The 144,179-nt window shown below is 45.6% G+C and overlaps 5 protein-coding genes and 1 pseudogene across 10 annotated transcripts; 3 read left to right on the forward strand and 3 right to left on the reverse strand.

The window, feature by feature from the left end:
* The first annotated feature begins 49,082 nt into the window (after window positions 1–49,082).
* On the forward strand, window positions 49,083–52,098 carry LOC147983782 (uncharacterized; annotated as a pseudogene).
* Window positions 52,099–61,600: 9,502 nt separating this feature from the next.
* LOC125535617 (FAD/NAD(P)-binding oxidoreductase) lies at window positions 61,601–62,704 on the reverse strand. The gene has a single exon (XM_048698678.2). It carries the CDS (start codon window positions 62,621–62,623, stop codon window positions 61,751–61,753), a length of 873 nt encoding a protein of 290 aa, XP_048554635.2. The 5' UTR covers window positions 62,624–62,704; the 3' UTR covers window positions 61,601–61,750.
* A 4,003-nt stretch (window positions 62,705–66,707) lies between these two features.
* On the reverse strand, window positions 66,708–72,464 carry LOC125535616 (putative cellulose synthase A catalytic subunit 8 [UDP-forming]). The gene is made up of 14 exons (XM_048698677.2): window positions 72,212–72,464; window positions 71,928–72,120; window positions 71,289–71,539; window positions 71,092–71,191; window positions 70,807–70,996; window positions 70,320–70,586; window positions 69,879–70,224; window positions 69,658–69,795; window positions 69,398–69,523; window positions 69,100–69,312; window positions 68,679–68,934; window positions 68,344–68,546; window positions 67,709–68,059; window positions 66,708–67,620 (listed from the first exon to the last, which is right to left on the reverse strand). Exons 1-14 carry the CDS (start codon window positions 72,233–72,235, stop codon window positions 67,036–67,038), a joined length of 3,243 nt encoding a protein of 1,080 aa, XP_048554634.1. The 5' UTR covers window positions 72,236–72,464; the 3' UTR covers window positions 66,708–67,035.
* A 2,225-nt stretch (window positions 72,465–74,689) lies between these two features.
* Window positions 74,690–77,041, forward strand: LOC147983783 (uncharacterized). Its single transcript, XM_087540864.1, has 2 exons — window positions 74,690–74,873; window positions 76,375–77,041. Exons 1-2 carry the CDS (start codon window positions 74,690–74,692, stop codon window positions 77,034–77,036), a joined length of 846 nt encoding a protein of 281 aa, XP_087396990.1. The 3' UTR covers window positions 77,037–77,041.
* Window positions 77,042–77,399: 358 nt separating this feature from the next.
* On the forward strand, window positions 77,400–81,267 carry LOC125535619 (uncharacterized). 6 transcript variants are annotated; one of them, XR_015615750.1, is made up of 7 exons: window positions 77,401–77,837; window positions 77,937–78,125; window positions 78,552–78,677; window positions 79,084–79,174; window positions 79,498–79,897; window positions 80,374–80,510; window positions 81,125–81,267. XR_015615750.1 is itself a non-coding variant. In XM_048698679.2 (4 exons), the coding sequence occupies exons 1-4, from the start codon at window positions 77,834–77,836 to the stop codon at window positions 79,167–79,169; spliced, it is 405 nt and encodes a 134-aa protein (XP_048554636.1). In that variant the 5' UTR covers window positions 77,400–77,833; the 3' UTR covers window positions 79,170–79,175. The 6 variants fall into 6 exon arrangements, 1 of the variants encoding a protein (XP_048554636.1); XR_015615749.1 differs by having other exon boundaries at window positions 79,524–79,897; XR_015615751.1 differs by lacking the exons at window positions 80,374–80,510; window positions 81,125–81,267 and adding an exon at window positions 80,006–80,367 and having other exon boundaries at window positions 79,524–79,897.
* A 9,210-nt stretch (window positions 81,268–90,477) lies between these two features.
* LOC125540971 (uncharacterized) lies at window positions 90,478–92,120 on the reverse strand. The gene is made up of 3 exons (XM_048704482.2): window positions 91,916–92,120; window positions 91,693–91,774; window positions 90,478–91,573 (listed from the first exon to the last, which is right to left on the reverse strand). Exons 1-3 carry the CDS (start codon window positions 91,925–91,927, stop codon window positions 90,735–90,737), a joined length of 933 nt encoding a protein of 310 aa, XP_048560439.2. The 5' UTR covers window positions 91,928–92,120; the 3' UTR covers window positions 90,478–90,734.
* Window positions 92,121–144,179: the final 52,059 nt, after the last annotated feature.

Genomic DNA, 144,179 nt, shown 5'->3' on the forward strand with positions numbered 1-144,179 from the left:
CTTACCGAGTGGGCCCAGAGATACCTCTCTGTCACACGGAGTGACAAATCCCAGTCTTGATTCGTGCCAACTCAACAGACACTTTCGAAGATACCTGCAGTGTGCCTTTATAGCCACCCAGTTACGTTGTGACGTTTGGCACACCCAAAGCATTCCTACGGTATCCGGGAGTTGCACAATCTCATGGTCTAAGGAAATGATACTTGACATTAGAAAAGCTTTAGCAGACGAACTATACGATCTTGTGCTATGCTTAGGATTGGGTCTTGTCCATCACATCATTCTCCTAATGATGTGATCACGTTATCAACTACATCTAATGTCCATGGTCAGGAAACCATAACCATCTATTGATCAACGAGCTAGTCAACTAGAGGCTCACTAGGGACATGTTGTGGTATATGTATTCGATTTCCGGATAACACAATTATAACATGAACAATAGACAATTATCATGAACAAGGAAATATAGTAATAACCATTTTATTATTGCCTCTAGTGCATATTTCCAACATTTTCATGGACATTGTTGATCTCATTTTGCATGACCCTCTCAAGTATTTCGTGCTGCTACATAGATGACTCCTCTTCAAGTTGATTCTCAAAGGAGGACAACAAAGTCCAACGAAAATACTGGTCATAGGTTCAAGCAATCACATTGTGTTTTACTTTCTCTGTTTTAAAATAAGTGTCTTAAGCTTGGTACAATTTTGTACTATAGTTAGTACAAACTTGAGACACTTATTTTTGAACGAAGAAAATAGAAAAATGTGACGACATCAAGATTATATATATATATATATATATATATATATATATATATATATATATAGCACGGCTTTCCTACCATCACTAGCAGCAGAGGGTGCTATCGGAACCCTCCATTTGCATCAAGATCCGAACTTTTAGTTGGATAAGGTTCTGAATTATTGCATTATTGGAGTTCGCATTTACAGAAGAAGAAAGCATGTGGAGAAGCTTTACTGGGCTATGGACGAAAATGGCAAGCTATAATCTGAAATGACAGATTTATAAGTGGAATGGGGGCAGTTGCTTTCCAGCATTGTTCAACTAGCATGCCCTATTTAGAGAAGGCCTATGCTGTAGGTTTTGTTGCTTAGCTAGCAGCGAAAGGTTCCATACATCTCGGTCTATTTTTAGTAAGTTTTACTCCCAAATGGTTCGGCACCTTTTGCATTACATTAATGCATCAGCCGTCGGATGTTTGCAAACGTTCCTTCTATTACGGGCAGTAAACTCTGCCATAATCTAGGTGCATTACATTACGTGAACACTAGGAGTTTGAGCCTGAAAGCAATCATCTAATGCAACCAACAATGATATCTCTAATAAATCTGGTGCATTTTGGACAAGCAAACCAGCCAACACACCATGGTTTCGACTAGTTTCTTTGTTCATTTAGTATGAAAAGTTCAAGCAGTACAACCACATGTAATGGAACCCAACGTGTTGGTAGTTAACATGCATTGATTCAATCCGTTTGTTGTACGCATCGCCATGTAATAAATTTGACCGGTGGGAGGTTATTGTGCTACGTAACGCGTTATAAAACTTCCTCTCTGTGCATCTAGCTTACATGTTTCACGCAAAATTTCAGTACCTTCAGTGGAAGTGTTTGGCGCTGGCTGTAGCTGCCTCGTGATGCACCAAGCCAAGTAAATATTCTATTTACTGTGATCCATGATCGCTTACTCTCTTTCTACACGTCTGGATGTAAGCTTCCCTTTAAACACATGCAGGAATGGTGACGGTAGCCAACGGTGGCATATGGACCCTAACTGCATGTACACCTGTTTCCATTTCGTTGTTAGCAATAGAGAAATGTGGAGATAATGTGTGCTTAGCTATAGACAAACGTGTCAAGGAGCGCTGACAAAATACCCAGACAACCTACAATCCCAGGATTCCAGGAAGTAGGTCACATGCCATTTAGTTTGACATTCGGTACACATGTGTAGTCACAAGTCTCTACCATTTCGCAATGGTAGGCCACACTTGACACATGCGTCAAGATTTTTTTTACCAAACACATTATATTAAAGAGAAAAAATTACATTTCAACAGTACACCTTAACTCTTTATACCTTGTTTTTTAACAAGTATTTTACATAATGATACAAGAAAATAATCATTTTTCCCAGCTTGCTTGCAATCATTTGGAAAATCCATTGGGGTTTCAGCAAAGTATATGAGCTGATGCCTGCACGCTTATGGGGGTGCTTCACAATGAGCAAGTCAAGATATGTGCAAATGATTCCGCAAAATAAAAAGATACATGCAAATGAGTGTGTCGCCGCAGGTGGTCTGGGATGGAACTCTAACTGCCCACTCGGGTCTGGGCGGTGCAGGTCGGTCGATTCTGCAGGGGGCTTGCGCTCAAGCAGACGTGCAAGGAGTCGTGGTGGTTCGGCAAGCGCAGTGGTCTGGCATGTGGAGGTCCAAGGCGATGTGTGTGCAATGATTTTGGCAGTTTCGACAATGGCTTCATGGGTCAGAGCAGAGAGGTGCTGAGTGTGGTGGATCTGGTGTCTTCAGTCTTCAGCATCCATATACTTGCCTGCGTCGACGCGTCTCATGCAAGACTGAGGCCAGGAACCGCGGCAATCTTGGAGCAACTTCAACACGCCGACGTAAACTGTCTGCGAGTGTCCGTTTGGGTAGAACAGATGAAAACACCGGCCGAGCGCACCGACGCAAACGGATGAGTTCCTGCTTTTTGTCCACGAACAACCCATTTCAAGCGCAAACTTGGACCGGGTTTGCGTTGGAGCAGATGCGCGCGATGTCCACCCTTGTCCTCCCATGGCCCACCAGTCGGTGGCACATCCACCCCCACTTCCCTCCCATTCCCAAAACCTCCCCGCCCACTGGCTCGCCATGGACGACGCGCCAAATCCCGCCGCCGCCGCTGGCCTCGCCTCTACCGTCGACAAGCCCCGCTTCGTCCGCTATATATAGTTGCCGCTCTTTATCAGTACTATTCACACTCACTTAGTAGCTTCAGTGGGAGTTATGGGAGATGGCCGTGGAATTAATTCAAGGGGAAGTGTTTTCATGAGTATTGTTAAGGTTGAAGATGGTCTTTTAGGCATTCGCATCGTCATTAAGAAATCAGATGGTCTTTCCAAACGACCAGTGCTCAGAACATACTCTCTTTGGAGCAAACTGGAGGCCTTTGGATGCGATGATTGACTAGCAGACCAAACATACATATGCACAACACATATGATCAATGCACTGGCCCATGATTGGCCCGTTTAAAGATTGATCCATCCATGCATGTTCAAGTACGTATCCATCACCCGACACTAGACCGATTAGAGGAAAAGCATAGACGACAAGAGACTATATTTTTTATTCCTAGTAACAAATATTATCACACCTCACTGAGTATTACTCGGGTTATAAACATACTAACAATCAATGGATTTATGATTCATTTTGGAAGATAATACGCAGGAAACGTACTAAACAGGAGAGGGGCTACATGAAACCTGTAGGCTTTGAGCTTGTGCGTGAAATGGAAAGACGAGCAGCGCCAGAGCTGGTCTGTGACGTGTAGCAGCCTTTGACTTGTGCGTATGCAACAAGGGATATGCTGCAAGATCCTTTGTGCCACATCTCCCCAAAAATACACATGAAAGGATGACATGGATAACTTCTTGGGTTTGGAGAACAAGACAGATAGCACAGTGGATTAATTACAGGGCATGCGGTGTAAAAGATACTAGTGATAATTACCTTGATAAAATGACTTCCATGGTATTCTGGGTGGAAAAAAACAAAATCGATACTATATAAATGTTACTATTCACACTTTTTGTACTAGTTATTTTGTGTTTTTGGCCCTAAAGTCGATGAAAGTTATTCCTTCCGTGAAACTTTTTATACGAGTATAACATTAGATTAAGTTTATTTTCAAAATGTTTCTAGAATTTTTGACTTTTTTAGAATTTGTATTTTTCCAAACCAGGTACATTGGGGGAAGACTTGTATAGAATCTGCCCTTAAGTGAGATCAATGAGATCAATCTTTTTGAAGATACAAAACATGTTCAAAAATTATGAAAACAATTGGAGACACTCATCCATCTTTGGTGGACAAGCTCAAAAAGTTTGAGCTCCTAATTCGAACTGCACTTAGACGACCAAAAAGAGAAAATCAGATCTGAATAGTGTCAAAAACTGTTCACCGAGGGTTGACGCTATTCATAGTCTAATTTGTCTTTTTCAAATCTCTAACCGTAGTTCGAGTTTTGAGCTGATTTTTTTGGAGTTGTAGACATAACCCGCAGGTATGTTGTAAATTATTTTCAGAAATTTTGGGATTGTCTAAATATGAAATTTTTAGGTTGATCCTACGATCTCACCTAAAGTGCCGATCCTATACTAGTCTCAGACCTATCATCAAATAGTCATGCTCATCTAAGGAACCGGGCTGCATGGAGAAAAGGGTTGGCTCAGATGTCTGCCGCCCCGAGCCAATGCTGGAGGGGAGATCTAATCTCCCCTACGTCCGATCTGTGCCACAACACGCGGACGTCGTCCCCTGCCGGCTGCCTAGAGCCAAACAAGACACGAGATGCTGACGGATTGCAGGGGAACCGCCTCGGCATCAACATAGTTGTCATCCCGGAGAGCAGAGGAACGTCGCCGCCACCAAACACCTTGCCACAAGACCAAAACCCCACCCTTCCCTTGAACGATGCCTCCAAAGAGGACCGAGACACCATGGTGCCACCGTCATTCGCCCAACAAGGCCAAGGCTTTCATGTAGGGTCATGAGAGAGGAGGAGGGGTGGACGAGGAAGCCCAACAGGCGCTCGGGAGGGAGATCGGCACCGGAGTGCCGCCATCGTCGGGGTTGATGCGAGGTCGATTAGGGGTTTCCCCTATTCTAGGGCGCCCACCACCCCACCCTCATGTCCTAGATCTGGCGGCTCAGAAGAGTAGTGAATAGATCAGCGAGGGAAGACCATGGCGATGGAGAGGACACTGGGAAGCAGAGCAACCGAGGCCGACGAAGCATCCTGCAGTGGCGACAAGCCTCCGCCGCCCCACCACCACCCACACGGCTAGTAGGGACGGCCAACACCCGCAGCTCCATCTGCCAGACAAGATCGATGTCGTCCTCCCCAATTAGGGCCGACGCCCTGGCATCTGAAGCCTCCTGCGACGTAGAGCAGCGGAGCCTCGCCGCCAGCTTCACCAGCAGACATGCAGCAGTGCCAGTGGGCGCCTCGGGTGGCGGTTGGGAAGGGGAGGGGGTGCCCGCAGGGCTAGGATCCAGTCGCTCTCGTGTCGCCCGTGAGGGGTGACACGAGAGCCAGTCCCCCCTAACTTGCTCTCTAGAATATTGAAGGTGCCCAGTCCAATAAAAAGAGTGCACACATCCAATTCTGAAAGCTTTGCACAACGAAAAAAGGTTCTCGTGTCATTGTAACCATACGAGGATACTAGACCATTGTGAGAGGTATAATTTGCATGCTTCACTTACAATTGTGTGTTAAAAATTGTTTTATTCTTCTTATGCCAACTCTCTAAATATATGTTTTGTGCGAGCTTAACCACGACAAGTGTTAGCACCAATATTAAATCCTAATATGTCTCTCTAGACACACACGCGCGCGCGCACACACACACACAGAGAGAGGGAGAGTTGGGAGTTCAAGGTATAAAAGGTTCCTACCCCAATAAAAATAGTGCACACATATGGTAGTGGAAGGTTTAGACAATGAAAAATCAAGCTTCTCGTGTCAATATATAACTTTCATGTTTACTTACACTTGTTAGTTCATAATTGTTGTTTCCTCTTATACCAACTCTATCAACTTATATTTTAAGTGGCCTTAACCACATCAAATGTCGGTGCCTAGATTAAATCCTAGTCCGTCTATCTCCACACACACACACACATACACGAACACACACACACACACACACACACACAGAGAGATAGTAAAGTGGAAAGAGAGAAAGGTCAGGAGTTCATGGTATAAAAGGTACCCACTACACTAAAAAGAGTTCACATACATGTTGTGCAAGGTTTGGGCAATGTCAAATAAAGGTTCTCGTGTCATTAAAAGATACGAGAATATTAGATAATTGTGACGGGTATAACTTGCATGTTTCACTTACACTCATAATTGTTGTTTCCTCTTATGACAACTCAATCAACTTATATTTTGAGAGGCCTTAAGCACATCGAGCGTTGGCGCCTAAATTAACTCCTAATCAGTCAAGTGACCAACACACACACACACACAGCACGCACCCACCACACAAAGGGATGAGAGAAAGACAGATGGGAGTTCAAGGTATAAAAGGTGCCCGCTCCAATAAAAAGTGTGCACACATAGGGTTCCGAAAGGTTTAGGTAATGGAAAATTAAGGTTCTCGTGTCATTGTATATCTTTCATGTTACTTACACTAATTAGTTCATAATTGTTGTTTTCTCTTATACCAACCCTATCAACTTATATTTCAAGTGGCCTTAACCACATCAAGTGTCGGCGCCTAGATTAAATCCTAGTCCGTCTATCTATAGACACACACACACACACAGAGAGAGAGGTCAGGAGTTCATGGTATAAAAGGTACCCACTCCAATAAAAAGAATGCACATACATGTTGTGCAAGGTTTGGGCAATGTCAAATAAAGGTTCTCATGTCATTAAAAGATACGAGAATATTAGATCATTGTGAGGGGGATAACTTGCATGTTTCACTTACACTCATAATTGTTCCTTTTATGTCAACTCTATCAACTTATATTTTGAGTAGCCTTAACCACATCGAGTGTTGGCGCATAAAATTCCTAATCAGTCAAGAGACCAACACACACACACACACATACACATACACATACACATACACACACACACAGAGAGAGAGAGAGAGACGCACAACACAAAGGGATGAGAGAAAGAGATATGGGAGTTCAAGGTATAAAAGGTGCCCGCTCCAATAAAAAAGTGTGCACACATAGGGTTGCGCAAGGTTTGGACAATGGAAAATCAAGGTTCTCGTATCATTATATAAATTTTATGTTTCACTTAGACTTGTCAGTTCATATTGTTGTTTCCTCTTATGCCAACTCTATCATCTTATATTTCAAGTGTCCTTAACCACGTCAAGTCTTGGCGCCTATATTAAATATCTAGACCGTCAAGCACACACACTGGTGGAGAGAGAGAGAGAGAGATGGGATACTGACCATGGAGATAGACAGAGAGAGCGAGCGAGCGAGAGAGAGAGAGAGAGAGATGTGATACTGACCGTGGAGATAGACGGAGAGAGAGAGAGAGAGAGAGAGAGAGAGAGAGAGAGAGAAAGGGAGGGAGAGAGAGAGGGAGGAGAGAGAGAGACGGGATACTGGCCTTGGAAACAGAGAAAGGTCGGGAGTTCATGGACAAAAGGTGCCCACATCAATAAAAAAAGTGCTCATACATGTGCACGGTTTAGGCAATGGCAATTCATATCAGTTAAGAGACCAACACAGAAGCACGTACACGCGCGCACGCATGCACGCACAACACAAAGGGATGAGAGAAAGAAAGATGGGAGTTCAAGATATAATAGGTGCCCGCTCCAATAAAAAGTGTGCACACATAGGGTTGCGCAATGGAAAATCAAGGTTCTTGTGTCATTATATAACTTTAATGTTTCACTTACACTTGTTAGTTCATATTATTGTTCCTCTTATGCCAACTCTATCATCTTATATTTCAAGTGTCCTTAACTACATCAAGTCTTGGTGTCGATATTAAATCTCTAGACTGTCAAGCACAGACACAGGGAGAGAGAGAGAGGGAGAGAGAGGGAGGGGAGGGAGGAGGGAGAGAGATGGGATACTGACCGTGGAAACAGAGAAAGGTCGGGAGTTCATGGACAAAAGGTGTCCACTTCAATAAAAAAGAGTGCACATACATGTTGTGCGCACGCGCACACACCACACAAAGGGATGTGAGGAAGAGAGATGGGAGTTCAAGATATAATAGGATCCCGCTCCAATAAAAGCGTGCACATAGGGTTGCGTAAGGTTTGGGCAATGGAAAATCAAGGTTCTCGCGTCATTATATAATTTTCATGTTTCACTTACACTTGTTAGTTCATATTATTGTTTCCTCTTATGCCAACTCTACCATCTTATATTTCAAGTGTTCTTAACCACATCAAGTCTTGGCGCCTATATTAAATCTCTAGACCGTCAAGCACACACACAGGTGGAGAGAGGGAGGGGGGAAGAGAGAGAGAGAGAGAGGGAGAGAGATGGGGGAGGAAGAGAGAAAGATGGGATACTGGCCGTGGAAAGAGAGAAAGGTCGAGAGATCATGGATGAAAGGTGCCCACTTTACTAAAAAGAGTGCACATACACGTTGTGTAAAGTTTAGGCAATGGCAAAAAAAGGTTCTCATGTCATTATAAAGATATGAGAATACTATCACTGTGAGGGGTATAACTTGCATGTTTCACTTACACTCATAATTGTTATTTCCTCTTATGCCAACTCTATCAACTTATATTTCAAGCGACGTTAACCACATAAAGTGTTGGTGCCTATATTAAATCCTAATCAGTCTAGAGACCACACACAAACAGCTGAGAAAAGGAGTGGTGGGAGTTCAAGGTATAAAAGATGTCCGCTACAATAAAAAGTGCAGGTAGACGGTTCGACTCGGTGAACAATTGCTACTACCCTCGGTCCCAGGACACTAAGGCCAACTCCAGCGCGCGACCCCATCCTGTCCGGGTGCGTCCGTTTGGGGTAAAACGAACGAACCAGACGGCCCAGCGCGCGGGCTCAAACACACTTTTGTCCATTTTCTGTCCACTTTTGACCCATCCCCGGCCCAAGTTTGCGCCGCATTTGGGGTGAAACGGACAACATGCGGACAGGCGGGCCGTGTGCGCGTGTCCTCCCCTGGTCCGCCCATCGGTGGCACATGGACGCCTTTTTCTATCCGCCCCCTCCCTCCCTCCGACCGCACCCCCTCCACTCTTCTCTACTCTTCTCCACTCTTCCCCTCGCCGCCGCCGCCACCGCCGCTGCTCGGCGGCCGGATTTGGGGCTGATCCGATCGGTCTTGAGCTCGCCCAGCTGTGGGAGGCCGCGCCGCGCCATGGACTGGCCGGGCACCAGGCCAGAAGGCCCTGGCAAGGCCGCAAGACCGCATGCTGGTAGTGGCTCCTCCTCTAGCCGCTCGTATCTACTCCGTCGGTGGTCTGCCGCCAGATACACGAAGGGCGGTCGGCCGGGTTCGGTGCTAGCCCAAAAGCTCGTCGGCACACCGTTGCCACTCATTAAGTGCGACCCCTGCCCAAAGAAGGTCGTGTGCCACGTGTCTACAACGTCAGAACATCCCGGATGGGTGTTTATCAAGTGCTTAAACGATGGGTATGTGTTCTTTTTAGCTTCGGTTGTGCTCTTGGATTTGACTAGTTGTGCTAACTTAAAATTTTATTGTGTAGCATTGATGCAAGTTTTGGTATTGGGAAGAAAAGTACGTCGATATATTGATAGAGCGCAATTTAGTAGATGTTCGTGCATTTTTAGCTAGTATAGAGGCTAGAGATGAGACTAGTGCACTTGTTGCTAGAATAGAGGCTAGACATGATACTAGATGCGAGGAAGCAACCTTTATTTTTTTAGACTCGAAGAAGAAAGAAGCACGCAAGATCGAGCCTCCTCCGTAGATCAACAATAAATGCAACGAGAAGGCACTAATCCAACTTACAGGAGCAGTTATGGAAGTTGGATATCTTCTTAAATGTATTCTTGTGGTTCTTGTTTTCTTTGGTCTTACTTTTCTAATCAAAATTTGATGATGTATTCACATGTACCAAAAATGAATGATGAAAAAAGTTAAAGGCTTGCAAAGAAAAATGTACGCGGACAGAATGTGGCCGGGATGCGTCCGCGCGTTGAGCGCACGGAAACCGCATCCCAGAAACTGACTGAACACGACCTTATTATCCTATCTAAACGGACAAAATCCGGACAAAACGGACGTCCGTTTGGGTTGTGCGATGGAGTTGGCCTAAGGTCGGTGTAGTTGGACGTGTAGCGGCCATGGATGTGCATCCCCAAGACTTGTGCATGCAAACGTACTACTCTACTTGTGCATGCACGTACCAGAGTTGCTGCAAATTTAGCACGCCGCACATGGCTGAGACTTCGCGTCCGTGCGTGGGTTTCCGCGATGTATCCATCGCGCGGCCGCAAGTGTAGGCTAGTGCGTGGTGAACTCAGCTCCATGCAGCTGGACGGATCGAATTGCCGCCGCTGTAGCCGGTCCCTTCGTGATCCTCCGGGATCGCTGAGTAGACCACGATTTGGTCACGCGCTATCGCTTCGGGGCCGCGCCAGCTGGGCGCTAGAGAGGGAGGGGTGCCGCGCTGTTTTCTTCACCACGCTGGTGGCCACACCATGCATTCATCCCCTGCAATAGACCCTGCATTCATCGTGTTAGAGTTAATTTACAGTCATTTAGTAACTGGTCAAGCAGCTTGTGATCGATCCATGAGAACATCATGGAAGCCAAGAAAAGCGAAGGCACGCCAAGACAAGCAGTCTGAACAACGTCCGGGTTTTGATGGAATGCAGGGCGTCTACCAAGGGCCACGCGCTATCTGCTCGAGTCAATGGCCCTTCTCGTGACAGGACGATGCACCAGTTAGAATGCATGTTTCCTTATTCAGCTAACTTGCTTGCCTGGCTTCGGAGAGGATGATACAGAATTGACTATCAGCTCTCCCTAGTCAAAGACTCACATGTAAATGCATGCACTGGTGGTTCTGATGCTGCCCTGGCTCACCTCACCAATTTGACGCACACTTGCGCATGCTATAGGGTTCACGTGTCCACCTAGACTACAATACACGCCATTCCCGCTTTTGCATGTCACGTGCCAAGTAAGAGTGGTTAGACTTGGCAAATCCAGCCCTGTAAATGCCCGCGGGCGCGTCCGTGGACAGCGCCTGCCGGGCCCCTTATATGTTGCGCCGCACATTCATCGAATTCAACAGTTTGAAACAAACTCTATCCCTGCTCCCATGCGGCACCTCTACGCCGCACCGGAGTACCCCCGCCGGCCGTCTCCCGTTCACTCCAGCGCATCCCCTCTCCCCGTCGCCGCCGCCGGAGGCGTCATAGGCAAAGCATGTGTGCCGCAGCGACGGCATTTCTCCTCGGCTAACGATTCGGTCAGGACGACGGCGGTCCCGATGGCCGAATCTACGGCAGTGGTGCGGGGCGGCGGCGTTCGGCGACGGGTCCAGCAGCGGCGGCATGGACACCCGATCTGGGTCCAGATGGGCTTCGGGCGGGCCGCACTTGCTGATGTTGTGTACCGTCCCGTCAACGGCATGCTGCTCCTGGGATCGACCCGCATCACGAGGACGTCGGGTGCTCCGGCCCTGGACGTGGCGGTGGTGGCCGCCTCCTTCGCTGGAGATGGTCAACCTGAGGCTAGGTGGTCGGATCTCCAGATCCATCATCTAGTCCGGCTGCGAGTTGGGGAGACAGAGTTGCCGGTGAAAATCGAGCTGATGGCGGGCGATGATGGCATTTTGCATCGTTACCTTGATGAAGGCATCGTCGTGTAACTTCTGTCGACCCACTCGTGTTGCTTCGGGGGAAACCCTCAGATCTGGTCATCCAGATCGGATGATGGTGGTACTGCGGTGTCGTTACTCTCTTGGGAGCATCATTTGTGGAGCAGCGCTAAAAGACAGAGGCATGAGATGGAGCGGCTAAGTCTTGCACGGAGTTTAGGTGGAGATATCAAGTCATGCCTGACCGACAGGTGCTACGCTGTGTCATGCCTGGTCGGCAGGTGCTACGCACGACATATCTTCCAGAGTCTTCGCATCTGGATGAATGTGTGCAGGGCGGTGGCCCCGTTGGGCGCCGTGGTGGCGTCGACGGGTGTCTGGAATGGCAAGGATGATGCGAATCTCTATTCTGAAGATGGGTCAGCGGTCCGAGGATGATGGCGGCTTCTGGCTTCTATAACGTGTGCATGTGGTGCGCGCTTTAGGTCTGATGCACCGGCTGTTGGCCCTGATATGTTATGTGGATGGATCGGTGACGACGCCGGGTTTTTAGGTGTGAGTGGTGGCTTCGCGTGGTTTAATGTATTTTCTTGTCAGACCTTTGTGAAATAAGTAATAGAGATGGTTGTATGCATCGATTGATGCAGAGGCCGGGGGTTTAACCTCCTTTTCAAAAAAAAAACAGTTCAAAACAAAGCAAAGCAAACCAGAGTTCAACAAAACAAACATGTCAAAATGAAATCAATATCCGAGCGTGACGGATGGCTCGCTTATCGGATCACTGGTCGGATGCCATCTATGCCGCCTGCTCCGAGCCCATGCTTGCGTCCTGCTCCACCTGCATTCTGGCCGCATGATCCGCTACCGTTGCCGCCTTTGCCACCTCGTACTCCCTACAGTCATTGATCTCCTTCTTCTTATTCTCAAGCCACTTCTTTGCATGCTCATCCAAGAGAGTTTCGTCTGCCAACATGATCTTCGCATCCTCCGCGTCCCGTGTGAGTTGCAACCTCTCCTTCTCAAGCTCAATCTCTCCAAATGTCTTGGCCTTCTTGAGTTCCCATTTGATCGCCGCCTCTTGCTTCTTCAACTCGATCTTCTCCCTCTTAATTTCCAGCTTCTTCTCCCCCTTGCGAACTCTTTCCTACTATGATTGACACCTCCGTGGTGGTCGTCACGCGGCGCCTTTCTGATAATCGGCATGACTACAACGACCACGTCCACCCCTCCACCGTACAATTTGCCCCCAACTGTCGCCGAGTCGTACCTCGCCGCGCCCTTGCTGTCCGAGGGTGCCCACCGCCTTCCTTCAGCTCTAACACCTCCACCTCGCTCTCTTTCCTAGCGACCACCACCCGCCCGCTCACTTCCCTGGTCGCCATGTACCTATCTCCATCCTCATGCTCCCCGCTTGAGCCAACCCATTGGTCGCCGCATTGTACACGACCCATGCTGTTCACCGCCTTGTCGCCGCCATCCTCCACGCCCCCAATGATGTAGATCTTGCTGCGGGCCAGGAGATCCACCATCACGAATGAGTCGGCCACTGGAGCCGGCAGAAGACGGGATCGAAGGTGAAGGCGAACAAAAACGACAATGAGAACAACACCGTCGCTGGCACCGGCAGAGTTGATCTCTTGACACGAGTTGCTCGATCAGGGTAATGCCTCGAGGGGCATAACATCCATGGAATAAAAGGTATCTGGTCCAATAAAAAAATGCACGCATGCGGTTGTGCAAGATTTGGTCAATGAAAAATGAAGGTTATATGTCATTATAATCATACGAAGATACTGGACCACGGAAAGGGGTATAAGTTTCATGTTCAACTCACATCTGTTCGTTGATAGTTGTTGGTTTTGGTGCTTAGATTAAATAATAATACGCTCTATCCCTGTACCAACACACGCAGACTGACACGCAGTGTAGGTGCTGTCCTTATGGCCACCGTGAGCGCAACTGATACGCAGCATGAGCGCAAGTAAAAGTCTTATTTCTCGGTGCGAGCAGTGGCCGCACATGCTCCAACTTTCCAGTTTGCAGAAACCAGGCAGCCTCTGTCTAGTAGCAACGACAGCACAGCGTATGGGCTGCAAACCAAGCTCAGCCTTAAGAATGCTGGGCATGAGCATGCCATAGTGCATGTGAGTAGAGAGAAGAACAGAGTAGGCCATGTTTTCACAGGTCAACGCGGAAAAGCTAGAAAGTGTGGAGACTTGCATACCGCACGCAAAAGACGCAGGACCAGGCTCGAAAATTCAAATCGGTGCCCAGGCTCCACTTCGTACAGCACATGTGCTACTGGGCACTTAGTTTCCTACTATTCAACATCCAACAGGGAGAATGTGTGATAGTCAAATAGTTTTTTTTATAGGTTTATAATCAAATAGTTGCATTTATATATTCAGCTGTGATTTCGATAGCACAAAATCAAGGGGTGTTCTGTTTTGCTCAAAATGTTAAGTTAGTTTTGGTTTTTATCAGAACTGCAAGAAATCCCTTGCATATTTAGCTAGATTTCTAAACAAACCATTAGTAAAGAAAATAATAAAATATTAAAAGACCTTAAAGAGAGCCAGCGTGTAAGAACAAACGGTGCGCATGTGTTATAACCTAAATCAATTTTCGCAGCCACAAACACACACGGGTATCAAGTTACTTTAGTACCAGCAGCCAAGAGGCGCGCGCGCACACACACTGACACACATCATGCATTTCTTCAGTATACTAGTACTAATACGCGCGTGTATAACCTCATACAGAAATTCTTGTCCATTGTACTTCACAGCAGTCAAAATAACCAAGGATAGAACTGATAAAGCTTCCGTCAATTAAAAATGGTAGATCACACTTTCTCCCATTCTCGAATCATCGATCTCTCTGCGAAATTCTACGTAGCACCACGGTTCTTTTCATCTTATTCATTGGTATTGAGAAGAGTATCACTGACGAAGATCATAAAGTGAATCATAAGAAATGAAACAACACTCCCTGGTCCCATTGTAGTATTCGCTATTGGCAGCTACAAATGAAGAAACAATTGGTAGAACGGCTAACACCACGAAGAAAGACAATGCACAGATACAACATCGAGCATGTTTATCTTGTCCTTCAAATAACTGATAGGTAACAATCTCAATTCCATATATGAAATCTCTCTTTCAAACAGTAGACATTTCAACCATTTTTGCTTGTGCTACTGCTCTTTTTCAGGGTAAAGAGGAACTTGTAACAAAGCACCCGGTGTTACCTGCATGAATACAACACCAAAGCATTGCCCATTAGGCTCAGCAGTACACTTCATTTATTCCTATTCTAAAGTTATTTTTATTGTGAAGAATCGGCTCATGCAAGTAGTTTGGTCATTCATAAACAGAGAAGCATGTTGTTGGATCAACAATCCAACTACCTATATGCGTGTGGACATATAGTTAAGCCAGAGCCAAAGCAAGCTATAAATTTATTCATGTGAGCATCCATCAAATCATCACACTAGATATGTTCAGAATTCTGAAATTCATGCACTCCACATGGTAATCCATGAGTAGATTGGATCGTGCCAAACCACTCCTACCAACTGAAGCATCATGTTCACCGATTTTTTTTGCAAGAATGGATTGGTTTTGGATTCTAAAAATAAAACAAACAATGCAATCTAGTTGTTCCTGAAAAAATCAAACACCCCAATCAAGTTGCTCGGACGCATACAGAAGATGTGCTCACAGGGTCGGATGGTGCTGGACTCGGGGCCATCCAGGAGGAAGAGGCTCCCCACACCTTGCTTCTTCATCCGTCGTTGTCGAGGACGGGGATGAGGCATCAGCAGGAGCGAACCCACTGCCGAGTCCAACAGAGGCATGTGGAAGCGACCACCCCCGCGCTAGACCACGGGGAAGCAAGGCGCAGCTCGGCATAGCGTGTAGGTGCTGCATGTCCGACTTGAATCCTGATCTTCCCGGCTGCCACCTCACAGCTCTCGATGGAGTTGGCAGGCGAGGACCACGTTGGCAAGGCGTGGAGACCACGACCGGGGGAAGATTCAGAGGCCTACACGCTACCCCGCGGATCTATCCCCGGCGTGCCACCTCTGTGATCCGCGGCCAACACCACCACTCGTCCACACCAGACCCTCGCAACCCCTCGCCACCACCACGGACCAGCGATCCAAGCCCGCACCATGGACGCCGGTGAGCCATTCTCCTCGGACCTGGCTCAGCGGCCAGGGCTGCCACCGGGAGCTCGCCTTACGGCCTTAGTGCTCCACCAGCGGGAACTTGCCGCACCCCGCACGAGGCACGAGGGACTGGAGGTTGATGACGATATCGACCGTGCCCCGTCGACCCGGATCTCGCTGGTATTTGTGCAGCAGATGGAGTCATGAGGGAGCCCTTTGGGGAGCACGGCGACGCGGGTGGGAGAGGATTGGAGTGGGCTGCTCGCCGGGGAAGGGAAGGGAAGGGCAGAAGGCTGGGGCGGTGGGATCTGGATCGGAATGGAGAGCGACTAGTGATGGAAAACGACTAGCCAGGGGGGAGAGACGGGGCGGAAATAACCAAAGCCCACAACCTGAGCATAGCACAAAGCCGGAGAAAAAAAAATAGAAACTACAAAAAAGAAAGCACGAACCGTTCCTGGGGTAGGTACTTCATCAGTAGCTCGGAACCGTTCATGGGCCAAGAACCTTAGTCACGTGGGCCGAGGTCTGCGCCGCGCCAGAAATACCAGCCTACCACTGAGCCTACTAGCCTAACAGGGGGGACTGTGGCCCACTTTGCTCTATACGAGGAAATAAAAGTGAAGCACCTAAAATGCAAGAAATATAAAGAGGGAAAGAAGGTGGACCATATCCCAATGCAAACATGTGGTATATATATAGTGCACAGATAAGCTACCTTCAAATGGTACAAGCGCTTGGCCAAACACCAGACTAACAATCTGATCTTCAGTTATCTGAAGCCACTAAACAAGGTTTTATTTATTGTCAAACACTGAACTAAACCATTCTCTACACTACACTGCCTTCTTAGTCGACGGGCCATCTTCTCTCATTAGACACACATCACCGTAAGATCTAAAATGAAACAAGGGAAATACACCAACTAAATCCAACAGAGTTAACAAAAGATATGAGACGTAGAGGCCCAAGCCCATAGACTTCCAATTCAACGCATGAACCCAAAGACTACTGCCTCCATCCGTGCTCAATTAGTCTCACATCGCTAATCTCCAAGCGTAGACACCATCTCAAATAAGGCCCTGTTTGGTTTATAAATCCTAGGACTTTTTCTAGTCCCAACTAAAAAGTTTCTTCCTGTTTGTTTTCAGAGACTAAAAAGTCCCTAGTCCCTTCATAGAGGTTATTAAATGACATGTAAAAGACCATGTTACCTCTAGTATACAGAAAAATAACAACCAAACAACACCATGGAGCGGCGGGGCAATCGGTGCAGGGAGGGGCATTGTTGAAAAAGTTCCAAAAAAGACCCTCCTTGAGAGTCTTCTTCATTTAATCACAAAAAGCAACTTTTAGTCCCTAGTAGTCCCTCATGTTTGGTTAAAAAGTCTCTAAGAGAGACTTTTTCTAGTCCCTACATCAAAAAGTCCCTGGAAACAAACACCCCTTAACTATCCCTCCCATTCCCTAACAGCCGGCCTGGTCGTGCGCGCCTTTCACTCCTACTACGGAGAGAACGTATCATGTGCTACGACTTAACTCGTGCAACCGCTGCTCTGGTGGAATCTGCGCCACTGGATGGAAAACGGATGGACGGGATGTTATCATCAGGTGGCCGCTGGTACAATTTACATAAGGGACCTTGTAAAACCAGCGTCTCCTTCCTCTGTTCTGTTAAGTTTATGTACCTGCTCGAGGTCCAGCTAGGTTTAATTTAAAAAATCAGGCGAATCTCTCTCTCTCTCCCTCTCCCTGTACCTCTTGCTCCTAACCATGTAGTGCATCCTGTGTTGAAGCATCAGCGCCGAAGAACAAAATCATAATGTCTCTCCCCGAATACGTTTGAAAGGTGGGGGGCTTTGGCCCTCGCTTGTACCATCTCCTGATCTTTGTTACTTCTCTGATCATCAATAAAAAGAAAAATGATTCAGGTGGGGGCCTTTGCCCCCCCCCCCGGTTTACAGTTTATGTGCGAGATTCAGCCATAATGGTAAAGTTTAACCACTAATTACTAATGTTATAGTGGAAAATAGGTTAGGGGATGTGCACCAGCTTTATATAGGGGGTTCAAACTGTGGACTGATTGACTCATTTTCTAGATGACTAGAAAGAGTGGACAGGAGTTATGTAAATCTGTAGTTGCTTCTTTTTCTTTCTTTTGCAAGGGATGCTTTAGATTATTGAGAATCAACGGGTCTGCGGCTATTCTGTGGAAAAGAATGATACTTCCATGGTCTGATTATTTCTATGGCAGAATTAAGAGATGCTCTTGTATGGCAGGGTTAATAATTACATATCAAGTGCCATATTGTCTGGAGAAGTTGCAGTAAGGCTTCAAGATGTACTTAAGTAGTTTCATCCAGGCTACAATTGTCTCGGGGAAGCTGTACTAATGTAGTGAGGCTAATTATCAAAGCAGGATATGTACTGTAAAAACTTCAGAAAATTTGATAGGATCATATATAAATTTCTGTTCACCACTGTCATAAACCCAGTCTGACTCAAACATTGTGCACATACATATGATGTAATATACTTATTTCATAAGGATGGCTTTGTCCTACACAACTATCTTCAATAGAAGGGCCACTGTGCTCTGTTTTGACGTTTTCCAACTCTTGTATCTGCCTTTTGTCTGTCCAAACATACATCGACCGCTTACTACAAGAGATGCTTTACACACTGAAACTTCGAAATTTCAATATATATTGGCGTACGAAATAGCTTAAGGCTTAATCACCATCCAGCTCCAAGCTTGCTGAAAGAGACAAGTGGATGCAACTACAACAGTAGCTTGTACAACAATTTATTTTCTCTAGAGATGAGCTTGCAGCTGAACATGCAGACAATACCTAAAAAAAAGGAACATCAACTATTTTCAGATGCATATCCAAGACGAAAGGTCAAAAAAATTAGGACATCTAGTTGGCTAAAGACCATTTGAACCATACTGCTTAAGATTTGCATGCCAGATCAGTATTGTTGATTTTAAAGTATTGTTAGAATGTAGATTGCAACAAGAACAAAAATTCGGGAATAAAATGGACATGCTTTCAGAAATTTCAGTTGGACATCAAAACTGCAGTTTCATTTTGAGACGAACAAAGTGAACCAGAAGAGAGACATGACAAATCTTACTTTACATACATATTCCCAAGACATCTCTTACATAATAGTACGAATAGGAGATCATACACATGATTCTTTAAGCTGCAGAGGATGTGCGGCTCCTTGGCGATGGCTGCGCCTACGTTGACTGGACCTAAAGCACGGCGGCTCTACATAACATGCTCCCCGACGGCGCTGACGGTGGCTGCTTGGTGAGGCGTTTCAGAGGATAGGAGGGCCACTGGTGCTAGAACTAGGTAGGGTGGACTGGCGGATGGCGAGAGAGTGGCCGATGGAGCAAATTGCTAACCCTAGCTCACAGATCGCCTAGTACAGGTACATGAAGGAAACAGAGCAGAGGAAGGAGACGTTGGATTTCTGAGGGACTATTTGCGTAGTTAAATGGTTTTACAAGGTCCCTTATGTAAATTGTACCAGCGGCCACCTGATGATAACATCCCGTCCATCAGTTTTCCATGCAGTGGCGCAGATTCCACCGGAGCAGCCGTAGCACGAGTTGAGCGGTAGCACAGGATACGGAGGGCGAAAGAGTTGGTACTTGAAGCCCATGTCAAAGCTTCCCGCCGTTTGGTGGATTATGCGGCGAGTGAGCCGGGCTTTGGCCTTTCAGGTCCAGCCTTGAAAAAGGCTGGCGGGTGTGGTGGTATGGGGTATTATCTCCTGCCCAAACCCACGCTTATGTGGTCCGTGTCATTCCTCGGCCCAGAGCATTAGGGGATTTTCTTGGAAACTCGTGATGTTGCTCTCACCATCTCCATAGTGTGAGGCTAATGTATGCATTTCAATTAGGGTTGTATGATATGGTTAGGATTCTGACATATATGTCTTCATACCGTCGAAAATTTACGGTATATGCACTTAATTATGACCTCCCCTGCAGGGTCATCATGTGATCCGCTTAAAAAAAATTCCCATATGAATAAATCTAAAAAATATCTTATATGCAAATGACTATATTTTTCAGATTTCAAGTTTCGATAAAATCACAACTGGTCTTTGATATGTGCAAAATAAAAACATTGTCTTCAAACCTGGAATGCTATTCTAATTCCCTAGTTTTGTATATAAAAAACAGCTAACAACGAATCAACAATCTTTTCCAGCAAAATTTGTTGTTAAATTACTTACTCAAATATGTACATGTCAGATCTTTTTTTGGATATTAAAAAAAATTCTCGAATACGCACGAGTGTGTGTATCTTATATTAAGAGAAGGAAAAGGGGAAGACACCCCAGCCACAATTATTTACAAAACGTTTTACAACACCGTCCACCCCATCTCATCCTAGCGGATTACCCCCCCTCACTCCGCCCGTCTACTCCTATGAAGTTGAGTCAAATGTCTTTGTGTAGAATGAAGAAAATATGCCCTAGAGGCAATAATAAAATTATTATTTATTTTCTTATATCATGATAAATGTTTATTATTCATGCTAGAATTGTATTAACCGGAAACTTGATACATGTGTGGATACATAGACAAAACATTGTGTCCCTAGTATGCCTCTACTTGACTAGCTCGTTTATTGAACATGGTTATGTTTTCTAGCCATAGACATGTGTTGTCATTTGATGAACGAGATCACATCATTAGGAGAATGATGTGATGGACAAGACCCATTTGTTAGCTTAGCATTGTGATCGTTACAGTTTTATTGCTATTGCTTTCTTCATGACTTATACATGTTCCTCAGACTACGAGATTGTGCAACTCCCGAATATCCGGAGGAACACTTTGTGTGCTACCAAACGTCACAACGTAACTGGGAGATTATAAAGGTGCTCTACAGGTGTCCCCGATGGTACTTATTGAGTTGGCATAGATCGATACTAGGATTTGTCACTCCGATTGTCGAAGAGGTATCTCTGGGCCGTCTCGGTAATGCACATCACTATAAGCCTTGCAAGCAATGTGACTAATGAGTTAGTTGCAGGATGATGCATTACGGAGCGAGTAAAGAGACTTGTCGGTAACGAGATTGAGCTAGGTATTGAGATACCGACGATCGAATCTCGGGTAAGTAACATACCGATGACAAAGGAAACAACGTATGTAGTTATGCGGTTTGACTGATAAAGATCTTCGTAGAATATGTAGGGACCAATATGAGCATCCAGGTTCCGCTATTGGTTATTGACCGGAGACGTGTCTCGGTCATGTCTACATAGTTCTCGAACCCGTAGGGTCCGCACGCTTAATGTTCGGTGACGATCGGTATTATGAGTTTATGAGTTTTGATGTACTGAAGATAGTTCAGAGTCCCGGATATGATCAGGGACATGACGAGGAGTCTCGAAATGGTCGAGACATAAAGATTGATATATTGGACGACTATATTCGGGCACCGGAAGTGTTCCGGGTGGTTTCAGAGAAAACCGGAGTGCCGGAGGGGTTACCGGAACCCCCCGGGGAAGTATTGGGCCTTAGTGGGCCTTAGGGAGAGAGAGGGCAACAGCCCAGGAGGTGCCTCCCCAAGGGGAGTCTGAATTGGACTACGGGAGGGGGGCGCGGCCCCTCTTTCCCTCTCCCTCTCCCTCTGTTTCCTTCCCCCTTCCCTCTTCCTAGTTGGACTAGGAAAGGGGAGTCCTACTCCTACTAGGAGGAGGACTCCCCCCTCCTTGGCGCGCCCCAAGGGCCGGCCGGCCTCCCCCCTTGCTCCTTTATATACGGGGGCAGGGGAGCACCCTAGGACACACAAGTTGATTGTTCCAAGCCGTGTGCAGTGCCCCCCTCCACCATATTCCACCTCGGTCATATCGTAGCGATGCTTAGGCGAAGCCCTGCGTCGGTAACTTCATCATCACCATCATCACGCCATCATGCTGACGAAGCTCTCCCTCGAAGCTCTACTGGATTGTGAGTTCGTGGGACGTCGCCGAGCTGAACGTGCATAGTCCACGGAGGTGCCGTACCTTCGGTGCTAGGATCGGTCGATCGTGAAGACGTATGACTACATCAACCGCGTTGTCATAACGCTTACGCTTACGGTCTATGAGGGTACGTAGACAACACTCTCCCCTCCTGTTGCTATACATCACCATGATCTTGCGTGTGCGTAGGAATTTTTTTGAAATTACTACGTTCCCCAACATAGAATACCCACTTGTCTCCATGTCCCACACTCTGAGGTGATCCTTCGTAGGATGTGCTGCACGTCCAGCCTCATGCCCTCGAACACAATTGCATTTCGGTGTTTCCACAACTCCCACATGACGAGCAGGTGAATGGCCCGCAAAGTCTTGGCGTGCCTCCCCTCGAATATGGACCTTGTGCACCATGTCACTAGATCATCTCTGCTTGATGGCGCCGTGCCTGTCATGCCAACGGCCTGACCCACCTTGGTCCAAACCTCCTTCGCGAATACGCATTGTGTCATGAGGTGATTGATTGTTTCGTCAGTCTGATCGCAGAAGGGGCAGGTGTCTTGATGTGGTAGTCCGCGTCTTTCCAGTCTATCGGAGGTCCACACTCTATCCCTTAAAGCCAACCATGCGAAGAAACGACAGCGCAGGGGTGTCCTCGACGCCCATGTGTAGGTTGCTGATACGTCTCCAACGTATCTATAATTTTTGATTGCTCCATGCTATATTATCTACCGTTTTGAATGTTTATGGGCTTTATTATACACTTTTATATCATTTTTGGGACTAACCTATTAACCCAGAGCCCAGTACCAGTTTCTGTTTTTACCCTGTTTTAGGGTTTCGAAGAAAAGGAAAATCAAATAGAGTCCAATTGACCTGAAACTTCACGGAACTAATTTTTGGAAGGAAAGAAGCCCAGAAGACTTGGAGTGCATGTCGGGGGATCTGCGAGGAGGTCACGAGGCAGGGGGGCATGCCCACCCCCCTGGGCGCGCCCTCCACCCTCGTGAGCCCCTCATGGCCCCCCTGACGTACTTCTTCCGCCTATATATCTCCATATACCCTAAAAACATCCGAGAGCACAATAGATCGGGAGTTCCGCCACCAAAAGCCTCCGTAGCCACCGAAAGCCAATCTAGACCCGTTCCGGCACCCTGCCGGAGGGGGCAATCCCTCTCCGGTGGCCATCTTCATCGTCCCGGTGCTCTCCATGACGAGGAGGGAGTAGTTCTCCCTCGGGGCTGAGGGTATGTACCAGTAGCTATGTGTTTGATCTCTCTCTCTCGTGTTCTTGATTTGGCACGATCTTGATGTATCGCGAGCTTTGCTATTATAGTTGGATCCTATGATGTTTCTTCCCCCCTCTATTCTCTTGTAATGAATTGAGTTTCCCCTTTGAAGTTATCTTATCGGATTGAGTCTTTAAAGATTTGAGAACACTTGATGTATGTCTTGCCGTGGATATCTGTGGTGACAATGGGATACCACGTGATTCACTTGATGTATGTTTTGGTGATCAACTTGCGGGTTCCGCCCATGAACCTATGCATAGGGGTTGGCACACGTTTTCGTCGTGATTCTTCGGTAGGAACTTTGGGGCACTCTTTGAGGTCCTTTGTGTTGGTTGAATAGATGAATCTAAGATTGTGTGATGCATATCGTATAACCATACCCACGGATACTTGAGGTGACATTGGAGTATCTAGGTGACATTAGGGTTTTGGTTGATTTGTGTCTTAAGGTGTTATTCTAGTACGAACTCTAGGGATGTTTGTGACACTTCTAGGAATAGCCCAACGGATTGATTGGAAAGAATAACTTTGAGGTGGTTTCGTACCCTACCATAATCTCTTCGTTCGTTCTCCGCTATTAGTGACTTTGGAGTGACTCTTTGTTGCATGTTGAGGGATAGTTATGTGATCCAATTATGTTATTATTGTTGAGGGAACTTGCACTAGCAAAAGTATGCACACTAGGCCTTATTTCCTATCATTGCAATACCGTTTATGCTCACTTTTATCATTAGTTACCTTGCTGTTTTTATATTTTCAGATTACAAAAACTATTATCTACTATCCATATACCGCTTGTATCACCATCTCTTCGCCGAACTAGTGCACCTATACAATTTACCATTGTATTGGGTGTGTTGGGGACACAAGAGACTCTTTGTTATTTGGTTGCAGGGTTGCTTGAGAGAGACCATCTTCATCCTACGCCTCCTACGGATTGATAAACCTTAGGTCATCCACTTGAGGGAAATTTTCTACTGTCCTACAAACCTCTGCACTTGGAGGCCCAACAACGTCTACAAGAAGAAGGTTGTGTAGTAGACATCAAGCTCTTTTCTGGCGCCGTTGCCGGGGAGGTTAGCGCTTGAAGGTATATCTTTAGATCTTGCAATCAAGTCTTTTAGTTTCTTGTTTTATCACTAGTTTAGTTTATAAAATAAAACTATAAAAAATGGAATTGATTTTGTGTCATACGCTTCACCTTTTTAATATCTTTCGTGAGTATGATGGAAAGGATAATTGTCCTCAAGTGCTAGAAGAAGAAATCTATAAAATGTTTGGCACTAAATATTTGAATGATGAGCATGATTGCAATGTTGTTAGTATGAATTCCTTGAATATCCATGATGCTAATGATATGAAAAGCCACAAGCTTGGGGAAGCTATGTTTGATGAAGATGATATTTTTTGTCCCCCAAGTTTTGATGAGCAAATTTATTATGATAAAAGCATGCCTCCTATCTCTGATGATTATTGTGATGACACGTATGCTTTAAAGAATAATGATAACCATGAAACTTGTCATCTTGATCTTGATTTTCAATCACATGATAGTTATTTTGTTGAGTTTGCTCCCACTATTATTAATGAGAAGAATTTTGCTTGTGTGGAGAGTAGTAAATTTTCTATGCTTGTATATCATGAAAAGAATGCTTTAGGTGCTGGTTATATTGTTGAATTCATTCATGATGATACTGAAAATTATTATGAGGGAGGAATATATGCTTGTAGGAATTGCAATAATATCAAGTTTCCTCTCTATGTGCTTAAAGTTTTGAAGTTATGCTTGTTTTACCTTCCTATGCAAGTTGATTATTGTTCCCATAAGTTGTTTGCTCAAAAAATACCTATGCATAGGAAGTGGGTTAGACTTAAATGTGCTAGTCATATTCTTCATGATGCTCTCTTTATGTTTCAATTCTTATCCTTTCTGTGAGCATCATTGAAATCATCATGCCTAGCTAGGGGCATTAAACGTAGCGCTTGTTGGGAGGCAACCCAATTTTATTTTAGTTCCTTGCTTCTTGCTCCTGTTTAGTAATAAATAATTAATCTAGCCTATGTTTAGAGGTGGTTTTATGCTTTTAATTAGTGTTTGTGCCAAGTAGAAACTATGTTAAAACTGCTTTATGTGATCTTGTTATGGTTGCAAACGTTACTATTTTAACGGACTTTGTTATTCTTGATATTCCCGAGGACGATAGTATGTCTATTATTCTTGGAAGACCTTTTCTTAATACTGCAGGGGCTGTTATTGATTGCAACAAAGGCAATGTCACTTTTCATGTTAATGGTAATGAGCATACGGTACACTTTCCGAGGAAACAACCTCAAGTTCATAGTATCAATTCTATCGGAAAAATTAGTGTTTGTGCCAAGTAGAACCTTTGGGAAGACTTGGGGAGAGTCTTGTTGATCATGCTGTAAAAAACAGAAACTTTAGCGCTCACGAGAATTGCTGCCATTTTTATTTGGAGAGTGATATTTAGTTAATTCTTCTTGCAGATGATTAATAGATAAATTCCTCAGTTCCAGAAATTTATTTGAGAATTTTATGAGTTCCATAAGTATACGTTTGATTCAGATTACTACAGACTGTTCTGTTTTTGACAGATTCTGTTTTCATCGTGTTGTTTGCTTATTTTGATGAATCTATGAGTAGTATCGGAGGGTATGAACCATAGAGAAGTTGGAATACATTAGATATTACACCAATATAAATATAGAATGAGTTCATTACAGTACCTTGAAGTGGTGATTTATTTTCTTATACTAACGGAGCTTACGAGTTTTCTGTTAAGTTTTGTGTTGTGAAGTTTTCAAGTTTTGGGTAAGGATTCGATGGACTATGGAATAAGGAGTGGCAAGAGCCTAAGCTTGGGGATGCCCAAGGCACCCCAAGGTAATATTCAAGGACAATCAAGAACCTAAGCTTGGTGGTTCCCCGGAAGGCATCCCCTCTTTCGTCTTCGTTCATCGGTAACTTTACTTGGAGCTTTCTTTTTATTCACCACATGATATGTGTTTTGCTTGGAGCGTCAATTTATTTTGTTAGGATTTGCTTGCTGTTATTTAGAACAATGTTTTGCATATTTTATTCCAATAAAAGTGGCATTCATAGTCTTTACTATGCCTATGTTACAAGTCTTCATGTTGCTGTTTGAAAACAGAAAGTTTACCGCTGTTACAATAATTCCCTAGAAAAGTCAGAATGTGATAAAATGTTGAAACCGTCTAGCAATAATGCCGCCCATACTAAAAGTGCGGTTCATACTTAACCGTCTAGCAATAATGCCGCCCATACTAAAAGTGTTATCACTGTATAAACCTTGGGGCAAAATAATAATATCGGGGATACTAAGGTTTCCATAGTTTCCGCATCCAATTAAGCAACGACTAGCAAATAATGCAAAGTAACATAAAATAGGAAAATGTATGCTAGTGATTCGTGCATCGGAAACCTTCCTAGTTTCCCCTATAGTGATAGTATTAATAAATCCCTCCACATCATCATGATGTGGTTCTTCTGTCTTGCCCCTAAAAGGGACTAAACAAATTCGACAAAAATCATAAAGTGACATCTCCTTATGCTCATCATATAAATGAAACTCCACCGTAGGTGGTGAGTTCCTAGAATGAAAATGAAAGTTTGGCACAAAGGTATTTGTGAGTAAGAGATACTGATCGCATTGGTCGTGGAGGAAAGCGGTGAGGCCTGCATTATGAGCCAACTCATGAAAATCTTCATAAATCCCGGCTGCTCTCAAGAAATCCTCGGAGGGACATTCACACGCCCGAACCTCCGCGGTGCGCGGCAAATTATACTTAGGCTTCGGTACCTTTTCCTTCGAGCTTTGGCTTGATGAGCCCCTCAATAATCTCCTCATCATTTTCTGAAAAATTCTGAAATTTTTAGTAACTTCAAAATAAAGGTAAACCAAACTCAATAATATTGATAGCAACTACTCCTACAAGTGCCTAGAGCCTATATCATGCATCAAAACTACTTTTGACCATATAAATTTGACATGCAAGCTCAAGAACAGGGTCACCTAAGCAGCAAAAAATTTGCAATGAATAAAACACTAGAACAGAAACTAATTGGACCAATGGAGGAGTCGCATACCAAGGAACAATCTCCCCAAGCAGTTTTGTGAGAGGTGATTTGAGCAAGGAGATCGAAAATGGCAGCAAAATGAGCTTGGACTCAGGTTTGAGCTGGTTTTTCGTGTTTGGGGGAGGAAGATGAAGTGTGTGGCTGAAAGAATAAGTGGAGGAGGGCCTTCGTGGGCTCACGAGGCAGGGGGCGCGCCCTAGGGGGTGGGCGCGCCCTCCACCCATGTGGCAAGGTGGTTGGCCCCCCTGGTGTGTTCTTTGTTCCATAAATCCTCAAATATTCTATAAAAAATATATTTAATTTTCAGGGCATTTGGAGAACTTTTATTTTTAAGGTATTTTTATATTGCACGGATAATCAGATAACAGGCAGAAAATTATTTATTTTTACTTTATTTCAACTAAATAACAGAAAGTAAAAGTGGGGTACAGAAGGTTGTGCTTCTAGTTTCATCCATATCATGCTCGTCAAAAGGAATCCACTAACAAGGTTGATCAAGTCTTGTTAACAAACTCATTCCGATTAACATGAAACCGGAGAAGTTTTGAATAACACTAGGTTACCTCAACGGGGATATGCACATCCCCAATAATAAGTATATCATATTTCTTCCTGACAGTAGGAAGAGGAAATTCAAAACCTCCAAATATAATCGATGGAATTTTTCCGATAGAATTGATACTATGAACTTGAGGTTGTTTCCTCGGAAAGTGTACCGTATGCTCATTACCATTAACATGAAAAGTGACATTGCCTTTGTTGCAATCAATAACAGCCCCTGCAGTATTAAGAAAAGGTCTTCCAAGAATAATAGACATACTATCGTCCTCGGGAATATCAAGAATAACAAAGTCCGTTAAAATAGTAACGTTTGCAACCATAACAAGATCACATAAAGCAGTTTTAACATAGTTTCTACTTGGCACAAACACTAATTAAAAGCATAAAACCACCTCTAAACATAGGCTAGATTAATTATTTATTACTAAACAGGAGCAAGAAGCAAGGAACTAAAATAAAATTGGGTTGCCTCCCAACAAGCGCTACGTTTAATGCCCCTAGCTAGGCATGATGATTTCAATGATGCTCACAGAAAGGATAAGAATTGAAACATAAAGAGAGCATCATGAAGAATATGACTAGCACATTTAAGTCTAACCCACTTCCTATGCATAGGTATTTTTTGAGCAAACAACTTATGGGAACAATAATCAACTTGCATAGGAAGGTAAAACAAGCATAACTTCAAAACTTTAAGCACATAGAGAGGAAACTTGATATTATTGCAATTCCTACAAGCATATATTCCTCCCTCATAATAATTTTCAGTATCATCATGAATGAATTCAACAATATAACCAGCACCTAAAGCATTCTTTTCATGATATACAAGCATAGAAAATTTACTACTCTCCACACAAGCAAAATTCTTCTCATTAATAATAGTGGGAGCAAACTCAACAAAATAACTATCATGTGATTGAAAATCAAGATCAAGATGACAAGTTTCATGGTTATCATTATTCTTTAAAGCATACGTGTCATCACAATAATCATCAGAGATAGGAGGCATGCTTTTATCATAATAAATTTGCTCATCAAAACTTGGGGGACAAAAAATATCATCTTCATCAAACATAGCTTCCCCAAGCTTGTGGCTTTTCATATCATTAGCATCATGGATATTCAAGGAATTCATACTAACAACATTGCAATCATGCTCATCATTCAAATATTTAGTGCCAAACATTTTATAGATTTCTTCTTCTAGCACTTGAGGACAATTATCCTTTCCATCATACTCACGAAAGATATTAAAAAGGTGAAGCGTATGACACAAAATCAATTCCATTTTTTATAGTTTTATTTTATAAACTAAACTAGTGATAAAACAAGAAACTAAAAGACTTGATTGCAAGATCTAAAGATATACCTTCAAGCGCTAACCTCCCCGGCAACGGCGCCAGAAAAGAGCTTGATGTCTACTACACAACCTTCTTCTTGTAGACGTTGTTGGGCCTCCAAGTGCAGAGGTTTGTAGGACAGTAGAAAATTTCCCTCAAGTGGATGACCTAAGGTTTATCAATCCGTAGGAGGCGTAGGATGAAGATGGTCTCTCTCAAGCAACCCTGCAACCAAATAACAAAGAGTCTCTTGTGTCCCCAACACACCCAATACAATGGTAAATTGTATAGGTGCACTAGTTCGGCGAAGAGATGGTGATACAAGCGGTATATGGATAGTAGATAATAGTTTTTGTAATCTGAAAATATAAAAACAGCAAGGTAACTAATGATAAAAGTGAGCATAAACGGTATTGCAATGATAGGAAATAAGGCCTAGTGTGCATACTTTTGCTAGTGCAAGTTCCCTCAACAATAATAACATAATTGGATCACATAACTATCCCTCAACATGCAACAAAGAGTCACTCCAAAGTCACTAATAGCGGAGAACGAACGAAGAGATTATGGTAGGGTACGAAACCACCTCAAAGTTATTCTTTCCAATCAATCCGTTGGGCTATTCCTAGAAGTGTCACAAACATCCCTAGAGTTCGTACTAGAATAACACCTTAAGACACAAATCAACCAAAACCCTAATGTCACCTAGATACTCCAATGTCACCTCAAGTATCCGTGGGTATGGTTATACGATATGCATCACACAATCTTAGATTCATCTATTCAACCAACACAAAGGACCTCAAAGAGTGCCCCAAAGTTCCTACCGAAGAATCACGACGAAAACGTGTGCCAACCCCTATGCATAGGTTCATGGGCGGAACCCGCAAGTTGATCACCAAAACATACATCAAGTGAATCACGTGGTATCCCATTGTCACCACAGATATCCACGGCAAGACATACATCAAGTGTTCTCAAATCTTTAAAGACTCAATCCGATAAGATAACTTCAAAGGGGAAACTCAATCCATTACAAGAGAGTAGAGGGGGGAGAAAACATCATAGGATCCAACTATAATAGCAAAGCTCGCGATACATCAAGATCGTATCACCTCAAGAACACGAGAGAGAGAGAGATCAAACACATAACTACTGGTACATACCCTCAGCCCCGAGGGAGAACTACTCCCTCCTCGTCATGGAGAGCACCGGGATGATGAAGATGGCCACCGAAGAGGGATTCCCCCTCCGACAGGGTGCCGGAACGGGTCTAGATTGGTTTTCGGTGGCTACGGAGGCTTCTGGCGGCGGAACTCCCGATCTGTTGTGTTCCTCGATAGTTTTAGGGTACGTGGGTATATATGGGTGAAAGAGATACGTCAAGGGAGCCACGAGGGGCCCACGAGGGTGGAGGGCGCGCCCTAGGGGGGTGGGCGCGCCCCCTGCCTCGTGGCTCCCTCGTTCCTTTCCTGACGTGCACTCCAAGTTTTTCCGGTAGCTTCCCTTCCAAAAATAACTTCTCCAGTTGGTTTCATTCCGTTTCGACTACGTTTGATATTCCTTTTCTTCGAAACACTGAAATAGGCAAAAAACAACAATTCTGGGTTGGGCCTCCGGTTAATAGGTTAGTCCCAAAAATAATATAAAAGTGGATAATAAAGCCCAATATTGTCCAAAACAGTAGATAATATAGCATGGAGCAATCAAAAATTATAGATATGTTGGAGACGTATCAAGCATCCCCAAGCTTAATTCCTGCTCGTCCTCGAGTAGGTAAATGATAAAAACAGAATTTTTGATGCGGAGTGCTACTTGGCATAATTTCAATGTAATTCTTCTTAATTGTGGCATGAATATTCAGATCCGAAAGATTCAAGATAAAAGTTTAATATTGACATAGAAACAATAATACTTCAAGCATACTAACTAAGCAATCATGTCTTCTCAAAATAACATGGCCAAAGAAAGTTCATCCCTACAAAATCATATAGTTTAGTCATGCTCCATTTTCGTCACACAAGAATGCTCTCATCATGCACAACCCCGATGACAAGCCAAGCAATTGTTTCATACTATAGTAATCTCAAACCTATAAACTTTCACGCAATATATGAGCGCGAGCCATGGACATAGCACTATGGGTGGAATAGAATATAATGAGGGGGGTTATGTGGAGAAGACAAAAAAGGAGAAAGTCTCACATCAACGAGGCTAATCAATGGGCTATGGATATGCCCACCGATTGATGTTAATGCAAGGAGTAGGGATTGCCATGCAACGGATGCACTAGAGTTATAAATGTATGAAAGCTCAATAAAATAAACTAAGTGGGTGTGCATCCAACTTGCTTGCTCACGAAGACCTAGGGCACTTGAGGAGGCCCATTGTTGGAATATACAAGCCAAGTTCTATAATGAAAAATTCCCACTAGTAAAGTGACAAAACAAAAGACTCTCTATCATGAAGATTATGGTGCTACTTTGAAGCACAAGTGTGGCAAAGGATAGTAGCATTGTCCCTTCTCTCTTTTTCTCTCATTTTTTCATTTTTTGGGGGCCTTCTCCCTTTTTATGGCCTTTTTTGGGGCCTTCTCTTTTTTATGGCCTTTCTCTTTTCTTTTTTTTATTCCTCACTTGGGACAATGCTCTAGAAAATGATGATCATCACACTTCTATTTATTTACAACTCGATACTAGAACAAGGTATGACTCTATATGAATGCCTCCGGCGGTGTACCGGGATTGTGATGAATCAAGTGTGACATGTATGAAAAATTATGAACGGTGGCTTTGCCACAAATACAATGTCAACTACATGATCATGCAAAGGAATATGACAATGATGATGCGTGTCATAATAAACGGAATGGTGGAAAGTTGCATGGCAATATATCTCGGAATGGCTATGGAAATGCCATAATAGGTAGGTATGGTGGCTGTTTTGAGGAAGATATAAGGAGGTTTATGTGTGAAAGAGCGTATCATATCACGGGGTTTGGATGCACCGGCGAAGTTTGCGCCAACTCTCAATGTGAGAAAGGGCAATGCACGATGCCAAAGAGGCTAGCAAGGATGGAAGGGTGAGAGTGCGTATAATCCATGGACTCAACATTAGTCATAAAGAACTCACATACTTATTGAAAAAATCTACAAGTCATCAAAAACCTCGGCACTACGCGCATGCTCCTAGGGGGGTAGATTGGTAGGAAAAGACCATCGCTCGTCCCCGACCGCCACTCATAAGGAAGACAATCAAATAACATCTCATGTTTCAAATTTGTTGCATAACGTTTACCATACGTGCATGCTACAGGACTTGCAAACTTCAACACAAGCATTTCTCAATTTCACAACTACTCAACTAGCACGAATTTGATATTATTACCTCCATATCTCAAAACAATCATCAAGCATCAAACTTCTCTTAGTATTCAAAACACTCTTAAGAAAATTTTACTAATCTTGAATGCCTAGCATATTAGGATTATTTAAGCAAATTACCATGCTATTTAAGACTCTCAAAATAATATAAGTGAAGCATGAGAGTTCATCTATTTCTTCAAAATAAAACTACCACCATGCTCTAAAAAGATATAAGTGAAGCACTAGAGCAAAAGACAAACTACTCCGAAAGATATAAGTGAAGATCAATGAGTAGTCGAATAATTATGCAACTGTATGAAGACTCTCTAACATTTAAGAATTTCAGATCTTGGTATTTTATTCAAACAGCAAGAAAAACAAAAGAAAATAAAATGACGCTCCAAGCAAAACACATCTCATGTGGCAAATAAAAATATAGCTCCAAGTAAAGTTACCGATGAACAAAGACGAAAGAGGGGATGCCTTCCGGGGCATCCCCAAGCTTAGGCTTTTGGTTGTACTTGAATATTACCTTGAGGTGCCTTGGGCATCCCCAAGCTTAGGCTCTTGCCACTCCTTATTCCATAGTCCATCGAATCTTTACCCAAAACTTGAAAACTTCACAACACAAAACTTAAAGTAGAAAACTCGTGAACTCCGTTAGCGAAAGAAAACAAAACACCACTTCAAAGTAATGTAATGAACTCATTATTTACTTATATTGGTGTTAAACCTACTGTATTCCAACTTATCTATGGTTTATAAACTATTTTACTAGCCATAGATTCATCATAATAAGCAAACAACACACGAAAAACAGAATCTGTCAAAAACAGAACAGTCTGTAGTAATCTGTAACTAACGCAAACTTCTGGAACTCATAAAATTCTCAAATAAATTTCTGTACGTGAGGAATTTATCTATTAATCATCTGATAAAAGAATTAACTAAATATCACTCTCCAAATAAAAATGGCAGCAATTCTCGTGAGCGCTAAAGTTTCTGTTTTTTATAGCAAGATCAACAAGACTTTCCCCAAGTCTTCCCAACGGTTCTACTTGGCACAAACACTAATTAAAACATAAAAAACTCAATCATAACAGAGGCTAGATAAATTATTTATTACTAAACAGGAGCAAAAGGCAAGGAATAAAAATAAAGTTGGGTTGCCTCCCAACAAGCGTTATCGTTTAACACCCCTAGCTAGGCATGATGATTTCAACGATGCTCACATAAAGGATAAGAATTGAAACATAAAGAGAGCATCATGAAGAATATGACTAGCACATTTAGGTCTAACCCACTTCCTATGCATAGGGATTTTGTGAGCAAACAACTTATGGGAACAAGAATTAACTTGCATAGGAAGGTAAAACAAGCATAACTTCATAACTTTAAGCACATAGAGAGGAAACTTGATATTATTGCAATTCCTACAAGCATATGTTCCTCCCTCATAATAATTTTCAGTAGCATCATGAATGAATTCAACAATATAACCAGCACCTAAAGCATTCTTTTCATGATCTACAAGCATAGAAAATTTACTACTCTCCACATAAGCAAAATTCTTCTCATGAATAGTAGTGGGAGCAAACTCAACAAAATAACTATCATGTGAGGCATAATCCAATTGAAAACTAAAATCATGATGACAAGTTTTATAGATATCATTGTTCTTTATAGCATACAAGTCATCACAATAATCATCATAGATAGCAACTTTGTTCTCATAATCAATTGGAACCTCTTCCGGAATTGTGGAATCATTACTAAATAAAGTCATGACCTCTCCAAATCCACTTTCATCAATATAATCATCATAAATAGGAGGCATGCTTTCATCATAATAAATTTGCTCATCAAAACTTGGGGGACAAAATATATCATCTTCATCAAACATAGCTTCCCCAAGCTTGTGGCTTTGCATATCATTAGCATCATGGATATTCAAAGAATTCATACTAACAACATTGTAATCATGCTCATCATTCAAATATTTAGTGCCAAACATTCTAATGCATTCTTCTTCTAACACTTGAGCACAATTATCTTTTCCATCATACTCACGAAAGATATTAAAAAGGTGAAGTGTATGAGACAAACTTAATTCCATTTTTTTTAGTTTTCTTTTATAAACTAAACTAGTGATAAAACAAGAAACTAACAAGACTCGATTGCAAGATCTAAAGGTATACCTTCAAGCGCTAACCTCCCCGGCAACGGCGCCAGAAAAGAGCTTGATGTCTACTACACAACCTTCTTCCTGTAGACGTTGTTGGGCCTCCAAGTGCAGAGGTTTGTGGGACAGTAGCAAATTTCCCTCAAGTGGATGACCTAAGGTTTATCAATCCGTAGGAGGCGTAGGATGAAGATGGTCTCTCTCAAGCAACCCTGCAACCAAATAACAAAGAGTCTCTTGTGTCCCCAACACACCCAATACAATGGTAAATTGTATAGGTGCACTAGTTCGGCGAAGAGATGGTGATACAAGCGGTATATGGATATTAGATAATAGTTTTTGTAATCTGAAAATATAAAAACAGCAAGGTAACTAATGATAAAAGTGAGCATAAACGGTATTGCAATGATAGGAAATAAGGCCGAGGGTTCATACTTTCACTAGTGCAAGTTCCCTCAACAATAATAACATAATTGGATCACATAACTACCCCTCAACATGCAACAAAGAGTCACTCCAATATCATTAATAGCGGAGAACAAACGAATAGATTATTGTAGGGTACGAAATCACCTCAAAGTTATTCTTTCCAATCAAACCGTTGGGCTATTCCTATAAGTGTCACAAACAGCCCTAGAGTTCGTACTAGAATAACACCTTAAGACACAAATCAACCAAAACCCTGATACGTCTCCGTCGTATCTACTTTTCCAAACACTTTTGCCCTTGTTTTGGACTCTAACTTGTATGATTTGAATGGAACTAACCCGGACTGACGCTGTTTTAAGCAGAATTGCCATGATGTTGTTTTATGTGCAGAAAACAAAAGTTCTCGGAATGACCTGAAACTCCACGGGATATCTTACAATAAATAATAAAAATCCTCGCCAAAGATGAAGACCAGGGGGCCCACACCCTTCTCACGAGGGTGCCCCCCCCTAGGGCACGCCCCCTACCTCGTGGGCCCCCTGGAGACCCCCCGACTCCAACTCCAACTCTATATAACTGCTTTCTGGGAGAAAAAATAGGAGAGAAGAAATCATCGCGTTTTACGATACGGAGCTGCCGCCAAGCCCTAAAACCTCTTGGGAGGGCTGATCTGGAGTCCGTTCGGGGCTTCGGAGAGGGGGATTCGTCACCAATTTCATGATGCTCACCACCGTGCGTGAGTAATTCCATCATAGGCTTGCTGGACAGTGATGGGTTGGATGAGATTCACCATGTAATCGAGTTAGTTTTGTTAGGGTTTGATCCCTAGTATCCACTATGTTCTGAGATTGATGTTGCTATGACTTTTCTATGCTTAATGCTTGTCACTAGGGCCCGAGTGCCATGATTTCAGATCTGAACCTATTATGTTTTCATCAATATATGAGAGTTCTAGATCCTATCTTGCAAGTCTATAGTCACCTATTATGTGTTATGATCTGTTAACCCCGAAGTGACAATAATCGGGATACTTACCGGTGATGACCGTAGTTTGAGGAGTTCATGTATTCACTCTGTGCTAATGCTTTGTTCCGGTTCTCTATTAAAAGGAGGCCTTAATATCCCTTAGTTTCCATTAGGACCCCGCTGCCACGGGAGGGTAGGACAAAAGATGTCATGCACGTTCTTTTCCATAAGCACGTATGATTATATTCGGAATACATGCCTACATTACATTGACGAATTCGAGCTAGTTCTGTGTCACCCTATGTTATGACTGTTACATGATGAACAGCATCCGGCGTAATTATCCATCATTGATCCGATGCCTACGAGCTTTCCATATACTGGTTTACGCTTATTTACTTTCCCGTTGCTATTGTTACAATCACTACAAAACACCAAAAATATTACTTTGCTTTCATTACTCTTTTGTTACTGTTAACATCACTATCATATTACTTTGCTACTAAACACTTTGCTGCAGATACTAAGTTTCTAGGTGTGGTTGAATTGACAACTCAGCTGCTAATACTAGAGAATATTCTTTGGCTCCCCTTGTGTCGAATCAATAAATTTGGGTTGAATACTCTACCCTCGAAAGCTGTTGCGATCCCCTATACTTGTGGGTTATCAAGACCAATTTCTGGCGCCGTTGTCGGGGAGCATAGCTCTATTCTTTGAGTCACTTGGGATTTATATCTGCTGGACACTATGAAAAACTTGAGAGATCCAAAAACCAAGATCTATCCCTCAACTACGAGGGGAGGTAAGGAACTGCCATCTAGCTCTGCACTTGATTCACCTTCTGTTATGAGTAAGCTTGCGACACCTACACCTGCTTGTGCTATTCGTTCTGATATGTCACATGTTATTGATGATGCTACTTCTGCTATGCATGATACTTATGATGAAACTACCTCTATGCCTGATACTACCATGCCACTTAGTGATTTTCTAGAGGAACGACTTGCTAGGGCTAGAGAGATTGAAAATATTGAATATGATTATGAAGATGAAAGTGATGATGAAGAATCACTTGTTATTCCTAAGGGTTATTTATTTGATCAAGATGCTTCTTTAGCTATTTTAGCTTGCAAAGATAGATATGAACTCAAAAGGTTATTAGCTAAATGGAATAAGCAATCTCCAAATGCTAGGATGAGACCTGACCCTACTTTTGCTACTTCACCTATATGTGTTGCTGATAAGGATTATGAATTCTCTGTAGATCCTGATATAATCACTTTGGTTGAATCTGGTCCTTTTCATGGCTATGAATCTGAAACTGTTGCAGCACATCTTACTAAATTAAATGATATAGCCACCCTGTTCACCAATGATGAGAGATCTCGCTACTTTTATATCCTTAAAATATTTCCGTTCTCATTAAAGGGTGATGCTAAGATATGGTTTAATTCTCTTGATCCTGGTTGTGTGCGTAGTCCCCAGGATATGATTTATTACTTCTCTGCTAAATATTTCCCTGCTCATAAGAAACAAGCTGCTTTAAAGGAAATATACAACTTTGTGCAAATTAATGAAGAGAGTCTCCCACAAGATTGGGGGAGGCTTCTCAAGTTACTTAATGCTTTGCCTGATCATCCTCTTAAGAAAATGAAATACTTGATATCTTTTATAATGGACTAACCGATGCTTCCAGGGATTACCTGGATAGTTGTGCTAGTTCTCTTTTCAGGGAAAGAACACCGGATGAAGCTGAAATCTTATTGAATAATATGTTGACAAATGAAAATAATTGGGCACCTCCTGAGCCAGCTCCTGCCCCAATTAACGATCCTATTCCTAAACCAACTCCGAAGAAGAGAGGTATTCTATTTCTCAGTCCCGATGATATGCAAGAGGCAAAGAAATCTATGAAAGAAAAAGGTATTAAAGCTGAAGATGTTAAGAATTTACCTCCTATTGAAGAAATACATGGTCTTAATTTACCGCCTGTTGAAGAAACATATGATCTTAATCCTTTATTTATTGAAGAACCTCCAGACCTCGATAACCCGACACAGGTAGTAAAGGTAAATTCTCTCTATAGATATGATAAAACTGAAATCCCTCCTGCTAAAATTGCTAGTCAATGCTTGGATGAATTTGATAATTTTATGATCAAGCAAGAAGACTTCAATGCTTATTTTGGTAGACAATTAAAACAAGATGCTGATATGATTAAATACTTGGGTGATTATATGGCTAATATTAGAGGTGAACTTAAACTTGTTATCAAACATGCTTCTATGATTACCACTCAAGTAGAACAAGTACTTAAAGCTCAAAAGGAATTGCTCAATGAGATGAATAGTAAGAAAAATAATTATGATGTTAAAGTGGCTACTAGAACTGGTGGAATGACTCAGGAACCTTTGTATCCTAAAGGCCACCCTAAGAGAATTGAGCAAGATTCTCAAAGAAATAAAATTGATGCACCTAGTTCTTCTAAAAAGAAGAAAAAGAAAAACGATAGAACTGTGCAAAGTTCTAGTGAACCTATTGCTGAACCACCTGATAATCCAAATGATATATCTATGTCTGATGCTGAAACACAATCTGGCAATGAACATGAACCTAATGAAAATGTTAATGATGATGTTCATAAAGATGCTCAACCTAGTAATGATAATGATGTAGAAATTGAACCTGATGTTGATCTTGATAACCCACAATCAAAGAATCAACGTTATGATAAGAAAGACTTTGTTGCTAGGAAACACGATAAAGAAAGATAACCTTGGATTCAGAAACCCATGCCTTTTCCTCCCAAACCATCCAAGAAAAAGGATGATGAGGATTTTGAGCGCTTTGCTGAAATGATTAGACCTATCTTTTTACATATGCGATTAACTGATATACTCAAAACCAATCCTTATGCTAAGTACATGAAAGATATTATTACAAATAAAAGAAAGATACCGGAAGCTGAAATTTCCACCATGCTTGCTAATTATACTTTTAAGGGTGGAATGCCAAAGAAACTTGGAGATCCAGGAGTACCTACTATACCATGCTCCATTAAAAGAAACTATGTTAAAACTGCTTTATGTGATCTTGGAGCTGGTGTTAGTGTAATGCCTCTCTCTTTATATCGTAGACTTGATTTGAATAAGTTGACACCTACTGAAATATCTTTGCAAATGGTTGATAAATCAACTGCTATACCTGTCGGTATTTGTGAGGATGTACATGTTGTGGTTGCAAACGTTACTATTTTAACGGACTTTGTTATTCTTGATATTCCCGAGGACGATAGTATGTCTATTATTCTTGGAAGACCTTTTCTTAATACTGCAGGGGCTGTTATTGATTGCAACAAAGGCAATGTCACTTTTCATGTTAATGGTAATGAGCATACGGTACACTTTCCGAGGAAACAACCTCAAGTTCATAGTATCAATTCTATCAAAAAAATTCCATCAATTATATTTGGAGGTTTTTAATTTCCTCTTCCTACTCTCAAGAAGAAATATGATGTACTTATTATTGGGGATGTGCATATCCCCGTTGAGGTAACCTAGTGTTATTCGAAATTTCTCCGGTTTCATGTTAATCGGAATGAGTTTGTTAACAAGACTTGATCAACCTTGTTAGTGGATTCCTTTTGGTGAGCATGAGATGGATGAAACTAGAAGCACAACCTTCTGTACCCCACTTTTACTTTCTGTTATTTAGTTGAAATAAATTAAAAATAAATAATTTTCTGTCTGTTATCTGATTATCCGTGCAATATAAAAATACCTCGAAAATAAAAGTTCTCCAAATGCCCTGAAAATTAAATATAATTTTTATAGAATATTTGAGGATTTATGGAACAAAGAACACACCAGGGGGGCCAACCACCTTGCCACAAGGGTGGAGGGCGCGCCCCCTGCCTCGTGGGCCCACGGTGGCCCTCCTCCACTTATTCTTTCAGCCACACACTTCATCTTCATCCCCCAAACACAAAAAAAACAACTCAAAACCGAGTCCAAGCTCGTTTTGCTGCCATTTTCGATCTCCTTGCTCAAAGCACCTCTCACAAAACTGCTTGGGGAGATTGTTCCTTGGTATGTGACTCCTCCATTGGTCCAATTAGTTTTTGTTCTAGTGCTTTATTCATTGCAAATTTTTGCTGCTTAGGTGACCCTGTTCTTGAGCTTGCATGTCAAATTTATATGGTCAAAAGTAGTTTTGATGCATGATATAGGCTCTAGGCACTTGTAGGAGTAGTTGCTATCAATATTATTGAGTTTGGTTTACTTTTATTTTGAAGTTACTAAAAAAATCAGAATTTTTCAGAGCAAGAAATATGTTTTGGAAAATGTTCCAAGGTGGTTCTTCAAAGAAGCAAGGACCCAGGCTTGCAATGTGTGATGCTAACGAAGAGCCACCAAGAGATGCTCCAATGCGTCCTTGTGAATGGCCTTTTGAAAATTTTATGGATCGAGCGGGAATTAAAGAAGAATTTACCGCATATTTGTGTAATGCCGATCTTGAGGACTTTGAGGCAGACAAATGTCCCCAGTATCATGAGCTCACAAGCTCTTTTGTGAGGAGGTTTGAGTATTCATCTTCGCGTAATTCTCTTTCAGTCATGTTTGATCTTTATGACAAATCTTATACCATGGACTTAGAGGATTTCACTTTTGCTTGCAAACTTCCACAATGGGGTAGTGTTAGGGATCCCCCTAAATCTGAATTTAGAAACTTTCTTGCTAGTATAACTGTAGGGGAATCCAGAGATATAACGCAAGCTACCATAGGGAGCATTCACTTTCCTGCTATACATTATTTTGCTCTCTTCATAGGTAGGTGCATAAATGCTAAGGATGAAGCATGTCACATGTGTGTCCCTGACCTTAGCATTCTCAGGAGTGCTGTGTCAGGAGACCAATCTTATCATATGGGAGCTATTGTAGCTCGTAGGTTGCATCATAATAGATATAATGGAGATTTCTTTGGAGGAATTTATGCAACCCGCTTAGGTAAATTTCTTGAGATAGACGTTCATGAAGGAGACATGGAGTTGGCTCCTGCTTATTTAGATTTTGATTCTATGGTTTCTCACCATTTTGTCGAGAGGAACGAATCGCCTCTCCAGTATCGACTAATCTTTGACAAACGTCATTCTGTCCATATTACTCTCCCTGCTCCTGCTTTCTTTGATTATCAGGAAAGAGGAGGATATACTATTACCAGAGAGGAGGCAGATGAGTACGAGAGGAGAGCGGAGGCCGCTCGTTGCCACACTGCAGCTCAGGAGGCGATAGCCGCTGCATCATAGTACGACCCCAACAACTATTATTATGGATATCAGCCAGGCAAGTCGTGGCCATAGACCAACTTAGGCCAAAAGCCTAAGCTTGAGGGAGTACGTATTTCTCACTGACATTACATTTATGTTCACACACACTCATTGCCAGATGTCGGTGCTCATACTTTTTCATTGTATCATCCATGCTAGTTTATTTTCTTTTATGTTTTCTTCTTGTGTGTTTGATAAACCTTAAGAAAAACCAAAAAAATTAGTTGTAGCTTCTAGTTAATTTACTTTCCATGCTTGTAGTAGTAATTAAAAAGAAAACCCAAAAATATTTCCCGTTCTTCTTTTGCTTGTTGGGAGCTTTCCCGTGTAAATAGTTTTATTTCTTTTCTTTTCTTTGGGGGTCAGTAGGAGAAGACCATGATTAAATTGTTGAAGTGGCTCTTATATGCATTATTGTTTATCTGAAAAAAGAGCCCATATTGCATTGTCTTCTCCTGTTTATTGAATGCTCGCAGATTCCAGCTTAGTCCAATGCACGTGCACTCTTATTATTATTCATATCGTTCGGTCGTCCAAGTGAAAGGCAATTATGATGATATATGATGGACTGACTGAGATGAGAAAAGCTGGTATGAACTCGACCTCTTTTGTTTTTGTAAATATGATGAGTTCATCGTTCTTGATTCAGCTTGTTATGAATAAAAATGTTTGCAATGACAATTAGATATCATAGTTGCTTGTGCCATGCTTGATTAGCTATGAGTTATAATGATTTACCTTGCATGCCAACATGCTATTAAAATGGTTATGATGTGGTATGATATGGTGGTATCCTCCTCTGAATGATTTAAGTGACTTGACTTGGCACATGTTCACGCATGTAGTTGAAACAAATCAACATAGCCTTCACGATATTTATGTTCGTGGTGGATTATATCCTACTCATGATTGCATCCAATGTTCATTAATTTTAATGCATGTACATGGCTGTTGTCGCTCTCTAGTTGGTCGCTTCCCAGTTTTTTGCTAGCCTTCACCTGTACTAAGCGGGAATACTGCTTGTGCATCAAAACTCCTTAAACCCCAAGGTTATTCCACATGAGTCCACTATACCTTCCTATATGCAGTATCTACCTGCCGCTCCAAGTAAATTTGTATGTGCCAAACTCTAAACCTTCAAATAATCATCCTGTTTTGTGTGCTCGAATAGCTCATGTATCAACTAGGGTTGTCTGTATCTTCCATGTTAGGCAGGTTATTCTCAAGAGGAATGGACTCCGCTCCTCACTCATGAGATAAAGGGCTGGTCACCGGGATGCCCAGTCCCATGCTTTATGCAAACTAAATCAAAATAATTGCAAAAAAACTCCCCCTGGGACCTGATGTATGTTGGAGGCACTCGTTGTTTCGAGCAAGCCATGGATTGATGTTTGTTGGTGGAGGGGAGTATAAACTTTACCATTCTGTATGGGAACCGCCTATAATGTGTGTAGCATGGAAGATATCGCCATCTCTTGGTTTTTATGTTGACAATGAAAGTATACCGCTCAAAATGTTATTCACCTCTATTTTAAAACCGAGCTCTGGCACCTCCACAAATCCCTGCTTCCCTCTGCGAAGGGCCTAGCTATTAACTTTTATGTTGAGTCATCACCCTCTTATTAAAAAGCACTAGCTGGAGAGCGCAACTGTCATTTGCATTCATTGGTGTTAGTTTACATTGGGTGTGACTATGATTGGATCTCTTTTACCATGAATTACAATGTCTAGTCAGTCCTTGATCTTTAAAGGTGCTCTGCATTTATATTTTGCGGTCTCAGAAAGGGCTAGCGAGATACCATCTTGTTATATCATATTATGATTGTTTTGAGAAAGTGTTGTCATCCGAGATTTATTATTATGGCTTGCTAGTTGATTATGTTATTGATATGAGTAATCATGAGACCTGAGAATTATTGCAAATGTGGTTAGTTATAATCTTTGTTGAAAACTTGAATGCTAGCTTGGCATATTTACAACAACAAGAGCAAAGAGAGTTTGTAAAAGTTTTTCTTTATTTCTTTCAGTTTGTCAACTGAATTGCTTGAGGACAAGCAAGGGTTTAAGCTTGGGGAGTTGATACGTCTCCGTCGTATCTACTTTTCCAAACACTTTTGCCCTTGTTTTGGATTCTAACTTGTATGATTTGAATGGAACTAACCCGGACTGACGCTGTTTTCAGCAGAGTTGCCATGATGTTGTTTTATGTGCAGAAAACAAAAGTTCTCAGAATGACCTGAAACTCCACGGGATATCTTACAATAAATAATAAAAAATCCTCGCCAAAGATGAAGACTAGGGGGCCCACACCCTTCTCACGAGGGTGGGGGGTGCCCCCCCTAGGGCGCGCCCCCCTACCTCGTGGGCCCCCTGGAGACCCCCCGACTCCAACTCCAACTCTATATAATTGCTTTCGGGGAGAAAAAAAATAGGAGAGAAGAAATCATCGCGTTTTATGATACGGAGCCGCCGCCAAGCCCTAAAACCTCTCGGGAGGGCTGATCTAGAGTCCGTTCGGGGCTCCGGAGAGGGGGATTCGTCGCCGTCGTCATCATCAACCATCCTCCATCACCAATTTCATGATGCTCACCGTCGTGCGTGAGTAATTCCATCGTAGGCTTGCTGGACGGTGATGGGTTGGATGAGATTCACAATGTAACCGAGTTAGTTTTGTTAGGGTTTGATCCCTAGTATCCACTATGTTCTGAGATTGATGTTGCTATGACTTTGCTATGCTTAATGCTTGTCACTAGGGCCCGAGTGCCATGATTTCAGATCTGAACCTATTATGTTTTCATCAATATATGAGAGTTCTAGATCCTATCTTGCAAGTCTATAGTCACCTATTATGTGTTATGATCCGTTAACCCCGAAGTGACAATAATCGGGATACTTACCGGTGATGACCGTAGTTTGAGGAGTTCATGTATTCACTATGTGCTAATGCTTTGTTCCGGTTCTCTATTAAAAGGAGGCCTTAATATCCCTTAGTTTCCATTAGGACCCCACTGCCACGGGAGGGTAGGACAAAAGATGCCATGCAAGTTCTTTTCCATAAGCACGTATGACTATATTTGGAATACATGCCTACATTACATTGACGAATGGAGCTAGTTCTGTGTCACCCTATGTTATGACTGTTACATGATGAACCGCATCCGGCGCAATTATCCATCATTGATCCGATGCCTACGAGTTTTCCATATATTGGTTTACGCTTATTTACTTTCCCGTTTCTATTGTTACAATCACTACAAAACACCAAAAACATTACTTTGCTTTCATTACTCTTTTGTTACCGTTACCATCACTATCATATTACTTTGCTACTAAACACTTTGCTGCAGATACTAAGTTTCCAGGTGTGGTTGAATTGACAACTCAGCTGTTAATACTTGAGAATATTCTTTGGCTCCCCTTGTGTCGAATCAATAAATTTGGGTTGAATACTCTACCCTCGAAAGCTGTTGTGATCCCCTATACTTGTGGGTTATCAAACCCTAATGTCACCTAGATACTCCAATGTCACCTCAAGTATCCGTGGGTATGATTATACGATATGCATCACACACTCTCAGATTCATCTATTCAACCAACACATAGAACCTCAAAGAGTGCCCCAAGGTTCCTACCGGAGAATCACGATGAAAACGTGTGCCAACCCCTATGCATAGGTTCATGGGCGGAACCCGCAAGTTGATCACCAAAACATACATCAAGTGAATCACGTGGTATCCCATTGTCACCACAGATACGCACGGCAAGACATACATCAAGTGTTCTCAAATCTTTAAAGACTCAATCCGATAAGATAACTTCAAAGGGGAAACTCAATCCATTACAAGAGAGTAGAGGGGGAGAAAACATCATAGGATCCAATTATAATAGCAAAGCTCGCGATACATCAAGATCGTATCACCTCAAGAACACAAGAGAGAGAGAGAGAGATCAAACACATAACTACTGGTACATACCCTCAGCCCCGAGGGAGAACTACTCCCTCCTCGTCATGGAGAGCACCGGGATGATGAAGATGGCCACCGGAGAGGGATTCCCCCTCCGGCAGGGTGCCGGAACGGGTCTAGATTGGTTTTCGGTGGCTACGGAGGCTTCTGGCGGCGGAACTCCCAATCTATTGTGTTCCTCGATAGTTTTAGGGTACGTGGGTATATATGGGTGAAAGAGATACGTCAGGGAAGCTACGAGGGGCCCACGAGGGTGGAGGGCGCGCCCTAGGGGGGTGGGCGCGCCCCCTTCCTCGTGGCTCCCTTGTTCCTTTCCTGACGTGCACTCCAAGTTTTTCCGGTAGCTTTCCTTCCAAAAATAACTTCTCTAGTTGGTTTCATTCTGTTTCGACTCCGTTTGATATTCCTTTTCTTCGAAACACTGAAATAGGCAAAAAAACAGCAATTCTGGGCTGGGCCTCCGGTTAATAGTTTAGTCCCAAAAATAATATAAAAGTGGATAATGAAGCCCACTATTGTCCAAAACAGTAGATAATATAGCATGGAGCAATCAAAAATTATAGATAGATTGGAGACATATCAGTCCACAAGCAAGGGGCAGTGGTCTGATACTACCGATCCCAGCGCTGCGAGCAAGGCCGCAGGGTGTAGGTCATCCCAACAATTTGTCGTGAATACATGGTCGATTTTCTCCATCGTAGGTCGTTGTCTTTCGTTTGACCAAGTGTACTTGCGGCCATTCAGGTATAGCTCCTTAACCTCAAGGTTGTTGGTTTTCACCCTGAAACGAGCCAGCATCCTACGGTTCACCGCATCATTGTTCTTATCCTGAGGATTAACCAGCAAGTTGAAGTCCCCCACAATAGCCCACGGGCATGCGTGCAAGTCACGAATGTCCACAAGTTCCTACATGAATTCGATCTTAGCTTCATGCGCTTGCGGGCCATACACTCCTATCATCCACCAATGGCCCCCACTCTTTGGCTTGACCAGGGTCGAGAGCGTGTTCGTTGTGCGATGCGGGTTCGAGAGCATCACTGCCGTCTCATCCCATGCGATTAGGATTCCTCCACGAGTTCCCACCGCCGGCAGATAATAAAAGTTTTCGAATCTATTGCCAAGGCAATGCCTAACGATTCCACTGACATAGTTCCGATCTTTGTTTCTTGGAAGCAAACGATGGCCGGGGTTGCGGCTTGCACCACCTGGAAGATAGCATTACGACGCGCCGGCGAGTTCAATCCGTGCACATTCCACACTAGAAGCTTGTGTTGGGGAACGTAGTAATTTCAAAAAATTTCCTACGCACACGCAAGATCATGTGATGCATAGCAACGAGAGGGGAGAGTGTGATCTACATACCTAGTAGATCGACAACGGAAGCGTTTGGTTGATGTAGTCGTACGTCTTCACGGCCCGACCGATCAAGCACCGAAACTACGGCACCTCCGAGTTTCAGCACACGTTCAGCTCGATGACGATCCCCGGACTCCAATCCAGCAAAGTGTCGGGGAAGAGTTTCATCAGCACGACAGCGTGGTGACGATCTTGATGCACTACTGCAGCAGGGCTTCGCCTAAACTCCGCTACAATATTATCGAGGACTATGGTGGAAGGGGGCACCGCACACGACTAAGGAAAAGATCACGTGGATCAACTTGTGTTCATGGGGTGCCCCTTGCCTCTGTATATAAAGGATGGAGGAGGAGGAGGCCGGCCAAGGCTAGGTGCGGCCAGGATGTGGAGTCCTACTAGGACTCCAAGTCCTAGTAGGAGTCCACCAAGAGGGGAGGAAGGGAGAAGGAAGTGGAGGAGAAGGAGAGGTGGCCGGCCCCCTTTTCCCTAGTCCAATTCGGACTAGAGGGGAGGGGGGGCGCAGCAGCCCCTTGGCCCTTTCTCCTCTTCCCACTAAAGCCCATCAAGGCCCATTGCTTCTCCCGTAACTACCCGGTACTCCGAAAAATACCCGAATCACTCGGAACCTTTCCGATGTCCGAATATAGTCGTCCAATATATCAATCTTTACGTCTCGACCATTTCGAGACTCCTCGTCATGTCCCCGATCTCATCCAGGACTCCGAACTCCTTCGGTACATCAAAACTCATAAACTCATAATATAACTGTCATTGAAACCTTAAGCGTGCGGACCCTACGGGTTCGAGAACAATGTAGACATGACCGAGACACGTCTCCGGTCAATAACCAATAGCGGGACCTGGATGCCCATATTGGCTCCTACATATTCTACGAAGATCTTTATCGGTCAGACCGCATAACAACATACGTCGTTCCCTTTGTCATCGGTATGTTACTTGCCCGAGATTCGATCGTCGGTATTCCAATACCTAGTTCAATCTCGTTGCCGGCAAGTCTCTTTACTCGTTCTGTAATACATCATCCCGCAACTAACTCATTTAGTTGCAATGCTTGCAAGGCTTAAGTGATGTGCATTACCGAGAGGGCCCAGAGATACCTCTCCGACAATCGGAGTGACAAAACCTAATCTCGAAATACGCCAACCCAACATGTACCTTTGGAGACACCTGTAGTACTCCTTTATAATCACCCAGTTACGTTGTGACGTTTGGTAGTACCCAAAGTGTTCCTCCGGTAAACGGGAGTTGCATAATCTCATAGTTATAGGAACATGTATAAGTCATGAAGAAAGCAATAGCAACATACTAAACGATCGGGTGCTAAGCTAATGGAATGGGTCATGTCAATCAGATCATTCTCTTAATGATGTGATCCCGTTAATCAAATAACAACTCATTGTTCATGGTTAGGAAACATAACCATCTTTGATTAACGAGCTAGTCAAGTAGAGGCATACTAGTGACACTTTGTTTGTCTATGTATTCACACATGTATTATGTTTCCGGTTAATACAATTCTAGCATGAATAATAAACATTTATCATGATTATAAGGAAATAAATAATAACTTTATTATTGCCTCTAGGGCATATTTCCTTCAGCTTGTAGGGCTGCGTATCCATGGAAATAACCCACCGTCCGCCATCCACCTGTAGATCCTCCTCTTGCAGTGGGAGGGCCGACGTTTCCCAGCCAAAAAGGGCTAGAATCGCTGCAATGTGACTGTCACTCAACGACTTGGAGAAAAGGCCGGCGTACATCTGTAGAGCCCCATCCGAGATAACCTATGCCTCGTTGGCCAAACACAGCCTGCATATCAGAAGGCATTGCTGCTTGGAACCAGCCATACGACAACCAGGTCCCTTCGCCAGACGCAGGCTTCTTCTTGAGCTGGACACCGGTTGTTGTTTCCTCCTTGGTCTCCTAGTGGTGGTCGTCTTCATACGCTCAGAGGGTCTGGCCAGCACAGGGTTTGGTGTCCTCGGCATTGCCGAGCAAAAATGCTCCACCGCTTCCTGGATAGGAGCCTACACCGTTTCCTGCATTGGCGTCCGCTCATCATCTCCCGCATGCAGCTGGTTGGAGGAACCAGACGTGGCCGATAACGTGACGCAGAACATATTCCCATCCTCTCTGCATGCCTGGCCATGCATTTCCGGTAGCTACACGCCGCGTGTCCCACTTTGGCTTTCCAACGCACTCGAATATTCCAGCCCATCAAATCTGTCCCCACTAGTATTGAAATCCCCAAAAGTGATCTCCTGCCGCGGCAGGCAGGTGGGGTCCTCCTCTGGGTCGCCCGGCAGCAGCAGATCCCAGGAGCCAATTGGGATGGTGCAGCTTGTGCCATCGCGCCCACGTTCACTCAGCGCCGTGGGGTGGGATGGCTGGCCAACCACAAAAGCCAGCCCAGACATGGCCCACCTTATCCTGCCATTGGGCTGGTTAACCGAGGCAGGCAACAGCTCGGGGTACGTCCCAGCCAGTTCGAGCTGGCGCGAGATGGTTCTGGAGCCACAAAACGACGCAGGCGGTTCTGGCCTGCCCCGGCCCTCCATCGCACTTTGCCGCGTCTCACACTGCCCCGGTTGAAACTGTGAATAATTCTCCCCTGAGCTGAGCCCTCTCCCTCCCCCCCTCCCTTGTCGGCTGCCACTCTGGCGCCGGCGCCCAGCCCTCCGGCCAGTGGTCGCTCCGGCCCCGGCGTCCAGCCCTCCCGCCGGTGGCTACTCCGGCTCCGGCATCCACTTCCTCGTTCTCCGCCTGTCGCGCGTCCCTGGCTTCGCCGGGATCTCGCAGTCCGCCCTCCGTCTTGTCCGCCCTCCAGCGCGAGAGGCCGGTGGTCTCTGGACTGGGTCTGTCGGGCTCTCCGGGCTCCACCGGCTCGTCCTCGGCCGGTGCGGCGCAGGCTGAGTTGATGGCGCCAGCCCGGGATGAGGCTGCACCGGCCCTCGCGGCGGACTGGCATCGGCCAGGCCCCACTCGTAAGGCTAGGTGGAGGCGTCGTCGGGCACTGCGGCGCCAGCAGGAGGCTGGCGGGCAGAGGAGCCGCCCGTCGTCCTCCTCCCCCTCGGAAAGGCGGCTGATTCCGCCGGATTTGTACAGCCTCTGCTTCCGGTGCTTTCAGGAGGGGCACCGCCGGTGTGACTGTACCAACGAGCCGCTCTGTATCCGCTGTGGGTTCTCTGGGCACGTCTCCTCCCAGTGCACGGTGCCGTGCAGCCCGATCTCGGCGGAAGCCCTGCGTCGTGTCGTCATCGACAAAGTGTCCAAGTCTCGCCGGACCTTGCCGTCATCGTCGCTGGCGCCGGCCATGGGGGGCAGGCCGATGGAGCCTAGGCAGGACGCGCCTCCGGCGCTGTCTTCGCTAGTTGCGCCCGCCCCCCCTCCCCATGATGTCCGCTGCCATGCCCCTGGCGCGTGCTGAGCTCTGCATAGTGTCGCGCTCAGCGGGGATGGCAGATCTGGAGCACAGGCTGCAGCTTGCCATGGTGGCGTACGTAGGCGGCGCCAGGCCGCCAGTCTCCTGCGTGGACGCGGCGATTGCCATCTTCGAGCAGCTTGAGATTCCTCGACACCGTTTATCCGTGCACAAGTTCCATCTTGAAGATTTTCTGGTTGTCTTCGCGTCCCATGACCTCCGCAACAGAGCATTGGGAGTCCCTTTCATTGAGCATCCAAGGTTCAAGCTTTTCACCAAGCCATGGCTGAGACAGGCACAAGCATAGTCCAAATTGATGAGAGTTCAGGTTGATCTCATGATTGAAGGAGTTCCATCGCATGCCTGGTCCAGAGAGACGGCGCCGGAGTTGTTGGGTTCGTCCTGTCTGATTGAGAGCCTGGCGCCCGAGACTACTAACAGAGAGGATATGTCGCTCTTCAAGCTCCGTGCATGGGGTGTGGATCCGGATGATATTCCGGCGTGTCGTCGTCTTTGGGTGCCGGAGCCCGACGAGACTTTGGTGAACCCGGTGGCGCGCGTTTCTTCGTTCCGTCAACTGCTGGAATATCCCACGCTCATCCATATTGGTCGGCTCCGGGATCATTCGCCGCCAGAGTTGTGGCGTCGATCGCCGAGTTCAAACGGAGGCAGTGGTCAGAGTGGGTTGCCGAAGAGTTCCAATGGATCCTTCCAGGGTGAATGGAGGGTGCTGCCCTAGACGAGGGGGGTCCGTGATGATCGCGGCGCTGGCCGGCACTCGCCGAGCCATGCCGGCGGTGGAGGGCGGTTCCGCTCCTACCGGCAGGCTCTAGAAGGCAGGGTGGGTCCCTCGACCTGGCGCATTCCGCCAATGGAGACTGGACCGGCGTCAGCAGTGGAGGTCACGGGGCTGGCCCGCCACAGTCCTCAGGGCGTGCGGGGCCCCCGTGTGGTTGCGATCCAAAGTGCCGTTGCACCGCGGTCTTGACAGGTGTTGGCAGCTGGCGAGCTGGTCACACCTACTCCACCCGACAAGGCTGTGGATGGGGCCAATCCCCAGGAGTTGGAGACCAACCAGATGCTAGTCACGCCAGTCTTGGCCGACAATTCTGCGGAGAAGGATAGCGTCCCAGAGAAAGATCTGGAGGTGATTGGGCAAGTTGATCCGCCCTTGGTTACGGCGCCAATGGTGGAACTGAGTGTAGGGACGCTGCAGCGTGGGGGCATGGAGGGGCCAATGGCTTCTGATCCACATGCTCAGGATTCGCCGCTGGCAATGATTGCCTCGGATCCGATGAGGCCAGAGGTGCCTAGTGGCTTGCATTCGGAGGGGACCACACAGGCTTCGATGCCACAGATAATCCCAGAGAGGGGTGCGGTGATTGCGGTGCCGCAGGGAATCTCGGAGGAGATGGGGCCAGCTGCTGGCCTGTCCCTGCCTGCGGGTTAGGCGCCGGTGGCTGAACTGCGAATCTTCCAGCCTCGGAGACGGTCCTGGGTGGGCCAGGGCTGCATGGCTCATCTGATGTGACTACGTCGCATGCTGGTTACGTGCGCACGTTGCCGGCGTCTGGGACTCCTGCTCCGCTTACAGCTGTGGATCCTTCAGTGGAGCTAGCGCGTCTTTCTTCCAAGGAAGCGCTGGCACTGGGCAACATCAAAACATTTTGTGCGGGACTATTGAATAAATTGGCGCCACCGCTCCTCAAAGAAATCGAAGTGGACAATGGAGTTAGACCAGGGCAAGACCCCTTCACACCACGGCGCAACACCCGCTCGCTCAGCTCCACTTCCAGGAGCTCCAAAGCTTCGGCCGCTGAGACGGTCCTTCTGAAAGCACTGGGTATAGTGCCGAACGAGCTGGCAATCACAGATGGAGCATTGTCGCACCTTCGTGAGATGTTCGACTCGCCACTTCAAGACAAGCACCTACGTACCATCGCTGCTATCTTTGGCAAAGCGCTGCCCATGGAGCTGGGTATGGAGAACCAGGTGGTCACTGCCAACTAGGCAGTTGTCCACCCCCGGAGTGTGTGACCTTTCCATGTCACGCGTGAAAATGGAGCTGGTGAGCTGGAATGTTCGTGGGTTGAACAGTTCGGCTAGGAGAAAAGCATTGAGAGAGTTCGTCGATGCCACTCGGCCTGGGATTTTTTGTGTCCAGGAGTCTAAATTGGATGGTGTAGATCAATTTACCATTCTGCAATGCTTTGGTCCATCATATGATGGTTTCTATTACTTGTCGGCCATGGGGACCCGTGGTGGTATCATTTTGGTGTGGGACTCATCGGTCGCTACCATCACTAACGGTGTGCGGGACTCTAATTTTATTACGGCTTACGTGACACCGAGGGAAGGTGCACCTTGGTGGATTTCGGTTGTCTATGGGCCACAAGAGGATCATGAGAAGATCCGATTCATGGATGAGCTATCTGCGAGGCGTTTGCTCTGTCCCGGACCTTGGTTAGCGATTGGAGACTTCAATCTCATTTTGAACGCGGCCGACAAGAGTAATGCCAACCTTGACAGGAGAATGATGGGCAAATTTAGACGGTTTGTGGATTCCAATGGTCTTAAGGAGCTCTTCTTGCATGGTCGTGCTTTCATGTGGAGCAATGAGAGGGATAACCCCACCCTCACTAAGATTGATAGAGCGTTTGTCTCGGTCAATTGGGAGCTCGACCATCCTGATGGTTTGCTGCAAGCTCTGTCCACGGCCATTTCAGACCATTGTCCGCTTCACCTTGGCTATGGAGGATCACTTACAGCCTCATAGAAGGTTTCGCTTTGAATCTTTTTGGATCAAACTTGACGGTTTTGACGAGGCAGTGGTAGAGGCTTGGACATGTGACCCCAGCATCTCGGACCCCTTCCTCAGATTGGACGTGCTTCTTCGTAAGACAGCTCATGACCTAACCGCTTGGGGACAAAGGAAGATTGGCAATGTAAAGCTTCAAATTGCAATGGCAAACTGGATCATTCTGCAGCTTGATCGGGCAATGGATCACCGTACCCTCTCGGCAGGAGAAAGATGGCTCCAGAACACCCTGAAGCTCACGTCCTTGGGTTTGGCTTCGCTCGAGCGCACGATTGCACGGCAACGTTCGCGAATCCGCTGGCTGAGCGAAGGAGATGCTAACACCAAACTGTTTCATCTGGTGGCTAATGGCAGAAAGTTGAGGAACTTCATACCGGCATTGCAGCTCGAGGACACAGTTATCACCGACCAAAACGGCAAGGAGGAGGCTTTCTATAATGCATACAAGGAGCTTTTGGGCACGTACCAGGCTAGAGAGCACACGATTGACCTCGACTTCCTGGGCATAACACCGTTGGATCTCCAGGAGCTGGATGCCATCTACACGAAGGAGGAGGTCTACTCGGTGATCAAAAGCATGCCGACCGAGAGAGCGCCAGGCCCGGATGGCTTCATCGGACTGTTCTTCCATAGGGCTTGGAGCATCATCAAAGATGATATCATGGCTGCAATTCACAAGCTCCAGCTTGGAAATGGAAGGGGATTTGGTAGATTAAATCGGGAGATTATTACCCTAATCCCTAAGAGACCAGATGCCCGCAGAATCCGTGACTTCAGACCGATCAGCCTACTACATAGCATACCGAAGATTAAGGCAAAGATGATGGCCTCGAGGCTATGTCTGCGGATGCATGAACTGGTCAGCATCAACCAATCGGCTTATATCAGAGGCAGGAACATACATGACAACTTCATGCTTGTCCGACAAGTTGCCAGGAGCTTGCATCGTAGAAAGGCTAAAGGAGTGTTGGTTAAGCTTGATATCTCCCATGCCTTTGACTCTCTATCCTGGTCGTCCTTGCTCGAGGTGCTAAGAGCCAAAGGGTTCTCTGAACATTGGTGTTCTCAGCTTGCCAGTCTCCTGCCTACGGCCAGCTCGCGAGTTCTAGTGAATGGATGCCCGGGTAAGAAATTCAGACATGTCAAAGGGCTGCGACAAGGGGACCCGGTTTCCCCACTGCTCTTCATCATTGCTATGGACGTCCTCACGGCTATGATTGTGGAAGCGCAAGAATGGGGAGCGATCAGCGCTATGCCAGGGTGCACGCCTTTCCAAAGGTTGTCGATCTATGCTGATGACGTTATTCTCTTCATCAGACCGACTATGGCTGATCTGTGCTTTACTAGCTCTGCACTACAAATGTTTGGCACTGCTTCCGGACTACACGTCAATTTCGCCAAGTCATCTGCCATCATGATACGCTCTGATGAGACAGACTCGGAGAGAGTGGCGGCTGCTTTGCCATGGAGCATGGATTCCTTCCCGTGTAAGTATCTCGGCATGCAGCTTTTTATCAAGCAGCTCACTCGCTCGGATTGGCAGCCGGTGGTTGATGATGTGCTTAACTTCCTGCCGGGTTGGCAGCGCGGATTGGTCACGAGATCGGGCAGACTGATTCTGGTTAACACGGTGATCAGAGCAAGACCCACACACCATATGTTGGTGGCTGATGCGCCAAAGTGGGCGCTGGAGCGCGCGGACAAGAGCTGTCGCGCGTTCTTCTGGGCAGGAACTGATCAAATCCATGGAGGCAAGTGTCTGGTCTCGTGGCAAAAGGTGTGCCAACCCAAACAGCTTGGTGGTCTGGGAGTTTTGGACTTGAACAAGCATGGTCTGGCCTTGAGACTTAGGTGGGAGTGGCTCACACGTACGGATGATTCGAGACCCTGGCAGGGTTTGCCGTTAGCTATGGATGCCAACGTTCAGATGGCTTTCAACAGTCTGGTGCATTGGAAACTGGGCAATGGAGAGAAAATCCTATTCTGGAAGGATCGGTGGGTGGATGGCTCGACTATGGGTGAGATTGCACCTCTCATACAACAGCGGGTCCGCACTCAAGTGGCCAATCGGCGCACGGTCAGAGAAGCCCTGCTCATGCATCGATGGGCCAATGACATTTCGGGCGAGCTCTCTGCGGATGGGCTCTTTCAACTTATAAAACTCTGGGATATTATGATCAATATGGTGCTTGACCCGATGGAAAGTGACTCCCCCGCTTGGAGATGGAACAGCGGCGGAGTTTACACCTCTAGATCGACTTATGCCATGTTGTGGCACGACAGTGTACGCTTTGCTCCGGCCGCGGCAATTTGGAAATGTTGGGCGCCTTTATCGTGCAAGCTGTTCATGTGGCTTGCCATGCAATACCGGCTTTGGACGGCGGTTCGACGGCTACGAGATGGTTTGCAAGACCAGACATCTGCTTGCTACATCTGCGACCAAGAGGAGGATACGGTTGATCATATCTTACTTCGCTGCGTCTTCGCGCGGCAAGTCTGGCATTGCTGCTTTCTACGAGCCAGGATCACGACCGACCTGGTCCCCACGTAGGATGACAAGATTGCAGATTGGTGGTTGCATGTGCGCAAGCAGATCCCGAAGGAGGCTCGGAAAGGATTCGACTCGGTTGTCATGCTCATCTGTTGGAGTCTTTGGAAGCATCGCAACGGGCTGGTGTTTGGTCCAACCAGAGAAGAGAAGTCTCTTCTATCGCAAGCTTTACTGGTCAGGTCTTTGATGATCTGCATACTTGGGCGTCGGCAGGAGCTCACGGAGTTACCGCGTTTTATGAGGAGAGTTTAGGTGTAGGAGTGGAGTTTCGAGGGCTTAGTTGTGACAACTTGTGAGTCACCTCGGCCTAGTGTAAGATCCATCTCTTGTACATATTTCTGCCTTCTACTCCCTCCGTTCGGAATTACTTGTCTCGGATATGAATGTATCTAGAACTAAAATATATCTAGATACAGTCATCTCTGCGACAAGTAATTCTAAACGGAGGGAGTATAAAGCTAAGGTACGCGATTGCGTACTCTTAAAAAACCACTGCCCCGGCCCTTCCATACTTTCCATGTGTCCGTCTCTCACACGACCGCCAGCGCTTTCCGCAAGGAGTCCACTTTCTCTTTCCATCTGGTCCACCCCCTTGTTTGACCGCACGTTCCCCGCTACTGGGGATTGCAACGCCGACGGATTGGCTTAGCTTTTAAATTTTATGTAGAAAACTTTGTGATCTTGAGAGGCAGCCTTTTGTAGACACCAGATACAAACGCTTTTCACCCGGTATTGATTCATCCATGAAACTTTTTATAAACACAACAATCAGATAATACTTCAAAACGTCTCAAAAGTACAGATATCATTGGCAAACCTAAGGTACTGCCGGGCAACTAACAAAAAGGGCAACTCTTAAATATGGTGACGGGCAAAACCTCTTGTCAAGATTTTCATAAACATAGGTACTACCGCTGACACTTGCCTGGTGAGAGATTATTGCGAAGCTTTCATGCTCACAGTTGTAGTAAACAAAGTAGTAGCACTTCCCAGTACAAAACTATACTGTGGGGACGTTTTATTTAACACGCTACATACGCAGGCGCTCATATAAACGCGTATATACCCATCCCTATAAACGCACCCACGCACACCCTACCCCAATAAGCACCTAGGAGAGATTGAGCCGGTATATCATCTTGAGATTTTACTAAGTCACCGTAGGTGCCTTGTAGTCGACAGGAACGTCTCCTCCCATTGAACGCGCATCGCCAGAAATCCTGAAATAAATTCAAAACAAATGCGAGCACCGGGACTTAAACCCTGATGTGCTGGGAATACCACTGTCCTCCTAATCATCCAACCATAGGTTGGTTTGCACGTTTCATGGACGTTGTTGATCCCGTTTTGCAAGATCCTCTCAAGTATTCCATACTACTACATTGACAACTCCTCTTCAAGTTGATTCTCAAAGGAAGACAACAAAGTCCAAGGTAAATACTAGTCATAGGCTCAAAGCAATTGCACTGTGTTTTAGAAACAAAGAAAAAAGCGACGCCTCAAGATAAAGTACTAAAAATATACTAGCAAAACGGCCCGTGCATTGCAACGGGAGAAAAAAAATAATATTCAATGGCCATGACCACATTTCGCTCCATTATCGAGATACACAATCACTCTCATTTTCGTGACATCATGAACAACTTTTGAAAATCATGAACATTTTTTTAAACTCGTGAAGATATCTGAAATCATGAACATTTTTACAGTTTTTTGAATATTTTCTAAAATCAGGAACATTTTTTAATTCATGAAAATTTAATACTATTTGTAAACATTTATTTAATTGTAAAATTCTTTAAAAACATTTTACTTGAATAGGCGAACATTTCTAGAATCGACGAACAATTTTTTTGGAAATTGGTGGAGTAATTTTTGAAATTCATGAACATTTTTTTGATTTAAAGAACATTTTTGAAATGCATGATAATTTTGGAATCAACAAACATTTTATGAATCAATAAACTATTTTGTAAGTCATGAACAGTTTTTGAATTTTTAGGATATTTTTTAATTCATAAATATTTTTGAATTGACGAATTTTTGTTAAATTTTTTTATTACACAAACTTCTAAAAAAAATCATGAACATTTTGTTTATTTTTTTAACATTTGTTTTGAATATTGCAAACATTTTTGGAAAACCGCGATCATTTTCTGAATCCACAAATATTTATGAAGTATTAAATATTTTATTTTAAAATTCTCATTTTTTTAATTTTCATAACTTTTTTTAAGTACAAATTATTTAAATTAGAAAAAACAAAGACGGAAAAGGAAAATGAAAAATAAAAAACGAAATTCAGTGTAGGTAAGCTACTTTCTAATGGTGCAAAAGCTTGGCCAAACACCAGCCTTAGAGCATCTCCACTCGCGCCCCCAACACGCCCCCGAGGGCGGGTTTTCTTGCGCCGGGGCCGAAAAACCCCCCAGTCACCCCCTCCCCCCCCCCCAAGGACACCAAATTTCGCCGGTTCGGCCCATTTTTTGGCCCGGCGATCCCAGGCCGAACCCAGCACACTAGGGGGCGCTTGGGGGCTCCGGCGAAGGGAAAATCCGCTCCTGGGCCACCACTGTGAGGCGAAAAAGTATTTCCCATGTCCAGATTCGCCCCCGCGCGCCCCCTTCCGTCGTCGTGCATATTCCAGCGCCACCGCCGCTAGAAAAGGTCATTTCCCCCGTCGGAAAAGAGAGGGTCGAACAGCAGCCTCCACCCCGCCCCTAGGCGAGCTTTCCGGCGCTCCGGCCACGCAGGCGGGGACACTGGCGGTTGCACGCCTACCTCGCCCGCCAGGCGTTCGGTGATTTTTCTGCCCGGCGATGGACTCGGACGACGAGGAGGCGTTCGCGGCGCTACTGGAGGAGGAAGCCGATGCCGACGCCCAGGACGAAGAGCACCTCATGGTTCTCGCCGCTCTGGCCGGCCTGTTCGCGAGCAATGCAAAGCCGTGGTGAGGTGGCTCGACGCCGGACCGAGTGAAGGCAAAGCAGAGGCATCGACTGGAAGGTTGTTGCTTACTCTACGTCGACTACTTCGCCGATGCTCCACTGCACGGCGAGAAAGTATTTCGGCTCGTTATCGAATGAGTCGAAAGCTCTTCCTCGGGATTGTGAATTCCATCCGAGAGTTCGACAGCTACTTCAAGTGCAAGAAAGATTGCATCGGTACACTTGGATTCACCTCACTCCATAAGTGCACTACAGCTATAAGAATGCTTGCATACCGAGCTCCCAGTGATATGCTGGAAAACTATGGACGCATGGCCGAGTCCACCACCATTGACTGTTTGTACAAGTTCTGCAGGACAGTGGTGGCAGTGTTTGGGCCACAATACTTGCGATCACCCAATGTCGAAGACACTACTCGGATCCTAGCACATAATGCAGCAAGAGGATTCCCTAAGATGCTTGGAAGCATAGACTGCATGCATTGAGCATGGAAAAACTGTCTGTTTGCTTGACAGGGGATGTACAAAGGCGCCAAAGGAGCTTGCAGTGTGGTACTTGAGGCAATGGCCACACAGGACATCTGAATTTGGCACTCCTTCTTTGGCATGCGAGGAACTCACAATGACATCATCATACTGCAGTGCTCGAATGTCTTTGTCGAGCTTGTTGAAGGTCATGCTCCTCCGATGAACTTCGAGGTCAATGGGCGCCACTACAACAGGGGCTACTACCTAGCAGATGGCATCTATCCGAGATGGTCCACATTTGTGAAGACTATCTCAAACCTTGTGCCAGGAGGCAAGAACTCCTACTTTGCCAAGTGTCTGGAGGCTTGCAGGAAGGATGTTGAGCGGGCATTTGGTGTGCTCCAATCTCGATTTGTTGTTGTCCGGTACCCCGCCCTAACCTGTTCGAAAGATTAATGTGGGAAGTCATGACTTGCTGTGTCATCTTGCACAACATGATGATTGAGAGCGAGCAGGAAGAGCAGGGTCCTCTTACCCAAGTTGATCACCAACTACCGATAACCTGGACTACCTTCCTCAATATGCGTCAGGAGATCCGAGACCCACAGGTGCATCAACAACTGCAGCACGATCTGGTGGAGCACCTATGGACGCTCAAAGGCAACACCTAGCTCGACGTGTGATGAAATATGTGTTTTTATTTGTTGAACTATTTGATTTGTATTGATTTGTTGAACTATTTGATTTGTATTGATTTCTGTGATGAACTATGTGATAACAATTAGCTTTTTGTTGAATTTGTGCCGAAGCACGCCGAAATTGGGCCAATTTGCGCCAAAAGTGGGCCAAAAACGGCGGCTGGGGGGTCGACTGAAAACCCGAGCCCCCCACGCCGATTCTTCCGCCAGTTGGCCCCCACAAGCCCCTAGGGGGCCGAATGGCTAGACATGCTCTTACAATCTAATCTTCAATTATCTGAAGCCATCAAACAAGGTCGTCTCTATTGTCAGACACTGAACTTAACCATTCTCTACACTCCACTGAAAGAACATTAGCTACACAATATGCAGGATACCAATTAAGACAACCATATTTAGGAGAAACGAAAGCACATTAGCTACACATCATGGACTTTATCCATGTTCAGTTTTTTTTTTGGGACAAGCTTTTTTGGGAGTTTATCCAAGTTTTTGTTCTTGTATAATACTCCCTTCGTCCGAAAAAGCTTGTCCCAAGTTTGTCTTTTAAATGGATGTATCTAGCACTAACTTGGTGCTAGATACATCCGTTTGAGGGACAAACTTTTGCGGACAGAGGGAGTATTTTATAAGAACAAAAACTACTTGCATCCATAAAGTAGGTGTCATTTTGGTTTTACTTTGATCACACCAGCTTGTAAAAGGCAAACACTTGTATGTCAAATTCAGACATGATTACATATTTGTTCTGACTGATATGATATGGAGGCGATTCTTGAGATTTACCTCATTACACAATCACCTTCCAACGGTCAGTAAATCCTTGTTTTTCCCAGTTTCTTCTGCATTTGGCGTCACTGTTGCTTCAGAAAGTTCGAACTTGAACAGATTGCCATGGCATTTCCTTCTGTGTTTGCTCTAATATGGGAATCTTCAGGTAAAGCCATGATACCAGCAGAACCACTATCTGAGATATTTGCGACATTAACTTGGTTAGTGAACGAACCCATGTCATTTTAAGCAACACTGGCAACCTGGAGACTAATTAAATAAATATTATAACAGCATGTTCATAAGCTGTACATGCCTTGCCATATGCCCAATTCTTCCTAATGCAGCTGTACTTATTTAAAAAAATAAATTGCAGTACAAAGAGAAGCAATATTGGAACACTAACAAACATGAAGTCCATGGTCAGAAATCACATGGAGCCTATGAGACATAAATGTCTCCTGTTTATTTAAGCAAAACAATATGTACAATAATAAATTATACAAGATGGATAAACGTATTTTCAGGTGACATACATATGCATCATGGAAAAGCTACCGATTTATTTATGGCTTGTTAGGGAAAAAATACGTTTGATGAAAAACAAACTGATATAATCAGAGTAACAAACACCATCTATGGAATAAACTACGACGCAATGAAATAAAAAACGATGCGGGCTATGAAATTACGCAGCCCCCCTGGAAGGTTAGATCTTATAATCTCCTAGGGGGAGAACACAGCCGAATTGGAGCAAAAGCACTCTGATATCATGTATATCTATCATCCATTGTGTTGAAAATAGTTATGATGCTGCACATGCCTAGCCATGCTAAATTCTTCCTAATGGAGCTATACCAACTTACCAAAATAAACTGCAGTACAAAGAGAAGCAAGCAATATTGGAACACTAACAAACAGCAAGTCCATGGTCAGAAATCACATGGAGCTAAACTATGAGACATAAATGTGTGTCTCATAGGTATGCAAGAAAAATAATACATACAAACAAACTATGCAAGATCGATGAAAATATTTTCAGGTAACATACAGATGCAGCAGGGAAAAGCTAGCAAGTTATTTATGCTTTGTCAAGGGAGAAAATATGTTCTATGTAAAAGAAACTGGTATTACCAGAGTAACAAAAACCATCTACAGAAACTAAGAGGCAATGTAGGAAAAACAATGCGAGCTATAAAACTAAGCAGCCCCTTGAAGGTCAGATCTTATCATCTCCCAGAGGTGGCACACAGCGGAAATGGAGCAAAACAAACTCTGATGACATGTATATCTACTCGTATCTTGTGTTGAGAAGTATCGATGAATCAAATTACAGAAATTCTAATACAAGCAGGAAGGCGGTACGGCTCAACCAAAGAAGCATGAGTTACATTCAGGAGATCTGTGCTCTAGAAGTTCTTCAAGATTTTATCCTGTGATACGCCATCTGCTGTAAGGGCCGAGGTGACCTCCTCGATCATTTGGCTTTGCCCGCATAGCACAGCCCCAGTGGAAGCAGGATTGGCAATGTTCTTGGCTTCCAAGAACGCACGCTGAACATAACCCCTTTCACCTTTCCAGCCATCATCTGGCCGTGACAGGACCGGCACTATCTGGAGCCCAGATGACTCCCACTCTGCAAATCTCTCCTGATACGCCATTGTTTCCAGATTCCTGGCGCCATAGTAGAGCCTCACGTCAGCTCTCTGCTTGGCCGCGAAGCCGAACTCGATGAGCGAGCGGATCGGGCTGATCCCGGTCCCGGTGGCGAAGAGGAGCAGCGTCTCCGCGGCGTCCGCCGGGGTCACCCTCTCGACCGGGAACCCCTTCCCCATGATTGCGCCGAGCTCCACCACGTCCCCGTCGCGGAGGCCGCAGAGCTTCTCCGCGGTGGCGCCGGGCACGGCCTTGACGAGGAACTCGAAAGCGCCTCCCCCCGGCGGCGACGCGATGGCCATGAAGGCCGGCTTGAGGTCGTCCTCCCCGGGGACGCGGACCAGGAGGTACTGCCCCGGCGCGGTGAAGGAGGACGCGAGGTCGGCGGCGTCGGAGAGGTCTACGCGCAGGTGGAAGAGCGAGCCGTCGGCGCTGGCCGCGCCGATGGAGGCGACGGGGGCCGCGTTCCAGACCGCCGCGTCCTGCTTGACCGCGGCGGCCGCCAGGGAGGGCAGGCGGCGCCGGAGGAAGGGGAGCGAGCGCAGCATTTTGGGGCTGGCGAAGGCATGCCGGGAGGAGGGGAGGGGGGCGAGGGGCGTGGCGGAGATGGTGGCGGCCGTGGCCATGGCGGAGGGTCGGGGCTCCGAAGGCGCCGATAAAGTAGGAGACCGTGGGGATCGGGTGGCGATTAGGAGAGGAGAGGAGACCGTGGCTCTTGGGATGAAGGTGGGGGTCGGGCTTGGGTGGGCCCGGTGCTGTCAGGTTAGGTGCGCGCGGCCCATGATCAATAAAATCCCACTATCCCATTTGCCAGGGGAGAGCCGGCGTGTCCAACATGTAGCGGCTCAGAGCATCTCCAGCCGTTGGCCTCACAGGGGCCTCTAAAATCGCCTCCTGGGGTGAGCCAACGCAAAAACTCGGTCTGAGGTCGAGTTGGTCTCCAGCCGCCGGTTCCAGGGTCGTCCCTAGGCACGGTCAAAAAAATTTAAATATGTTGCAAAGTTCAAAGTTCGGCGAAGTTCGGCATATATTACATTTAAAAAGCAGGTTTTTATTACATATATAATTAAAAAAAGAACTGGCTAAAAGCTGAGTAGTAGTCGTCGTTGTCCGGCTTCTCCTCCTTGACGCGACCGTCCCTGGTGGACCCCTGACCGGCGTCGCCTATGCGGGCTGGTGGCGGCGGCGCGGCGGCGTCGTCGCTGTCCTCGATGACGACGATTCATCCCTCGTCGCGGCCCCGGTGGCGCTACGCGAATCGCCGCAGGGCGGCGCACTGGCGCTCCCTCGCCATCTTCAGGGAGTCCGCGCGCGCCCATTCTAGGGCCGCGTCGTCGTTGAGCTCGACGTCGGCGCCGTGCTCCGTCTTCACCGCGGGGAGGCCCGGCTCTGTCTTCAACGGCGCCAGGCCCGGCTCCGTCTTGGGCTTGACGAAGCGCGGAGGAGCCGACGAGGGGGCGCGCCGGCCGCCCTCATTGATGACGATGCCGGCGCTGCGAGTGCGCCGGCCAAGCGGCGTCTCCGCCGCGGGCTCGGCCTTGACGTCGAGCAGCGCCGGAGCACCGGACGAGTGTGAGGAAGAGCGGGAGGAGGAGGAAGAAGAGGAGGCGCCGAACCTCCTGGGCAACCATTGCCCGTCGCGTCGGCGGTGAGTCGTGACCGTGGCAGCCGCCCTCGCCGGGGGGTATGCCAACGGCAGGTCGTTGCCGCCCTCGAGGGTCCGGCCGGGGACACCCCACCACAGGCGGCGTCCGTCGTTGTTCTTCGGTCCGGCCACCACCGGCGCGCCGTTGGTGGACGCCAGCCTCTGCTGCTGCCGGCGCTGGAAGTACGCCGTCCACACCGCTGTGTTGTCGGCGGCGTACTCGGGGAGGGCGAGCTGGGCGGCGGTGAGGGAGGCGCGCACGACGTCGACCTCGTCGACGAAGTAGCCCGGTTTCGCCACAGCGTCGGGCAACAGGGGAATGGGCACTTCCCCGTTGCTGAGTCTCCACCCCGTTGGCCCGACGCGCATGTCCGCGGCGCCGAGATGTTCGCCTGGAACAGGAGCCAAGACTCCTATTCGCGGAGCGATCGGCGGCCGAAGCCGTTGGCCGCGGCCTCATCGTTGGGGAATCGCTCGGCCATCGGAAGAGGGAGGGAAGGAGAGTGAGGGCTCGGCGGCGCCGCTCGGGAGAGGCAGGGCTCGGCGTCGGCGCTCGGGAGAGGTAGAGGGCGGGCTAGGGCTGGTGTGGCTGGTGTAGCCAAAGGAGAGGGAGGCCACCGGCTTATATAGCGGCGCCGCCCCGTGTGTACGCGTGCGAGGAAGGGAAGGCGTCGGCGCGCCGCCCCGTGAACGCGCCGCTCATGAGGAATCACTGGTAAGGCTGACCGGCGGCAGCCTTGCCATTGATTCCCCGCGGGAAACCAGGCGTTCGGGGAAGAAGACGCGCGGTGTCGCTGACGCGGCGGGTCCACGGCTCTTTTGCGCCAAAACCGCTCGCCCCGGTGTCCCCGAGCGCCCCCCAGCGTGGCGGGTTCGGCCTGGGTCCGCCCGCGCTAAATTCGGCCCAGACCGGCAAAAATCGGACTCCTGGAGACGCGACTGGGCCGATTTTTCAACGCCGGCGCAAAAGAAACGCCTGATGAAGCCTTTCTGGGGGCGCGGCTGGAGATGCTCTCAGCCACCTTCAGCAAAATGTGCAGCGAAGCGACCACGAGCCCCACCTCCTCAATATGTAAAGTTCAACGTTGATGCTGGAATCAGAAGGGGTAGAAGAGGATCGGCAGCAGCGGTGTGCCGAGATAATGAAGGTAATTATTTGGGTAGTTCAGCTATTGTGATTTCTGGAGTGGACGATCCGGCGACAATGGAAATGATTGCATGCCGTGAGGCACTTTGTCTAGCTGAAGGTCTCCAAGTTAATCAATTTGTAGTAGCCAGCGATTCCAAGCAAGTGATCCAGGACATCAACCAGGGTACTTTGTGCAATTATGCAGCTATCACCAACGAAGTCATGACTAGATCTCTATCCTTTTCGTGTAAAACTATTTTTGAAGGTCGTGCCAACAACTACAAGGCACATAGATTAGCTTGGTTTTCCCTTAATCTTGCCTCGAGTCGACATGTGTGATTGGGCCAGCCCCATGACACAACTTGTATCCCACCCTCTGTGGACTTCGATGAATAAATTTTGGCCTAACCCTCAAAAAAAAATCTTTGTATTGATTTTTATGATCAATGAAATCATAGAGGATTTTTTTAAGGGAAAAATCATAGAGTCTGTTCTATAAAATCAAGGTACTGAGCAGTGTGTGTAACATTTGATTATGAATTCTGTGATCATGTCCTTCCAAGAAGCACCATAATTTTCGATTAGCCGAAGGACTAAAATTAGACCTTTCTCTTCATCGAGAACATACTTTAGCGGCACATACTGGAGCAGCGAATGTCATAATCGCTCCTCCTCCTCCTCCTCCAAGAAAGAAAGCTAGGGTTTCTGCCTCTCGCCGGCACCGACGCAGGTCCGCCTCGTCTTCGGTGGCCCTAGGGCCATGGAGGCGCGGTGGATCCTGCCAAGGGCCGGCGGGAGGGCTTCGTTTTCAGTCGTTTTTTCCTGTCTTGTTAGGGTTTGTGTCCTGCTCAGGAAGGCGAGATGGTGGCGGCTCTCTGAAGATGGAATAAAGGTCTCCCCGCCTAGCCCCCGTTTCGGCGGTGCATCTAGCATCGTTGGTGGGCGTGTGGAGGTGTGTCTCCGACGGATCTATCTTTGGTGGATTTGCTCGGATCTCGTCGTTGTTCGTCAACGTACGTGTGTCTTCGGGTTGAATCCTTCCAACCTACGTTATTCTTCATCGGCGGCGGTTGCTATTCTGGTGGTTGGTCCTATGGGGTCTTAGCACGACGACTTTCCGACTGTCTACTACAACAAGTTGTGCCCGACTCCGGCGATGGAGGATTAATGACGGCGGCGCGCCTTCGGCTCGCTTCAGTGCTTGTAGTCGTCGCTAGATGGTCTACGAATATGGATGTAATTTTTATTTCTAGTGTTCGTTGTATTGTCATGATTGAAGATGAATAGATTGAAAGTTTTTCCAAAGAAAAAAAGAACATACTTTAGAAACGTTTGGGTGACATCTACAACTCCGAGAAAAAGATGTGTAGAATTTAAAGAAGCACCATAATTTTGAGGTATAAAGTTGAAATTGGCACCCTTAGTGCATTGTGTTTTTCTGGACGTAAGTAGAGCCAAGCTGTAACTACTACTCTATCAATATGTAACTTTTGTGCTATAAATACTTTGGCATAATAATTGTTGGTCAAATGCTTATCCTAACGAACCCAATATGCTATGTATTTTGGAAGGTATGGGGCCACAAATGGCTTCTAAATCCAAACAAGATATTTGAGTACCTGATGACCGACAACTTCTACACAGAGAGAAAATAAACTATGCAATAAAATTTTGGTCATTTCACTATGGTTAAACTCAGTATGCCGTTTGGAGTGCAAAAAACGAAAACATAGGAATAGGTAAAAGAAGTACATGAGTTCACTGTCTTGTGTTGCCGATTTCTGCATAAACAGAAACTGTTGGAATTCCACAAAGTTGCTGTTTGGATGCACTACAACAATTTTGCAGAAAATGGTTTCTTACATGGAGAGAGGGGAAGGGAAAGAAAAACTCTTGGACTTGCCAAAGAAATTTCACCATGAGGTTTGACCTCATATTTAAAAACTCCTCCAAAATGTGAAGGACAGGAATAATTTATATAAATAATAAATACAACATTTCATAGGTCCATTCCTACAATCCAAAGTGCCTCATAGGAAAATTCCTATAGGTTTACCAATGAGATTCCTGTGTTCCAAAAAAAGAAGAGCTTAACCTCATGAAAACGGTAGATGGTCTATTACATCTATTTACAAATGTGTTTTCTCAATTTTGACAACTTTCTCAAACGTAGTAATTCACAACCCCAACATAAATATTCTCTGGCTCCGCGGGTTGTTGCTCGATCACTGTTATATTTTCTGGCTCTACAAACTCCCACTTTCCTAGCAGTTGATGCCACAGGTTTGGATATTTGGGCCAGCGAGACGGGTAGTGAATGGATCAACACGAACCCACAGCAAGGAGAAGATAGAAGCGAGGAGGACAGCCCAGACGATGACAATCGTCGGTGTGCGGTTTTGCCTGCCCATAAGACCCTTGAGGAATGGGTATAAGTGAACAATCACCCAGAAGGCAAAGAAGAGCTTCCCAAAGAGCGGCCCCCATGATTGGTAACCACTGTTGATGGCGTAGGAGGTGCCAGCAACGACACCAACCATGTTAATGATCAAAATGGTCGTCGGAGGGATGAGAAGCGTCGTCCACTTGAACATGTAGAGCTCAGCAAAGTCGCCTTCTTCGTCATTAGCCTTTGAGGTGACAGTGAAGTTGGTGTCGATACCGGCAAGCACCTTCAGAAGACCCTGAAAGACGGCAAACAGATGTGCAGAGATACCTCCAATGACCCAGAACTGTTCATTCCTCCACCACTCGTCAATGCCAACACCACTCCACCTCATCTCAAGGATACCAGTGGCGAAAATTGAAAGGAAGAGCGCAATGAACCAGATACTGGCCAAGTTGCTAATCTGCATTCCAAGAAATGAATATGGTCAGTTTTGTTGCTGCAACCTCTTTCAACTGAATGTATAAAAGATGTATGCAACCAATGTTTACCTCTGGCATGATGAACTTTCCAGTGAGCAGACAGATAGCAGGCAATATACAATAGACTAGAAGCGGGAGAGAGGTTAGTGGGTAAATGGTGGTGTTGATGTAAGCGAATCTCTCCAGGAACTTGAGGCGCCCTCCGTAGCCATACCATAAGGGGCAATGCCGGCTGAAAAGAATTTCAACAGAACCGAGAGCCCACCGCAGCACTTGGTTCAGACGATCTGAAAGATTGATGGGGGCAGATCCCTTGAAAGCTGGGCGCTTGGGCATGCAATAGACTGAACGCCAGCCTCTTGCGTGCATCTTGAATCCAGTAAGAATATCTTCTGTGACAGATCCATAGATCCAACCAATCTGCAATCAGAACAACCTCGTTACAGTTAACCAGGAACTGGCCTTACTCATCCCAACTGAGACATATCATTTGCAATTCGTAACAAAAATAGCCAGTATAAAGTGTATTATGAACTTGTGCAAAATAGTATTAACATATTTTTGTTTCTCCAGAGCAAAGAAACAAAAACACTAGTTGCATCCACAATTTTGCATACTGTACCTCACTTCTATTTTATTGTTTTGCACAAATTTTGTGTAATAGAAAAGATGAATGAACATTATTGGAATGATTGTTATGTTACCTCAGTTCCCCATTCAGACTTGTCCTCATAGCCACAACTTATGACATGGATAGCTTCTTTCAAAAGAGATTCTGGAGTGGAGGACTGAGGAACACCACCATATTCCATCAGAGTGGAGGCAACAAATGCTGCTGACTGGCCAAATCTCTTCTCTAAGCTCATTTGAGACATGAGAACTGATTTCTCATCATCAAACCCAGCACCTGCCACATGTTGACTGACATGTTAATACTCTTACATGTTGGTTAAAACTCCAGAAATGTACAATAACTGCTGCGGATGACCAAAGTATAAGGAATTGGGCAGTGGAAGATGCAAGAAAATAAAGATGGTACCTTCAACACCCTCCTCTATGTCTTCGAGATTGAATACTGGAACTGAACTGTCCACATGCTTGTTCGACTTTTTCTTATCTGAGCTCCTTTTCTTTGACTTGCTTGCCTTCTTCTTGCCCCCACATAGTGATGCCAAGAAACCTGGCTTCTTCGCCTTAATTGGGGGCTCATAACCATAGATAGCTGTTCTGTTGAAAACACAACCAGTTCCCACATAAACTGGTCCTTGAATGCCGTCAAGGCCCCTCAAGTTAATCTGCAGCAAGCCCAAAAATAATTGGACATGGTTAGAAATTTTAAAACCAGTCCATCGACCAATCTTAGAATGTTAGCATCACTTATTAAGTATCCAAAGGAGCATCACATGTTACGCTATTGATTACTTGAAACCAGTGAATTCAGGAGAGAACTGCGAACTTACATCAAAAAAGACAGTGTTCCTGTTTGCATATCGATCATTCCTATCAATCCCATCAAACCTTTGTGGGAACTGCACATAACAGACTTGCGGACCTAGGTTTGGATCCATTAGGAAGCACATAGCTTCTCGGACAGCCTTGCTGTTGTTGATGTAGTGATCACAATCAAGATTCAACATGTATTGTCCATTAGTAAGGACAGCTGAGACACGAACCTGTGGAAAAAATTGATATGACATTAGAACCATCAAATGGAATTAATTAGATAATTTAACTTCAGTAAGAGTATTAACTACTCACAAGGGCATTCATGGCACCAGCCTTCTTGTGGTGCTGGAACCCAGGACGCTTTTCACGAGACACATAAACTAAACGGGGGAGCTCATTACCCTCAGTATCAAGGCCACCACTGTGACCAAGGAAAACCTGAGAATGGTCAGAAAGAGGAGTTAGCCGAGCAATGAACTTTCTAAATAGTAGAATACAAAAAAATAGCTAGATAACCAGACCTGTCTAGCTTTCAATTCAGTAATAGTAGTCTATATTGGAAATACTCTAACCTGAATCATTCCAGGATGATCCCTGGTATTGTTTCCTGGCCATGGTGTGCCATCTTGCATGATCCATCCTTCCTCGGGGACTTTCAATGCCTTAGAAACTAGGGCATTTATCCTGATTTTAAATTCTTCATATTCTCTCTACAACAGTTTTTTGTGAGACACGTTAGCATAGGATCAGAAAATATGAAATCAATACCTATATGTTTACAAAGCAAACACACCTTCATGGCCCGGCGGTCTTTAACAAATGAAGGCTGGACTTTGTCTTTCAGGTAATCAATTTTCTGGCAAAAGTAAAACTCGGGAGCTCTGGGTTCAATGTCATACTTCTTCACAAATGGTACCCATTTCCTAGCAAACTCTGAAGTCTCAGCCAATGCGTCAAAAGTCAGCATTGAAGCTCCGTCATCAGATACATAGCAAGAGACCTTGTCCACGGGATAATCAACAGCAAGAATGGATAGCACAGTGTTGGCAGTGACGATAGGTGGCTCCTTCAAGGGGTCGACTGTACTGACAAATATGTCAACAGCAGCCAACTGAGACGGTTCACCTTCTCGGTCATACCTGTTAACAGAAATGAAATGGTAGCAACATCAGGAATAGTTAATAAACAAAGTCTCTGCTTCAACTAAGGACAGAAGAACTGTTAAGAAGATCACCTTAAAGCCAGTCTATCAAGGTAGGTCTCCCGGTTGATTGGAAACCACTTCGGGAACTGATCCAGTATCCAGGATAAAGCAAACCAAATCTCACATATAACAGATAAAAGCCACAGTGGGTATGCATTACGCACAGGATTTGTGAGACGGTAGTGCAGGAAGATGCTTAGAACAACCAACCGCAGAACAATGACCATTCTGTAGGGATTTATTTTGGAGGAAGCAATGGGGACTTTTCTAGATAGAGGCTGGCGAGTTTCATCATTCCTGTAATTTAGATCGAATAAAATTAGTGCTGCAAGACAGTAGGCTAGAACATTATAATGAAAAGAACATTGGCCAATATTCACAAAAAAGAAAGGCTTAGTAGTAGCTGTGCAAGTATAAAGGCATTCTCCTAACTCATAGCTTCAATCAGGTTTGGAACTGACAAACAGCAGATGCTGTTGTAAGATATGAATGTGAAGAGGAGGGTGTTGGAACTCACAGTAAAGCGTCTTCCATGTTGTATTCAGTAGATGCATCGATGTCAGTAGCTGCCCGACCTTCAGAGGGAGCAATGCTTGTCCCATTAGTCATGGGAATCGCACCCTTGTCCTGCTTCATTTTCCAGCCATCAACTCTCTCTTTCCAGGCAACATTCCCAATACTGCCGGAGAACTCCCTTGACGGATTTGCTGGCAAGGAGCACGAAACAATAATCGTTATATTCACATCTCAAATGAGTGTTGCAAAATGGAACACGAGAGATCATGTCAAGAAACAAACATACGTGAATGATTCACATAGGGAAACGGAGCACGTCTGCTGATGTTCCCCGTAGGGGACATCATGTGATGATCAGGCGAAGCTCCAGGGATTTCTCCTGACATCTGCAAGCAAGCAAAATCCAACTCAATAAACTGAGCAATAGCGCATAAACCGGATATTCTCGTCAAAACCTATTAAAAAGAACTCTTTAGCACCAACCTGGCTGTTGGTGACTGAAGGGACGTATCCCCTAGGGATCTCTCCACTGTCATACTTGGAGAGGCCGATCTCGCCACTGTCATACTTGGGGTGGCCAACATTGCCACTGCCCCCGGTGTTCATGCGCCAGCTGCGCATCCTGTCAGCAATCTTCTGCTTCTGGTCCTCAGTGCCAGATGCAGGGTAGTTGAAGTCACTGCCATCATCGGCATCAGTGTCGTCGCCTTCCTCCCCGCGGATCGCTGGGCTCCCTGAAGAAGCCATACACGGCTCAGCATAGACTCGACAAGATGTTTCAACACTAAATTGCAGTCAATGACTAGGAGGTGAGGTCCAAAATTGGGCTTCATATACTGGTTCTCCACAGCTACAATTCACCCAGGCAGACAAATTATAAGAATGGTGTAAGATCTACTAAAGGGAACCGTCCGACCTTTAGTACTAGCTCACGACAAGAATGGTGTGGCAAGATCTACAAAAGGGGATCCCCATTTTGGATGTTCCTAACTAGTATAAACTTGTCGGGTGCGCTCAGCTCAATTGTGCTCGAATTGCAGGCGGCGAGAGAGAGAGAGAGAGAGAGAGAGAGAGAGAGAGAGAGAGAGATCCGTCCGTGGGGGATTGGATGGCGGGCGTTACCTCTGTGGCGCTTGTACTTGGTCTTGCACTGGAGGCAGGCCTGGGTGCCGTCCTTGCGCTCGTGCTCGTAGCAGGGGCGGCAGACCGGGAAGCGGCAGACGTCGCAGGCGGTGAAGACGTCGCCGTCCACCGTGGTGCCCAGGCCGTCGGCGCAGATCTGGCACACGTCCCCGGCCCCGTGCCTCCCGGACTTCTGCAGACAACAAACGAGACGCGGTCAAACCACAGATCCGGCCCGCGGAATGCAAAGAGAGGTTCTTGAAAAAGATCCGCGGGGGACTCACCAGGGCGTCCGCGTCGCCGTCCATGGCGCGGCAGAGCGATCCAACCCGCACCGACGACAGAGCTGGAGCGGGGTTCGGGGGGCAGTGGGGATGGCAGCGGGAGTGCCGCTGCTACTAGTAGTGGTGGTGGCGAGGGGCGCCCGCTCAACTAACGGAGGGGGGGAGGGGACGGGAGGGAAAAGGACAGGCCAATGGTGAGGTGGTTGCGCTGTCGGTTTCCATGGGCGACTGACTGATTGATTAATCGGCCATTAGCCAAGGATCTCCGCGTTCGTTTTGGCTATCCTGACGATAAATATTTTTCTCTCCCGGCCAGCGAGGCGGGAGGTGGAAGAAAGGCGGGGAGGGGCCAGGGTGGCAGCGAGTGAGCACCGTCGGTGACCGACAGACGGGAATCCCTGGCGTGGGAGGGGAGGATCTGCCTCTGGTTGGTGCGGACCTGCGGTGCGCACGGAAAATGTGTGATTGTTTCTCAACTACTCCCTCCGTCCGGGCGGAGGGAGTACTACTCCTATGCAATCAAGCTGACGGTGGAAGTGATACACGGTTAAAACATCACAAGCCGGCACATGAAGAGCACATGAAGGGCCGTGGAAATAAGAGGGGTGGAACCCCCGGTACCATTTTTTCATTCAGAAAAGGAACCACAACCGCCAACAATTCATTCATCCTGGTTCAAGCCAAAGGGTCGTGGGACTTTTAGACAAAATAAATGAAGATCAGAAGATATCAAATTTAATACAAGCCAAAGGGTAACACTGTGCAATTCTCCGACTCCACAGCGCCGTCGGCCACACTAACTAGCCGGGCACCTTCCCCTTTCTCCTTTTTTGCCCATTCTCTTATTCGCCGTGCTTATATTCCCTTTGTAGGCCACGTCATATAATATGTAAATGTATATATGCATGCGCAGTTGCACATCATCACATGCACACAACTCCCGCAGCGTCTACCCAAGATCGCTGAAGTCATCACATATGGTTGTACCTCGATAGAAACACGACATGTTACTCAAAAACATGCCGTGTCTTCTCGCCCGTCATGGCTTTCGGGCTCAAAAGCCCACGGAAGATAAAACTTGGACTCTCTGCTCCAACTCAAAATTGGACAAGACTACAATGTGTTCTCTTACACTTGAGTAGATGCATGCTTGCATCCAATAACATAAAGAGACCAATGTATATAGAACCTCTCAAAACGGTTAACCAAGTTGATTATCTGCTTTGCTTTCACCATTCGTTTGTTATCATCATAATGAGATCTTTCAAACTAGACTCAAGGGCGGATCCAGCGTGGGGGCATGCAGGGTAGGCCGCCCCAAGTAAATTTTGTAAACCTACACAGGTTCAGACGTTTAGTCAAAAGGAAGTTACCAGCTTTTTTTCTAGACAAAGGAAGTTACCAGTTAGAAGACTACTTCTTCTGTCTCATAATGTAAGACGTTTTTTGACACTACTGCAGTATCAAAAAACGTCTTACGTTATGAGACGGAGGGAATAGAAGATAACAAATCGCTTGCAAGTTGTGAGATGAGCCAATGAGTAAGGCCCAACCGAAGGTGACTAACATGGGGCCATTATTTCTGTACAATTCGGCCTTCCCAACTCGCTCAATGGAGAATGAGAAAGGGAGTCCACGTGTTTCTGTCAACACACCGAGTAAGTTAAAGCATGTACCGACTTTGCAAATCCGGCCCTCAAATGTCCATGGACGCAACCGTGTGTGTCAGCGGACAGTGATCGGTTACGCCTTAAATTAGTCACTTTGCATCCGGCTCTCTCATATTTTAACCCCTAAATTCATACAAAGCATGCAAAAGAAATCCCACGTACTACATACTATGTACTAGCTAGCTACTCTTCGCTGTCGAATATGTCCACGACGACGGTGCCGGGCGTCGGCTGGACGGGCGAGGAGGAGGGCTCCTGCTCATCCTCCTCCTGCTCGACCTCATCCATGTAGGCGAGCATCTCCGCCTCCTCCGCAGCCTGCTGCGCTTTCATCTCCTGCCGGCGACGGTGTCTGGCTTCCGCAGCCGACTTGGACCGGAGCGAATCGAGGATGGCCTGTTGCTTCGTCTGCAGATCCGCGTCGCCAGCGTCCCCCACATCCTCTCCTCCTCGTCCAGATCCACTGCATTCGGAGGCAGCCCCGCGGTGATCCGGACTTCGCGCCTAGTCCGAATTTGCTCAAGGAGCTCGAGCTGGCGCTCTGGCGTCAGAAATGGCTCGCGCCTCACCCGGCGGCGCTACTAGGCGGACAGGTGGAGCGGAAAATGACGGCGGCGGTGGACAGGCAGAGGAAAATGTGGATAGATGGTAGGGTTTTGGTGTCGCCGGCCGACTTAAATAGCATGGCTAGGCACTATGCGGCGCGCTGAAGCTGCCCCACGCAGCGCCACCGGTCCAACGGAGGAGACGAGTTTCGGACCGCCAGGTTTCCGGTCGTTTCTGGCTAGGCCCCCTTCGCCAGTCTGACATGGCGGGCGTGCCCGGGCGTCCCCATATTTGGGCTGGATATGAGGGGTGCCGATCAGCCCCGGCGTTGGAGGCCCATTTGAGGGGGCCGTCTACATCAAAAAATCGTGACAATTCAGTGACCGGGCGGGCCGCCCGGGCGTTTGAGGAGGGTTTGAGGCGCCCGATTGCATATGCTCTTACAGGTTCTTTCACTCTCCCCTGATCCTCTCCTCTCATGTTCTTTAATTCCTAATTTTGAAAGTTGAATACTCAAAATTAATTACAAAATTTGATGTTATAGGAACACAAAAAGATGAAGCGGACTTCATATGAATCTTCTGTTATGTTGTATATCTTTTGGATAGTTCTTGAGAATGAAATTACTTTGAAATATTAATTTTGCTGATCGTCTTGCCAGAATGAATACTGATTGGCTAATCAATTTTGTCGATTGTCTTATTTGATTGCATCATGGCTTAGAAAATTTGTTTTTTATAAGCCCGCCCTGGGTAACTTCAAATCCCGGATCCACCGTTGACTAGACTTAATTACTTTACCAGGTCATATACAAATTATAACCACTTGGTTACCAAGTTTCCCAAACGTCAACCTTCACTAATGTAAAACTTGCATGATGGTACTTTTATGCACTAATCCCATCTCTTGTTGATAAAACTTCGATAGTCACTCTGTCAGCTGCATCTCATTGCAATGAATCATGTATATCTAAGTACTTGATCCACACTGCTTTTATTTATCTCAATATGGACACATGCCATCTCACCAAACATGCCGCATCATCAAATGCCCCATCTCGACATGCTTGGGAGTTTTTTTTCCAGTTAGTTGAATCGCCACTACTTATATTTATCTCAATATGCACACATGTCACATGATCATAGGCTCACCATAACATGCATTATATCATGCTACATACATTTAATACGTATTTTTCAAATATACAATAATCATATACAATTAGTTCATATGTTATTGATCCAAATATCCATGTTTAGTGCAACCAAATCTCATTGATATATTGCAACCGATTCCCGCAAAATGTGTGGGGTATCAATTAGTTATTATAGTGTGTGCATGCATATTAGGGTGGTAAGCCTTCACAACTAACATGGCAATCAACATTTTATAAACTACTCCCTCTGTTCCAAATTACTCGTCCTGGTTTTAGTTCAAATTTGAACTAAAACCACGACGAGTAATTTGGAACGGAGGGAGTAGTAATCTGTGGCAGCAAAAAAAAGGTCTATTGAAACGTAACCAAGGAAAAGATTTTTTCCTAAAGCCCTCATGGAAATGAAATCGACGGAGAGGACAAATAGTGAATCAACTCGTTGGCTTGCAGGGTGATAATTTTGAAGTTTTAGAATTAGCAGCTAATGTTGATGGTGTCAACATAAGTTAGAATATTCTACGTCCATAAAGAAAAATTTCCATTAAAATCCCGGCCGTGGCACCGACAGACTAACTAACAAACTTGTTCTAGTTAGACAGTCCATTCTTTCTTTGAATAGCGCATCAGCATACACTTTTTTTTTGAGGTTGACAGAACTATTCTTAATACGGCCTAAATTGTGCCAAGAGATCTTCATCAATGCCTCTCATAATCTCGATGAGTGTAGGCGATGGCAATGCCTTAACGGACCAAACTAATCAGTATTTTTATGGCGACAGCATGCTAATTAGCTACCACTGCACCTAGTAAAGAGTTAGCCCAAGGGTCGCAGCCGCCTCCTCCTCCTCCACCAAAAAAGCTAGGGTTTGTGCCTCTCGCCGGCTCGCCGCAGGTCTGCCTCGTCTCCGGTGGCCCTAGGGCCATGGAGGCGAGGTGGATCCTCGTAAGGGCCGGCGAGAGGGCTCCGTTGTTAGTCGTTCCTTTCATATTTGTTAGGGTTTCTGTCCTGCTCAGGAAGACGAGACGGCGGCGGCTCCCTGAAGATGGAATAAAGGTCTCCCCGCCTAGCCCCCGTTCCAGTGGTGCGTCTAGCATCGTTGGTGGGCGTGTGGAGGTGTGTCTCCGGCGGATCTATCCTCGGTGGATTTGCTCGGATCTGGTTGTTTTTCGTCTATGTTCGCGTGTCTTCGGATTGGATCCTTTCGATCTACGTTATTCTTCATCGGCGGCGGTTGCTGTTCTGGTGCGCTGGTCCTATGGGGCCTTAGCACGACGATTTCCCGACTGTCTACTACAACAAGTTGTGCCCAACTCCGGCGAAGGAGGGGCGATGACAGTGGCGCGCCTTCGGCTCGCTTCAGTGCTTGTAGTCATCGCTAGGTGGTCTACGGACCTGGATGTAATTTTTATTATTTCTGGTTTTCGTTGTACTGTCATTATTAAAGATGAATAGATTAAAAAAATTTTGCAAAAAAAAAATAGCTACCACTGCAATGTGGAGGACAGCTCAGGAGCTTCCCTCAACGACAGAAAAGAAAGAAAGGACAGCTCAGGAGCTGCACATGACTCTCATGTGCGTCTATAATTGACTTGCCATGCTTTGACGTAACAAAAGTAGATCAAGAAAATTAATCAATCAACGCATCGTGAAGAAAATAGCTGGAGGAAGGTTGGTTTTCTTGATCACCGTATGTGATAAATAATATCTCTACTTCTAATAAAGCAGTTGATGAATAGTCTACGCGGTTTATTTTTGTTAATTTATTTTCGTCATCCTCCCATCTCCGTTTTATTTTCGTCATCCTCCCACCTACGAAGAAAAACCCACGAAAAAAATTCCACGACACGCACGCGCGAGCGAGTCGGCCCTCCAGATCCCTTCGCCGCCAGCCCCCGACCTCCTCCCCGGCTCCCGGCGCCGGCCGCCCCCATCTCCTCCCCCGATCCTGGCTCGCCCCGCCCCCACCTTCTCCCTCATTCCCGGCGCCGCCCGGCCCCCATCTTCTCCCTCACTCCCGGCGCCGGCCCGCCTCCACCTCCTCCCTCACTCCCGGCGCCGCCCGACCCCCAACCTCCCTGGATCCGCGTGCATCGACGCCGGCTTCGCAGCGGCGCTTGATGTGGAGTGCGGCGGAGTAGAGGAGCGGGCCTTCTTCCTCACCTCACAGCACTATCCTCCTCCATGACCACGCAGCCGCAGCGGCAGAGAACCCGAATCCCTAGCCAGCAAGCTCAGGCAGCCATGGATCCATGGGTACGAATCCCTGCTCTTCTCTCTCTCTGACCCACCCCCATCTCTTCTCCCCCCCCCCCCCCCCCCCCCTCCTCTCTCTGACCCCCGTCGTCGTCTCAGGGAGCAATGTGCAGATGCTGGCCACCGGAATCTCTCGTCACTTCACATCTTGCATCGCGCAGACAGGGGGCATCAGCCTGCAGCGAGAGGATCGGCAACATCCGCGCGGCCGCGGCGTCGTGCCGGCCCACTGCTCGCAAAGGACAGGAGCCCATGCACGGCTGCACATGCACAGAAGCAGGCAAACTGGTACTTCCCCAAAATTCCCAAATTGATAATTAATGGCTTGATTTTTTTTCTTTCAGTTCTATACATCTTATACAGTCCCGATCTTATACAAATTGCAATATAGGTAGTCATGGTCAAGTAAAATCAGAATCAGAGAAGAATCTATTTGGTTATTAAAAGAAAAATACATGAGATAACTGAAGTTGAGGAACATCATTTATTGTCATTGCTTGAATTGGAAGAACAACAGCTATGAAGATGCCATCACAGATTTTAGAAGCATGAAGAATCGAGAAACTGATTTTCATGTCTTATATCTCAACTTTTTTTATATGAGCTAACTTAATAGTTTGATGGTTCATGGTTGATTGTGGAATGATTTGACCAGATGTAGTTACTCCATCTTGTAACCTTGTACTGATGCCTCCTTTAGTTTGGCCCGCCCAGGTTTTTCTTTCAAGCTCTGCCACTGCCGAAGACCACGGTGGGAGAAGTTTTACAGGAGCCTCGTCACCAACAGCGTCTGCAACGTCTCGGAGGGGACAAGAATATCGCCTGACATTTTTCTCAATGGTACGATTCCTATATCAGGTTGTATGCGATTTTTATAAAAATCTTTGAAATCTGACAATGTATGGTATATCCGCAAAGTGAACGGTCTGTGTGTCCATTCATGAGTAAGGATTGGGAGAGTTTGCACCTGGGGCAGAAGAATTAGTCAATTGCTCACTTCAGCGTCATGTTTTAATATTGCTGTCTTGCAACTAGAAGTACTGGAGGGCTGGATAATATTGACGCTAGCTATCCAGCTATGGTTCCAACAACTTGTGCGCTCCAATGTACCTTTTTTAATCCTTACGTTTACACATAAATCACATTGCTTGCGGTATCAGCACAATCAATTGTAACCGTAGTCTCTCATTTGTATGACATTACAGCCAACATTTAGTCTCTCATTTGTCTTCTCATTTATATACAGGATGGCTACTGACTAAATTCAGATATATGGAGTTCCGGAATCAGTTCTGCAACTTTTTTTTTGCGGGAATCAGTTCTGCAACTTGAGCAAGGTATGCGACCATCTAACTTAATCCTTGCATACAGTAGAAGATCTATCCTACAGACATACATCATCTACTTTTCTGAATTCCACTGGCATCCCTTAGTTGTGTTTGTGGGTCAAAAACATGTGCGTACTACACTTTGCGTAGGCAGCAGCCGGAGATAATATGTTGCAAGGTGTTATGTACCTAATAAACATCTGATAAAAAGAGGCATTTTCTTTCATCTCGATCAGAACACTAACAATGCTATTTGGTGCTCTTTCTAAGAAACTGTATGTTCAAGAATTGATCCAAATTTAAATGTTAAGAAAGTTTACATTCTCTCATAGGAAAAAAACACCAACTCCCATCGCAGGGTCGAACTGCCGGCGCGCTAGGGTTAGCGTCGGCGCCATCCCGAGCCCCACCCGCCTATCGGCCCCTCCCGGGACGGCTGCTAGTTCTGGCACTTTGCCACTGTGATGCCCACTAGATCTCGCGCTTTGCGAGCGCATGCCGTTTGTTCCTCCGCATCTGCCACTTCGGTGCAACCACTCCGTCATCCATAAATAACGTGAAGGCAAGGCTCCATTCAAGGGAGCGTGGCTAGCGACTAGACCGTCTAGGTGGACGCGATCTTGAGCAGCGAAGAGCAGATGCTCCGACAAGGCGAGCGTGGTTTCAGGCGACTTTTGCTTAGTTTGCTAACGAGATTTCTGTCTCTTAAGGCGAGCGTGAGGCCACGACAAGGTAAACCCTCCTGTACAGCGAGAACAAACAATTAGGCAACAGTATCATATTTCAACGATGGGCATGGCTACATATTTTTTATTTTATTTTATTTTTGGTTGACCACAGTTGTATATTGCTAAAAGGGAATATTTCAATCTGGTTTGTGAATGCACACAATGCAAGGATAGTTTAAACAAATACAAGTATCAGCCATATGAAGGTCATCGGGCGTTTGGAAGAGAAGAATGATGCATATATCATCTCAGTTCAGGTCGCTGGAGTTGTTTGGTTTTTCTTCTCATGTGGATGCTTCATACTGTAAACTAAGCTCTGTACTTGGAGACAATCACCAAGGCCTTTTCTTTACAAACTAATCTAAACTTTTTGTTCTTCTCAAGTAGCTATTTTATTTTGCTAATTCTGTGTATAGCCGCTATTAAACAGAAGTCCTTTGATGTCAGATGCAAAGTTGATGAAGTTTTTTTCTATGTCAGATGCTCTTGTTTAGTGGGACGCTATGCAGGTTTTGGTGAATGGTGCCGCTGCTGCAGCTCATTGGTTCTAGCCCGACATTCAGCTCTGAATGGACGTGTGTCAGGGACAGGATGATCACAATCCAGGTTTTGACACGGTATTTTCTCTTTCTAATCTACTATAGCAATTATTAGTAGCCGCATGTGGAAAGGTTTGGCAATTCAAAGTACTTCAAGAACCTGTTATCATTGAAGCCTGCTTATTTGACATCTTCGATAGTATGCTGTAAATTACATTTTTTTGGTATACTGTGTAAGAGAGATGATGTTGCATTTCATTTATCTTCGACGATCATAATCAATGGACATCTGGCCAATTGATTTATCATTGAATTGGGACAAGTGAAAATGAATAGAAACTAACAGAATAGAGAATTTATTTAGTTATTTGCACAAACAGTCGATTCTTATGTTGTAAGTTTTGTTATAACAGTGGGTAAGAAAATAAACTATATTCCAACTGCCAGGTAGGTAGGACCATCCTATTTACCCAATGACTAATTTGATTCTTCATGTTTGTCTGGAAGCTAGGATAATTTTAATGTGATCTTTTCATGATTCTTCATGTTCGTCTGGAATCTAGGATAATTTTAATGTGAATTTTTCAAAGACATCCAGTGTTTGATATAGTCTAATTTAATATACCAGCGATGGTGGTATTGAATCTGCGAAGAAAATATATACTCATTTCCTAATTGCGTCTTTTAATCAGGAGGTCAGGACCAAGCTTTAGGCAGAAAAGTGGGACAATCTTCAGTAAGCTACAATGTTCATGTCTTCTTATATCATTTGACTGATGTGTTCTTGTATCATTCTTCTACTTTCGGAGCTATTACTGCGATCGTTTTGACCTCATGTCTTCTTATATCATTTGACCTTATCTAGATATTAGTGGTTCTTAATCCAGCAAGGTCTTGAATATTTTTCGCTTTGTCCATTCAAAATTTTGTTTGTCTAGCAACGTTCATGGTTTAAGCTTTGATTCGAAAAACAACTTTCATTATTATAGGAGAGACAAAGAGCAACAACAAGCCACTGTAGATATTGTGTAGTAGCAACATTAATGATCTGCTAATGTTATAGGTTTTTTTTTCTTCTTTCCTTAATATTTACATGACCAATGTGTATTTTTAATGATCAAACATGCACATGTCACATTAAGAGGTTGAGAGTAGCTCAAAAGATATGCATACATCCTCTACCTTTTACCTAATGAAATATTTCTAAAACCATAGTAGATGTCAGGTGTAAATTCCTTGAAGAACTGTTGGTTTTTGTAATTATTTCGTGAAACTTTCAATGTAGGGTTCTAGGATTGGTGAATAAGCAGGGTTGTTTTCTTTCTTTAGTATCTGCATGATCAAGTCGGTCTGTACTTTTAATGATCATACCTGCACATGTCACATTAAGATTGAATATATTGTGACTTTTCTAACCATTCCTTGTTAATTGCTTGAGGAAAAACTAACAGGAATATTTTTCTTAGAAATCCCAAGTAAAGTAATTGTTCTCACTGTGTTGGTAAAATAACATATTTTTGTTGTATGTATACTTAATTTGAGGAGATGTAGATTTTCTTATTATCTTATACATGTTTCTTTTCTTTTTTTTCTTGTGAAAAATGAGTTCAACAACAAAGGGGTCCTCATTCTGGCCTCCTGGGGTTGAAATGATTACTCCTTTAATTGATTTGAAGATTGTTAATTTTTTTATTTGGAAACGCTTGGAAGCTTTCCTTTGTTTTGGTGTTATGAAGATCTTATGCAACAGGGAGTTTTCACCAATGCCACAAAGATGCTTATTGCATATGTGAAATTAAAGGAAGGGGGCATTTTAGTAAATTAGATTGTTGTATGCAGTTGCGTGCATGTTCATTGTTGCTTTATTATGTATAATAAGCGGGTGAGAGTGTTTTCAGTAAATCCATGTGTTGGCCCGTGGCAACGCACGGGCAGTCTGCTAGTTATTGTTAGGAGATTCCGTGCACTAGCAAGAGTGGCAGTGCAAAAAATAACAGGGGAATGATAGAACAATGAAAGAGCACATGTGCTAAGGGAGAATAGCGTGAATTAAGGACCTTTTTCGGGTTTAAAGTTTTTCATCGAAATTCTTCTCCTCCCCTGTATAAGAGCCTTTTAAACCAAAGGATAATCAATTACATGGGAAAAAGTAATGGAACTTAAATTTCAATTTTTAGTGTTTAGTGCACTCTTCTCATTACTGCAAATATCACGTGTTTTGTTCCATGAACCATTCGAGTGCGCTAGTTCAAAAATTCCAACACTTTTAAAGCTATACTTTAAAAAAGGAGCATATGAGAATAAAATAAAATAAAAAGTAAACATAAACTATTTTAAATAAATAACTACATATATAACAAAAAAGTAATAAAATTGATGGGGGGGGGGGGGGGGGGGGCAAAAGAATAGAAAAAAGAAATAAAAACTCTACACATGGGCTGACTCTCACAGGCACTTGCGGCTATTTGCCGGTTCTGCTTCGCGCAACTCAAATCCTAACTGGCGGTGGTGACCCAATAATATTTTATTTTCTATTTTTTCCTTCTCCCTTTTTCCTTTTTTTACTTTGATGCCTTTTCCTGTTATTTATTTATTGATTTCTTTCTTCACATTGTTCATTTTCATTTTGTTTGCTTTTTGTGGAAACATGTAAACACTTCTAAATTACATGAAAATATATTCTAACACACATGATTTTTTTTTACCAAATGTATAGCATATGTTTTTCTGAATGCAATATTTTTAATGATGCGAGATGATTTTTTTACAAATAAATGGATATTTATATTTAGGTTCATTAATGTTTTGTTCTAATGCATGTTTTTTGTATATGTAAATATTATATATTTTTGGGAACAGTAATAGTTCTTATAAAATATGGATATACATGCTTAGTAGAAAATCAATGCATTTTAACCTAGTGGTGGAAAGGGCCGATGTCTTCACGGTTCACGCCCATCCAGGTTCAAGGCATAGTACTTGCAGTTAGGATTTGTTGCACCAACTATACTATAGAGGCTCTCTTATAATCTTTTTGTCAAAAAATATATAGTTTTTAGATTTAGAAAAACATACATGTTAAAACATTGTTTGGTCCATTTATGCTTCCATTCAGGCGTTGCTTCCTTGTACGTTAACTCAAGGCTTATATGCCGCTTAGGGCAACATCTTGTTTGTTGGTAGTTGCACAAGACTAGGGCGACACTCGTCATGTCGGTAATACGAAGAACCAATTTGTGGGTGTGGTTGGATGTTTAAAGGGGGGCTGTACCCTTGGCACATCAGAGATAAAACCGCATGTTTAATATCCGTGTGTGAAATATCCATTCAATGGAAGATGACGTTCCCGTTGATGGCGAGGCACCTGTAGTAACATTGTCAATCTCAAGATCTGCCGACTCAATCTCTCGAAATGCTCATAGAGGTCTGGCGTACCTGCATGCATTCATAGGGCTGAGTTTACGTGCATATACCTGAGCGTCTACAATCGCATTGCATTTCTTAAAAAAAGTACCCTTCATGCAAAACACATAAGGATTTTTGTGCATCGAATAATTTGGGGTTAAACCCTGATTGGGACGTATGCGCGTGCTCTAGTGTTGACACACGTCACACATGGCACACATCTCCGCGTGAATTGATTTTCTATTTTTGCCTTTCTTTTTCTTGTTTCATTTGAGTTTTTTATATGCTTTGATTGTTTTTCTTTTCGTTTTTTTGTTTGTTCATGAGTATATGTAAGTTTCATGATGGAGTACATAGGTGAATCCACGAAGTACAGGCACGCCACATCTGGTACATGTAACCACGAGGAGTATATGTATGATACAAGGGAAGTACATGTACCCTATGCGGGAGGGTACATGTTGCACTGTGCGTATAATTCATGTTGTCAGGCGTACATGTTGCATATGTGGGTAGTAAATGTTGCATCGTAGGAGAGTATATGTTGCACTGTGCAATGAGTACAAGTGGCACTACGAGTGACAACATTGTATGTGTGGAAGTACAACTATGTTTTGATTGGAAGTACACGTATATTTTTGTTGGAAGTACAAGCTACTCTGAGGAAAAATTCACCAAAATGTATTAAGACGCGATTTAGTTTTTAAATGTTGATGCAAAACAGTTCGGAATTCGGACACTCAATTCAAAATATATTTCATTAAAAAAATGTACGCATGTACAAAGAACCTCCCATTCTCCTAGCTCTTTAGCGACGACAAGTGATCACCCATACATTACGCCACACCTTGAGATGAGATGCATTTGAACTAACCTTTGAGAGAGTATATTACCAGATTTTTCCACCCTAGAGTCGTGGTGCGTCTCGTGTGCGATGGGCGAGGTGGCCCATTTGCCATGTAGACCCCGCAAATGTGACACACCCATGACACCACATGCGTCCTTGTCTTCGACTCTTAGTGCCACACACGCACTCGAGATAGCCACATCCTGCACGTAGGGCGTGGGAAAGCGAGCAAGCACGTGGTGATTTGGTGCTGGGAGCTAAAATGGGCTGGGCCTATGGAATCAGTCGGGCCAAACTTGTTTCCAGAAGAAAAAACTCACAAAATTAAAAAAATCAGTTTAGAAAATAAAAATTTACAAAATATTAAGAAATGTTCATAAAGTATTAAACAATCCCTACCTTTTGTCTTAACTGTTTGAAATAAAAAACTTTTAAAATGTTCATAGGTTCAAATGTTTAAATTGTAGAAATAATCAAGAATTTTAAAAATATGTTCACTAATAATAGAAGTGTTCATGATTTTGGAAAATGTTCATATTATATTTAAAATTTTTAATGTATATTTTAGAACTGATCAGCGTGTATTTAAATAACATCCATCGTATATTTTTAAAATGTTCATCACGTATTTATAAATGCAAGGGTTTATAAAATGGTCATCACGTATTTAAATAATTTACATCCCATATTAAGAAATGTTCGTCGTGTATTAATTTTTTCATCAAGTCAAAAAATGTCCACTTTGAATTTTAAAAAATTTCATTGCATATTTTTAAAAATATTGAGTATTTAAAATGCACATATTAGAAATTTCGTCACATATTTGTAAAATGTCCACTCCATAAATAAAAATATTCATCTCATAGCTAAAATTAAGACTAATTGTGAAAATATTAATCACACATTGAAAATGTTCATCATGTATTTATTAAAATAATTTCTATATAAAACAGAGAAACATAAAAAGAAAGAAAATGAAAACAAAAAATAAATACACAGCAAATACCCATACGTACGAAAAAAAGAAATAAACTACTAGAACAAACTATGCAAAACAAAGTGAAAGGGGAAGAAAGCCGAAGAAACAAATTAAAATGGATATACCGAATGAACATGAAAGAAAAAACCAGTTAACCATTAATGGACCGGGCTGAACGCATGCGTACCGCTACGCGCGTGCTCTTATCATTGATATTTTCTTCTAAAAAGCTTAATTTTGCTTACTGTGAGTGTGCGACATCCATCCAAGAAAAGACTAGAAGTTATACATACACACTTTTCCTTCTTCTCCACTTTACCTATATGTAAGTCGCCTGAAAATAGATTTTCGGTCGGTCGATTTTTTTAACCGCTGATTTTTGCTTTCAGATTCTTGTTTTCTTCCTAGTCAATTCTATCAGCAGTTTTGGGCAGTTTTTTTTATTGACCACATATTTTGGTCAGTCGATTTGCTATTGGGCTGAAGCCTATTACATGTGCCAGCCAGCCTTCCCCTCTCTCCGACTCTTTTTTAAAAATGTTTTTCTGTTTTTATGCGTTTCTGCTTGTGTTTTTAATTTTACTTTATAAGTTGTTTTAAGGTTTTTCCTTTTGTTGGTATTTTTGGGATGTTGGGCCAGTGTAAATGTATTCACATAAATACTATGCTACATGTGTGAAAATTACGCTCTTATATGATTGTTGTTTGCATACCACAAAAAGTATAATTTTAGTGCAAGTTTGTTTTTAACTTTTTTAATTATGTTTCTTCTTAAAGAGTAATACCAATCCCAAAATTTCATTATTTTGATTTTCATTTAATTATTATTTATTTTTATTATTGTTGATGATAATACGATTGCCACTAATTCATTTCTTCTCAATAATTGTTTTTGCATTTTTTCACTATTACATGCTTATTCTTGAATATTTTTGTGTATATTGTGTCAAATTTTGTCATTGTTTGTTTTACATTTGTTTCATTTTCTTTCTTATTAAAGGTAAATACTAATGCCACTAAATTATTCCTTTTTTACAAATGCTCATTATTTTGATACTTTTTAAGTTTTATTTCATTTTCTTTCTTATTAAAGGGTAATACCAAAGTCACTAATTTATTGTTTCTTACAAAACTTCATTATATTAATTTTAATTTTTTTAAATCTTATTTATTCTATAATTATAATACCAATGCCACTAATTTATATCTTTTGAGGATACCTCCATATTTAGAAACATTCCACTCTTATTCGTGCATATATAAAAAAGCACAATTTCTGCAAACTTTGTAATTCTTTATATCTTCTTTCTTAAGAATACCAATGCCGCCAATTCATTCTTTCTTAGAAAACCTTGTTATTTTGATTTGTTTTTGTTTGTATTTTATCTTCTTTCCTTTTAGTGGTGGCACTATCTATTCGCATTCATGATTTTTTTAGAAATTCTACTATTTTATTCTTATTCTTGCCTATTATAAGAACTGCAATTACTATGTTAGTTGTGTGAAAAAAATTGTTATTATTTGTTTTTCTTTTAAATTTTCTTTCTTCTTAAAGGATAATACCAATGACACTAATTCATTCCTCAATAGAAAACTTCGTTTTTTTTTTATTTTTTGTAGTTGTATTTCATTTTATTCGTTTTAGTGGGTAATACCAATGCCACAAATTCAATTTTCCTTAGAAAACTTCATTTTTAATTTCTTCTTCTTTTTAAAAGGTAATACCAATTCCACTTATTAATTAATTCTTGGAATACTTCATTTTTGTTTTGTTATTTTTATTTTGGACTGTTATATATTCCAAACGTTCGGATTATAGGTATAGATCCGAACGATCCCACATCAGTGTGATTGCATGCAAGCTCGCTAACAAAACAGCATGTAAGATGCGTTAAATGCTTTTTCGCCTCGTAAACAACTGCATGCACATAAAAACAAAAATGATGATGTCACAAAAGATTCCACTAAAACTCAAAATTCAAAATGTTTTGTAGTTCAAACCGTTGCTCGGATTATAAAACTGTTTTCACATAAAAAATTCGTCTCGACGAGACCTACGAAACTAGATGTCATGTTGATATGTTTCGACGACTTTTTTTCCGGGTAAAAAGTTACCACGCCTAGGGTATACAAGTTATCACGTCTGTGTTATAAAGTTACCACGATGTTTACATAGGCAAATTCCGGGCATAAAAATAATTTCTTTCTACTTTCCCCCACGTGCAAATGCACTAAGAGTGCAGAAAAACTAATGCCATCGTATATTCTCTTTATTTTGAAATTTCAAAATATTTTGTAGTTCAAACCGTCTGTTCGATCAAAAATTTGTTTTCACAAAAAAATCCGCCGTGGCGAGACCTTCAAAACTAGATACCATGTTGGCATATTTCGAATACTTTTTTCTGGATCAAAAGTTATCATGCCTGGGCTAAATAAGTTATCAGCTCTTTATACGTATATTACCATGTTATTTACACAGATCGTACCGGAGTATGTTTTAGACAAGTTTTTTTATGGGTCAAAGTTATCGTGGTATTTGTACTCAAGTTATCAGGACCGAGAGTCTATATTACCATGCTATTTACACAAAAGGTTATCAGAGTATGTTTTCAACAATTTTTTTCACGGATCAAAGTTATCGTGGTGTTTTTACCTAAGTTATCAGGTCCGGGCAACCTATATTATCATGTTATTTACACAGATCGTACCGGAGTATGTTTTAGACAAGTTTTTTTATGGGTCAAAGTTATCGTGGTGTTTATACCCAAGTTATCAGGACCGAGAGTCTATATTACCATGCTATTTACACAAAAGGTTATCACAGTATGTTTTCAACATTTTTTTTTCACGGATCAAAGTTATCGTGGTGTTTTTACCTAAGTTATTAGGTCCGGGCAACCTATATTATCATGTTATTTATACAGATGTTATTGGAGTATGTTTGCAAACATTTTTTTACATGAATAAGTTATCGTGATGTTTGTACTTAAGTTATCATGTCCGGAAGTGTATATTAACATGTTATTTACACGAGAAGTTATCAGTGGTATGTTTTTTCAACAAATTTTTTACACGAGTCAAAGTATCGTGATATTTGTACTTAAGTTATCATGTCCGGAAGTGTATATTAACATGTTATTTACACGAGAAGTTATCAGTGTATGTTTTCAACAATTTTTTTTCATGGGTCAAAGTTATCGTGGTGTCTGTACCCAAGTTGTCAGGACCGGAAGCCTATATTGTTATACTATTTACACAGAAAAAAATTATCAGTGTATGTTTTCAACAACTTTTTTTTCGCGGGTCAAAGTTATCGTGGTGTTTGTACCTAATTTATCAGGTTCGGGAGCCTATATTACCATGTTATTTACACAGATGTTACCGGATTATGTTTTCAACAACTTTTTTTCACGGGTCAAAATTATCGCGGTGTTGATACCTAAGTTATCAAGTTCGGAAGTGTATATTATCGTGCTATTTACAAAAAAATTATCAGTGTTATGTTTTCAATAACTTTGATCCACGGATCAAAGTTATCGTGGTCTTTGTACCTAAGTTATCAAGTCTCGAAGCCCGATGACATGCATTGGTTGCGTGCTCGTGGTCTTGAAATGAAGATAAACATGCTACCATAATGGGAGCAAGGATTGCGTGCTCCCATCTCAATCCTCTCAATTTTCCATGATAACTTAGGTACAAAATTAGAGGGTAAGACAACAAAAGTAATTTAGGTGAGCTGGTTAATGAGCCTAAGCTTAGTTACGAGAGACTCAGGTCTGAGTCCAAAGGCACCCCACACACAAACATCAAATTTATTTCTAGTTTTTTGGTTGTAATGCAAAGGAGCGGTGGTATGATAAAGGAAAACGTAACTTATCTTTAACCGACGAATAGAGTTAGCTGGGTTGGTTATCGGGTCGGCCCTGCATGCAGCAGGTGCAAGGATTGAGTGCCATAGCTCTAACTTTTTTTTCAAAAAATGAGCGAGCGACTGGAAGGTGGAGCGCTCGAGCCGATCGACTCGTTCGGATCTATTCACAAGGTGAGAACGTTCGGAAAATACAAATTCCGTTTTATTTTTCCATTTATTCTTTAAATTTATACCACTGGCTTAACGGGTTGTTGATTTTATTTTGTTTGCAAAAGGCTTGAGTGCTCTCTTTGGCTGCTCGTTGAGCTGGGGTTGCTGCTTCCATCATGCCCAGCAGCTGGGCCACCTTCTCAAGGTGGAGCCCAAACCCCCAATGGGCCTTGGAACGACTCCGTGCACGTGCTGCCTTCTTTGCTCCATCGGACATCGGTCTTGCCTTACGTGTGGTTACTATGCTGCTGTTGCATCATCGAAATTGACTGACATTGGATCAGTCTATTTGGTAATCAATGATATATTAGAAATTGACTGACCCAAATCATAAAACCAGGCAACTTCCCCGTAGTCGGTCTCTTTCTTCTCACCGCATCGCTCTACCGTGAGTGGCTTCCCCTGCCAGTGTCCACAACAATAATCCTACACCTACGTACCCTTCTAGGTAATAAACTTCCTAATCTACTCCCCTCCCACCCCCAAATTTTCATGGGGTGGGGCCCGGGCTATTTTTTCAAATCATCCCAAATCAGTTTTCACGTAGCTCTACGTAGAAGCGGGTTATGCCAAATAGCTGTAGTTCTCCAAATCAGCTATAGCAAAGGTATACCCGGCTATTTGAGAACTTTTTCTGACAATTATACAAGAACCTTATAGTCTATCATTTAGCGGCACCATGCTCAAACTGCTATAGCGGCGCTATAGACGGCTATTTAAAACATTGACAAAATACTAGCATTTCCAAACTTTTAGTGCCCCAAAAATTGAAATTATCTATACAAAGCTACATCAATTGTTCCGAGAGCATATATTTTCACACTGAAAAATGTACGTGGCAGCTACACCTTCTTTGCTACAGGTACACATAAACAAATGCAGTACTGTGCACGAAACATACAGGACAAACATGGAACATCGAATTACCACGAAGAACAACATGCAGAGAGGTGGTCGAACTGCCATGCATGCACGGTTGCCGGCTTGAGATCACATGACGGTGCATGCACTGGGCGGGTACTCCTCGTAGATGAACCTCCCCTCCTGCACGATCCGGCAGCCCTTGCACCCTCTGCACGACGACGCCGGCCCGCCGCAGCCCATCGGCGGGGGCTGCATCATCTGCAGCGGCGTCGGCATCGGCGGCGGCCACGCCCCGTACCCGCCGCCACCGCCGCCGCCGCCGCACGAGCCGCACCCTCCTCCGCAGTACGCCGGGCCTCCGCACGTCTGCCTCTTCGGGGTCGCCGGCACCGCCCAGGGCGGGTGCTGAGGGTGGTGCGGGGCGGGGTAGGCCGGCATCTGCGGCGGCTCGCACGGCCACTGCGGCTGCTGGGGATGCGGGTACTGATGCACGCCTCCCCAGTGGCTCGGGTCGCTGCACGGCCACGGGTAGCAGAGGTTGCACATCTGCGTGAACTGCAGGTTCACCGTCGTCGACGGTGCCGCCGGCGCGGCCGGTTTGGGCTTCTCCTCGCCCTTCTTCTCATCCGTCTTCTTCTTTTCTTCCTTCTTTTCCTCCTTCTTTTCTTCCGGCTTCTTCTCGTCGGCCTTCTTCTTCTCATCCGGCTTCTTCTCATCGGGCTTCTTGCAGCAGCACTTGCAGCCATCGGCGGCCGGCTTCTTCTCCTCGGGCTTCTTCTCCTCTGGCTTCTTCTCCTCCGGCTTCTTGGCATCGGGCTTCTTTTCTTCGATGATCTTGATGTCCTTGATAGCCTTGCACGCCTTGCATCGCAGCTTCTTGGACAGCTTCACCGGGTCGAATGGGCCGGAGACGGTCACCGTGTTCTTCTTGGTGTCGAAGTTGATGGTCCTGATCTTCTCCTTCTCTGATCCATCGATGTTAATCGCATCGAAGTTAATAAGCGAAACATAAAATGGTTCCACTTCTTATCACATGGTTAATTTGACACAACTAAATTGAGTGCTTGACTATTGTACTACGTACCTTGGAGTTTACATAGCACTTTCTGAATCTTCCTGTAGCATTCCTCGCATTCGAGGTTGGCTTCAATGATCAACGTGGATACCTGGTGGATACACGCATGGCAGGAGAATCAACACAAAGAGCTCACAACACCATCACTACAACTTCCAAATTAACCATGCATACATGCATGCATGCATGCAAAATTGAACTCAAGCATGTACGCATGAAACGGGGCACTCACCTTCTCTGCCATGGCTGGAGCTGAGGCGCGAGCTCCAACGAACGTTTAATCGCAGGGTTGCCACAAAAAGGAAGAGGGAATATATATAGGGGACTCTTACTTAATCATGGCAATTGCCTAAGAAATATGTCATTGTTGCAGTGCAGCATCACACTTGTGGTCATCTTGATGAGATGGCGTGGCAGTGGTTACGCTCCACCGTCGCCATGACTCGTCGCACACCGAAATCCGTGCCATCATCTAGTGAAATAACAATTTTTTTTAGCTAGGCATAATCGAATAGGAGTAGAACGTACACCCACCCACCGTATATTGCACTCCAAGAAAGAACAAAAATATAATTGCATGCACGGCGCCGGCATAGCCGGTGAAGGGGGAATATGGCATCACATGAGCGTGATGAAGACCTAATCAGTAGTTTAAGCGTAAGATTCGGGGCAACAACCTTTCCCCGCCACGATCATCACGGAGCATGAGCTAGCCTGAACATGGGACAAATAAGTCGCCGTAGTTGGTCCGGACACTGCTGGCACTACGCCGGGGCATGTTGCCAAAACGCCACGAGGCGAACCTTCTCACGACTTGTTTCCCGTACCGGGGTGCATAGAAAACGCGCATGTCGGCCGCACCGAGCCGTCGTCACGTACGTACATGGAACTCGATGACGATTTGGGGCCGTTTTTGACACGATCTGTGCGGGTATATCCTTCAGAGTTTCGGTGACGGGTGAGCTGCAACAACCCATCGATCGGCCAACCTCATGTCCAAGTGAAAATGATCACGTAGATGGCTCGGCTGCGTACACATGGATGCCAACAATGGTCAACGACGACAGCTATGTCGAAATGATCAGCTGGCTGGCATGTACGATTGGATCGTCGCCAACCACCGATATGGACGGGTGGGCGGCAAGGTACTGCAAACCGGGGGAGAGCATGTCGTGGAGCATCTTTCTTGTGACCTGGGCTGTTTGCTATACTGATTAACGTGCATTTGCCATGAGACCAGCCCCAAGCGTTGTTGCGGGGCGTGGGGGCAGATGGGTTTGAGCCGGGCGGTGGTTGTCTTGTGAGACGGCGACGGCGAACGGCGGTGGACTGGCCGCGGCAGCTCGCCGGATGTGGCTACGGCGAGGCGACGGAGTGGACGGAGGCGCAGCCGAGGTGGCGGAGGGGCGGTGTCATCACAGAATAAAACGACCAGCCGGATATGTTTTGTGTTTGTAACAAAGGGCATGTTGCAATTGCAACAAGCCAATCGTTGCAAAAGGGTGTTTCAGCCTTGCAAAACAAAAACTCGCAACTTTTTTCTTGCGATAAGACTTATGTTGCAGCTGTAACATGACCTCTATTAGACCTTTGTTGCAGAAAATACCGCAACACCGCTTTTGCTGCAAAGGGGGGCTGCTCACGGGGATGCATTGGATGGTCATTGTCAGGTCCATCCAATGCATGGTCAGCGAGGCGGTGAATATTCCTCGGTTATCCATCAAAAAACACGCAGAACTTGGTATCCAAACAACCCCTATGAGAGACTATAAAGGGACCGTGCCCTCAGCACATATACGATTAAGATGATTCTTAGTTCAACCATAAATTGCGACTTTTGCATCGCATGTTAGGTTATAACATTGATTATACTTGTCTTGAGTACAATGGGTGTAAATATTCAAAATTGTGCATCAACGATATTCGGATTATCTAAAGTATTTGCTTCTACAAAAACTATGTGTACCATTTATGTTTAATCCCTGCCAACATCTCCCATTCGGTTAAATCCTGTGTACCATTTAAAGCCAAGTTTAATGAACAAGGTTATCTACATGTATCAAGATTTTGTGCCAAGCACCATAGGTTATTCATGCACAAGTCAAGCACATAAGAAGTAAGACCACCAGAAAAAAGATAAAGATATATAGCAACAAACCAAGTAGAGAGCAACAATACTATGAGTGCAATAGAGTACATAACAAACCAATACAAGACAAGTTCAAAATTTGGCCAATAATTATTTAAGGGCTGCACCAGCTCCTGGACCCCCAAAGCTGCACTTGGCACCTGAACAAAGCTAGAGAGATACAACTGTGTCAATATAAAGAATCACTTTGAAAAGTAAATGTATGAAAGACACTTCGTTTATATTTTTTTACGGGAAAAACTTCCGATCTATTCATCAATTGTCAAGCCAGTACAAAGAACACTAGAAGTAAAAATGACACCCGAATCCATAGATCACCTAACGACGACAAAAAGCACTAGAGCGAGCCGAAGGCGCGCCACCGTCATCGCCCCTCCATCACCGGAGCCGGACAAACCTTGTTGTAACAGACAATTGGGAAGTCGTCGTGCTAAGGCCCAATATGATCTGCGCCAGAACAACAACCATCGCCGATGAAAAAAACATAGATCGGAAGGATCCAGCCTGAAGACACACGAACACATACGAAGGAAGACCGGATCCAACAAATACAAACACCGACCGAATCCCACGAGATCCGCCAGAGACAAATCCCCACACGCCCTCTAATGACGCTAGATGCATCGCTGGGCCTGGACGGGGAGAACCTTATTCCGACTTCATGGAGTCATTACCGTCTCTTCTTTCTGAACTGGATACAAACCATAGACGGTCATAAAAAAACATCTAAAAATGAAGTAGGAGCCCTCCCGCCGGCAAGGGCCGAGATCCACCACGCATTCATGGCGTAAGGCCACAGAAGGCAAAGCTGATCTGCGGTGGCGCCGACGGGAGGCGCGGATTCCTAATCGCCATTGCGCGAGCGCACGAGGCGAAGGGGCAGGAGACGTACGTGTTTTAGCCCCTAGCTTTCCACTATATCCGGCGGAAGACACTTCTTTCAAGTGATAGAAAAGAAAAGCAATGGACAACTACTGTTAGAACAAAGAAATAAACTCTGGTTTAGTGATCTGCCTGTTGGCAATCTTTTCACCATTATAGAATCTTGAAAACAAGATAAATGCATTTTTTGAAAATTTGATCTTGTAAGTTTCTGCGGCAGCTAGCATATTTAAAACGTGTCTGTTTGACATGGGGTCATGGGTTGCTATGGAGGGTTCAAAACAGGTCAAATGTTGAGTCTTTGTGCAGGATTTTTTTCAGGAAGTAATGAATGTAGTAGGAGCAAAGGATAAGGATTGGTGGTTTCTTCTCGCTCCCAAATCCATATCAGGGATGTATGGTTTCTACCAGAACTTATCATAGTCTAGTAGCCGATACTCACCAAATAGTAATGAGGATGTAAGCAGCTCGACCAAACAAATGACTTTTATGCCCTACCATTTTCATAACAGAATTTAGTAATGGTTGTGTGCAACAGAGTTCACCATAAACAACAATAAAATACGTTCACAAGTTCAATTAATTATTTAAGGGCTGCAGTAGCTCATGGACCCCCAAAAGCTGCACTTGGCACCTGAACATTCCATGAGAAGCACCATAGAGCAACGATACTTCCGGTACAACAGAGTTAATCATAAACCATAATACAGGACGAGTTCATAACTTTGCCAATTATTTATTTATTAAGGGCTGCACTACCTCCTGGACCCCCCGAAGCGGCACCTGGGACCTGACCAAAGGTAGATAGATACACATGTGTCAATCTAACGAATCATTTCGAAAAGTGTATGAAGGACACTTTTAGGTGATACAGTAGTAAAGAAAAGCAATGAACAACTACTGCTAGAACGGAGAAATAAACTCAGTTTAGTGGTCTGCTTGTTGCCAGTATTTTCACACGCAAAAAAAGAAGACAAAACCTAAAAAAACACAACTATTTAATACATTTTTTGAAAATTTGGTCTGCCAAGCTTGTGATTTAGAGCATATTTAAAATGCTTCTGTTCTACACGGGTTGCTACGGAGGGTTTAAAACAGGTCAAATTTTGAGCCTATGTGCAGGTTTCATCATGAAGTAATGAAGGAGCAAAGGATAAGGATCGGTAGCTAACTAATTGCATTTTCTATCTGCCAAAACCATATGAGCAATGTATGGTTTCTCATGATTACAGCGGAACTTGATATTTTCACCATATTCTTGTTGGCAATCCTCAGTCAAATAGTATTGGGGATCTAAGTAGCTCGACCACACAAATAACTTCTATGCCCTACACTTTTCATGAAAGAATTTAGTGATGGTTGTGTGCATAATGCAAGCTAAAGAAGACTGACTGAACATAACAGGTTGACGATGGCAAATGAACAGTCTTTTATACCCTAAAAAACCGAAATTGTCTGCCAAGTTCACTACACATAAGAGCAGAAGACATACATGCAAATATAGAAAATAATAAAAACTACTCCCTCCGTCCCATAATGTAAGACATTTTTTAACACTACAATAATGTCAAAAGGCGCCTTACATTATGAGAGGGAGGGAGTAGATGAGTTCATATAATAATGAAGTAATGCACAATAGCGCTGGAAGAGCTTGGACTATTTTTCTTACTACGTGGAGGAAACAGCCGAGCAATCTCCGCCTTAGTCATATCTGCAAATGGGCCCAGTTGAGACACTTGCGACGATCCAGAATTGTTATCTTTGTACACAGCCATTGCACAAGCCCTAAATGACCTGAACCGGTAGGTCATTTCTTCATGGTCACGGGATACCTCATGATACTTGCACCAGCATTTATACAAGGCCCACAGGGATTCCTTGGACTTAATGGAATTCTCATCAACCAGGGGAAAGGTTTCTTCTGGATTGATGTCTGCCACAAAGTCGCTGAGTGCGAGATTTTCTTCTGGATTGATGTCTGCCACAAAGTCGCTGAGTCGCGATCTACAAGGGTATGTAGATGCACTCTTCTCTCTCTCGTTGCTAGTTACTCCATAGATTGATCTTGGTGATGCGTAGAATTTTTTTTAATTTCTGCAACAATCCCCAACAGTGGCATCATGAGCTAGGTCTATGCGTAGTTTCTATGCACGAGTAGAACACAAGTTGTTGTGGGCGTCGATTTTGTCAATTTACTTGCCGTTACTAGTCTTATCTTGATTCGGCGGCATCGTGGGATGAAGCGGCCCGGACCGACCTTACACGTACACTTACGTGAGACAGGTTCCACCGACTGATATGCAATAGTTGCATAAGGTGGCTAGCGGGTGTCTGTCTCTCCCACTTTAGTCGGATCGGATTCGATGAAAAGGGTCCTTATGAAGGGTAAATAGAAATTGGCATATCACGTTGTGGTTTTGGCGTAGGTAAGAAACGTTCTTGCTAAGAAACCTATAGCAGCCACGTAAAAATTTGCAACAACAATTAGAGGACGTCTAACTTGTTTTTGCAGCATATGTCGTGTGATGTGATATGGCCAAAAGGATGTGATGAATGATATATGTGATGTATGAGATTGATCATGTTCTTGTAATAGGAATCACGACTTGCATGTCGATGAGTATGACAACCGGCAGGAGCCATAGGAGTTGTCTTAATTTATTTATGACCTGCGTGTCAACATAAACGTCATGTAATTACTTTACTTTATTGCTAAACCGTTAGCCATAATAGTAGAAGTAATAGTTGATGAGACAACTACATGAAGACACGATGATGGAGATCATGGTGTCATGCCGGTGACGATGATGATCATGGCGCCCCGAAGATGGAGATCAAAAGGAGCAAAAATGATATTGGCCATATCATGTCACTATTTGATTGCATGTGATGTTTATCATGTTTTACATCTTATTTGCTTAGAATGACGGTAGCTTAAATAAGATGATCCCTCGCAATAATTTCAAGAAAGTGTTCCCCCTAACTGTGCACCGTTGCTAAGGTCCGTTGTTCCGAAGCACCACGTGATGATCGGGTGTGATAGGTTCTAACGTTCGCATACAACGGGTGTAAGCCAGATTTACACACGCAATACACTTAGGTTGACTTGACGAGCCTAGCATGTACAGACATGGCCTCGGAACACGGAAGACCGAAAGGTCGAACATGAGTCGTATAGAAGATACGATCAACATGAAGATGTTCACCGATGATGACTAGTCCGTCTCACGTGATGATCGGACACGGCCTAGTTGACTTGGATCATGTATCACTTAGATGACTAGAGGGATGTCTGTCTGAGTGGGAGTTCACTAAATAATTTGATTAGATGAACTTAATTATCATGAACTTAGTCTAAAATCTTTACAATATGTCTTGTAGATCAAATGGCCCACGCTAATGTTGCCCTCAACTTCAACGCGTTCCTAGAGAAAACCAAGCTGAAAGACGATGGTAGCAACTATACGGACTGGGTCCGGAACTTGAGGATCATCCTCATAGCTGCCAAGAAAGCATATGTCCTTGAAGCACCGCTAGGTGATGCACCAGCCCCAGCAAACCAAGACGTTATGAACGCTTGGCAGACCCGTGTTGATGATTACTCCCTGGTTCAGTGCGGCATGCTTTACAGCTTAGAACCGGGGCTCCAAAAGCGTTTCGAGCAGCACTGGGCATATGAGATGTTCCAAGAGCTGAAAATGGTTTTCCAAGCTCATGCCCGGGTCAAGAGATATGAAGTCTCCAACAAGTTCTACAGTTGTAAGATGGAGGAGAATAGTTCTGTCAACGAGCACATACTCAAAATGTCTGGGTTGCACAACCGCTTCACTCAGCTGGGAGTTAATCTCTCGGATGACGCGGTCGTTGACAGAATCCTTCAGTCGCTTCCACCAAGCTACAAGAGCTTTGTGATGAACTTCAATATGCAGGGGATGGAAAAGACCATTCCTGAGGTATATTCAATGCCGAAATCAGCGGAGGTGGAGATAAAAAAGGAATATCAAGTGTTGATGGTGAATAAAACCACTAAGTTTAAGAAAGGCAAGGGTAAGAAGAACTTCAAGAAGGACGGCAAGGGAGTTGCCGCGCCCGGTAAGCCAGTTGCCGGGAAGAAGCCAAAGAATGGACCCAAGCCTGAGACTGAGTGTTTTTATTGCAAGGGAAGTGGTCACTGGAAGCGGAACTGCCCCAAGTACTTAGCGGACAAGAAGGCCGGCAACACCAAACGTATATGTGATATACATGTTATTGATGTGTATCTTACCAGCACTCGTAGTAGCTCCTGGGTATTTGATACCGGTGCCGTTGCTCATATTTGTAACTCAAAACAGGAGCTGCGGAATAAGCGGAGACTGGTGAAGGACGAGGTGACGATGCGCGTCGGGAATGGTTCCAAGGTCGATGTGATCGCCGTCGGCACGCTACCTCTACATTTACCTACGGGATTAGTTTTAAACCTCAATAATTGTTATTTAGTGCCAGCTTTGAGCATGAACATTTTATCAGGATCTCGGTTAATACGAGATGGCTACTCATTTAAATCCGAGAATAATGGTTGTTCTATTTATATGAGAGATATGTTTTATGGTCATGCCCCGCTGGTCAATGGTTTATTCTTAATGAATCTCGAACGTAATGTTACACATATTCATAATGTGAATACCAAAAGATGTAAGGTTGATAATTATAGTCCCACATACTTGTGGCACTGCTGCCTTGGTCACATTGGTGTCAAGCGCATGAAGAAGCTCCATGCAGATGGACTTTTGGAGTCTCTTGATTACGAATCATTTGACACATGCGAACCATGCCTCATGGGTAAAATGGCCAAGACTTCGTTCTCCGGAACAATGGAGCGAGCAACCAACTTATTGGAAATCATACATACTGATGTGTGCGGTCCAATGAGTGTTGAGGCTCGCGGTGGCTATCGTTATATTCTCACCCTCACTGATGACTTGAGTAGATATGGGTATGTCTACTTAATGAAACACAAGTCTGAGACCTTTGAAAAGTTCAAGGAATTTCAGAGTGAGGTTGAAAATCAACGTGACAGGAAAATAAAGTTCTTACGATCAGATCGTGGAGGAGAATATTTGAGTCATGAATTTGGCACACACTTAAGGAAATGTGGAATAGTTTCACAACTCACGCCGCCTGAAACACCTCAGCGTAATGGTGTGTCCGAACGTCGTAATCGCACTCTATTGGATACGGTGCGATCTATGATGTCTCTTACCGATCTACCGCTGTCATTTTGGGGCTATGCTTTAGAGACTGCCACATTCACTTTAAATAGGGCTCCGTCGAAATCCATTGAGACGACACCGTATGAATTATGGTTTGGGAAGAAACCTAAGCTATCGTTTCTAAAAGTTTGGGGATGCGATGCTTATGTCAAGAAACTTCAACTTGAAAAGCTCGAACCCAAATCGGAAAAATGCGTCTTCATAGGATACCCTAAGGAAACTATTGGGTATACCTTCTACCTAAGATCTGAAGGCAAGATCTTTGTTTCCAAGAATGGATCCTTTCTAGAGAAAGAGTTTCTCTCGAAAGAATTAAGTGGGAGGAAAGTAGAGCTTGATGAAGTACTGCCTCTTGAAGCGGAAAGTAGCGCAGCTCAGGAAAATGTTCCTGTGGTGCTTGCACCGACTAGAGAGGAAGATGATGATCAAGGTACTTCGGATCAAGCTCCTACTGAACTTCGTAGGTCCACGAGGACATGTTCCACACCAGAATGGTATGGCAACCCTGTCCTGGAAATCATGTTGTTAGACAACGGTGAACCTTCGAACTATGAAGAAGCAATGGCGGGCCCAGATTTTGACAAATGGAAGGAAGCCATGAAATCCGAGATAGGATCCATGTATGAAAACGAAGTATGGACTTTGACTGACTTGCCCGATGATCGGCGAGCCATAGAAAATAAATGGATCTTTAAGAAGAAGGCAGACGCGGATGGTAATGTGACCATCTATAAGGCTCGGCTTGTCGCTAAAGGTTATCGACAAGTTCAAGGGGTTGACTACGATGAGACTTTCTCACCCGTAGCGAAGCTGAAGTCCGTCTGAATCATGTTAGCAATTGCCGCATTCTATGATTATGAGATATGGCAAATGGACGTCAAAATGGCATTCCTTAATGGTTTCCTTAAGGAAGAATTGTATATGCTGCAGCCGGAAGGTTTTGTCGATCCTAAGAATGCTGACAAGGTGGGCAAGCTCCAACGCTCAATCTATGGGCCGGTGCAAGCATCTCGGAGTTGGAACATTCGATTTGATGAGATGATCAAAGCGTTTGGGTTTACGCAGACTTATGGAGAAGCCTGTGTTTACAAGAAAGTGAGTGGGAGCTTTGTAGCATTTCTCATATTATATGTGGATGTCATACTATTGATGGGAAATGATATAGAATTCTTGGAAAGCATAAAGGCCTACTTGAACAAGTGTTTTTCAATGAAGGACCTTGGAGAAGCTGCTTATATATTAGGCATCAAGATCTATAGAGATAGATCGAGACGCCTCATTAGTCTTTCACAAAGTACGTACCTTGACAAGATATTGAAGAAGTTCAATATGGATCAGTCCAAGAAGGGGTTCTTGCCTGTATTGCAAGGTGTGAGATTGAGCACGGCTCAATGCCCAACCACGGCAGAAGATAGAGAAAAGATGAGTGTCGTCCCCTATGCCTCGGCCATAGGGTCTATTATGTATGCCATGCTGTGTACCAGACCTGATGTAAACCTTGCCGTAAGTTTGGTAGGAAGGTACCAAAGTAATCCCGGCATGGAACACCGGACAGCGGTCAAGAATATCCTGAAGTACCTGAAGAGGACTAAGGATATGTTTCTCGTTTATGGAGGTGACGAAGAGCTCGTCGTAAATGGTTACGTCGATGCTAGCTTCGACACAGATCTGGATGACTCTAAGTCACAAACCGGATACGTGTATATTTTGAATGGTGGGGCAGTCAGCTGGTGCAGTTGCAAGCAAAGCGTTGTGGCGGGATCTACATGTGAAGCGGAGTACATGGCAGCCTCGGAGGCAGCACAAGAAGCAATCTGGGTGAAGGAGTTCATTACCGACCTAGGAGTTATTCCCAATGCGTCGGGCCCAATGACTCTCTTCTGTGACAACACTAGAGCTATTGCCCTTGCCAAGGAGCCCAGGTTTCACAAGAAGACCAGGCATATCAAGTGTCGCTTCAACTCCATTCGTGAAAATGTTCAAAATGGAGACATAGATATTTGTAAAGTGCATACGGACCTGAATGTCGCAGATCCGTTGACTAAACCTCTTCCTCAAGCAAAACATGATAAACACCAGAACTCTATGGGTGTTCGATTCATCACAATGTAACTAGATTATTGACTCTAGTGCAAGTGGGAGACTGTTGGAAATATGCCCTAGAGGTAATAATAAAATGGTTATTATTATATTTCCTTGTTCATGATAATTGTCTATTGTTCATGCTATAATTGTGTTATCTGGAAATCGTAATACATGTGTGAATACATAGACCACAATATGTCCCTAGTGAGCCTCTAGTTGACTAGCTCGTTGATCAACAGATGGTCATGGTTTCCTGACTATGGACATTGGATGTCGTTGATAACGGGATCACATCATTAGGAGAATGATGTGATGGACAAGACCCAATCCTAAGCATAGCACTAGATCGTGTAGTTCATCTGCTAGAGCTTTTCTAATGTCAAGTATCATTTCCTTAGACCATGAGATTGTGCAACTCCCGGATATCATAGGAGTGCTTTGGGTGTGCCAAACGTCACAACGTAACTAGGTGGCTATAAAGGTGCACTACAGGTATCTCCGAAAGTGTCTGTTGGGTTGGCACAAATCGAGACTGGGATTTGTCACTCCGTATGACGGAGAGGTATCTCTGGGCCCACTCGGTAATGCATCATCATAATGAGCTCAATGTGACCAAGTGGTTGATCACAGGATCATGCATTACGGTACGAGTAAAGTGACTTGCCGGTAACGAGATTGAACGAGGTATTGGGATACCGACGATCGAATCTCGGGCAAGTAACATACCGATTGACAAAGGGAATTGTATACGGGATTGCTTGAATCCTCGACATCGTGGTTCATCCGATGAGATCATCGTGGAACATGTGGGAGCCAACATGGGTATCCAGATCCTGCTGTTGGTTATTGGCCGGAGAGTTGCCTCGGTCATGTCTGCATGGTTCCCGAACCCGTAGGGTCTACACACTTAAGGTTCGATGACGCTAGGGTTATTAGGAAGACTTGTATGTGATTACCGAATGTTGTTCAGAGTCCCGGATGAGATCCCGGACGTCACGTTGAGTTCCGGAATGGTCTGGAGGTAAAGATTTATATATGGAAAGTTGTCATATGGTCACCGGAAAGGTTCAGGGGCATATCGGTATTGTACCGGGCCACCGGAGGGGTTCCGGGGGTCCACCGGGAGGGGCCACCTCACTCGGAGGGCCTCATGGGCCGTAGAAGAAAGGGAACCAGCCCTTGGAGGGCTGGGCGCATCCCCCCTTGGGCCCATGCGCCTAGGGTTGGGGGGGGGGGGAAACCCTAAAGGGGGCGCCCCCCTTGCTTGGGGGGCAAGCCCCCTCCCCTTGGCCGCCGCCCCCCCTCTAGATCTCATCTAGAGGGTGCCGGCCCCCTTCCCCCTTCCCCTATAAATAGAGGGGTGAGGGGAGGGCTGCACACCACATCCAAGGCGCAGCCCCTCCCCTCCCCAACACCTCTCCTCCTCCGTTAAGAGCTTGGCGAAGCCCTGCCGGAGTACTGCTGCTCCACCACCACCATGCCGTCGTGCTGCTGTTGGAGCCCTCTTCCTCAACCTCTCCCTCCTCCTTGCTGGATCAAGGCGCGGGAGACGTCTCCACTCCGTACGTGTGTTGAACGCGGAGGTGCCGTCCGTTCGGCGCTAGGATCATCGGTGATTTGGATCACGACGAGTACGACTCCATCAACCCCATTCTCTTGAACACTTCCGCTCGCGATCTACAAGGGTATGTAGATGCACTCTTATCTCCCTCATTGCTAGTTACTCCATAGATTGATCTTGGTGATGCGTAGAAATTTTTTTAATTTCTGCAACGATCCCCAACAGATCGAACACGCCTACTTTCTAGAAACCGAGCGGGTTGTTTGAGTTCATTGCCCACGATGTTGTCTGAGTAACCGTCTACAATAGAAAATCCCAATAAGCAGGGTAATTAGCCTATTATTGATAATCCATGTACTAATCAAACTGATATTTCTTATAAAACACGCCAGATATTTCATATCAGTATAAAAGCAACCATGATTTCATAATCAAATTACATCAGATAGCTTCGGCACTCAGTTACGCCATTACACAACAGCACCAAGTTTCACATGCAGCATCAAAAACCTTTGGAAAGTAGCATCATACATGGTAAATAAACAGATGAATCTCATCTGGGAAACTGCAGAAGCGGAAGGCAAATATTGATCCTTCAGTGATGTTGAATGTCCTTGCAACTTTTGGCCAGTTGCTATGGATAATTGCCCGCCCAACCTTCGTCCTCTTCAGCAAGACTTCAATACTGTACCGTGGGTGTTGAATGAATACCTTCCTTGCCTCTTGACCATGCAGGCGGTTTGAGCGGTAATCATCGGTGAACTACTTTGAAAAGTACTGAAAACAAAGCTATGCATAAATCGCTATTGTAAATTTTGAAATGGTGCAAGGGGTAAAAACAAGGTAAAAGAGTTGGTACCATCCTATAGTTGACTAATGTCTTCTTCATTGTGCAAACAAAGATCTTGATGTTATTCGTCGCAAGTTTCTTCATCCTAACAATCTTTCTGAGTTTCTTGACTTGACTGATATTCATGGACATCTCATTTCCCCATATGCAAAATGGGTCGAACAGTGGGTCTAAGCCTCTGACAGGAAGACCTACATGTGCAAGACCAAATTGTAAGAAACCTAAATATTAGAATGATTCCTGCAACTGCACAATAATGTGCTATTAGCCAAAGGACCCTGCTTGAATAAACCTCTATGGTAAACCACAGTGTCTCCCATTGTTTCCCTGCAATACACATAAGGAAGATCTTGATCAGGTTAACTGAGAATTGCCATACTATCAGTAGAATATGTATTGAGTACAACCAAATTCGATTGGTGTCACATGCATAACAATACAAAATTGTACCCACATCAAATGAAAATCAAATTGCAGAACTGAACCAAACAGTTAAATGGACAGCAGACCAAATGAACCAAAATAGTTAACTGAGCACGACATTGCAGAATAGAAACATGTACTAGAAGATAAGACAGTTAACAAAACAAAGAATGCTTGAGAACAGTACTACGAAATGTAGCAATTGTTGGACCAAAGTGTTAACTGAACATTACATTTCAGAGGACCAAACTGTAACTAAACATTAGATTGCATATTAACATTACAGAGGACAAATCACTAGAAGGCACTGGCGGTGGCCTCGAGAAAACAACACAAACTGTATTTTAAAGTAGACAACCGCGTTGCGGTGTCGACGGTGGCCTCGAAGACGAGGTGCTCCTCCAAGATCTGGCGGTCGACACACATGGCAGCCATAGCGACCTCGTGCACACATGCGGCTGCATGCTACTGAGCTCCACGTTATACTACGTGCAAAATGGCTGTGTGCGGTGCTTAATTGGAGGAGGGGGGCAGTGATTTCGAGGGAAGGTGTCGCGCCGTTGGTCGGGGCATGTGGGATGGGAAACGAGGAGGATGGTGTGGGTGGGGTGTGGATTACCTGACCATATCGATGAGGCCATGCAGCAAGAAGAAGGGTCTGCGGCGAGGAGGGCGCGCAGCAAGAAGAAGGGTCGCCGGCGAGGAGGCGACACTACAAGAAAAAGGGTCACCGGCGAGGAGGCGACGCTGCAAGAAGAAGGGTAGCCGGCGAGGAGGCGGCGCTGCAAGAAGAAGGGTCGCCAGCGAGGAGGCTGAGCTGCTAGTAAGCAGCAGTGAAGGTTTGAACTTGAAAAGCAAGGAGGAATAGTGGAAATGTGGCTTTTGGTAGGAGGGAGGGGGTGGGGAGATAGATATTTCCGCGGTGGCAAAATTTTTTCGCTCGGTGTCGTGAGAAACTGGTGCGCAAGTGTGGTTCAAGCGGGAGCAGTGGACTGTAGATGACGAAGCTTCCTGCGTAAGCCAGACAAGACGGTGCGCCAAGATATTTTATATCGCATCCCACACGATTCTTTCTAGTAAACTATTTGTGGTATACCTGATTTTTTCATTATGTTTTGAAAGACAAAATGGTGTTACTAAGGGAAAGGATGGTGTTTGAATTGCTAGAACATTTGCGTACAATGAACATGCAACTAGTACATGAGTGTCTTGTTTAAATTTGGAATTATTCCGGGTTCGTTTGGCATTTTTACGCATTAATTGAGTTTCTGGGCATTTAATGTGCATAATTCAAATTTGAACTACAAGCACATGCTCCAATGCACCAAAGTTTGTTGAAAAATCACATGTGTGTCTTTGGGTGAATTTATAGATCCCATGCAAGAAATGGGAATGAAATTCAAACATCTGGGCGTCGTGGTTCGACTGGAAAGATTGAGAAACTTGGTTTTTTAATTTCTGTAAATCCAAAAAACGCCCGAAAATCATGAAACTTGGCATGGTGTCATGACATGGCACCAACATGCTGCGGTAATTTTTTTGGCCGAATTGGGACAAGCTTTGGTGTAAGCTTCTTGTAAGCCGGAGCTTTCCTCAAGAACGCTCGTGGTTCCGAGAGGGAACGTGTGACCTCCGTGTGCGAAACGACATACTACACTGCCTTCTCCCGCCTTAATGTTTGTACACAAGCAGATTATACCAAATTGAAGTATCGTGCTAAATTTTGGAATTATTCCGGGTTTGTTTGACCTTTTTTATACATTAATTGAGTTTCTGCGCATTTAATGTGCATAATTCAAATTTGAACTACAAGCACATGCTCCAATGCACCAAAGTTGGTTGAAAAATCACATTTATGTCTTTGGGTGAATTTATAGGACACATGCAAGAAATGAGAATGAAATTCAAACATCTGGGCATCGTGGCTCGGCCGGAAAGATTGTGAAACTTGGTTCTTTTAATTCTTGTAAATCCAAAACACGCCTTAAAATCATGAAACTTGGCATGGTATCATTACATGACACCAACATGCTGCGGTAAATTTTTTGGCCGAATTGGGACAAGCTTTGGTGTAAGCTTCTTGCAAACCGGAGCTTTCCTCAAGAAGGCTCGTGGTTCCGAGAGGGAACATGTCACCTCCGTGTGCGAAACGAGATACATACACTGCCTTCTCCCGCCTTAATTTTTTTACACAGGCAGATTAGACCAAATAGAAGTATCGTGCTAAATTTTGAAATTATTCCGGGTTCGTTTGACCTTTTTTATACATTAATTGAGTTTCTGCGCAATTAATGTGCATAATTCAAATTTGAACTACAAGCACATGCTCGAGTGCACCAAAGTTGGTTGAAAAATCACATGTGTGTCCTTGGGTGAATTTATAGGTCCAATGCAAGAAATGAGAATGAAATTCAAACATCTGGGCGTCGTGGCTCGGCGAAACGATTGAGAAACTTGGTTTTTTAATTCCTGTAAATCCAAAACACGCTTGAAAATCATGAAACATGGCACCAACATGCTGCGGTAAATTTTTTGGCCGAATTGGGACAAGCTTTGGTGTAAGCTTCTTATAAACCGAAGCTTCCCCCAAGAAGGCTTGTGGTTCCGAGAGGGAACGTGTCACCTCCGTGTGCAAAACGAGATACATACACTGCCTTCTCTCGCCTTAATTTTTACACAGGCATATTAGACCAAATAGAAGTATCGTGCTAAATTTTGGAATTATTCCGGATTCGTTTGGCCTTTTTATACATTAATAATAATTGAGTTTCTACGCATTTAATGTGCATAATTCAAATTTGAACTACAAGCACATGCTCCAGTGCATCAAAGTTGTTTGAAAAATCACATGTGTGTCCTTGGGTGAATTTCTAGGTCCCATGCAAGAAATGAGAATGAAATTCAAACATCTGGGTGTCGTGGCTCGGCCCGAAAGATTGAGAAACTTGGTTTTTTAATTCCTGTAAATCCAAAACATGTCTGAAAATCAACATGGCACCAACATGTTGTGGTAATTTTTCTGTCCGATTTGCGAAGGCGCACACGTTAACAATCAACAAAGTCATTTTGGAACAAGTGCTGTCACGTTACAAATCGGAAACACAAGTATTATTGAAACCGTGGCCGTTCTACTTACCGATTACGTGCCACCACGCGTCCCCTTTTTTTATTGGCTAGGAGGTTCCGTGCGGGGTAGCTATTTGAGTACGGGAGGCGTGCGATCAGACCCCTGCGCATGCTCATTAGGAGGAGATCCCTTTGACCACTACCCGCCACGCACCTCCCTCCCAACGTCTCCATTAATGGCGCCCGAACCCCTGTTCTATGGTGTGGCTATATGTCTCACTGAACTGAGATTTAAGAGAGAAAAATGAAAATCTGAAAAAAAGTTTTGCACGGATCTTGATGTAAGATCTGACAGACCTATATAGCATCGACTGCGACTTATAGCAAGCATGATGAATATAAGGACGATGATAGTGGATAATAATTGTCTTACATATTTAAGAACATAATTAAAAAAAGCCACATGCGGCAATGCCCAAAATACACAAGGGCAAAAGAAGAAGGAATGCAACGATCTGGCTCACTGATCTCTACGTTGCTGCAGGCCGCGGGAACGTCTTCGCGGCGAGCGGCAATGAGCTCTTTCTTGTCCTCAAGATGCTGCTTGAAAGCATCCATGAATTCCTCCACTAGCCTTCTGCGCTCGATGCGCAGCATGGCATTCTCGTCCATAAGTTTCTCGACAATGTCGCCGGTCCTCTTCAACAAGGCAGTGGTCTCCTCCTGCTGCTCCGCACTTCCGATGATCTTCGCCCTCAGCTGGTCGCGCTCGGCCCGGAGCTTCGCATTGCTCTCATTTAGTTGCCGGATGATGCTGGTAGCCTGTTCAAACGAGGCTTTCATGTTGTCCTGCAACCTCGCCCAGCCGGAGATTTGATCCATCTGGTAAGGACGATGGCATGCATGCGCCTGTAACAGTCCTCGCCTGCCCGCGAGACATTTTCCCAGGCCACCGCGGCATGGGAGGACATCTCTGCTGCATTTGTGGCGCGGTGGGACATCTCTTCTGCTTCCGCGGCGCGGCCGGACAAGTCTGCTGCATCGACGGTGCAGCGGGACCTCCGTGCTGCTCCAGCGGGGCGGCGGGACCTCTCTGCTGCTACGGCCACGCGACGGGACATGTCATCTGCTTTCGCAGCGAGGTGGGACATCTCTCACGCTTCCGCTTCCATGCTCGCCTCTCCCTGGTGGCAATCTCTCGACCCATAACTCACGCTGGCCATGGCACACGCAAGGGAACAATGATGAATGACTTGTTTGTTTTTGTGGATGAGGAGTTGAGGAGGAATGTGCAGTCATATTGGAGTAGTAGTATTTATAACCGAGTACTAATACGCTCCTAAGTGGGAAACCGTTTAAGTTTTGATCGGTGTGAACAGGTTTGCAATTTGGAATGTGATGGGACGCAGGCTCAAAATTTATTGACGGTTCTATAATTTCTAAGTGTAGCACTATTCTCGGACGGCGTAACGTGGGTACGCTTTCTCGGCCTCGTACGTGGCGTTTTTTTCTGTTGCCTAATCACAAACAGTTAATCCTTCTGAAGCGTATGCCCTCAATCGCACATTGTCAAAAAGTAATGCGGTAGACCTTCTTTAACATGTGTTAAAAAGCAAAAAAAAAGCAAAACAAGGACCTTGAGGTTAATCCCACTGATGGGATGTATCTTAAATGTCCATTCAGGACATTTATGACAGATCCCATCAGTGGGATTTACATCAAGACAGCTTCCCATCCGGTCACCCATCTCATGCCTATTCCAGCCTGAGCACAGTTAACTTGAGAGTTCTCTTAGATGAGCTACTGGTGGAACAGCTGGTACTTGCTGATATAGGATGCCCTCTTCCATCCTTATGGCGTACCCGGATGACCGCCCGTCGCCCAATGGCCAATAGATGTTGTGTAGATAGAGCATATCACATACGTCTTATTAGAAGCAATCGTCTATGTTATTATCGGTCTCCGCACACATTTCTGATTACAGACCTGTTTGTCGCGTATAACACACATCTTGATATACTGAACTGTTTCTGTTCTCTTGTCTCAACGCAAACAGTTCATCTGAGTGAACCGCATGCCGTATATCGCACACACCTTAATCTGGCTGGCCGTTTCTTTTGTGTCGCCTAATCACAAACAGTTCATCCGAGTGAACCGTAAGCCGTATATCACACACGCCTTCATCTGGCTGCCCGTTTCTTTTGTATTGCCACATCGCAAACAGTTAATTGAACTGAACCGTATGCCCAGCATCGCACACGCAACTATAATCTGAACCGTGTTTGATGCATCCTCCATCGCAAACGTTTTGCACCTTTTTTGACGCTTTTTTACACCACCGTTTGCGATTGTGGCATCGCACACAGTTTCGTTGAAGGGTATTTGATTGTAGTGTCGCATTAGCAGCAACCTGCAGTAGTGAGTGCTCATAGTAGCGCCTAGGTATTTGATACTGCTTCGGTTGCTCATATTTGTAACTCGAAACATGAGTTGTAGAATAAATGGAGACTAGTTAAGGGCGAGGTGACGATGTGCGTGATACGTCTCCAACGTATCTACTTTTCCTCACGCTTTTCCTCTTGTTTTGGACTCTAATTTGCATGATTTGAATGAAACTAACCCCGGACTGACGTTGTTTTCAACAGAACTACCATGGTGTTGTTTTTGTGCAGAAATAAAAGTTCTCGGAATGAAACGAAACTTTGCGAGGAATTTTTATGGAATAAAAGAGGATATTTGGAGCCAAGACCTACCGGAGAGGGGCCCCTGGGTGGGCACAACCCACCATGGCGCGCCTTCCTCTCCTGGCGCGCCCAGGTGGGTTGTCTCCACCTGGTGGCCCCACAGACCCTGATTCCGACGCTATAAAATCACATACTTTCAGGAAAAATCAGGGAGAAAGAATTATCGCATTCCACGAGACGGAGCCGTCACCACCTCCTGTTCTTCATCAGGAGGCCAGATCTAGAGTCCGTTTGGGGCTCCGGGGAGGGGGATCTTCGTTCTTCATCATCACCAAACCTTCTCCATCGCCAATTCCATGATGTTCCCCACCGAGAGTGAGTAATTCCTTCATAGACTCGCTGGTCGGTGAGGAGTTGGATGAGATTCATCATGTAATCGAGTTAGTTTTGTTAGGGCTTGATCCCTAGTATCCACTATGTTCTTAGATTGATGTTGCTATGACTTTGTTATGCTTAATGCTCGTCACTTTGGGCCCGGGTGCCATGAACTCAGATCTGAACCGTTTATGAATTCATCATTATATCCATGTTTTAGATCCGATCTTGCAAGTTATAGTCACCTACTACGTGTTATGATCCGGCACCCCCAGAGTGACAACAGTCGGGCCCACTCCCGGTGATGACCGTAGTTTGAGGAGTTCATGTATTCACTATGTGTTAATGCTTTGTTCCGGTTCTCTATTAAAAGGAGGCCTTAATGTCCCTTAGTTTCCAATATGGACCCCGCTACCACGGGAGGGTAGGACAAAAGATGTCATGCAAGTTCTTTTAATAAAGCATGTATGACTATTTACGGAATACATGCCTACACTATATTGACGAACTGGAGCTAGTGACGTATCGCCCTAGGTTATAACTGTCACATGATGAATATCATCCAACAAGTCACCGATCCAATGCCTACGAATTTATCTTATATTGTTTCTGCTAAGTTACTACTGCTATCGTTACTGTTACACTTGCTACAAAATTACTGCTATCACTGTTACCGTTACCGTTGCTGCTGTCACTACTATCAAAACTATCGTACTACTTTGCTACTGATCACTTTGCTGCAAATAATTAATCTCCAGGTGTGGTTGAATTGACAACTCAGCTGCTAATAACTTCAAATATTCTTTGGCTCCCCTTTTGTCGAATCTATAAATTTGGGTTGAATACTCTACCCTCAAAAACTGTTGCGATCCCCTATACTTGTGGGTTATCAAGACCTTTTTCTGGCGCCGTTGCCGGGGAGCATAGCAATATTTGTTGAATCACTTGGGATTATTATCAATTTATCACTATGAAGAATCTGAAGGATGCTAAGACTAAGATATTTCCCTCAAAGACGAGGGGAGGTAAGGAGCTGCCATCCAGTTCTTTTAGATTCACCTTGTGTTGTAAGTAGACTTGCAACACCACCACATGCTATCAATTCTAATATGTCGCAAGTTATTGATGATGCTACTTCTACTATGAATGATGCATATGATGATGCTAGTACCTTGCTTGATAATGATGTGCCACTTGGTGAATTTCTTGATGAACAAATTGCTAGAGTAATACAACATGATGTTGTTGAATCTGATGATGATCTTGAAACTGAAACTCCTGAAACACCTGCTAGAACTAGCCTTTCTAGATATGAATTGCCTAAGGTACCGGAAGGTTATGTTATGAATGAGGAGACAACTAGAGATATTCTTGCTTGTAAGGATAGAGATGATCTAGAGAAATTACTGTGCAAGTATAAAGAAAAATCTCTGAATTCTAGAATGAAGTATGATCCTAAGTTTGCTACTTCACCTATCTTTATTGATGATAAGGATTATGAATTCTTTGTCGACACAGAGTTAATTACTTTGGTTGAATCTCCTTTCCATGGTTATGAAACTGAAACTGTTGTGGCACATCTTACTAAGTTGAATGATATAGCCACCCTTTTTACTCATGATGAGAAAACTCGCTATTACTTTATTCTCAAATTATTTCCTTTCTCATTAAAGGGTGATGATAAAGCTTGGTACAATACTCTTACTCCTGGTTGTGTGCGTAGCCCCTAGGATATGATTTATTACTTCTCTGAAAAATATTTTCCTGCTCATAAGAAACAAGCTGCCTTACAGGAAATATTTAACTTTGTGCAAACTAAAGAAGAGAGTCTCCCACAAGCTTGCACTACTGCAGGATGCTGCTAACGCGAGACTACGATCAAAGACCCTTGAACGAAACTGTGTGCGATGCCATAATCACAAACGGTGGTGTAAAAAACTTGTCAAAAAAGGTGCAAAATGTTTGCAATGGAGGATGCATCAAACACGTTTCAGATTTTAGTTGCGTGTGTGATTCAGGGCATATGATTCAGTTCAATTAACCGTTTTCGATTAGGAGGAACAAAAGAAACGGGCAGCCAGATGAAGGTGTGTGCGATATACAACATACGGTTCACTCGGATGAACTGTTTGCGATTAGGAAACACAAAAGAAACGGTCAGCCAGATGAAGGTGTATGCGATATACGACATGCGGTTCACTCGGATGAAGTATTTGCGTTGAGCCAAGAGAATAGAAACAGTTCAACTTAACAAAACGTGTGTGTTGTGCGATGGGATTGCATACAGAACAACAACATACACACACACACACACTTATAAGGACATGCTTGCATAACCAAATTAAACACCCACTTACATAGGTGGCTACTACAACCATGGCATTTGCACACACCGAAGTAACTATTACATGCATAATTACATAGGTGGCTACTACACACATGACATTTAAACACACCAATAAAGTAAACTATATATTACATGCATGATTAACTAGCATAAACGATCATCTGATCATCATCTACTTCTTGTGACGCTTGCTTTGCTTGTGGCTCGATCCGGGCTCGTCGATTTGGGTAACGAGGCACTTCCTCATGTCAACGATCCACCTGTGCATCTCGTAGCATGTGTACACGCTCTTGGCCGCGAACCTGAGGTGAGGTTCATCCAGTTGCCGCATCCAGGCCCTGTGCCAGGATAGGGGACTTGTTCTCTGGGCATCCTGCTTCATCTTTTCGTAGTAGGGGTCGATGATGGCCTAGGCGAGTTCGACCAGGGAGTCCTTCTTCGTGCTGCCCTAGACCCTGTAGTGGTCACGGATTTCGACAAGGTTCTTGTAGGCCAAGCCCATAACACTGAGTGCATTTACATCGTCTTTGGTTTCCACCGTGGCGAACTTGTAGTCGGTGCTGTTGACAAACCTGTTGAAACCGTCGCAAGGCTCTGTGGCCATGCAATAGTGGTAGATGAGGACATGATGGCGCACACAAAACTGGGCAACGACAACCTTCTAATCTATGCCGGGACAACCGATGGTGTACTGGAGGTCGATGCCGACCACCTTGTACTTGTCTCGAGCAAGCAACTGCTCAACGCTGTTGATGTAGTCGTCCACCACGGCCGGGTCGATGGTGTACACCATCGAGAGATCCATCTCCCTCGCGTGGATCTCCACTCTATGCTCGCCGAACTCCATTGGAGCACCGCTGGACATCCCCTCTCTATGTGTCGTCGTGAGTGTGCTTGTTGTGTTGTGGGGCGCGATCGAAAGGTTGAAGAGACTAAGGTTATAATGGTCGCGGGAATTAAAGGGGAAGCAGGACGGCCAGGAATATCGGCATGCCCTGATTGCAGTTCTAATTTGCAGCGCGTAACTCCATCGTGCCGCACGTAACTGCATTGTGTGGCAACGCGCACGGCGCAACCGCATGCATACGGGGCCCCCGACGTGATCATGCGCACGCCCAACCGTTGGCAGAGTGCGCGCGGAGGGACGCGAGCAGAGCGCTCTGCGGTCGCCTCAACAGCAAGCAACCATATATATATATATGCATATAGCAGTTGAACATGCAAGGAAAAGTGGTCCACAAGCCAAGCGCTTCGACAAACGTGAGCAGAGCGCGCCAACGGACGCGAGTAGAGCACGCCGTGGCGCCTAACGGCAAGCACAGCGCGCTGCGGCGCCTAACAGCGGGATAGACCTTCATTCAAGCCAATCAAAATAAGACTGGAACGGACATGTCTGTATTGAGCAAAGGGATCGCACATGTCTGTATTGACTGGAATGAGAATGCAATAGCAAAATAAGAATTAAGGCCATGATGATGCGATCGCAGTGGTGGTTACAGGAGGCAAGAAGAAATATGCATCCATCAATGTACGACCTCCTCCTCCTCAACTCAGTGTGCCGGCCGGTCCACCGACCGGCGGCTAAGGAGCGACGGCTTTTGTGGCGAGGTCAAGGTGCTTCTCAACAAAGGCATCCAAGGCTTCCAGCCGGCTGAAGAAGGCCAACGTCGTAGCATCCTCACTGGCCTTGTAGATACCTATGTACACGATTCGCTCATACACATGGATGTGTAGGTCGACGGTTTCTTGAAGGGCGAGGCGCCTCGTGGCGAGCGCGACCTCCAGGTGGACATTCTTCATGGCGTCGGCGGGCAATCGTAGGGCCACCAGTGCTTGAAAGAGGTTTCGACCATGGAGGCCCATCAGGGTGGCATGCAATGAGGAGCCCGGGCGCGCGGGCTGGAGGAGTACGGCGATGTTGTCTGCGAGCTTCTTGATGACGGTGAACCTGTTGGTGATGCGAACGATCATCTGGTCCAACTAAGAGTCGTAGCTGGCGTCGACGGCGGCCGCCCACCAGCCGGTCGCCAACACCGTATGGAGACGATCCACGGTGCCATGTGATACGTCTATTTTGCATCATGCTTTTATATCGATATTTATTGCATTATGGGCTGTTATTACACATTATGTCACAATACATATGCCTATTCTCTCTTATTTTACAAGGTTTACACGAAGAGGGAGAATGCCGGCAGCTGGAATTCTGGGTTGGAAAAGGAGCAAATATTAGAGACCTATTCTGCACAACTCCAAAAGTCCTGAAACTCCACGGAAGTCAGTTTTGGAATATATTAAAAATATTGGGCGAAGAAAGCACCAGAGGGGGGCCACACCCTGTCCACGAGGGCGGGGAGCGCGCCCTACCCCCCTGGGCGCGCCCCTACCTCGTGGGCCCCCTGGCAGGCCTCCGATGCCCATCTTTTGCTATATGAAGTCTTTCGCCCTGGAAAAAATCAGAAGGAAGCTTTTGGGACGAAGCGCTACCGTCTCGAGGCAAAACCTGGCGAAACCAATCTAGGGCTCCGGCGGAGCTGTTCTACCGAGGAAACATCCCTTCGGGAGGGGGAAATCATCACCATCATCACCACCATCGATCCTCTCATCGGGAAGGGGTCAATCGCCATCAACATCTTCACCAGCACCATCTCATCTCAAACCCTAGTTCATCTCTTGTATCCAATCTTTGTCTCAAAACCTCAGATTGGTACCTGTGGGTTGCTAGTAGTGTTGATTACACCTTGTAGTTGATGCTAGTTGGTTTATTTGGTGGAAGATCATATGTTCAGATCCTTTATGCATATTAATACTCCTCTGATTATGAACATGAATATGATTTGTGAGTAGTTACGTTTGTTCTTGAGGACATGGGAGAAGTCTTGCTATAAGTAGTCACTAGCAAACATGCCCGTGCATTGCAACGGGAGAAAAAAAATCATACACCCAAGTTCAATAAGCATGGCTCAAGACCCTCTCCTACCACCCGCAGATCCATGCTTCGCTACGCAGCAAACATCATGAAGCTATGCGATTGACAAAATGAGCGAAGCGGAGTTCCTGGCGTGGCTTCATCTCAATAGTGTCGGCAAGGGCAGTGATTTTTGAGAATTCTTCTTTAATTTTATACTAACAATTATTTATTTGTCCATCTCCAGCTCTCGGACCACGTACTCCATGAGGTCCAACATGATGGAGCCGAAACAGAGCATGTACATGACCACCTCAGGCATTACGTCACATGAGGGTCATAGACGCAAAGACCACGGCGAGGGAGAGGTCCCATGGAAGAGGAGAGCGATCGTGCATGCAAAAATAATTTGGTGGAGATTGCACGTAAGCCTCCTCCAGTATGTACCACCTGCCGTCTATCACCAGTTGTTCAACCTACCATCTGGTGTCCCGCACTTGTCACTCGGTTCCCTCTGCTAGCATGCGTCAGCATGATCGCAACTCCTCCTGGCTTTCAGCTCGCGACAGTCTCCTCTAACATTTCTAAGCTCTCGTGTTGCTCTGCATAATAGTTCAATTCAAATGGAGTGAACAAATAGATCGCTCCAGCGTTAGTCTGGTTTAGAGATCAGAAACAACTTTTGAAAATGAGCTCAAACTGGCCGTTGAAAGTTTGCACGCAGAAATTAAAAGAGAAGCCAATGTAAATTAAGTATAATAAAGGAGAATCCATTTAACAATAAGGTTTACCTTGCTTTCCATCCATGCTCACAAAATGTCATAATGCTGCTGCTCCATATAACACAAACTCTGGTTAGCTGTTACCAATGAGAAAGAACGTTGGGATTGAAACACCTATTATTTGGCACATGAAATTATTTAGAGTGGTGGTGGAAAGTAGAGAAAATGTATATTATTCTTTAAAAAGAACTACATGGTTCCCTCAGTACTCTATTTTTATTCGTTAAATTAAAGATATGAATATGAGTCACAAGCATCATAGTGAATACACTACGAATTTTATAGCATTTGAAGTGAGAACTTAAAAATTCCTAATCCAAGTATTTAATTTTCTGTTAGCTATTTGATCTTAATTTATGCACACATGGCCGCAACTTCAGTAATCATGCAAACACCAAAAGATGCGTTATGAAATGATAAACGAATGCATGATGAAGGTGCTCACATGGATGTCCAAAAGTGAAACGCAGAGCAGTTTAATCTAGCTGTCTTTGTAACCATATTGAAACAAAACTGATGAGGTATTTGGGTGCAGACAAATAGAAGGGTTTGCTCACTGTACACACTATCCATAGGATCCTGCCAAGGTCATGTCCTTCATCGATTACATCAGACAGATTGGTAGCCAAGATCGGTTTATCAAGTTCCACCATGTTAATCAGTGAGTTGGAGCTCATAGACGTAGCTGGTTCACCGAGTCAACAAAAACAATGGTAATCTCATGGAAAAAAAGACGATTAGGTAACAACACCAAATGATCAACATGTGTATATATGTAAAACGAGCATTGCAGGTTCTACCTTCTCTCAGAATTGAAGCCTTGGCAATAAGAATATGAGAAAAAAAATGATCACGCATAGCAGTCAGTTATTTCCCATGAATAATCATAGATTAATGGATTAAAACTGGTTAGAAGTTAATTCTTGATTGATTCTATATGTTCATACAGAAATCGTTATCTTAGAAAAGTTAGAATTGAAACATTGGCAATAAATCCACGAACACTTCAAGTGCATTGTCCTACATCAGTAAATAAGGTGAAGGGAAAGGACCAAAGGAACGTGGAAGGAGTGGACCTAGTTAATTAGAGAAAAGGTTAACAGTACGTGCCTTGCTAATTCCCGGACAGAGTAGTGCAACTCTAGCATGTCAATATCTCATCTGCCTCGAACTCATCGAGCATGGTGTGTTTGATGCTCCCTTGCAGTACCGGCCACATGAACGCCTATAGGTCTCTTCCTTGCCTCCATTGATTTATACATGGGAGCTTTGTACAGCCTCTCCTCCCCCACGCGTCTGCATACATTTTGTGTCTCTTAATAAGTTCGTTCATCGAATTTATATACGCTGAACTATCTAAACGCATCAGACTGCAATACCCTACCCGCTATGCTCATTATTCCATGGCTGCACAGACAACATGAACACCGGCAGAACCAGCGGTGGCATGAATCACGATCTGCATGATGTCCTTCGTTTCCCCTGTTCGGTTGGCTCCGAGCTAGACCCAACAGGCAGAACATCGGCCTCCTCTCCTCGAATCCGTAGACGGCGAGCCTTGGGTCGACCTTGAGGTTAGATTTCCTCTAGGGCCATGGCAAGTGTGGTCCATCAATGGCAGGTGGCGAGCCTCTGGTCAGCTTACCTTTCACCCGGCAGATCGTGCAAGATCGTTCCGGTGCTGGAATATGAATATATCCATGTGCTTATCAGTTTGTGTGATGATGGGATCGGTGATTGGGGAAGGAGAGTCAGGCGCGATGGTGGAGATGTATGTTTGGTATGCACAGGACAACGAGGAGAGGAGAATGTGTCGGGGACAACCTGGTAGTTTTGCCCGTAAAAAAAAGACAACCTGGTAGTTTGATTTCTCTAGCGATAGGAGTTTCCTTTTTTTAAAGCTAGCGATCGTAGCTAGCGACCATCACTCGGTCGTAGCCTCACAGGCGAGGGGCGACAGGTGATGTTTGAAAAAAAATATAGATGATGTTTTTCTTCACTTATAGGTGGCATATGAAGTAAATTTTGTTAACTTACAGTTATACAAATCTATTAAATCTCAATCGTTAATTTGTATGGTTAACACAAAATCAATGGATATAAAATGATGATGTATGGAGAACAATGAAAGGCTCCTCCCTTCAATATTAGGTAAATATGTGAATTTGGTATTTGTTCGATTATTTGATGAGATGTATGTTGTCTTTCCTCTAGTGGTGTTATGTGAACGTCGACTACATGACACTTCACCATTGTTTGGGCCTATAGGAAGGCATTGGGAAGTAATAAGTAGATGATGGGTTTCTATAGTGATAGAAGCTTAAACCCTAGTTTATGCGTTGCTTCGTAAGGGGCTGATTTGGATCCATATGTTTCACGCTATGGTTAGGTTTACCTTAATACTTCTTTTGTAGTTGCGGATGCTTACAATAGGGGTTAATCATAAGTGGGATGCTTGTCCAAGGAAGGGCAGTACCCAAGCACTGGTCCACCCACATATCAAATTATCAAAATAACGAACACGAATCATATGAGCGTGATGAAAACTAGCTTGACGATAATTCCCATGTGTCCTCGGGAGCGCTTTCCTTTATATAAGAGTTTGTCCAGACTTGTCCTTTGCTACTAAAAGGATTGAGCCACCTTGATGCACCTTGTTTACTTTTGTTACTTGTTACCCGTTACAAATTACCTTATCACAAAACTATCTGTTACCGATAATTTCAGTGCTTGCAGAGATACCTTACTGAAAACAGCTTGTCATTTCCTTCTGCTCCTTGTTGGGTTCGACATTCTTACTTATCGAAAGGACTACGATAGATCCCCTATACTTGTGGGTCATCAAGACTCTTTTCTGGCGCTGTTGCCGGGGAGTGAAGTGCCTTTGGTAAGGAAAAATGTATATAGTGTGCTGAAATTTACTGTCACTTGTTACTATGGAAAGTAATCCTTTGAGGGGCTTGTTCGGGGTATCTTCACCCCGACCAGTAGAGCAAAGAGTTGCTCCTCAACCTACTGAACCTACTGAAAATGTTTACTTTGAAATTCCTTCGGGTATGATAGAGAAACTGCTAGCTAATCCTTTTACAGGAGATGGAACATTACATACCGATTTGCACCTAATATATGTGGAAGAAGTTTGTGGATTATTTAAGCTTGTATGTATGCCCAAGGATGTTATCAAGAAGAAGGTCTTCCCTTTATCTTTGAAGGGAAAGTCATTGATATGGTTTAGGCTATGCGATGATATTGGATCATGGAGCTACAACAGATTGAAATTGGAATTTCATCAGAAGTTTTATCCTATGCATCAGGTTCATCGTGATCGTAATTATATATATAATTTTTGGCCTCGTGAAGGAGAAAGCATCGCTCAAGCTTGGGGGAGGCTCAAGTCAATGTTATATTCATGCCCCAATCATGAGCTCTCAAGTGAAATTGTTATTCAAAATTTTTATGCTCGGCTTTCTCTTAATAATCGCTCCATGCTCGATACTTCTTGTACTGGTTCTTTTATGATGAAGACTATTGAATTCAAATGGGATTTATTGGAAAGAATTAAATGCAACTCTGAAGATTGGGATCTCGATGAAGGTAAAGAGTTAGGTATAACACCTAAGTTTGATTGTGTTAAATCTTTTATGGATACCGATGTTTTCCGTGAATTTAGCACTAAATATGGACTTGACTCTGAGATAGTAGCTTCTTTCTGTTAATCATTTGCTACTCATGTTGATCTACCTAAGGAGAAGTGGTTTAAATATCATCCTCCCATTGAAGTAAAAGTAGTTGAACCTATTAAAATTGAAGAAAAGACTATCACTTATAATGTTGATCCTATTGTTCCTACCTCTTATATTGAGAAACCACCTTTCCCTCTTAGAATAAAGGATCATGCTAAAGCTTCAACTGTGGTTCGTAAGAGTAATACTACAACACCTATACCCCCTGAGCAAATTAAAGTTGAACCTAGTATTGCTATGGTTAAAGATCTCCTGGCCAATAATATTGATGGGCATGTTATTTACTTCTGTGATGAAGCTGCTAGAATTGCTAGACCCGATACTAAAAATAAACATAGACCTGTTGTATGCATGCCTGTTATTTCTGTTAAAATGGGAGATCATTGCTATCATGGCTTATGTGATATGGGTGCTAGTGCGAGTGCAATACCTCATTCTTTATACGAAGAAATTATGCATGATATTGCACCTGCTGAGATAGAAGATATTGATGTTACTATTAAGCTTGGCAATAGAGATACTATTTCACCAGTTGGGATTGTTAGAGATGTTGAAGTCTTGTGTGGGAAAGTTAAATATCCTACTGATTTTCTTGTTCTTGGTTCCCCACAAGATGACTTTTGTCCCATTATATTTGGCAGACCCTTCTTGAATACTGTTAATGCTAAGATAGATTGCAAAAAGGATGTTGTTACTATTGGTTTAGGGGATATGTATCATGATTTTAATTTTGATAAATTTCATAGACAACCCCATGATAAAGAATTGCCTAGTAAAGATGAAATTATTGGTCTTGCTTCTATTGCTGTGCCTCCTAATGATCCTTTAGAACAATATTTGCTATACCATGAAAATGATATGTTTATGAATGAAAGAAGGGAAATAGATGAAGTGTTCTTTAAACAGAGACCTATTTTGAAACACAACTTGCCTGTTGAAATTCTAGGGGATCCTCCTCCACCCAAGGGTGATCCCGTGTTTGAGCTTAAACCATTACCTGATACTCTTAAATATGCTTATCTTGATGAAAATAAGATATATCCTGTCATTATTAGTGCTAACCTTTCAGAGCAGGAAGAAGAGAAATTATTGAAAACTCTGAAGAAGCACCGTGCTGCTATTGGATATACTCTTGATGATCTTAAGGGCATTAGTCCCACTCTATTCCAGCACAAAATAAAATTGGTGAATGACGCTAAACCGGTTGTTGATCACCAACGACGGTTAAATCCTAAGATGAAAGAAGTGGTAAGAAAAGAAATACTAAAGCTTCTGGAGGCAAGTATAATTTATCCTGTTGCTGATAGTCAGTGGGTAAGTCATGTCCATTTTGTCCCTAAGAAGGGAGGTATTATTGTTGTTCCTAATGATAAAGATGAATTGATCCCACAAAGAATTGTTACAGGTTATAGAATGGTAATTGATTCCCGCAAACTAAATAAAGCTACTAAAAAGGATCATTACCCTTTACCTTTTATTGATCAAATGCTAGAACGATTATCCAAACATACACATTTTTGCTTTCTAGATGGTTATTCTGGTTTCTCTCAAATACCTGTGTCAAAAGAGGATCAAGAAAAGACCACCTTTACTTGCCGTTTTGGTACCTTTGCTTATAGAAGTATGCCTTTTGGTTTATCCAATGCACCTGCTACCTTTCAAAGATGTATGACTGCTATATTCTTTGACTTTTGTGAAAAGATTGTTCAGGTTTTCATGGATGATTTTTCCGTATATGGAACTTCTTTTGATGATTGCTTAAGCAACCTTGATCGAGTTTTGCAGAGATGTGAAGAAACTAATCTTGTCTTGAATTGGGAGAAGTGCCACTTTATGGTTAATGAAGGTATTGTCTTGGGGCATAAAATTTCTGAAAGAGGTACTGAAATTGATAAAGCTAAAGTTGATGCTATTGAAAAGATGCCGTGTCCTAAGGATATTAAAGGTATAAGAAGTTTCCTTGGTCATGCCGGTTTTTATAGGAGGTTCATTAAAGACTTCTCAAAAATTTTCAGGCCTCTGATTAATCTCTTACAAAAAGATGTTTCTTTTGTCTTTGATGATGATTGTGTAGAAGCATTTGAAATACTTAAGAAAGCTTTGATTTCTGCACCTATTGTTCAGCCACCTGATAGGAATTTACCCTTTGAAATTATGTGTGATGCTAGTGATTATGCTGTAGGTGCTGTTCTAGGACAAAGAGTTGATAAGAAATTAAATGTTATCCAATATGCTAGTAAAACTCTAGACAGTGCCCAGAGAAATTATGCTACTAATGAAAAAGGATTTTTAGCAGTTGTATCCGCTTGTGATAAGTTCAGGCCTTATATTGTTGATTCTAAAGTAACCGTTCACACTGATCATGCTGCTATTAAATATCTTATGGAAAAGAAAGATGCTAAACCTAGACTTATTAGATGGGTTCTCCTACTACAAGAGTTTGATTTGCATATTATTGATAGAAAGGGAGCTGAGAACCCCGTTGCAGACAACTTGTCTAGGTTGGAAAATGTTCTTGACGACCCACTCCCTATTGATGATAGCTTTCCTGATGAACAATTAGCTGTCATAAATGCTTCTCGTACTGCTCCATGGTATGCTGATTATGCTAATTACATTGTTGCTAAATTTATACCACCTAGTTTCACATAACAGCAAAAGAATTTTTTTCTATGATTTAAGACATTACTTCTGGGATGACCCACACCTTTATAAAGAAGGCGTATGTCGGTGTCAAAACCGGCGGATCTCGGGTAGGGGGTCCCGAACTGTGCGTCTAGGCGGATGGTAACAGGAGACGGGGGACACGATGTTTTTACCCAGGTTCAGGCCCTCTCGATGGAGGTAAAACCCTACTCCTGCTTGATTGATCTTGATGATATGAGTATTACAAGAGTTGATCTACCACGAGATCGGAGAGGCTAAACCCTAGAAGCTAGCCTATGGTATGATTGTTGTTGGTCCTACGGACTAAACCCTCCGATTTATATAGACACTGGAGGGGGCTAGGGTTACACAGAGTCGGTTACAAGGAAGGAGATCTACATATCCGTATTGCCAAGCTTGCCTTCCACGCCAAGGAGAGTCCCATCCAGACACGGGACGAAGTCTTCAATCTTGTATCTTCATAGTCCAACAGTCCGGCCAAAGGATATAGTCCGGCTGTCCGGATACCCCCTAATCTAGGACTCCCTCAGTAGCCCTTGAACCAGACTTCAATGACAATGAGTCCGACGCACAGATTGTCTTTGACATTGCAAGGCGGGTTCCTCCTCCGAATACTTCATAGAAGATATTGAACACAAGGATCGTGTCTGGCTCTGCAAAACAAGTTCCACGTACAACCGTAGAGAGAATAATATTTCCACAATTCTAATCTGCTGACGTATTTCGTAGTGTGACATCACACCACAGCCATGTCACCATTCGAATCGTTTTTCACAACCAACTTCAGTGTGCTTCGCGAGGCGGTTTCCTTGGCACGTCTTGTCAAAGCAGAGATCGTGTCCCCTTATCACGGGATCCCCATCAATACGGACGTGGGTAACCCAACCGCGCCATTAATTACGGCGCTTGGGGGATAAGCGAGTTTTACCAGGATGGTGGGGGCGCATAGTTTCGTTCGCCCTTATAAAGGGATAAGGGTTCACCTTTTTCTACCCACGCCTTCTTCCTCCTTGCTCATCCATTCTCGCGCACTCGAGCTCTAGTGCCCAAGTCCGCATCCTTCTCCTCAACCCTCTCCAAACATGTCCGGAGCGGGAGGCAAGTGGATGGTCTCCTCCGTCATGGAGGGAGACATCAAAAAGCTGCGCGGGGCCGGATACTTAGCCGCGGATATAGCGCACTGGCTGCCAGCCGCGTGGCAGATCGTCCCTACCCCGGAACCTTACGAAAGGGTGGTTTTCCTCACCCATTTCGTCCGCGGACTGGGGTTTCCCCTCCATCCATTCGTCCGCTGCCTTATGTTCTATTATGGGCTGGACTTCAATGATCTGGCCCCGAATTTCATCCTCAACATCTCGGTGTTCATCTCGTGTGTGAGGCTTTCCTCCGCGTCCGGCCCCACTTCGGCCTGTGGCTGAAGACCTTCAATGTCAAACCAAAGGTAGTAGGCGGCCAACAAGTGGAATGCGGCGGAGCCATGGTGGGAAAAATGCCCAACGTTACGTGACTCGAAGGCTCCTACGTGGAGACCATAAAGGGGTGGCAATCGGGGTGGTTCTACATCACCGAGCCGCGCGACACCAACTGGGCGGCGGCCCCCGAGTTTCGATCCGGAATCCCCATGCGGCTTACCTCCTGGAAGGAGAAGGTCCTGGGGCTCATCGGTGGAGCTGGACGGACTCCAGAAGTGTATCCGGAACTTGATAAGCAAGAAACTCAAGCTTGTCAACATAGTCCAGGTCATGCTCTTCCGCCGGATCCTCCCGTGTCAACAACGGGCTTTCAACTTATGGGAGTTCGACCCGGCCCAGCACCAGACTCTACGCGAGCTCTTCGACACGATGCATAAGGACGTCTGGAAGGTGCTTTTCAAGGGCGCCGAGGTCCCTCCTCCCCTTACCGAGGACCGCGGGCTAAGCGCGACGCGCCCTGCGAATCCGGTAAGTTCCGTACATCTTGTAGGGTATTTATTTTCCATAGCTTAACCATGTGCGGGATCTGAGTTCCCCTGCCTTTGACAGGACTGGGTGGAGACATCGGAGCAGATTGACTGCCCGGCCCCTCTGCCCGAAGACCCTGTAGACGCTCTCCTGACGGAGATGCGGACTCCGGCTCCTTATGAGGTGCCGAAGAAGAAGACCAAGAACAAGGCCACGGGAACCCGAAAGAGTTCCCGGCGCCAGGTGGTATCGGACTCATCGTCTGATAACTCCGAGATGCACTCCTCCCATGAAAACGAGGAGGAGGAAGATGAAGGTTCTCCCCCTCCAGCCGGGGGAGACAAGAAAAGGAAGGCCGCCCCAACCGGGGAGGCCGGAGGGTCCAAGAAGGAAGGACTCTCCTTCCGGACTGCTCCACCACCGCCGCCGATAGCGAAGACGAGTGGTTACTCAGGGCCAAGCCCTTGGCGAAGTCGTAAGTATTCGGATACCAGAGTAACTCATAGCATACTTTTATTGCACTGCTTCTCCTAACGCCGAATATGATTCTGCAGTCCGCCCCGAGCCCGTATCGACGTATCCTCATCGGGCGGTTCCTTGGACTCGTCGGATATGAATAGCGATTCACTTCCAACCGCCACCTCTCCTTGCCCTATGGACAATGTCGAGGTATTGTCTCAAGGGGCACCGAGCCGAGGGGAGGTAGTCCTGGAGGCGCCTCAAGGCAACCTTCCGGACTCCAGGCGCAAAGGGAGCAAGACTCCCAAGGGCTCCAAGTTCGGCCCTCAGCCGAACACCGCGCCGGAACCTCCAGTGGTTCCGGACTCCGGCAGGCGGCCCCCTGCCAAGAGGGGCAAGCCGCCCGTGCCGGTGACCTCTGGCCATCCAGAGGCACTGGACAGCCTGCTGGGAGCGCTTCGTGGCGCTTCCATCGACGAAGAGCACCGCACTATTATGAGTGCGGTGATCAAGAAGGTCCAGTCCGCCAAGAGGAGACTGACTAAAGCCTGTGCCAGCCTTCTAAAAGGCTTTGAGGTAAGTATTTAGAATATAGGAAAATATTACCGCATAGACAGTAGCCCCTGATGCTCTGTTTGGTGTTCACAAAAAAAAAGCCAAATAGAGGATCACATAATATCTGCACGAGTCAAATACAAGTATGTCTATATGCGTATGCAGGCTTTGTTGCTGACCTCTGCCGTACTAACTGCAGAGGTCACCGCACTGAAGCAGAACCTCGAGCGGTCCGAGGAAGAGCTCGGCCTTGCCAAGAGGAAGCTCGAGGAGGACAAAGGTAAGTAATACCTTGTCTATATATATATATAAAAGATGTGGTTGCAAAATGATAGGATCATCATGAATGTGCCAGGGGCCACGACCGAAGTGGCGGCCCTGAAGCAAGCGCTGTCCGAGGCCGAAAACAAAGCGGCCAAGGAGCGCACCGAGCGGGAGAAACAAGAGGCACGGGTGGGCGAGGTGCAGCAAGAGCTCCAGGCTCTCGTGAAGAAGCACGAGACTTTGGAGCTTGACTCGAAGACGCGAGAGTCCGAGCTTGCTGCGGCCCTCGAGAGCACAAAGCATGCCATGGCTGAAGCCCAAAAGGCCCTCCAGGAAATTGAGGCGATGAAGAAGATAGCGGCGGGTAAGGCATTCATTATGCAGAGCAAGCATGTAAAAGTAAATTACTTGTTACTTACCCGAGTCCGGAGCTCTCCAGGAGCATTCGCAGATTTGCCCCGCAGCGTGTCGGATGCCGCAAATTACTACCAGGCCGAGGAGGGAGGCTCGACGGAGAAGTTGTTCTGGTCTCAGTATACTGGGACCGAACACCCGATGCCTGTGAGCAACCACCTGAAGCAACTGGTCGAGCTGCACAAGGCGGTCGAACAGGCCATGAGGGGCCTTATAGTCCGGATGTGGCCTGGCGACTCCCTTCCCAACAGCTACTTCGGCCTGGTGAGGCGGCTTGTGGATGCCTGCCCACGGCTGGAAGTCATAAAGCGGTCCGTATGCATCGAAGGTGCATGCCGGGCTTTTGCCCGTGCGAAGGTGCACTGGGCCAAGATGGACGCCGAGAAGCTGGTGAAGGAGGGGCCGCCGCAGGGCAAGGAGCATCGCCACCCTGAAATGTATTATGAGGGTGTCCTGAAGGGTGCTCGTCTTGTGGTGGACGAGTGTGCGAAGGATGTAATTTTTGAATGAACTTGCTCGTGTGATCCTGTATTATGAAAACTTGTTCATATGCGCTATGCAATGCTTGTTTGAATTTAAAATATTACCTTCTGTGTGGCTGTTTATCAAATCTGAGAGATGGCCAGTCGTCGGCTTCTGCCCCCATGCCACGAGTGCTGGGGTGTTCGGGATAAATCTGAGCACTCTTTTTCCCATTGTTGGGACCTTCGAGGGAGGTGCTCAGCGCAACGAACAAGGCAATCAGACTATAATGCTTTATCACTCTCGCTTAGCCATAGAAGTCTACAATTTTAAATTTTGGCGAAGCCCCTAGTATTCGGAGGGCCGAATTCGGGGCACTATACACGCCTAAGCCGGACAAAGCCGACTCCTCGCCCTAAGCGACATAAGTATTTAGGGACTCGAGACCTCTCGAACAGCGACCAGCTCTCGCCTTACCATGACAGTCAGTTTTAGCTTTCTCTACTGAGGTGCTTGCCCAGATGAACCGGGGCACAATCGCAGTAGTTCTCCCAGTGCTACCTTAGCCGATATAGCGGAACGTAAGGTACCAAAACATGGGAGCCGGGTGAGGGAGTCCTGGATTAGGGGGTGTCCGGATAGCTGGACTATAACCTTTGGCCGGACTCTTGGACTATGAAGATACAAGATTGAAGACTTCGTCCCATGTTCGGATGGGACTTTCCTTGGCGTGGAAGGCAAGCTTGGCAATATGGATATGCAGATCTCCTCCCATTGTAACCGACTCTGTGTAACCCTAGCCCTCTCCGGTGTCTATATAAACCGGAGGGTTTAGTCCGTAGGACAACAACAATCATACCATAGGCTAGCTTCTAGGGTTTAGCCTCTCTGATCTCGTGGTAGATCTACTCTTGTACTACCCATATCATCAATATTAATCAAGCAGGAGTAGGGTTTTACCTCCATCGAGAGGGCCCGAACCTGGGTAAAAACATTGTGTCCCTTGTCTCCTGTTACCATCCGCCTAGACGCACAGTTCGGGACCCCCTACCCGAGATCCGCCGGTTTTGACACCGACATTGGTGCTTTCATTGAGAGTTCCTCTGTGCCGTCATCTTTAGGCCCGATGGCTCCTCCGATCATCAACAACGATGCGGTCTAGGGTGAGACTTTTCTCCCCGGACAGATCTTCGTATTCAGCGGCTTTTGCACTGCGGGCCAATTCGCTTGGCCATCTGGAGCAGATTGAAAGCTACGCCCCTGGCCATCAGGTCAGATTTGGAAGTTTGAATTACACGGCTGATATCCGTGGAGACTTGATCTTCGACAGATTCAAGCCGCAGCTGGGCGCGCCGCACTATCACGATGGGCATGATTTAGCTGTGCCGCCGAACAGTGCCCTGGAGGCCGCACCCGCATCCGCTCCGACCCTTAGCTCGGAGCCGACTGCGCCGATCGAGGATGGGTGGCTAGACCCCGACGCGGGGGCTGCAGTCTCAACGGCGATCGAGCCGAACACCAGCCTTATCCTCTGCGAAGCCCGTGACTCCAAGGTGCCGGACTCTTCTCCGGACTCCGAACCTTCCGCGGCGCTGCCAATCAAATCCGATTGGGCGCCGATCATGGAGTTCACCGCCGCGGATATCTTTCAGCACTCGCCCTTGCGACATTCTGAATTCACTAAGGTCTCTCTCTTTGTCAGGAGAGTCCTGGCCGGATTATGACCGGCAGGGTTGGGATGCGGACAACGAAGAAATTCGACGCCCACCTACCACCCACTTCATAGCCACTGTCGATGATTTAACCGACATGCTAGACTTCGACTCCGGATATCGACGGTATGGATGACGATGTAGGAGACGAACTTGAACCAGCGCCTATAGGGCACTGGAAAGCCACCTCGTCATATGACATATATATGGTGGATACACCCAAAGAAGGCAATGGCGACGGAACAGCGGGGGATGACCCCTCCAAGAAGCAACCCAAGCGCCGGTGTCAGCTGCGCCACTTTAAGTCCCGCCAAAGAAAAAATGGTGATACCGGCACGGGAGATAACAACACCCTGGATAGTGCCGAAGACAACTCCCTCCAGCAAGATTCAGCGCAGGAGGACGGAGAAGCCAGCCCCCCTAAGAGGGCAGCAGACAGAGAGGAAGAGGATGATAACTACATGCCTCCCTCCGAAGACGAGGCAAGCCTCGGCGACGACGAATTTGTCGTGCCTGAGGATCCCGTCGAACAAGAGCGCTTTAAGCGCAGGCTTATGGCCACGACGAGTAGCCTTAAGAAAAAACAGCAACAGCTTAGAGCTGACCAAGACCTGCTAGCCGACAGGTGGACTGAAGTCCTTGCGGCCGAGGAGTACGAACTCGAACGCCCCTCCAAGAGCTACCCAAAACGCAGGTTGCTACCCCGATTAGAGGAGGAAGCACTTAAACCTACATCACCAGCGCATGATGCGGCTGACCGGCCACCTCGCGGCCGCGACAGAGAGGCCTCTAGGCCCTCCACCCAAGCCGCACCCCAGCATCGTTCAAAAAATACCAAGGCACGGGGAAACGCGCTAGATGTGCGAGATATGTTGGAGGACAAGGCAAGGCAAACAAGATCGATCTACGGATCGCACGGGCGCCCCACGACACGAGACGATAACCGTCACGCCGGATATAGTAAATCGGGCCGGGCCGAACACAGCAGACAAAGCTCATTTGAGCTACGTCATGATATAGCCCAGTACAGAGGTGCCACACACCCACTATGCTTCACAAATGAAGTAATGGATCATCAAATCCCATAAGGTTTCAAACCCGCAAACATTGAATCTTATGATGGCACAACAGATCTTGCGGTATGGATCGAGGACTATCTCCTTCACATCCACATGGCCCGCGGCGATGATCTACACGCCATCAAATACCTCCCACTCAAGCTTAAAGGACCAGCTCGGCATTGGCTTAACAGCTTGCCAACAGAATCAATTGGCTGTTGGGAGGACCTGGAAGCCGCATTCCTCGACAATTTCCAGGGCACCTATGTGCGACCACCAGACGCCGATGACCTGAGCCACATAATTTAGCAGCCAGAAGAATCTGCCAGACAATTCTGGACACGGTTCCTTACCAAGAAAAATCAAATCATCGACTGTCCGAACACAGAGGCCCTAGCAGCCTTCAAGCATAACATCCGTGATGAGTGGCTTGCCCGGCACCTTGGACAAGAAAAGCCGAAATCTATGGCAGCCCTCACGACACTCATGACCCGCTTTTGCACGGGAGAAGACAGCTGGCTGGCTCGTAGCAATAACATGACCAAGAGCCCTGGTAATTCGGATACCAAGGACAGCAATGGCAGGTCGCATCACAACAAGCACAAGCGCCGCATTAATAGCGACAATGCTGAAGATACGGCAGTTAATGCCGGATTCAGAGGCTCTAAACCCGGTCAGCGGAAAAAGCCATTCAAAAGAAACACTCCGGGCCCGTCCAGTTTGGACCGTATACTCGATCGCTCGTGCCAGATACACGACACCCCCGAAAAACCAGCCAATCACATCAACAGGGATTGTTGGGTGTTCAAGCAGGCCGGCAAGTTAAATGCCGAAAACAGAGACAAGGGGCTACACAGTGACGACGATGAGGAGCCCAGGCCGCCGAACAATAGTGGACAGAAGGGCTTCCCCCCACAAGTGCAGACAGTGAACATGATATACGCAACCCACATCCCCAAGAGGGAGCGCAAGCGCGCGCTAAGGGACGTATACGCGTTGGAGCCAGTCGCCCCAAAGTTCAACCCATGGTCCTCCTGCCCGATCACTTTCGATCGACGGGACCACCCCACTAGCATCCGCCATGGCGGATTCGCCACATTGGTCTTAGACCCAATCATTGACGGATTTCACCTCACTCGAGTCCTCATGGACGGCGGCAGCATCCTGAACCTGCTTTATCAGGATACAGTGTGAAAAATGGGCATAGATCCTTCAAGGATTAAACCCATAAAAACGACCTTTAAAGGCGTCATACCAGGTGTAGAGGCCAACTGTACAGGCTCAGTTACACTCGAAGTGGTCTTCGGATCCCCGGATAATTTCCGAAGTGAGGAGTTAATCTTCGACATAGTCCCGTTCCGCAGTGGCTATCACGCACTGCTCGGACAAACCGCATTTGCAAAGTTCAATGCGGTGCTGCACTACGCATACCTCAAGCTCAAGATGCCAGGACCCCGCGGAGTCATTACGGTCAATGGAAACACCGAACGCTCTCTCCGAACGGAGGAGCATACAGCGGCCCTCGCAGTGGAAGTACAAAGCAGCCTCTCAAGGCAATTCTCCAGTACGGCTATTAAACGTCCGAACACCATCAAGCGCGCCCAGAGTAACCTACAACAAGACCGCCTGGAACGTTCCGAGCAAGCGTAGCAATGCGGCCCCAACCCCAGCCCTCGCGAAACTGTGAAATCAGTACTACGCGTACATAATCAAGCTCTGAAAATACCATGGGCACAGGGGGAGGGGCACGACCACGGCACGCCCAAAATGCGGCTCAACCGCACTAGGGGCTCCCGATTTCATCATTTTTTCTTACTTTCAGGACTCCACTCTCCGGAAGACCTGTCCGGCAGTACAATCGCTGAACACACGATGCAACAACCAAGGAGGCAGAAAGTTACGTCGAATTCCCAGGTGGTCTCTATAACGAGCAAAATACCTGTCTTACATACCGTCCCACAGCTCGCCCCTAGAGGGGGACATGTCAAATAGTCCCATCTCTTGCTTATCGCATTATTTGTATCCTTCTACCTTTAACGCAACCTTTTCGAATAAACAATGCTTAGCTTCAGCTTATTATTGCATTCTCTTTTCACTCCCTTTTTTTTCATATACATTTTCAGTTATGACATTTAGCACCCGCACACTTTGGTACGGTCAATACGCCAGGGGCTCAAGCACCCCATAATACGGCGTGAGAAGTCCGAACACTTTCACAAGTGCGGCCCTCCGAACTTATAGCATTATATGCATCAGCTCCGAATCATGTCTTTGGTCAATAGTTGGGTTTGCCCGGCTCCCATGTTTTGGTACCTTACGTTCCACTATATTGGCTAAGGTAGCGCTGGGAGAACTACTGCGATTGTGCCCCGGTTGAGCTGGGCTAAGCACCTCAGTAGAGAAAGCTAAAACTGACTGTCATGATAGGGCAAGAGCTGGTCGCTGTTCGAGAGGTTTCGAGTCCCTAAAGACTTATGCCGCTTAGAGCGAGGAGTCGGCTTTGTCCGGCCTAGGCGTGTATAGCGCCCCGAACTCGGTCTTCCGAACACTAGGGGCTTCGCCGAAATTTAAAATTATAGAATTCTCTGGCTAAGTGAGAGTGATAATGCATCATAGTTCGATTGCCTTGTTCGTTGTGCTGAGCACCTCCCTCGAAGGACCCAAGAATGGGAAAAAGAGTGCTCAGGTTTATCCCGAACACCCCAGCACTCGTGGCATGGGGGCAGAAGCCGACGACTCGCCATCTCTCAGACTTGATAAACGGCCGCATAGAAGGTAATATTTTAAATTAAACAAGCGTTGCATAGCGCATATGAACAAGTTTTCAGCGCACAGGATAACACGAGCGAGTTTACTCAAATACTACATCCCTGGAACATTCATCCGCCACAAGGTGGGCACCCTTCAGGACGCCCTCATAGTACATCTCGGGCTGGCGATGCTCCTTGCCTGCGGTGGCCCGTCCTTCACCAACTTCTCCGCATCCATCTTGCCCCAGTGCACTTTAGCACGGGTAAGCGCCCTACGGGCGCCCTTGATGCAGGTGGAGCACTTGATAACTTCAAGCCACGGACAAGCATCCACCAGCCGCCTCACCAGCCCAAAGTAGCTCCCAGGCAAGGCCTCTCCAGGCCACAGCCGAACTATGAGGCCCTTCATGGCCTATTCGGCCACCTTATGGAGCTCGACCAGCTGCTTCAGCTGGTCGCTTAAGGGCACTGGGTGTCCGGCCTCCGCATACTGAGACCAGAACACCTTCTCCGTCGAGCTCCCCTCTTCGGCCCGGTAGAAGGTGGCGGCATCTGACACGCTACGGGGCAAATCTGCGAATGCTCCTGGAGAGCTTCGGACTCGGTTAAGTAACAAGTAATTCACTTTCACGTGCTTGCTTTGCATAAAGAATGCCTTACCTGCTGCTATCTTCTTCATCGCCTCAACTTCCTGGAGGGCCTTTTGGGCTTCGGCCTTGGCAGACTTGGCGCTTTCGAGGGCCGTCGCGAGCTCGGACTCTCGCGTCTTTGAGTTAAGCTCCAAACTCTCATGTTTTTTCACGAGAGCCTGGAGCTCTCGCTGTACCTCGCCAACGCGCGCCTCATGTTTCTCCCGCTCGGTGCGCTCCGTGGCCGCCTTCTTTTCGGCCTCGGAAAGCGCTTTCTTAAGGGTCGCCACCTCGTCGTGGCCCCTAGCACATCAATAATGATCCTGACATTTTTTGCAACTGCATTTTCCTTTTTATATATTCTTACACAAGGCATTACGTACCTTGGTTCTCCTCGAGCTGCTTCTTGGCAAGGCCGAGCTCTTGCTCGGACCGCTCGAGGTTCTGCTTCAGCGTGTCCACCTCCGCAGTCAGTGCGGCAGAGGCCAGCAGCAAAGCCTGCATACGCATATCGTCATAATTATGTTAGACTCCTGCGAATATTATCAGATCCTCTATTCGGCTTTTCCTTGTGAACGCCAAACAGAGCATCAGGGGCTACTGTCTATGCGGTAATATTTTCATATATTCTCTATGTACCTCAAAGCCTGTCAACATGCTGGCACAAGATTCAGTCAGCCCGCTCTTGGCGGACTGAACCTTCTGGATCACCGCACTCATAATAGTACGGTGCTCCTCGTCGATGGAGGCGCCGTTAAGCACCTCCAACAAGTTATCCGGTGCCTCCGGTTGGGCGGAGGCCACCGGCGCAGTAGGCTTGCCCTTCTTAGTAGGGGGCCGCCTGCCGGAGTCTGGAACCGCTGGAGGTTCCGGCGTGGTGTCCGGCCCAATGCCGGACTTGGAGCCCTTGGGAGCTTTGCTCCCTTTGTGCATGCAGTCTGGGAGGTCGCCTTGCGGCGCCTCCAGGACCACCTCCCCTTGGCTTGGAACCTTTTGGGACAACACCTCGACGTCGTTCGTAGGGCAGGGGGAGGTAGCGGTAGGAAGTGAAAAACTATTCACATCCGAGGAATCCAGGGAACCGCTCGACGATATGTCGACTCGGGCCCGGGGCGGGCTGCATAATTATATTCGGCGTCAGGAGAAGTTGTGCAATAAAGGAACGCCATGAGTCACTCTGGTGTCCGAAGACTTACGACTTCACCAGGGGCTTGGCCCTGAGCGGCCACTCCTCTTCGCCGTCGTCGGCGTTGGTGGAGTAGTCCGAAGGAAGGGTCCTCCCTTTCTTGGACCCTCCGGCCTCCCCAGTTGGGGCGGCCTTTGTTTTCTTTTCTCCCCCTTCTGGGGAAGAAACCTCTTTTTCCTCCTCCTCGTCTTCATGGGAGGAGTGCGCCTCGGAGTCATCGGACGATGAGTTCGACTCCACCGGGCGCCGGGAACTCTTCCAGATTCCCGTGGCCTTCTTCTTGGCCTTCTTCTCCGGCACCACGTAAGGTGCCGGAACCAGCAGCTCCGCCAAGTGGGCGTCTGCTGGGTCTTCAGGCAAAGGAGCCAGGCAGTTGATTTGTCCGGCCGTCCTCTGCCAGTCTTGTCAAAGGCATGGGGGCTTAGATCCTGCATAGAGTCAAACTATGAAAGATAAATATCCTGTAAGAGGTAAAACAGCTTACCGCGCTGGCTTGACGCTGCGCGCTGAATCCGCGATCCTCGGTAGCGGAAGCGGGAGCCTCGGCGCCCTTGAATAGCACCTTCCAGGCATCTTCGTACATTGTGTCGAAGAGCCTTCTCAGAGTCCGGTGCTGGGCCGAATCGAACTCCCACAAGCTGAAAGCCCGTTGTTGGCATGGGAGGATCCGGCGGATGAGCATGACCTGGACTACGTTGACGAGCTTGAGTTTCTTGCTCTCCAGGTTTTGGATGCATGTTTGGAGTCCCGTCAGCTCTCCCGAACTACCCCACGGCAGACCCTTCTCTTTCCAGGAGGTTAGCCGCGTAGGGATTCCGGATCGGAACTCGGGGGCTGTGACCCATTTAGGGTCACGCGGCTCGGTGATGTAAAACCACCCCGATTGCCACCCCTTTATTGTCTCCACGAAGGAGCCCTCGAGCCATAGGACGTTGGGAATCTTGCCCACCATGGCGCCTCCGCACTCCACCTGGCGGCCGCCCACTACCTTCGGCTTGACATTAAAGGTCTTCAGCCATAAGCCGAAGTGGGGCTGGATGCAGAGGAAGGCCTCACACACGACGATAAACGCCGAGATATTGAGGATGAAGTTCGGGGCCAGATCGTGGAAATCCAGGCCGTAGTAGAACATGAGCCCCCGGACGAATGAGTGGAGAGGGAAGCCTAGTCCACGGAGGAAATGGGTGAGGAACACCACCCTCTCATGGGGCCTGGGGGTGGGGATGAGCTGCCCCTCTTCTGGGAGCCGGTGTGCGATATCGTCGGACAAGTATCCGGCTCTCCTCAGCTTCTTGATGTGTCCCTCCGTGACGGAGGAGACCATCCACTTGCCTCCTGCTCCGGACATGGCTGGAGAAGGTTGAGGTGGGAAATGTGGACTTGGGTGCTGGAGCTTGAGTGTGCGAAAACGGATGAGCAAAGGAGGAAGAAGGCGTGGATGAAAAGGTGGATCCTTATCCCCTTATATGGGCGGACGAAACTATGCGTCCCCACCAACCTAGTAAAACTCGCTTATCCCCCAAGCGCCGTAAACAATGGCACGGTTGGGTTACCCACGCCCGTATTGATGAGAATCCCGGGATAAGGGGACACGATCTCTGCTTCGACAAGACATGCCAAGGAAACCGCCTCGCAAAACGCGCTGAGGTGGGACAGTAAAAACGATTCGAATAAAGGCTTGGCTGTGGTGTGATGTCACACTACGGAATACGTCAGCAGATTAGATTTTATATTATTCTCTCTACGGTAGTATGTGGAACTTATTTTGCAAAGCCGGACACTATTCTTGTGTTCAAAAATCTTCTATGAAGTATTTGGAGGAGGAACCCGCCTTGCAATGACGAAGACAATCTGCGCGCCGGACTCATCATCATTGAAGCCTGGTTCAGGGGCTACTGAGGGAGTCCTGGATTAGGGGGTGTCCGGATAGCTGGACTATAACCTTTGGCCGGACTCTTGGACTATGAAGATACAAGATTGAAGACTTCGTCCCGTGTCCGGATGGGACTTTCCTTGGCGTGGAAGGCAAGCTTGTCAATACGGATATGTAGATCTCCTCCCATTGTAACCGACTCTATGTAACCCTAGTCCTCTCCGGTGTCTATATAAACCGGAGGGTTTAGTCCGTAGGACAACAACAATCATACCATAGGCTAGCTTCTAGGGTTTAGCCTCTCTGATCTCGTGGTAGATCTACTCTTGTACTACCCATATCATCAATATTAATCAAGCAGGAGTAGGGTTTTACCTCCATCGAGAGGGCCCGAACCTGGGTAAAAACATTGTGTCCCTTGTCTCCTGTTACCATCTGCCTAGACGCATAGTTCGGGACCCCCTACCCAAGATCCGCCGGTTTTGACACCGATACCAGGCAAACCCAACTATTGACCCAAGACATGATTCGGAGCTGATGCATATAATGCTATAAGTTCGGGGTGCCGCACTGTCGAAAGTGTTCGCACTTCTCACACCTTATGATGGGGCACGCTTAAGCCCCTAGCGTATTAGCCGTACCAGAGTGTACGGGTGCCGAATGTCATGAATGAACATATATATAAAAAAGAATAGAGAATGCGATAATAGACTAGCGCTACGCATTGTTTATTCAAAAAGGTGTGTCGAAGCATAATGATACAAGTAGTGCGATAAGCAAAAAATAGGACTATTTGACATGTCCCCTCCAAGGGCAAGATGCGGAATGGTATTTAAAGCAGTTATTTCACTCGTTATTAGAGACCACCTGGGAGTTCCATGGTGCGACGTAGCTTTCTGCCTCCTTGGTTGTTGTATCGTGTGTCCGACAATCGTACCCGGACGGGGTTTCCAGAGAGTAAAGTCCTGAAAGAGAAAAAATAACAAAGCGGGAAGCCCCTAGTGTGGTTGAGCCGTGTTTTGGGGCGTGCCGTAGTCATGCCCCCCTATGCCCATGGTATTTTCAATGCGTAATTATGTATGTGTGGCACGGATTTCACCGTTTGGCTGGGACTGGGGTGGGGGCCGCATTGCTATGCGAGCTCGGAACATGTCAGGCGGTCTTATTGCAGATTACTCCGGGCTCGCTTGACTGTGTCCGGGTGTTTGATCGCCGAACTGGTGGATTTCCTTAAGAGGCTGCTTTGTGCCTCTGCTGCGAGGGCCACAGTGTGCTCCTCCGTGCGGAGAGAGCGCTTTTTGTTTCCATTGACTGTGATGACCCCCCGAGGTCCTGGCATCTTGAGCTTGAGGTATGCATAATGCGGTACCGCATTGAATCTTGCAAATGCGGTTCGCCCGAGCAGTGCATGATAGCCACTGCGGAGCAGGACTATATCGAAGATTAACTCCTCGCTTCAGAAGTTATCCGGGGATCCGAAGACCACTTCTAGTGTGACTGAGCCTGTGCAATGGGCCTCTACACCTGGTATGACGCCTTTGAAGGTCGTTTTGTGGGTTTGATCCTTGAGGGGTCTATACCCATTTTGCGCACTGTATCCTGATAAAGCAGGTTCAGGCTGCTGCCGCCGTGCATAAGGACTCGAGTGAGGTGAAATCCGTCGATGATTGGGTCTAGGACCAGTGCGGAAAATCCGCCATGACGGATACTAGTGGGGTGGTCCCTGTGATCGAAGGTGATCGGACAGGAGGACCATGGGTTGAACTTTTGGGCGACTGGCTCCAACGCATATATGTCCCTTAGCGCACGCTTCCGCTCCCTCTTGGGGATGTGGGTTGTGTATATCATGTTCACTGTCCGCACTTGTGGGGGGAACCTCTTTTGTCCTCCAGTGTTCGGCGGCCGGGGCTCCTCCTCGTCATCGCTATGTAGCCGCTTATCCTTGTTTTCGGCATTTAACTTGCCGGCCTGCTTGAACACCCAACATTCCCTGTTGGTGTGGTTGGCTGGCTTGTCGGGGGTGCCGTGTATTTGACACGAGCGATCGAGTATACGGTCCAAACTGGACGGGCCCAGAGTGCTTCTTTTGAATGGCTTTTTTTGCTGACCGGGCTTAGAGCCTCTGAATCCGGCATTGACTGCCTATCCTCGGTATTGTCGCTGTTGATGCGGCGCTTGTGTTTGTTGCGACGTGACCTGCCATTGCTATCCTTGGTGTCCCAAGTACTAGGTTTTTTTGATATGTTATTGCTGCGAGCCAGCCAGCTGTCCTCTCCCGCGCAAAAGCGGGTCATTAGTGTCTTGAGGGCTGCCATAGATTTCGGCTTTTCCTGGCCAAGGTGCCAGGCGAGCCACTCGTCGCGGATGTTGTGCTTAAAAGCTGCTAGGGCCTCTGCATCCGGACAGTCAACGATTTGGTTTTTCTTTGTCAGGAACCGTGTCCAGAATTGCCTGGCCGATTCCTCTGGCTGCTGAATTATGTGGCTCAAGTCATCGGCATCTGGTGGTCGCACATAAGTGCCCTAGAAGTTGTCGAGGAATGCGGCTTCCAGATCTTCCCAACAGCCAATGGATTCTGCTGGCAGGCTGTTGAGCCAATGCCGAGCTGGTCCTTTGAGTTTGAGTGGGAGGTACTTGATGGCGTGTAGATCGTCACCGCGAGCCATGTGGATGTGCAGGAGGAAGTCCTCGATCCATACCGCAGGATCTGTTGTACCATCATATGACTCGATATTTACAGGTTTGAAACCCTCTGGGATTTGGTGATCCATTACTTCGTCTGTGAAGCATAGGGGGTGTGCGGCGCCTCTGTACTGGGCTATGTCACGACACAGCTCGAATGAGTCTTGTCCGCTGTGTTCGGCCCGGCCGGATTTACTTTTACTGTATCCGGCGTGACGGTTATCGTCTCGCGTAGTGGCGCGCCCTCGTGATCCGTAGATCGATCTTGCGTGTTTTGCTTTGTCCTCCAATACGTCTCACAGGTCTAGCGTATTTCCCCGTGCCTTGACATTTTTATTTGAGTGGCGTCAAGGTGCCGGCTGAGCTTTTGGCTGTAGTGCCTCTCTGTCGTAGCCACGAGGTGGCCGATCAGCCGCGTCATACACTGGAGATGTAGGTTTTAATGCTTCCTCCTCCAGTCAGGGTAGCAACCTGCGCTTTGGGTAACTCTTGGAGGGGCGTTCGAGTTCATATTCCTCGGCCGCAAGGACTTCAGTCCATCTGTTAGCTAGCAAATCTTGATCTACTCGAAGCTGCTGTTGCTTTTTCTTAAGGCTATTTGCCGTGGCTATAAGCTGGCGTGAGGGAGTCCTGGACGCCCACTTCGTCACATGATGTATACATGGTGGATACACCAAAAGAAAACGGTGACGAGGAATGGAAGGACGCAACGGAGGGCTCTCCCCCCGAGAAGCAGTCAAAGCGTCGGCGTAAGCGCCGCTCCAAATCCCGCCTCAGCAGAAAAAATGATAATATGGACCCAGCATTAGAGCAGGGTGAACCATCGCCTGACCACGGCAACACGGATAATCAAACTGAACAACCCGACTCTGTCAAAGATAATAGTCCGGACGACATCACACCGGACAGACACCCGGAGTAACATAATGCCCATTAAAGGCTTATTGCCACCGCAAGGAGTCTGAAAAAGCAGAAGCAAAGGCTCAAGGCTGCGCAAGACACACTCAAAATCAGATGGAGTAAAGTTCTCAACACAGCAGCGAAGTACGGCGGTAATCGCCACGCCAAGAGCTACCCGAAGCAGAAGTTGCTACCGGAATTCGACGAGGAGGCCTTAGATCCCCCGCAACCAAAAATTAAAACGGCCATCCGGTCGGATAGACGACCCCATAGCCAACACAGAGCAGCCAACGACGCCGCACATAAACCAGTATGCGACCCGCATAAAGGCTCGCATCAAAAGGACGGCGCAACCAGATCCATCTACGGACCACGCAAGCGCGCTTCAGCATACAATGCAACTCTACAAACATCCGAACACCACGGTACACCCAAATATAGGGGTGCCGCACACCCCCTATGTTTCACCGACGAGGTGCTGGACCATGAATTTCCAGAGGGATTCAAACCCGTAAATATAGAGGCATACGACGGAACAACAGACCTTGGGGTCTGGATTGAGGATTACATCCTCCATATCCATATGGCTCGAGGAGACGATCTCCACGCCATCAAGTACTTACCCCTCAAGCTCAAAGGGCCAGCTCGGCACTAGCTTAAAAGCCTCCCCGAAAACTCCATCGGAAGCTGGGAAGAGCTCGAAGACGCTTTTCGGGCAAATTTTCAAGGGACTTATGTCCGACCACCGAATGTAGACGATTTGAGCCATATAACTCAACAACCCAGAGAGTCAGCCCGAAAGCTTTGGAACAGGTTTCTTACTAAGAAGAACCAAATAGTTGATTGTCCGGACGCCGAAGCCTTAGCGGCTTTCAAACATAGCGTTCGAGACGAATGGCTTGCCAGACACCTCGGCGAAGAAAAGCCGCGAACAATGGCAGCATTAACAAGCCTCATGACCCGCTTTTGCGCAGGAGAGGACAACTGGTTAGCCTGATGCAGCACCAGCGACCCAAGTACATCCGAAGTTAGGGATGGAAACGGGCAATCACGATGCATCAAAAATAAGCGCCGGAATAAAGGAGACAACCCGAAGAGCACGGCGGTAAACGCCGGATTCAGAAGCTCTCGGCCAGGTCAGCAAAAGCCGCCCTCTAAAGGTAGCAGAGACGAACTGTCCAGCCTAAACAAAATTCTGGACCAAATATGTCAGATCCATAGCACCCCTGGTAAACCTGCTAATCATACCCACAAAGCATGTTGGGTCTTCAAGCAGTCCGGCAAGCTCAACGCCGAACACAAGGGGCAGGATACACCAAGCAAAGACGATGATGAGCCTCTCAAGCAAAACACTGGGGAACAAAAGAAATTTCCACCAGAAGTCAAAGCAGTAAACGTGTTACACGTGATAAATGGGAGAAACAAAGCGACACTCCTAGAGAAATATGCCCAAGGGCCTATCACCGCGGAGTTCTGCCACTGGTCGTCTCAACCGATCACCTTCGACCATCGGGATTACTCGGCAAGTATCCGGCGTGCCGGATGGGCTGCCTTGGTATTAGATCCAATAATTAATGGATACCACTTCACACGAGTCCTGATGGACGACGTAGCAGTCTAAACCTGATATATCAGGACACAGTCCGCAAAATGGGGATAAACCCAACAAAAATTTTCCACAGCAATACTACCTTTAAAGGAGTAACGCCAGGCCTAGGGGCTCACTGCACGAGCTCCCTGCTACTAGAGGTTATATTCGGCTCCCCCGATAACTTCCGTAGCGAAAATTTAACCTTCCACATCGCTCCGTTCCAAAGTGGCTATCAAGCACTACTCGGACGTGAAGCTTTCGCTCGCTTTAACACAATAACGCATTACGCTTCCCTCACGCTTAAGATGCCCGGTCCACGTGGCATCATTACAGTAAACGGAAATATCGAGCGATCCTTGCATGCCGAAGAGAGTGCGGCTGCCTTGGCAGCCGCACACTAAAACGGCCTCACCAACTGAAGTATTTGAAAGGTCGTCAAGACCACGGACACGGTTAGACGAGTCCGGCACATCTATATGTAATTAATATAGGTTTGATGGCCACACCCCTATTACAAATACAAGGGGTTCAATGCGCGCAATCAAGTGGCAATTTTTACTCATCTTGAATTATACATGGTTTCTTTAATATAACCTACCTTTTTGCATGACAACTTTTCACCTGAGTTCCTCTCTTTTACAGATGACCATCGTGCTACGCCCGTCCAGGATATGACACTACGGAGACACAGGCGCAGACGTGCAGCAGGGACCCGTCCTAAGGATTCTTTTTAGATTAAGACCCTGCGTAAACCTTTTTTACTGTCTCTTGTTGATACACATCCCTCGGATTCTCAGTACAATTGAGAAGGATGCTGACGTCTTGGCATGTGGCCACGTCAGAATAATGCACGTACCTGGACACCAGGGGCTTCTTACAAAGGGCACTGTTTAGGCCCGGTTTATACCATAAAGACCGAATACCTCAGGGAGTGTTCGGTGTCGCGAGTTTGGCCTTATATGCATCAGCTCCGAATCATGTCTTTGGTCAAATGTTGGGTTTGCCCGGCTCCTCTGTTTTGCTGCCTTACGTTCTGCTCTATCGGCTAAGGCGGCACCAGGAGAACTACTGCGATTGTGCCCTGGTTCATCCGGATGAGCACCTCAGTAGAGAAAGCCGAAAACTGACTGTCATGATATAGCGTGAGACTGGTCAACCACTTGATGACCTATCGGAATCTTAGAATTCCTCCACTTTAACGAAGGGCCGTTTCCCGGCCAGGCATATACGCACCCCGAATTTAGGCGAGTGCGGAGCCACCAGGGGCTATATAGTAGCCCCACTGTCAAACTCCTCTGGCTAAGTGAAAGTGTTAAAGCATTATAGTCCGGTTGCCTAGTTCGCTGCGCTATCACCTCCTTAATAGGACCAAGACGTTGGATTAAGTGTGAACACGCGTCTTCTGCGAACACCCCCGCATTATATGCATGGGGGATGAAGCCAACGACTGCAACCTTTCAGGTTATATACATATATATGTAAATGGCCGCACAGGAGGTGTCATATTACTTTCGGGCAAAAGTATAAATACAGTTGTAGGATCGAAAGTATGTCTAGAGGGGGGGTGATTAGACTACTTGACCAAAAAAAATCTATCCTTTTCCCAATTTTAGTCTTTGGCAGATTTTAGCTATCTTAGCACAAGTCAAGAAATCTTAACACAATTCAAGCAAGCATGCAAAGATACTATGAGCAGCGGAAAGTAAAGCATGCAACTTGCAAGAATGTAAAGGGGAGGGTTTGGAGAATTCAAACGCAATTGGATACACGGATGTTTTTGTCGTGGTTCCGATAGGTGGTGCTATCGTACATCCACGTTGATGGAGACTTCAACCCACGAAGGGTAACGGTTGCGCGAGTCCATGGAGGGCTCCACCCACGAAGGGTCCACGAAGAAGCAACCTTGTCTATCCCATCATGGCCATCGCCCACGAAGGACTTGCCTCACTAGCGGTAGATCTTCACGAAGTAGGCGATCTCCTTGCCCTTAAAAACTCCTTGGTTCAACTCCACAATCTTTGTTGGAGGCTCCCAAGTGACACCTAGCCAATCTAGGAGACACCACTCTCCAAGAAGTAACAAATGGTGTGTTGATGATGAACTCCTTGCTCTTGTGCTTCAAATGATAGTCTCCCCAACACTCAACTCTCTCTCACAGGATTTGGATTTGGTGGAAAGAAGATTTGAGTGGAAAGCAACTTGGGGAAGGCTAGAGATCAAGATTCATATGGTGGGAATGGAATATCTTGG

Source organism: Triticum urartu, chromosome 2A, assembly GCF_056163025.1.
Source record: "Triticum urartu cultivar PI428250 chromosome 2A, HENAU_Tu73, whole genome shotgun sequence".
In the NCBI taxonomy this organism is placed as follows: Eukaryota; Viridiplantae; Streptophyta; class Magnoliopsida; order Poales; family Poaceae; genus Triticum; species Triticum urartu.

What these genes read in the sequence shown, in the direction of transcription:
- LOC125535617 (XM_048698678.2), bottom strand. Translation starts at nt 62,623, where the DNA reads ATGGCCACGGCCGCCACCATCTCCGCCACGCCCCTCGCCCCCCTCCCC.
- LOC125535616 (XM_048698677.2), bottom strand. Translation starts at nt 72,235, where the DNA reads ATGGACGGCGACGCGGACGCCCTG. An exon ending in CAAGTACAAGCGCCACAGAG is followed by an intron (nt 71,540 to 71,927) that starts GTAACGCCCGCC and finishes TGGCTTCTTCAG; the next exon opens with GGAGCCCAGCGATCCGCGGG. An exon ending in GAAAGTTCATCATGCCAGAG is followed by an intron (nt 67,621 to 67,708) that starts GTAAACATTGGT and finishes CTTGGAATGCAG; the next exon opens with ATTAGCAACTTGGCCAGTAT.
- LOC147983783 (XM_087540864.1), top strand. Translation starts at nt 74,690, where the DNA reads ATGGCGGGCGTGCCCGGGCGTCCCCATATTTGGGCTGGATATGAGGGG. An exon ending in GATTGCATATGCTCTTACAG is followed by an intron (nt 74,874 to 76,374) that starts GTTCTTTCACTC and finishes CATGCTAATTAG; the next exon opens with CTACCACTGCACCTAGTAAA.
- LOC125535619 (XM_048698679.2), top strand. An exon ending in GCACAGAAGCAGGCAAACTG is followed by an intron (nt 78,126 to 78,551) that starts GTACTTCCCCAA and finishes TGGCCCGCCCAG; the next exon opens with GTTTTTCTTTCAAGCTCTGC. An exon ending in GCCTGACATTTTTCTCAATG is followed by an intron (nt 78,678 to 79,083) that starts GTACGATTCCTA and finishes ATTTATATACAG; the next exon opens with GATGGCTACTGACTAAATTC.
- LOC125540971 (XM_048704482.2), bottom strand. An exon ending in AGTGCTATGTAAACTCCAAG is followed by an intron (nt 91,574 to 91,692) that starts GTACGTAGTACA and finishes TCGATGGATCAG; the next exon opens with AGAAGGAGAAGATCAGGACC.